General features: G+C 41.3%; 9 protein-coding genes across 11 annotated transcripts in view; 4 read left to right on the plus strand and 5 right to left on the minus strand.

The window, feature by feature from the left end:
* Window positions 1-8,677: 8,677 nt before the first annotated feature.
* specc1la (sperm antigen with calponin homology and coiled-coil domains 1-like a) lies at window positions 8,678-27,827 on the minus strand. The gene is made up of 16 exons (XM_062417676.1): window positions 27,653-27,827; window positions 19,797-19,959; window positions 19,559-19,697; window positions 17,831-19,461; window positions 17,169-17,376; window positions 16,819-16,892; window positions 14,638-14,813; window positions 14,104-14,267; window positions 13,821-13,948; window positions 13,001-13,091; window positions 12,316-12,405; window positions 12,059-12,218; window positions 11,702-11,804; window positions 9,869-9,985; window positions 9,699-9,758; window positions 8,678-8,811 (listed from the first exon to the last, which is right to left on the minus strand). The coding sequence occupies exons 2-16, from the start codon at window positions 19,920-19,922 to the stop codon at window positions 8,722-8,724; spliced, it is 3,357 nt and encodes a 1,118-aa protein (XP_062273660.1). The 5' UTR covers window positions 19,923-19,959; window positions 27,653-27,827; the 3' UTR covers window positions 8,678-8,721.
* Window positions 27,828-31,493: 3,666 nt separating this feature from the next.
* On the minus strand, window positions 31,494-63,139 carry si:dkey-91m11.5 (PH_BCR_vertebrate and RhoGAP_Bcr domain-containing protein). Of its 2 annotated transcripts, XM_062418286.1 has the most exons (23): window positions 60,905-63,139; window positions 47,923-48,104; window positions 46,345-46,449; window positions 44,193-44,378; window positions 43,011-43,118; window positions 42,719-42,779; window positions 42,560-42,612; window positions 42,316-42,456; window positions 39,799-39,920; window positions 39,248-39,413; window positions 38,933-39,052; window positions 38,699-38,774; window positions 38,488-38,592; window positions 38,328-38,402; window positions 37,730-37,827; window positions 37,353-37,484; window positions 34,904-34,963; window positions 34,396-34,505; window positions 33,838-33,977; window positions 33,553-33,687; window positions 33,332-33,437; window positions 33,080-33,242; window positions 31,494-32,982 (listed from the first exon to the last, which is right to left on the minus strand). In XM_062418286.1, exons 1-23 carry the CDS (start codon window positions 62,274-62,276, stop codon window positions 32,893-32,895), a joined length of 3,906 nt encoding a protein of 1,301 aa, XP_062274270.1. In that variant the 5' UTR covers window positions 62,277-63,139; the 3' UTR covers window positions 31,494-32,892. The 2 variants fall into 2 exon arrangements, with proteins under 2 accessions (XP_062274270.1, XP_062274271.1); XM_062418287.1 differs by lacking the exon at window positions 60,905-63,139 and having other exon boundaries at window positions 47,927-48,020.
* A 1,033-nt stretch (window positions 63,140-64,172) lies between these two features.
* ift81 (intraflagellar transport 81 homolog) lies at window positions 64,173-77,942 on the plus strand. Its single transcript, XM_062418288.1, has 18 exons — window positions 64,173-64,565; window positions 64,732-64,835; window positions 64,941-65,121; window positions 65,245-65,334; window positions 65,778-65,843; window positions 66,166-66,276; window positions 66,949-67,033; window positions 67,596-67,759; window positions 67,864-67,959; window positions 69,103-69,246; window positions 73,191-73,340; window positions 74,096-74,224; window positions 75,099-75,188; window positions 76,091-76,177; window positions 76,306-76,377; window positions 76,609-76,694; window positions 76,970-77,015; window positions 77,238-77,942. Exons 1-18 carry the CDS (start codon window positions 64,422-64,424, stop codon window positions 77,418-77,420), a joined length of 2,028 nt encoding a protein of 675 aa, XP_062274272.1. The 5' UTR covers window positions 64,173-64,421; the 3' UTR covers window positions 77,421-77,942.
* Window positions 77,943-79,495: 1,553 nt separating this feature from the next.
* On the plus strand, window positions 79,496-98,739 carry atp2a2a (ATPase sarcoplasmic/endoplasmic reticulum Ca2+ transporting 2a). The gene is made up of 20 exons (XM_062416662.1): window positions 79,496-79,989; window positions 81,086-81,103; window positions 81,199-81,281; window positions 84,357-84,461; window positions 85,455-85,593; window positions 92,045-92,125; window positions 92,709-92,794; window positions 92,966-93,430; window positions 94,850-94,938; window positions 95,062-95,164; window positions 95,426-95,557; window positions 95,656-95,775; window positions 95,893-96,111; window positions 96,279-96,614; window positions 96,704-96,924; window positions 97,053-97,255; window positions 97,346-97,431; window positions 97,522-97,655; window positions 97,762-97,879; window positions 98,339-98,739. The coding sequence occupies exons 1-20, from the start codon at window positions 79,872-79,874 to the stop codon at window positions 98,606-98,608; spliced, it is 3,126 nt and encodes a 1,041-aa protein (XP_062272646.1). The 5' UTR covers window positions 79,496-79,871; the 3' UTR covers window positions 98,609-98,739.
* A 2,466-nt stretch (window positions 98,740-101,205) lies between these two features.
* On the minus strand, window positions 101,206-106,600 carry anapc7 (anaphase promoting complex subunit 7). The gene is made up of 11 exons (XM_062416663.1): window positions 106,394-106,600; window positions 105,453-105,639; window positions 104,876-104,995; window positions 104,660-104,771; window positions 104,308-104,461; window positions 103,869-104,011; window positions 103,486-103,603; window positions 103,127-103,323; window positions 102,822-103,046; window positions 102,572-102,722; window positions 101,206-102,416 (listed from the first exon to the last, which is right to left on the minus strand). Exons 1-11 carry the CDS (start codon window positions 106,492-106,494, stop codon window positions 102,227-102,229), a joined length of 1,698 nt encoding a protein of 565 aa, XP_062272647.1. The 5' UTR covers window positions 106,495-106,600; the 3' UTR covers window positions 101,206-102,226.
* Window positions 106,601-109,244: 2,644 nt separating this feature from the next.
* LOC133979716 (ubiquitin-conjugating enzyme E2 G1-like) lies at window positions 109,245-114,827 on the plus strand. 2 transcript variants are annotated; one of them, XR_009925068.1, is made up of 6 exons: window positions 109,245-109,392; window positions 111,746-111,848; window positions 111,962-112,059; window positions 112,285-112,463; window positions 112,598-112,701; window positions 112,806-114,827. XR_009925068.1 is itself a non-coding variant. In XM_062418289.1 (6 exons), the coding sequence occupies exons 1-5, from the start codon at window positions 109,350-109,352 to the stop codon at window positions 112,678-112,680; spliced, it is 510 nt and encodes a 169-aa protein (XP_062274273.1). In that variant the 5' UTR covers window positions 109,245-109,349; the 3' UTR covers window positions 112,681-112,701; window positions 112,806-114,827. The 2 variants fall into 2 exon arrangements, 1 of the variants encoding a protein (XP_062274273.1); XM_062418289.1 differs by having other exon boundaries at window positions 112,594-112,701.
* A 3,505-nt stretch (window positions 114,828-118,332) lies between these two features.
* Window positions 118,333-128,227, plus strand: rad9b (RAD9 checkpoint clamp component B). The gene is made up of 12 exons (XM_062417082.1): window positions 118,333-118,366; window positions 118,707-118,777; window positions 119,401-119,538; window positions 119,684-119,798; window positions 123,580-123,679; window positions 124,090-124,196; window positions 124,386-124,492; window positions 125,392-125,456; window positions 125,723-125,845; window positions 126,218-126,342; window positions 127,266-127,498; window positions 128,077-128,227. The coding sequence occupies exons 1-12, from the start codon at window positions 118,333-118,335 to the stop codon at window positions 128,212-128,214; spliced, it is 1,356 nt and encodes a 451-aa protein (XP_062273066.1). The 3' UTR covers window positions 128,215-128,227.
* A 654-nt stretch (window positions 128,228-128,881) lies between these two features.
* Window positions 128,882-137,128, minus strand: pptc7a (protein phosphatase targeting COQ7 a). Its single transcript, XM_062417802.1, has 6 exons — window positions 136,613-137,128; window positions 135,230-135,409; window positions 133,372-133,570; window positions 131,501-131,624; window positions 131,270-131,399; window positions 128,882-131,120 (listed from the first exon to the last, which is right to left on the minus strand). Exons 1-6 carry the CDS (start codon window positions 136,812-136,814, stop codon window positions 131,062-131,064), a joined length of 894 nt encoding a protein of 297 aa, XP_062273786.1. The 5' UTR covers window positions 136,815-137,128; the 3' UTR covers window positions 128,882-131,061.
* Window positions 137,129-137,584: 456 nt separating this feature from the next.
* Window positions 137,585-142,164, minus strand: part of ppp1cc (protein phosphatase 1, catalytic subunit, gamma isozyme) — a 4,966-nt gene continuing 386 nt past the window's right edge. Inside the window, exons 2-7 of the mRNA XM_062417421.1 lie at window positions 140,376-140,507; window positions 139,951-140,181; window positions 139,609-139,713; window positions 139,124-139,347; window positions 138,622-138,756; window positions 137,585-138,333 (exon numbers count right to left, since the gene is read on the minus strand). Of these exons, the coding sequence (XP_062273405.1) occupies window positions 138,244-138,333; window positions 138,622-138,756; window positions 139,124-139,347; window positions 139,609-139,713; window positions 139,951-140,181; window positions 140,376-140,507 (917 nt within the window). The 3' untranslated portion in view covers window positions 137,585-138,243. The remainder of the gene's footprint in view (window positions 138,334-138,621; window positions 138,757-139,123; window positions 139,348-139,608; window positions 139,714-139,950; window positions 140,182-140,375; window positions 140,508-142,164) is intronic.

Genomic DNA, 142,164 nt, shown 5'->3' on the forward strand with positions numbered 1-142,164 from the left:
ATATATGCCTTCACTCATATTGCACTTTACAATCTTTCTGCTTGAACCTTCACCCGTTTACAGCTGAAATACTAAAATAATTACACTATAACAAAACAAAACTAAATACTTAAGATTTGTCTTGACTTGTCTGTCAGATTAGTAGATTAATTCAGGTTTGTGCAACTTCCGATTTTCCTGATGACTTCTATAAACAGCCTCTCTTGACCCTGCAGAGGAGCAGTGGGATAGGAGTTTGTGTAGCCTTTGTCAGTGTGAAACGTGCACGTACAGTAGCAGAGATTCCAGTGCTCTGTATTACAGTATCTGCAGGCAACATGGAAGATGCTGCTGGAAGCATCAGGAGTGTCTGTAGCTGCCTCAGAAAAAAAAAAAACTGGGTACCCCTTTGAGTTACTGCAGTCAGGGTCTGTATTCATGCTATGAATTTCACTTTTACTCCTACTCACAGATTTCAAGCTGCACTATCAAAGTCTTTAATTGTGCAAACAGACTAACGTTTGAGTGCTAGGCTACTATGTCTTCATCAGAGTTCAATTTGACAAAGACATGAGGCGAACAACATATAGACTAGGTGTACAACTGTCATTGGATAATTGGTTGAACAGGGTTTTAAATTTAATTGATAATGAATCAAAGTGTGGGACTTTGCCGGAGTCAGTGTCCAAGTGCCGCAGCCCTGAACACCATATCAGAAATATAAGGAACATAGATCTCTCTTAAAAGGTACGATAAATTACATTCTGCCCCATCGGATGTCAACAAACAACCATGGCGCCATGAGCAGACAATGAATTCACACTCCATCTGTATGTGTTGTTATCTGAGCTTCTCTGTTCTCTATCTTGAAAGCGGGTCCAGCCAAATGTGCATGTTCATGCATTTGAGTCCCTCCCTGTTCTCCATGCATTAGTCTTCAACATGGCAGCTGGTCGATGAGTTTCTCATAGTATGGCTAAACAGTTCATCAAAATATGTGTCTGAAAACATTTGAAGTGTGAATTAGTAACAATGCAGTAACAAAATCTGGATCCATCTTTGATCAGCACCTCCTAGTTTAACAGTTTGGTCTGATTTTCAGTCTGAGTATTAGCATCTTTCAGCTCATTGTTTTACAACCCGCAACTTTAATGTTTGGGTTGAGTCTCATGGCTCTCACAGTGTCATTTTCTGATACAGCAGGCAGCTTATTCCAGCAAGAAAAGCTGTAAAAACCCACGTCACGCTATCTGTGTCAAAAACCAGAAGTTAGTGACTAGCTAATTAATATAGTGGAACATTTAGAAGCTGAAGAATCCAATATTTCCCTCAGTAGTTGGTGGAGAGTGAATGAAAATAAAGAAAAACAACCAACTCTAGATGAATGCTAATGCTACTACGTACAGTATCTGCTGGATGTGTAAATGAGTCATATCATCTTTAAAGCTTATCTGTCGCTTTTGTTTTTACAGCTTGATTCTGCTGCCCTCAACTTACTAAAACATAAGAACAGAGCACCAGAGGCATGATTTGAAATAACTGTATAATGAGTTATGAACAGTAGCCTATGTTGGTCGGCATATGGTAGTTTTAGCTTACTGTTTGATCTGTAAACTGTAAAAGCTACTTAACAAAGATGTCTTATTCTTCACCTAATAAAGAAAGTTTTACTCCTGTGTTGGCTCTTCAGAGCAGTCTTGTATAATTCTTAGAAATGTGATGAATATGGCCGCTAGTCTACTCACACTTCTGAATCACGCTGCAGTTAAGATCTCTGATGTGTGTGAAGCGTAAAAGCCTTAACAAATAGAAATTCTGTGTTGGTGATGCTTAATTCTCTCAGAGGGAATATTTCTTGAGGTCACGTTGAGTTTTAGGAGATAACAGCTGCGCTGGAACACAGAGGTCTTTGCTCTCTCAGTCAGGCTTTTCCCTTTGGGTCAGATGAGACCTTTTTTATTAATACCAAAGACTTGTTATTTCAAAGTCGATCATTATCAGGAGGTTGTTTTTTTTTTTGTTCATTCTGTTTGACTTACAAATAACGTTTATGTTGGTCTCTTTCCTCTGAGCCCTGGGTATTTTTTGTCTTGATGTCAGAAACATTTGGTGTTGTATTACAGTGTATTAACAGATTTTATGCAGCAGCGGTGAGTCCCAAACTAAATTCCCCGAGGACGGTAAAGGAAATAATGAATCTTTGAAAACTAAAACGACAGTGATTCTCCCATGCTAGCGATGCAACCTACAAAAACAAGCTGTCATGAGATTGAATGTGAACACATTGGAGAAGCTCTGGGGATTAACAGAAAAGCACGGGGAAGTGAGATTTTAGGGACAATATTGAATTCATATCAGCCACTGTAGGACATACAATTAATTTATTAGATGTTTTGTACAAACCATAAGAAAATGAATTAGCCTACTAAGATAAAATATGTCTATTTTTGTTTCCTATAAGAGCACACTACATATATTAATACTGCATAACATGACAAATCATAAGTTAATAGCTGTGATGTGATCAGTTTGACGTCATAGTCCTTCCTAAACAGTTTAAGCCAGTAAACTTAAGCCTGCCTCAGGCCCCTTATTATATCATTTAATATTGTACTTTAGTAGTGCATATACCTAAATACATGTTTAATAAATCAAATTAACATAATGGTATGGGGTCTCAAGGGCTCCTAAAAGTCTAGTGGATGTCAACCCAACATTTGACTGCCTTTCTAAAATTGTTGTACTAATGAAATTGATGCTGATGATGTTTCTATGAATGAAATGTAATACATTGATTATAGGCCATTCAATGAATTAAACATTGTTCTGGAGAAGCTGTATTATAAAAGTACAATATTGTATCAACAAAACAACATTCATACATAATTACTGTGTCCTGTGTCAAAAAGGTACGAGTACACTGAGTGTTACTCATGAAAAAAACATGTTGGTTATCTCACTTGTGTATGTGTACACTGGACCACATCTGGCTTCCGGCGTAGTTGTAATGTCACAGACGATGCTCGCGGGTACACGTCTTAAAGTGGCATCTAAGGTGACCATGGAAACTTTCGCATGTGAAAACATCCTTCTACTGTAGTGTCAAACTCTGCACGTGTCATTGTGAAAGGAAGTAAAGGAACAGAAACAAAAAACATTGAGTGGAGAGGCACTCCAAGTATTTTAAATCCTGAATTTTTTTTACATTAGTGCTGGGCAATAAATCAATATTGGGATATGAGTCTAGATATTGTATCTTGTAATATAGTGATATGTCATAAGTATGGTCTTTTTCTGGTTTTAAAGGCTAAAATACAGTAAAGTATAATTTTTTTAACTTACCAGACTGTTCCAGCTGTTTATTATTTCCCTTAACTCACTTAGTCATTATATCCACCTTACTGATGATTATTTATCACGAATCCTATTGTGTAACTATTTTGTGAAAGCACCAGTAGTCATCCCTACAATACTGATGCAATATCGCAATAGAGTTAAAAAAAAATATTGTGATATTTGATATTGTCCATATTGCTCAGCCCTAGTTTACATCAGTGTCTAATATTTCTAAAGGACTCATAGACACCTGTAGATCATAGAAAACAGTGTGAAACCATCGGCGGGACTGTGTATTACATCACCGGTGTCTTCATGCTTGTGCAGGAGGAAAAAAAAGAAAGAAAGAAAAACTGCTCCATAGCACTGATGCAGGTCTAAACCCCCCACAGGGCACCTTTAAAGGAGTGTTAAACCAGGGCCACAACTTCAAATTGGCCCCCTTGCAGGTTAATCCGATCATGTCATAAAACACTACCTCCTCTGAACATGATTTAATGAAGTTATTAAATGCTTTAAGTGTGTTGGAAATCACATAGAGCAGGTAGAAGTAGAGCTAAAGTAAATCTGACACCTGCATGAGGAAGCAGGTAAGTCAAATGAAATGATGTGATTCATTCTGTTTGTTTACCTGCAGGAATGTTAATTGAACACTAAGCTTTTCCTTTTCTTCCCCTCAGGTTCATTCCTGCTTTGTTTGGTTCTCACAGGTGAGGAAACCTTACACCTACAGCGGGACACCTTGTACGAAAACATCACCGTCTTCCTCTAACACACACACACACACACACACACACACACACACACACACACAACACACGCTTTCAGGTGCTTCACACGCAACTCACGTCATTCTACTTGCGGTCAAATAAGCTACATGCGCACATGTATAAAACACAGTATGAAGCAGCTGTTAAATATGTAATTACGTTAAGTCGATGTGGAAATTCAGCTCGCAATAATCAATTAAAATGACTCACCTGCTGTTCTTGGCGTTCATCTGGAACAATGTTAAATTTCCGATTGTCTGATCCAAACAAATAGAAGCACGCCGAATATTTCTGATCAATAACACCGCCTGCTAAGTGAATGACTTCAGATAGATGAGACCTGCTCTTTTCCCCTCTCTCTCTCTCTCTCTCTCTCTGTGTGTCTCTCTCTCCCCTCCCTCATAAAACATATTCAGTGTGATTGTGGCTGTTTCCTCTCCAGGGGCGGGCCAGCTAAAAGCCTGCTGTGTGTGTGTGTGTGTGTGTGTGTGTGTGTGTGTGTGTGTGTGTGTGTGTGTGTGTGTGTACACAGATGAATCTATTGATGATGACACACATTAAAACTATGCTGTGAGACGAGATGAGTCAGGTGAGGTACTCCATCTAGAAAAGTCTGACACTAGAGGACACACATCCAGGTATTAGTCAGAGCCCTAAATTAAATGTGCTTCGCATTAATTACTACACAGTAAGTGGGCTAAATGCGTCCTAACAGCTGTTTCTGAACCTCTGATAAAGTTGAAAGCACTTGATAAGATTGATGCAGTGATGACAACAAACATGACTGTTTCAATGGTCTTTTTATGGTCTTTTATAACTACTGCCAGTAAAATAAACCAACATAAAACCAGACAGCATTCTTTTTTTTCCTTTTTTTTTTACAACTTTATTATCATCATAGTGTGCACTTAATACTGTAGCTTAGTCCCTTTACTTACACACGCGCACACACACACACACACACACACATACACATTTATTCATTCAGTTTTAACTTTGCCAAGGGACCATTTCAGCACTGCATGTAGTGTGATCAGGATTTTCTCTTAGGAAAAAAAACATTCCACACCAAAAACAAAATGTGGCATGGAGTGTTTTTAAAAATTAAAAAAAAAAATCCTGTATTTTTTAGGCAACATGGAAATCAAAAGACAAACTAAAGCAGGTTCAGTGGAATTCTCAGAGCATCTTCAAGTAAACAAAGAGAAATAATAAACATAGTGTGATGAAGTGGACCCAATAAAGACATAATGCACTGTTCACATTAGCTTCGCTCGCTGTGGTAAAGCCATACACTTTTTTAAAAAAAAGAAAAAAAGGGCATAATACATAGTAAGCTCATGGTCCCAAACAATGTAACATGTCCCTCATGGCTGCATCATGTGGAGGTGGAATGTGCTTCCCAGCTTTCTGCCAGCTGTCTGGTCTCTCCTCAGCATGCTGGGCTCAGTGTTCATCAATCACTCCACATCAGCGCACACACTCACACTCACACTCACACACACACACACACGCTGGACCTCGTAAAGTCCCCGGGATCACTAAAGCGCGATCAAAACACATTCCACTTCTAACTTTTTTTTTTCTGTAAGCTCTCAGACGCTCCTGTCGGGAGCAATAAAACACACGGGCCAGCGGTGGAATCGAGCGGAACACAATAAAACTGTTGGCTGATAATTGTCAGCATCGTGGCGACGGCATAACCCCCTTCAACAGAGAGCCGATGCTTTCAAATGTCATTAAATACCTCAGTCACACTCTCTCATGTACATGTACACACACACACACACACACACACACACAGACACACAGACACACAGACACACATACATACAAAAAAAGAAACTGTCATTGTTGCAGGCTCTTGTGCGAACTTGAAAAGTCGCTGAATGTCTGATGCAGCTGTACAGATTGTGGCGATGTGGCTCAAACAGTGTGACAGGATGTGCTTCTAATTCCAGACGAACGGGCGGTTTTCTGGCGGCTTCATCTGATCTGAATCGAAACAGATAGTAGTCGCCTTCACCAGACACATGACAGGAATTCAACCTTCTAAATGACCATTATTATTAGTCCTCCTCAAGAGGCGCCAACAAGAAGGAGCTTGTTATAGAAACCGTTTCCACGCTGCGACACATGCTCGGTGAGGAAAGAAAACTGCTATTAGAAAATGTCACAGTTTCAACTCTCAGAAGCTACACTGTTAAGGCAGGAAATTAGTGTGTGGAGTAGGGAGGAGAAGAAGAAAAAAAAGCTGATGTCAGTGCAGCTACGTGTGTGTAATAAATTCATGTACACTTCACACACACGCACATAAAGCAACGATCTCACTACAATGATCGGAAACCATGCGAATAAATACAGTGAAACTGGTATGATGAGGCACAGTTATCACACGGCAGTCAGATAGTGTGCTGACTGGATGACTTATGACTAGTTAAATGTGCTACACAGTATCTCTAAAGTAATGTTTAGTCATAGTAGAAAGTTGAAAAACCACTAATCTTTACACAGCATCAGTTACCACACTATAAAATCAATGGCACGATTCATTCTCCGGTCACATTTGCCAATGTTTGAGGAATAGTTTGACATTTTGGGAGAAACTCTTATTTGCTTTGTTGATAAGAGTTAGACGAGAAGAATAAGAGATTACTCAGTCTGTACGATATATACGAAGCTAGAGCCAGCAGACTATAATTAGCGTAGCTTAGCATAAAGATTAGCAACAAGGGGAACAAGTTAGCTCTGCTCTGTTTTAAAGTCTGCTTACTAGCATCTCTAGAGCTCACTGATTAACAACTTTTCTGTACAAAAATCAAAGCGTGAATAAGACATGTTGGAAGCAGTTGCCAGGCAACAAGCAGAGACTCCAGGAAGTCACTGCTCCTGGCCAAAAAAACAGTCCCGCTCATAACCTCCTGTAAACGTGGCAACTTTTTTTTACATGACAAGATATAACATCGGTGAATAATCAGCGAGCTTCAGAGGTGCCGCTAGGCAATTTTTGTTACCTTCTAACAAAGCTAGGCTCGCTTTTCCCGCCTTTTCTGTCTTTATGCTAAGCTAAAAGCCTGCTAGCTGTAGCTTCATATTTACAGTGCAGACTCTGAATGACATCAATCTTCTCATTTAACTCTGGAAGAAAGTGAACAAAGCATATTTCCCAAAATGTCAAACCATTTTTTTTTTACTGACACTATGTTGACCTACAAAAGTGTGTTGTCACCTTCAGCGTGAGTCTGTCTTTGCTGGTTTCCAAAAACTAGAGCACATGTTCCTAAAATGAAGTCCCTGGGTGAGAGACTTTTCTTCTAATTAGACCAGCAGGCTGATAACGTTTAAGACTGTCTAATCTTAACAGGATTTATCTTGTCAATCAAAAACACTATTAAATCAAAAAAAACTACATTCTACTCACTCATATTTTGCTTATGATGAACTGATGCTGTGCGCTTTATGTGCCTAATCAAAGACGTCTAAGCACAACATGGCAAATGCAAGCCTATAAAATGCAAACACACATTATACAGTTGTAAGTTTAGCATTAAATTCCACACAGAAGTTATTATTAGTCCTCCTTCACGGATCTACAGGTGCAAAAAAAATAAACCATCATAAAGAGTGTGTTAGTGCTGCTTAACAAAACGTGTAGTAGTGTTGTACAACATAGCATATTTCTGTGCTTGAAGAGCAAACAGTCACTGTTCAACAAATCAAAAAAAGGCTCTGCAACATATTTGGCAACTCTTCTAATCTTCACGAAGCTGTAGTGAAAGAGAGAGCTCATCTCCTGGTCTCCTGCATTGAAACTCGCACAGGCACTTGATCCGTTAAAAGAGAGGCATCTGTATCGTACTGTAATGTCTGGAAGACTTGGTGCAAAAAATAAAATAAAAAATAAAAAAGGCTGCGTCTGTCTGAGCTCCATTCAAAAAAAAAAAAAAAAAGAGGGAATTTTCGGGGTTGTTTCAGGGGGAATTCCAACATTACTGCCGTTTGGTTTGTAACTGCACAGAAGCAGATTTTTTTTCCAAAAAAATATTTACAATCAAACGAGAGAGAAAAAACACTGTGGCTATGTATGAAAACGTCTCCTCTTGAGGCTTGCTGAAAGTCAGATTGGATGGAATTCCCCTTAAACTTAGACTACAACATCCCGCGAAGTGTGGAGGAATAAAGTCTTTTGTTTAAAAAAAAAAGAAAAGAAAAGAAAGGCCAGATAGAAGGCACTGAGACTTGGTTTCTTTTCCATGCTGCTGCTCCTTCAGACGTTCTCACTAGTTACTTCTCATAGCTTTACTAGTGTGACAGCAGACAAACAGGCAAGCCCTTGGACGACAACAATACACAAAGCGCTTCTCACACTGCACTGGGATTGGATGGAGTAGCTGTGTGTGGGTCCAGTGAGGTTCTGCTCTCTGCGTTTAGTGTCTAAATATTGAGGAAAGCGGCATCTGTGGCCGAAATGTGTCTGACATGCAGCGTGACCGGGTATCGCTGTGGTTTTCGGTGGGGGTGTGGAGGTGTCAGTGAGGTATAACAGTTGAAAGGTTGCTCGGGGGGTGGGGGGTGGGGGGGGGCTGGTGTGGCTCTGATTGTGCTGCAGGAGCAGGATGGGGGCGAGGCGGTGAAGTCAGGTCTCAAAGTACTTGTAGATGGCTGTGACGTAAGTCATGACGTTCTGCCAGTCCGGCCGCTCTGTGTGCACCATCTCATTAATATCCTGCAACAGAGAAAGACATGTTAACACAGGGAATACTAATAAACTCAAGATTTATGTCTCACCAAGAAAAAAACACATATTTTAGACAAATTTGACCATGATTTCACTTAATTTAACAAGATCATTCTTCATTAATTAGGTGAGCATATGTGGAAACTTTCTCCATAACAACTGAGGTAACTGTCTGTTCATGAAGGCCACAAGATGTAACTGTGAAAGTTCAGAGGGAAATCTAATAAGTGAGAATTTTTTGTCAAACATCTACATCCAACATCTATAAAGACCCTTGAAGCTCACGAGTTAATTCTGTACACTTCTTTATGAAGCAGGCCAGACTGATTTTGAAAAACGCACCATTCCTTCAACTGAAAATATTCTCTTATATTCATTTATTCCAAAATTCTGTCATTTTTGTAAACTTCTGACAGCGGCAGGTCAGTGAGGTTTACAAGGTTGAAAGCAGAACAGTAGACTTGCCGTTTGAATGCAGAACATGATGTAGTTCATGTTTGGTTAAGGATTAGAATGAGCTGTGTCACAGGATGAAATGTTTTTATCTTTAAAAAAAACATGATTAAGTCTATATTTTTGTATGTGATAAGAGGCACTGATTGTGAATGTCAAATATGATACATGCACACAACTGTATCAAGTATTTCAGGCTTGCACACTTGGAGACAAAATTCATTCTAGCATCAAAAAGTGTATGTAGGGTTCAAATATGCAGAGTCAAAAATCATATCTTGGAGGGAAAAGAGGGAAAAATTGATGTTGAAGTTTTGGCATTTCATATGTGACCGACAGTTGCACCTGGGTTTCCACCATATCTCTTCATTGCACTGTTTTTTTTTTTTTTCTTATTTGGAAAAGTCATTTGTAAAGCTTACCAAAGTGCATTTGATCCCTACACTCTCTGCTGCCTGGAACGCTAAAGTGAAGTTTCTCCTCTGAGGAAAAGAAGAGAGTCAAAGTCACACACGGTGAAAAAAGTGCTGCAAGTATAAACACACAAAAAGTCTGCTGGTTTCAAATGTGCGCTCCTCTGATTTCTACTTGCCTTGTCCTGGCTGGAGAGCTCCTGGTAGGGGATGTGGGCAGGCAGGTAGGTGTGGAGCACGGCGCAGAATGCCAGGCCGTCGTTCCAGCTGCTGCTGAAGTTAGTGATGTCAATGTTCTGAAAAACACGGCCACAAATCATTTACACTCACATTTGATTTGACACAACATTTACAGTCCGGGATAAAAATCGATGGAAAACCAATTTCTGGGCCTGATCCGAAACTTCACAGGGTGCCACATTTTATCCGGAGTCATGAATGTCACTGCCAGTCGCTGCACGGTTTTCAACAGCACTTCCAACAACATTATGGTCACAATAAATTCATGAAACTATTTCGAATGATTTAGCCGCGGAGAAGTGATCTGATGACAGTCCTGCAGTTTTATGTGAAGTTTCAACATTACTCACCCATATCCGATTTATCATCTCATCTCCTCCACCATCAACTCTCACCTGACCTTTGAAATCAAACAATCTACTGCACTTTACAGTCAAATCCATCACGTCTAAGGTTAAAATGGTATGTTAACTGCAAACAACTGCTAAGGTTCGATGTAACTCGACGCTTAAGTCTCATCAGAGTCGTAACTTTTGCCTAGATAGCGCATCATGTTTTTGTCAGGCTACTAACTCACAGGATGTGTTAAATGTTGCACACTTCCTGAAGAGGACCTCGGGTGCCATGGCAACCATCACCGACATCAACTCAAAAGGAGCAAACATCAGCTTGATACGGTGAGGGACTCTAGACACGCGTTTATTATCATTTAAGTCGTTTCTGGGGACGTTTATCGGATCACTGCACATGTTTAGACAGCAAATAAGACCTATGAGTGAAAAGCAGCACCGTGACAACATACATGCTCAATAACAACAGCATCACACTCAACTGGAACAGACACACCTCCATTTCATTTCAACAGGTTCAACAGCCTCATGAAAGAACAACTCGTTAACATCTGTTACACCTGACAGTGAAACACCACCTACAGCATCTTCCATCCTTTTGACTGACTTCCATGTAATTCACAGATGTTTTAATACACGTGTCAAACTATCTTTATCACCGTCACAGTACAGTGCTGCTCTAATGACACATCGAGCAGCTGGAGTAAAACTTACTTATTATTTCAGGTCCCCTAAAAAGACTTTAAAGACTTTTTCTTCTCCATGCACCTTGAAAATGGGGGAAGTTGTTCCAGAAACCTCTACTCTGCTTCCACAGGTCCCCTAATACAGCCAAGTCTACTGACACTGTTAACAGCAGGACTTGATGCTCCGTTCTTGATATTGTTATTACAGTGACATTTTGCCTCAATTTTTTGGGGGGGGACGTTGAAACAAGTGATTTATGACAAGTTTGTGCAGTTAAGAGTGTTTTGGCAAATCAGACTCAAGCTCACAAAAAAGTTAGAGAAGTTTGGGATGAGATGTGCATGTTTTTGCCCATCTCATTTAACACCCAAACATGACAAACATGTAGTGCTAAATGAATAATTGTGTGGTCTCTGTCTGTGCTGCTGACTGTTGTAGTGGCTTTTCCAAAGACTGTTTTCTTTAGTTATCGGTGCCTTTAATAAGAAAAAGAAAAAGAAAAAAAAAGGAAGAAAAAACATCAACTCTTTTTGTCAATTTTGATGGGAACTGGCCACAAGCCACAAAATACATATTTATATTACAAGCAAATCCACTGCCTGCCATGAAGGAACAAATGACCTTTCTCTTTTTTTATCATATCCCTCTTCTGTTTGAAATGATGCTAACAGACACTTTAGATCATGTGGGATCAGATGATGCTGGTACTTCCCTATGACTACCACCATAACATACCTGGTAACCCTCACTCTTCTTCTGGCACCACTTCAGCAGAGCGTTTCTCTTGGAGCCTCCGTACTCTCTGGCCAGCGCAGACAGCGGATCCTTCCTCTCTTCTCTTTAACAGACATACAGGAGAGATGTGTGAGCAAACACTCTCCCACAGTTTTAGAAGATTTATTATGTCATGAAGAAAAACACATTATAGGGTAAAGCGTGTTTGCTCGCGCCTCTGGCTGTACTTTTTTTGTCAGCGGACCAATCACAACTCAAGTAAGAAGAGGTGATGTCATAGAGGTAACGGATAGATTAAAATCATCAAAGGGGGGGGATGAGTTAAAAAGCACAGCATGCAGGTGAGTCAGGTGGTACCTTATGCGGCTGCGTGCTGTGGGGGTGATGGAGGCGGTGGGGGAGGAGGAGGACAGGGAGAGCGGAGAGGAAGCGGCGCTCATAGCCATCAGGGAGGATGAGGAGGCCCCGTCTTGAGCAGACATGTCCCTCTTTATCTCCTCGCTGCTCCGGCGGGACACTGCTCAGCAGGTAACAGCAGATTAATAAAGTCTCATTTTTAGGGAAACCAAAACTGGTGATTGGGTTCATTTTTAGAGCTCAAATTCATCTCTAACCTGATATTGTCTTAGTGGAGTCCATATTGGAGACCCTCTGGAGGGCAGAGGGGGGACGGCTGGCCGAGCCTCCCCGGAGAAGGTGCTCAGCTGTAAATATACCACAACATTTACATCACACACACACACACACACACATAGCACGAGTGTTTCTATAAGCGACTTCCTCTGAAATGAGATGTAACAGGGTCAATAAAGAGACGCATTCCAGTCCCTCTGAGTTCAGAGAATAGTGACGAGTGGAGGCCGACTCACTCCGAAAGAAAACAATAAATCAGGAGGAAAATAAACCCAACATCGGAGGCTACGGCCAAGTACGCACGTTCACATGAAACACTTGAACTCATTACTGATGAGAGTGAACTGATGGAAAACTCTGCAGTATGCGGCGTCTCATTATGTGCCTCTTATCATCCTCACGAGTGTTTTGATTAACGTACAGTAAACCTGCTGACTCCCGCCGCCAGGCCTCTGGGAGACTACGGTCCCTTTGTTTCTCATGAGAGAGGAGGCCATCCTTTCCCATTCATCGCTATGATCATTTATTGAAACGTAAGGGAGAGAAACCCTTTATATATTTATACCTCATTTTTTTGAGTGCTGAATGCAAGATACTCTTATTATTTATTATTATTATTATTATTATTATTAAGTATTTAAATAGTCAGTGTGAATGCTGCCTCACCTGGCATGGTGATGTCCGTGTAGCTCGGCCTCTTGTCGCTCAGAGAGGAGAGCGGCTTGGATGCTGACATGGACCCACTTATGGAGTGTCTCTAAAAAAAACAACAGATTTCTGGCATTACAGATCATGTGAGTATAAAGGCTTTAAATTATACTCTCAGAAAAAAAAGGAGAAAAGTTGTTGAATGAAGTTAAGTGAGAACATTTTAGGTAATACTCTAAATACGAGCACAAATACACTCAACATCATGAAAAACAGAGAAAAGAGAGATCTGAGAAACCTATTTTTGGGGTTAAATCTGTCATTATGTGACAGGATCACATGTTGAATCGTCTTTTTTTAGTTGTGCCGTTTTGTTCTGAAGGTTTTATGTTATGACACTTTTTTTTTCGTTTCTCTATATTTCTACAGACATGTCAGCAGAAAAACCTCCTGATGCTGCCTGAGGAGGAAGCTTGAAATGTGTTGCAGTCAGGAGGAGGAGGTGCTGATCCAAGGCTTTTTCCTCCCTTCTTTATTGCCTCTCACCAGTTTACCATCAACAAGCTTTGGAAATTATAATAGAGGCCATCAAATTTAGAGCTCTAACAAGGCAGAATGTGTGACTGATAATGTGTTTTTATGCCTTGTGTAAATATCAAAGATGAATTTTAAAAACATCACCCAGCTGTTGCGCCAATATGGGAAAAGAGGATATTTCAGCAACGTAATTGCCTTTAGCTTCATATATTCTACAAATCCTGACAAGCATGACATGTCCTTAATTTATTCTTGTCAAAATATTTTAACACCCTATATAGTTAAGGCACCTCTCCTGTACCTGTATGGGTGAAACAGCAGCTGCAGGGGGCGTCTTCATAGGACTGGGGCTTAGGGGGGTTCGTGGTAGTGGGGAGGCTGTAGCTGTTGGAGGCGTCACAGAGGCACCGTTGGTAGGTGGACCTGGACCTAATTTAAGAGTAACAAGGGAGCAGTTAGTCACATAGAGCAGTTTAGACCTGTTGCTGATGTAATCAACTACATCAGGAGCTTCAACTATTTAAAAAAAAAAAAAAAAGGTACAAAAGCGAAAGTATATAAATGAGAAAAGCAAAGCGGCGTACCTTGTGAGGCACTGTCGAAGCTCTTGATGAGTGTTTTGACGGTGGGCGAGGGCTCTGAGGAGGTGGAGGACCGCCGGCTGAGACCCATCCCCTGTCTGAGTGCAGCCAGGTCTCTCTCTACTGCGTTCATGTAGTTATACACTCTGCCTCTCTCTTCATCCTGCCTGGGGGAACAACACAGTACTCTTCTCAGTATGTGCAGTATATACTACTCCACTACTCTCCAGTTCACTTTGAAGTATACTTTGTATTACCATACTATGATAATACTCCACAGTACGGTTGAAGGATATCCAGAATTTCATATCATGCAGAATTGACAATTATGGGGAAACAGCATTTGCAGAAGCATTATTCATCATTTTGTCTGTGATGGTAATCTTTCAACCGTGGGATTGGTCAAAGACAAATGAATGCAAACCTTGTTGCTGAAAAATAAAACCCAAATTAGCATTTTTGTTTAGAAACACGAGACAGACGATGTGAGCCTGATTGCTGGAGCTCTTCCAGCGCTCTTCTCTCTGAGGGTCTTACTTGCGGCTCTTGACCTCGTCCAGCTCTTTACTCAGCTTCTCGTTCTTCTCCTGAGCTTCCTGCAGCCGGCGCCGCAGATCTCCAATCTCCTCCTGCGCTTCCGACTTGATATCATTAGCAATGACAACAGCTGTCTGCAGATCAGCCTGGAACTGACGCCACTCCATCGACTCCTCCTGTGCACGCACACACACACACGAACACACAACCCAGTTAGTCGGAATGATACATTAGATCATTAAAGCACTATTAAAGCATTTCTGTGGTCTCTGGGGGGCAGCGGAACAAGCTGTAAACACATATGACATATTGTTGCCACATAAAGTTTACGTGGTAAACGTGACAGAGCAAAATAAGCATTCATTTAGGGTTGTGTTACTATGAGCTCAATATTTACTCCTCTTGTAGTTGTGTTTTTAGTCTCCACCAACTCCTGAGTAAAGTATGTGTCTCTTTAGTTGCTGAATTCTCCACTATGTTCACTAGCTGGTCACAACCTGTATCTGTCTGCTGTTCAGTGCTGGGCAGGTAGTGTACAGTGGCTTCATCACAGAGATTTTTGAAGATATAGATGTTAATTGATTTAGCATATTTTGAAAAATATAGAGTGACAGACTACAGAATTGAGGCAAACTTTTGTTAAGATTCAATGGACGTGCTGAAAAAGCTCTCTAGGCAACCAGGTGATTTTTGTTGTAAGACATGCCGACTGATCAATCATTACCAAATATGATGCATCGACAGTGTCATCACCCTAAGTTGTGCAAACCAAATTTTGTTCGAATATATGCAGCCAATTATGAGATATAAACTATTTGCATTAGTGGTGCCCTCTAGTGGAAGTATATGCCAGGACTGCGCAGCAAAACTTGGACTTAGCATCTAAACACCAGCACAAAGATGATTACAATACCTTAAGCCAATTTTGATTTATGAGCATTTATGTAAAATTGAACTTAAAGACAGTTTTAAAAATGTATCATTTCAAGACAGCATGGAATATCAGGAATCCAGTGTTTTTTTCTGGTTTGGTCCAGATATGGTATGTGACGATTGCTCATACAATGTTAGACTGTCTGAGATTCAGTGTGGATTTATACATTTAATAAAATGGAAACATATCTGTTCTATGAGAAAAGATTTTCTATGTAAATTGCCATGACCTCACTCTCCCACCATTTAGTGGGTGCTGGAAAAGAGAGACTGTCTCATCCTAACACGGACAGCTGCTTCGCCCTGTCCTGTGCCCAAACACGAACGCCCCCTGCTGATTGGTTGGAATAGGGTCGTGTGGCTCTGTCCAAGCCACTTTATTCGTTTCTCATTTACAGTCTGAGCTGTGTATCAACACTGTGTTTTTTCCAGCACACACAGAGCAGACAGCTAGCTGACTGTGAGGAAATATACGCTGAATTTGATAAAAAGTGTATTGAATGTATTTCCAGAATCACTGACTCTACCTTTAAGATGGAACCCTGCTGGTTATTTCCAGGTCACAGTTGGTGAAGGTGATTGAGCATTTGCTATTAAAGCTCCTGCACTATGGAGCTCTCTGCCTACTGAATTTTGACCTACTAATTCACTTTTTTCACTTCTTAAAACTTTTCTCTTTGTATACACTTTAAGAAATGTTTGATATATATATTTATTTATTTGGTCCTATTCATTTTATCTCTGCTTTCTTATCCGACTTGTTTAGTTTTATTTTCTTTGTAACATTTTTAAGAAAAGTGCTACATAGATACATTTCATTTTTTATAACACTTCTTCCTGTAAATCCAGTAGCTTATGAATCTTTGTAAATAATACATATCTATATCTAATCTGTATTTTATACAAATACTATTTGACCCAATCAGTTGGTCCTCAGATAGCACCAAGCATCACTGCAGTGCCTTTAGACCGTGTTGAAACTGATATTCTTAAGGATGCGGGGAGCTCCAGCACAAACGTTCAACCTGGTTCTACTTTTGCCAGATCGCAACACAGCAAGGCCTCCACAGACCTGAGGAAAAAAAACAACTGCTGGCATGTCGTACCAGGGTTGTAAAATGTTTACAATGTTTATCAAGTATTATAAGTGTGTTGGCATCTGATGAAATGCCAACACACATGAATGCAACCACAAGTGTTCTTGTTTTTTCTTACACAGGGCAGATTGTGGTAGGAACACCCACTTACCCTCAGTCTGCGGTGGAGAATCTTAATCTCTCTCTCCATATCATGCTTCTGGTCTTGCAGCTTCTTCACAGAGTCTGAGATAGAAAGTAAGATAAATGTTGCTACTATTAATGTCACCATGCATTCATGCACCACGCTGTCTTACTAATGCAAGTTTGAAAACTGCCAGCTGGAGGAAAGTTTTGCAGGAGATTAAACTTTTAAAAACACAGAACATGAGAAACTCTTGATTAACCAGTGAACTACATGTTGGATTTGGTTTCAATAATCACTGGTTCCTTGAGTACGCATTCTGACACATTAACCTATCACCAAATCAAGCTACAGAGGGTGTATCCGGCCCTGCTTACTCTCGAGGTCGGTGATGATGAGATTGTCGTGCAGTTTGAGGGCTCGGTGTTGCTCCACCTCATCCTCCAGCTCAAAAATGGTTTCCTTCATGTCGACGATCTCCGTCTCCTTTTCCTGCAGCTCCTCTCGCTGTTTCTCCAGGGCGCACTCCTGCTTGGCCATCTGCTGCTGCACCTGTTCCTGGAAGTCTCTGTATTCCCTGTCCAGCTGCACACACACACACACACAGGAAGACGGGCATCCTTCATTTAATTTCTAACAAGCCATAATGTAATTAGCTGACTAATGTGCAACAAAGCTTCAGCAGTGTCATATTGGAATTTATTGAAATGAATTACATATTAGCGTGTGTGTTACTGTACTACACACCTGCAGTTAATCCCTGCTGGTAAGTGTGCAAGTAGACTCTGGAGAACTGAAACTACAATTCTAGTTCAATTTTGGCTTAAAAAAAATATATATATATATATATATGATAATGCTTTTACAGATACAAGCTTCATGAATACCATTCAGCTACTCCGGAATATATACGAGGCTGATTTGTATATGTTTGAAAGAATTTGAGATTAAGGATTGCATTATCATGCTGGACACTTTCATTGAGCATCTTATGGCTTCATGAAATAATACAAGACCCTAATGTCCAGCTGTAACTAACCTTACTGAAAGTGTCCTGCAGCCGGGAGAGTTCGCTGCAGGCTTGTTCCAGCTCCTTCTGCATCTTCGAAGCTTTGGCTTCAGCCTCCTCCTTCCCCAGCCGAGCACTTTCCAGCAGCTGGCAGATGTCATTTTTGTCCCCCGCCGTGTGGAGAGAGTACAGCTCGGCGACCCTCTGCCTTTCCTGGTCCAGCTGGCCTCTGCAGCGGCTCAGCTCCGCTTGGTCGCTGCTCACCGCCGCTTTATACTCCTCTAGCGCGGCAGCCATGGCCCCCCGATCCTGCCTCTCCGATTCCAGGATGCGCTCCATTTGGTGGTTCCTCTCCTTCAATGCTCCGATCATCTCCTGGGCCTCTGCGTTGTCCTGTTCGGCCATCTTCAGCGTGTTGGACAGGTGCTGTTGCACCCCCAGCAGCTGCTCCCTCTCAAAGCGGGCGTTATCTGCCAGGTCTCCGTAGCGCTGCTCCAGCTCCATGTAGCGGCCGCTCTTGATGTCCTCTTCTAGCACGTATGATATGTGATGCTCGTCCAACAGAGAGCGCAGGTATTCGATCTGTCGGCCGTACAGCTCCAGCTTGTCGCTCTGCTGGCACAGAGAGTCCATGAGGATGACTTTCTCCTCGCCGAGCCGCTCGTTCTCCCCGTTCAGCTCCTGTGTGATTTGCTGCAGGTCGGCCAGCTCCTGCAGCGTGGCCTGGAGCTCCTCGGCGGTGCTGTGCTGGTTCTCCTCCATCTGATGGATGCGCTCCGTCAGACAGGCCACCGACACCTCGCTGGCGTTGCCGCTGCTGCCCCTCCGCGAGCGATCTCTGCTGGGAGCGCACTCCGACTCGGACGACGAAGAGGCTCCGGAGGGGGCGTCCAGGGCGTCATCGCTGGAGGTGACGGCTTGGTAGACTTCGCTGGATTCGCTGTCGAGGTTGTCCGCTGAGCCTCCGTGCTGGTGTCCCGTGAGCAGATCCTCCAATGAGCCGGGGGCAGAGCCTTCTACTGAGGAGGTCAGCGTACCCGTGCCTCCGCCGTCGCTCTGCCCGCTGCTCGCTGCCAGGTCTGGGCTCAGGGAGGCGTAGTTGAACAGCTTGTCCGAGGCGTCAAGCCTCTGCTCCAGAGAGAAGCCCAGCGCGTTGAGCCGGTCTTTCAGCATACGGTTCTCGCTCTTCAGCAGGTTGAGCTCCTCTCTGATGGCCTGGTTCTGCTCTTGTAAGAGAAGCAGAGTGGACTCCACATCGGCTGCTGTGATGGCCGAAACCTGCGGCTTCTCCTCCTCTCCGGCTTCCTCTTGCTGCGGCTCGTCCTTCCCTCCCAAGCCCAGCTGGGCCCGCATGTCTCTCAGCTCGCTGCGAAGGTGCAGGATCTCCACATCTTTGCTCTTAGCCAAACCCAACAGGTCTTTAACTTTGGCCTCCAGAGCCACCTTATCGCTGATCTGGCCATCTGATTTCGACTTGCTCATACGCCCATCGGACTCTGCCGGGACCTGGTTGCGAGAACGCTTCCCTGAGGCGACATCTCCTGCTGCGGCCCCCGAAACCGACTGCTTCTTATTGGCTGACGTCCTGGTTGTTCGTAGACGGTCTCGTGATGCATTTGGCTCCTTTGAAGTCGAGGATGTCGTACGCTTGTTTGAAGTACCTTATAAAAGACGAGAGAAAAGCAATCCTTACAGTTCTAGAAAAACAACATCACAAAAGATAAGATCAATAACCAGGCGTAGCATCTTTAGGAATACCTGATGTTGTCTTTGGTTTGCTGTCTAGGGTGCTAGCGTTAGTCCCGATAGAGGAAGTCCTCTTGGTTTTGGTGACAGCATTATTTGATGCAGGATTCCCTCCGGCCATGGCTGCTAAAAGATCATCATTACTTTTCACCTGAAAGCACAAACATTAAAAACATTTACTCACTCAAGCTTCACCAGCATACAAAAAAAAGAGATTTGTATCAGCCTCACATCACATGATGAGTCTTACCTTAGACAGAGGTGCTGTGCTGTTGGTCTTGGCTGTGGGCTTTCCGGTGCCAGAGTTAGCCGTGACCTCTGACTTCACGCGATCCCCGCTCCCCTTACTCACCGCTGGCCGGACCGACTTCTTCATACTGAGCTTTCTGAGGCCGATACATTTACAGCTCAATCTGTGCACAGAAGAAGGGAGGGAGAAAAGGTAACGTATGTCAGCGCGGCAGAGTGATAGCTCCAGTTTTCCATGGAAGAGGAATTCTTTCCACGGAGGCGATTCCCTAAACAGGAGAAAACATTAAAAGAGCTGAGCACATGTAGAAAACTGAAAGCATTTCTTCCCTCTAGTCTGACTCTATGATGTGATGTTTAATCTAGATCGTTGGTGTTTAGTTAGTAGTGGCTTTGAAAGCATCTTTTGCTCCTGATCTCTGCAAGAAAACCTCTGATTTAGGAACACAGAGTAAACTTTGACTTCCAAAACCTCCACTAGATGGCCGGTCAGAGTTTCCTCACAGCTCTTGAGGTTTCACTTGGCTGACAGCTGAGGCACCGTTGACACTGATAGAGATTTAGTTTAATCTGTGTGGGTGGTTTCCCCTGTCAGTATGTATTTATTTTGTGAAAAGAATGTGGTCTAAGCACAGACGAAGATAGGCAAAAAAGGGCTTTTTCCAACGTCGAGTAGAAGCAGAGCCAAAATAGGGAACGAGATTCCTCCTCGGATCAAAGCCAGAGTTCAAACCGGCACAACTGCCCGTCATATTTTTGCGAGGTAAAAAAATGCGAGTCTGTTGGTCTGTTACCGGGCAACCAGTGTGATGCACTGCAATTCATCTTTCACCGCCAGGAAATCATCTCGTGCCATGTTTGTGCAAGATGAACTCCTACCAGCTCACAATCAACACCGCTCTGTTTAAACTACCTCACAAGCCAGAAATGAATCCTAATAACCTTTTTAACGAGGGAAACATTCTCAAACACACTTTGATTGGTATTGTGTGTTGAATTAGTAACAGATGATACACGTGAGGCACCTGTAACTAAGTTGGAGTTCTCCGTGGCAGTTTCTAGAATAATCTGTGTTAATTTGGTAGGGGTGATGATCCCAGCTGTGACGAAATAATAGAACCTAATAGAACACCAGAAGCTTTTCCTAAGTATTGTTCACAGCTTGTGTCGAGGTCTGAGGAGATCCTGAATGGATGCCACGATAGCAAAGGAAAGTGATTGGGGACACAGCTGGAGACAAAGAGTAAGTACTTTAGCAAAGACTTGGATGTCTTCTCGCACAAAGGCTCTTAAAGGAAATAGTGAGCTCAAGTGAGTTATTGTACACAGGAAACTCCTTCACAATCAATCTGTGAGTCAGTGAGCGGTCTGTTGTTTTCCTGAGGAGAAGTTTGTTGGGAATAAAAATAATCAAATATCAGCGGCGAATCGGGCTTTAAATAGAACACTGTGAGAAGAGGCCGAGCAATTTACTATAGAACAAACAGCTTGAATCTCTGGTCTTTTCTTCTTCTTTTTTTGGATCTGCTCACATGTGAGGAGCATATTCTCTCCTTTCTGTCTTCCACATGGTCCAAAACAACCTGCTACTAAACCACAAACTGCGCTTTAGTCAAAAACAAATACTTTTCTAATAGATTTCAGCTGTGTTTCCTACGCACAGGTGTTACGTCAAATCTTGTCATCCTGCACAAAATCTTCCACTTTGAGCTCAGTCTTCAGAGGGATTTCGACCAAAAACATCTTTATCTGGCTTATTATTTCTTTCAGAGGAGTGTGACTGGACATGCAGATTAAAGTTGCACAACATGAAACCTTTACTACAAATAACACCTACAGAAAATGACCGGTTAACTTCTCACAGCCACAAAATACTTGTCACATACCATAAGGCTGTGGACAGCTGTGTGGGGGGTTTACAAGAAGGCTGCATGCAAACAAAAGAAACAATCTCTGTGGTCTCATGTGGAGAAAAAGGCAAATAATGTGCAAGACCGTGCTGCTCTGTGGCTCCTGTGGTGCAAAGGTAGATTTTAGTCACTGAAACAGACCCAAAGTATACTTAAGGACTGCAGGTACACCACAAACTGCACTTGAACACTCTAGAATAATTAGCAGCGTACTGCAGCATGTTACAAACACTCATCTTTGTCCTCACCGTGTTTAAAAGATAATGTCATGTCCGTCCTTTGAGAACATGTTTCTCATGTGTGTTTGGGTATCATTACATCTTGTCCATACTATACTAAGACATACCTTTAAATATTTACACACTGAAGCTAAGAATAATTGTCGTCTTTCAGTCTGTCGTGGCCAGTTATACAATCCTGCTATGAATGTTTGTTTTTTATCAAATACAGATTTTTGGGCACAAAGAATCAATGTAAACTGAAAATATGTAATGTCTTCATGTCACAAAGCTAGTAACTTCCCCAGCTGATGATGCAACGTTGTGTGTGATAGAAAGGAAATTAATCAGCAACTATCATTTAAGTATATTTCGAAACAAAAGTAACAAACAACAGAGTCGCACGGCAGTTTGTGAAACAGTCACGAAATTCTATCTATAGATTTGTGTACATGGACACGAATTTTCCTTTTTTTTTTTCCGTGACGCTAACCACAACTTTCAAATTAAAAAAATTTAAATTGGTAATATCTTTCGTGTCTGGATTTTTTTTTCTTCTGTCAGTCGGGACTTAGAAACCGTTAAAAACAAGTGTTAAAAAAAAGAGGTGTGGTTATGGTTGGGTTAGGTTAAGCCACAAAAACTACAACAAAGTTGGGTTAAAATGATCACTTAAATGATAAAGTTACTAATGTTACTTCCTTAAAGTTAGGCAACTTTCATTGTCACAGAAAAACACCAAGACAAAGAAAATGTCCTGACAACATAACACTCATGGTTAGAAACGAGAGGTGAACAGCAGTCTCCTACGGAAAAGTCCACCTTTTTTGCCATTTATCTATCTTACGATCCATCAGCACACAAATGTCTCTTATACAGACATGAAATACTTCCAACTGAAATACATTAGTTTAAAAGGCATGCTGAGTGTCACGAAAAAAACGTGAAAATTCGTGTTAATGTATCGTAGACGAATCTATAGATTACGTTTCGTGACTATTTAACGAACTGTTGTGAGACTGGGGTTGGATCTTGATCATTAGGACATTTTAATAAGCACTTTTCATTTTATAGACCAAACAACTCATCTATAAATTGAGTAATGAATCAGCAGTTTAACCAGTAATGAAAAGAATAATTAGTTGCAGCCCTACATACACGTGACATTTCAGGGATAAAACAAGCATGCTGGTGCTTTAACTGGCTTATTCTTATAACTAAAGATCATTGTCAATGTAGATCATTATACAGTCAGTTACTTACATTATTAATCCACAAATAGTTCGGTCTATGTTGTCTTTAGGGTTAAGACCATGAACTGCAACATCCCACAAATTCAGCCAAGGACATTTGTTAAAACCGTCTCCCACACTTCCTGCCGTCTTCCGTCATTCATTACAATTTATTACAATGCAACGTGACATCTTTAAATCACTTGGTTTTTTTCCTGGGAGTCTAAAACTCAAAAGACATTGAGTTTATTACTGTAGGAAACCCAAGCAAATCCTCACACAAGCTGAAACAGGACAGTATTAATCCATTGTCAAAATAGTTGAAGATTAAGTTCCTTCTGATCAACTTATAAATAAATGAATCATTCAGTTCTGACGCTTAAAGCGTAACCACCCTTGTTTCTTCTGATTCCTCATCCTCGTCTCACTTCACTGTATAGCCTTGTGTTTGCGTATGCGTGCACGTATCCGTAACACACGTGTTTAAACTGTGCAGGGCGTTTTCCTGAAGTACTGACATGTGCACTCCGCAACTAGCCAGCTTTCTGAATAGCTGAATGTGTGTCAAAGCAGATGTCTGAAAACAGAGAGCTGCTAGCTCGAGCGCAGCAGCTTTTCATTGGGTCTGAATAGACATGGGAGTGCAGGCCGGGGACCAACAGAGCTGCTAAATGGGGCAGAGTCAGCGTCGGCCTTTTTTCTTTCACCCTCCCGCTCGTAGTCTGCACTATCTGCTGCAGGAACAGTCATATATATACTCCATAAATTCATATACATGTACATATATACACACAAGTTTAACTTCTCACACTAGATTACACCACATCTGTGATTAATCAATACCAATACAATGTGGTTTCTGTTTCCCAATATTAAAAAAACAACTTTCCTGATGACTTCACATTATTGGGTTGACTGCTCATGTCATCATAAAGTTTTTTATGTTAAAATATAGAAATAAAACTTTAATAAACAGGACAGAAATGAAGGTCAGAGCCCATCAGTGACATTCAGTGTCAACTTCTATTCTGAGTCTACGAAAGGATCACTGACCACAAGTTAATGTAATAATTTGGCCCATATGTAACAAGTAAGGCTGTGTGCTATTAGAGGTGGAGGGTTGTCAACTAAATTATTTACTTGTGCGAGACATGACAACACCCTGTAAGTCATCCATACAAAAGTGGCACAAACCAGCAACACGTGTCCCGATTCAAATCAAACAGAGCTGCAGTTTGACCGAAGGAACAGGAGCGCGTACTGTTCCTTTACACGCAGCTGAACAAAAAAAGCACGAGAAGACGAAAAGGCAGAGTTAAGCCTGGAGGGAGCGGAGGAGGAGGATTGTTGGAGGGGGTGGTAGTGGTCTAAGAACTCATAAATACCCCCTTCCCTGCTCTCCTTCCTTATTCATGCTTTAACTGCGGGGAGGCACTTCCTTGCCATAACATCAGCTTCCTGTGGTGGCGTCTCCAGTTAAAAAAAAAAAAAGCGAGCCTCACAAGGGTGACTGTGTGTATAAGGATAGGCAGGCACCGGTCTGCCTGAGTAAGAGCAGACTTTGATTTTCATTTTCCAAAATATGCCCCAATGTTAATACACAAGACCGGAACACAATTAATCTAGTTATTTTTTATGATGTACAAATGACAACCATCAGTTTCAGTACTTTATGTAGTATGTCTAACATGTCTTTGGATACTGGACAGGAGGAGTACTTAAAGGACAGGTCATATGTTCATATGAAAAGTGACCGTAATCATTCCTCCTGTTCATACTGACTATTAAAATTTCTCTTTCAAATGTGCTTTCAGAGTAAGGGATGGAGGACAAAATCCACAGTGTGTCCACACAGTCATTTAAAAGTTGATGTGAAGCTTATATGAGTCTTCATCAGTGTGAGTTAGTCATATCAAGTGATATCTGACACATTTACAGTCTTTTTAGCATCAAATTCCCTCTTAGTGTTTCCCTGTTGAGCTGTGGTGGAAGTATAGTAACAAAAAAAAGGGACTTTAACGCTAAAAAGACTAACGTTGAAACATATCTACTTGATTTAACTCATTTGAAACTCCATATTAGCGTCAGATCAACTTTTAAGTCCATTTTTGCACAGAAGGAGGACTGGATTTTGGCCCTGTCATTTACATTCTAAGTGTATTATAAAGGGATCTTCTAACAGTCAGTATGAGCAGCATGCAAACAGCAGCAGACTTTCCATGAGTGGAGACTTTTCCCCCTAAAATATTTTTTATAAAAGCAAAGCGATGATCAGGCACGGCCAAGTGGGAATAGCTCATAAGTCATATCTCCTGGACACCGATTTAAAGAGTGGGCTGTGAAATGTTGCTCTTTCCAAGCTATTCCAGGAAAGTTGAGAAACATCTGTGGTCATTTCTCCTTCAAGAAATGAAGCTTTTAAATGAAGTGGGTGTGAGAGAGTGAGAGAGGGAGGATTTAGTAAGACATACACACAGGCTGCTGTTCTACTGTTGTACTCCTTTTGCACCATGTACACGCTGCAACTAGTGACGTGTCGATCACAAACAAGTCGCCATGACGCAGCTCCTTTAGGTCAACGATGGTAGCCAGCTCATGCCTGTGAGCCGATTTCTTCTTCTTAATTCTATTGTTTATGTGTATGTGCATGTGACCAATCACATGTGATGACAGACAGTTCAGCCTAACTAAAACTGTTGTATGCTGCTGTTTCTCATGCTTGAGTGTGATTTGTTTGAAATGGTTTGTGTTTTGGATAGTTCAATATAAATATAATGTTTAATACACATGTAAAAAAAAGTGCAGTGTTTAAGGTTTTTAAACCAAACATATTTTAAATGCAGGATTAAAGATTAAATTACTTTTGATTAAGTATTTGGTGGTGGTACTGATTGATATCTTGGTATCTCACTAAAGTACCAGCTCTACTTCTTCTAACCTTGCAGGTCACAGTATCTGATGGGTCACCAAATACACTGCAACACCGATTCTCATTGATGAGCTGATCCAAATGATGTGGCTCATTATATGAGCCGGAGCTCCCATCACTGGCTGTAACATCTCTCCTCCCATGCAAACCTACATTGTTCTCGGCTACACCTCCGATAGTAGCATCAAGGCTAACGTCACCACTAACAGTGTGTCATTCAAATACATAAACTGATACTTCACTGACAAAAACGATAAGGTAATGACAAGTAACCCACTCTGTGGAGCATTTAAACATCATTACCATCACGTTAGAGACCAAATAGCAACTTAAAACCAGGGAGGTAACCGAGCTAGCTCGTTAGCTGTGAGATCACGCAAGCAGCAATTTCACTTCCTGTTTAGCTGAACGCTTTCAAAACAAAAGAGCACACCCTTCAATCCATTCAATAACTTTTTGCCAACAATATGAAAACTCCAGAGGGCGAGAGTTTGACACAAAGGGTGAAACAGTGGCAAAGTAGGTCACACACATAAACTATAAAATATGGTATATACAGCAGAAATGTACAGCCCGGTTAAAAACATAGTTTAAGCTTACAAACAAGACTATCCAGTGTAAGTAACTCCAAGATCAAATTATTTAATTATTTATTTAATTTATATTAATTATTTTAAGATGTTAATATTCAGTTAGTCATATGAATACTGGAGCCAAACCAACAACAATACATATTTAGTTTCAATACCCCTACCAAGAATAACAAGACATATTTTAGTATGTAGTCACAATCAGAGCTGGGAGACATGGATTATGTTGAATATAGTGATACTTTTGACCTACTACCTTATTATCAATACTACAATAATACTGTAAGGATGACTACTGGTGCTTTCCCAAAAATATTTACACAACCAGATTAGTGATGAATAATCATTACTCATGTTGATGTAATGACTAAACTGGGTAAAAACAAATAGTGAGAACGGTCTGGTGAGATCAGGAAAATTATGTCACTTTACTGTAATACAGCCTTTAAAAACAATCTTTAGCCTTATCACGATATTACAATACCAAAAATCTGAGACGATACTTTGTCTTATATCACGATAACAATATAATAAATATATCCCACCTCTAGTTACAAAGACATTTTATGCAGAATTTAAATATAAAATGCTGTCAATTGAAGCAGCACTGTTTAGAAAAAAACTGCAGTGTCACAGTTTTACTAACAAACATTAACATATAGCTGACGCCTTAACATGAGGTCTTATTTTGATAAGGTTCACACTACAGATGCCCGGTGAATGTTTCTAACTCGACATCTGCACTAAAACCTGTTTACGTGATTAAAACCATAGTTGTGGGGTTATTAAAATAAACAAGATGCATAACGTGACTCTGCATAGTTAACTTAACCCTGGGGTGTCTTCGTGTGCTTATTTTCAGCCATTAAACGGAGCTCAGCTGTCAGTCAGCTGTGGCAAAGCTAAGGCTGCTATCATTAAGCTAACGCTGTTAGCATAGCCGGCAAAAAAGGTAGTAAGCTGGGAAAGTATCCATACCTGCGGTTCTCTTAATTTTTCAGTCTGACGGCTTGTTAAATGTCCGCTGAATGTTCATTAGGGGTCGCAAACGGATCGTTAATCCCACAACCGGAGACAGCAGCAGGCAGCATCGGTCTCGGATGTCAGCTCCTCTCTGCTGCCCCCTCCTCTGGTTGCATCACCTCAGCATCACCCTCAGCACAGGAGGGACAGTTTATCTTCTTCTTCTTCTTTGATGTTTAACGGCAGCTGGCATCCATACTGTTGCATTACTGCCATCTTCTGGAGTCAATTAACTCCTACAGTGTCCTCATTGTTCAACTTTTCCCAGAAATACTACATTGGATCGACTGGAAACTAGAAATCTCGCGAGGATGGTATACAGTTAGTGTAAGAATATCGCGATATTATTGTAAATTGTCCCTGGTCAAATGGTCACAACCTATTCTTAATCTTGTTATCTTCTTTTCTGATTCTTCCCGCTTACTCACACTGACTAATCTATTTTGAATAAGATGTAGATGTCTTCCTCTTATCTCCCGATCTCAGTGCAGTTGCCATTCCTTATTGATACTGTTTCCATCTGATTTTGATAGTTTGATATGGATGTCTATGATTGGATCTACTTTTTCATTTCCCGTAAAACCTATGTGAGCAGGAACCCATACATATGTGATCTCAGTGCTTTAATGTATTACTCTTGAGTGTATCCAACCATACCAGACATCTAATCACGTTTCAACTTTTTTCTTTTTTTTTCACGTGTCCACAATATTTTTTACTGTCCTTTCCATGATTATCTGGTGTCAACTCCTCAAGAATTGACATGTCTCCACTGATTTTAAATTATTTCCACGCAGCATCAAATGAAAATCCTCCTTCTCGTAAAGAACATTACTTTTGTTTTTCCAACTGACAATTGAAATCCCCATTTCTTCCCCCACATTTCAACCTGATTTATTCCGTCTTGCAGTTTTTTTTAACTACGTGATCCAGATTTCTCAATTTTTTCCACGAAGCACCGTCATAATGATCTTCCCATATCTAGTGACACACTTTCCAAAGATGTAATTTATCGTAAACAGAGAACAGTAGGGGACTTTTCACACTGCCTTGGAGTGTCCCACTTTCTACCTCATATTTTCTGCACATGTCAGATCCAACTTTTACCTTAGCAGTTGTTCAAAAGATCCATTCCTCTAATCCCCATTAAATGCATCTTAATCAAAAATCCCTCCTCGTGCCTTCCTGACCTCATCCTCTAGACATGACACTGAAGTTCCCCTTCCTTTCCTAAATCCACTTTGACACCTTGCTGTCTAAATTATACATAAATCTTTCACTTACCATTCATTCCATGAGTTTACATATGTGCAATGTTAAGGTAATTGTTCTATAATTTAATGGCTTACTTGTATCTTTCCCCGGCTTCCTTATAGGAACAATAAACCTCCTCCAACTTGCTGGTATTCTCTCTTTCTCCCACACTTTATTATATCATATTAATGATACAATCCTTCTGAACTTAAATATTTTAACATAATATAAAATGTTTCAGCCTTTCCTGGACAAGTCGTCCCAGCTTTAACAAGTGCTCTTTATAACTCTCCTATAGTCCCTTTCCTTCGTCCTTAAAGCCTTCATGTTTTCAGATTTTGTTTTCTCTTCTTCCCCCCTCAGACAACATATTATAAATGTGTACTTTAACAAAATTATTAACCAATAACTCAGCTTTCTCTGTATTAGTTAGTGCTATTTCATTTCCATTTGTTAACACAGATTAACTCCACTCTCTTCTGTCACCTCACATCTTTCTAATCATCCCCTACACTTCTCCCACTGGAGTCATGTTCCCATGCGTGTCACAGAACTTGTCCTTTTTACCTTGCCTTGCTGTCTTCCTTATTAGTGCATGAGCTTTTTTTAAAACTAAATATGTTGAAAAATGTGAGTCCTTTTCATTTAAATGCCATACTTTCTGCCTTCAGCCTCTTTATAGTTATTGTCCCACTATGGTGCTACTTTCCTTTTTGCTTTTCCTTTACTTTCAGGGATAGATCTCAGAGCAGCTGTTCAAGTAGCTTGTTATTTTATTATCAAATGTTTCCATAAAAATATTACCATTAATCTGGTTCAGACAACCAGCTCTCAATTCATTAAACCTCTCCCAGTCAGCTTTCCCAACGCCCCCTGTCTACTTCAGTCACTGATGAATGAATGTTTATTTTAGTGAGGATTGGATATAGGTCACCACTAATGCTTCCTTCTCGGTATGCTTTCCAGAGGACAGTTTACTGCCTCCAGGATGTTTAAATATCCACTGCTTCAGATATTTATTATCTGAAGCAGCATTATTGTCTGCAAATGACTCTTGGCATCTGCAGAACATCTCTGCTACCAAAGTATACACCACTGACTTCACAAATTAACCTTCTGTCAGAGAGGAGGATATCAGCAAATGTACTGTAGTAAATTACTGGATAACCATTAATATTAGTGTTTGTGGATTAGAGCCCAATCCCTAATAGGTTTACATAAATTCTCTACACAATTTATAATGTATCACACTTTAATTATGATCAGACTATTGAGTTATGTGGACATGTGGTCTTAGCAGAAGAAAACAATCAGCATTAATCAACATTATTGTAGTTGTGTGTGCAGTTACTTACAGTGTAATGATAATGATGCCTAATTAACCCTCCTGTTGTCCTCGAGTCAAGGAAGGAAGGAAGGAAGGAAAGGAGGAAGGAAGGAAGGGAGGAAAGGAAAGAAGGAAAGAAGGAAGGAAAGATGGAAGGAAAGGAGGAAGATGGAAGGAAGGGAGGAAGGAGGGAGGAAGGTAGGAAGGAAGGAAGGAAGGAAGGAAGGAAGGAAGGAAGGAAGGAAGGAAGGAAGGAAGGGAGGGAGGAAGGAAGGGAGGAAAGGAAAGAAGGAAGGAAGGTAGGAGGGAGGGACGAAAGAAGGAAGGAGGGGGGAGGAAAGAAAGAGAGAAGGAGGAAGGAAAGGAAGGAGGGAAGGGATGAAAGAGAGAGGAAGGAAAAAAAGAAAGGGAGAAGGAGAGAAGGAGGAAAGGAAGGAAGGAAAGAGGGAAGGAAAGAAGCAGGGAGGGAGGAAGGAAGGACAAATGGAAGGAAGGAAGGGAGGAAAGGAGTAAGGAGGGAGTGAGGAAGGAAGGAAGGAAGGAAGGAAGGAAGGAAGGAAGGAAGGAAGGAAGGAACAGTCAAAACAGACAGGGTCAATTTGACCCGGGAGGACGACACAAAGGTTAAAGGTCATATTTAATTTACCGTAGTATGTTACACAAGCATTTACTTTGCTCATACAGTGGAAATGTCTGGATTAACAGGTCATAAATGGTACATTGATTCTGGTATTTGTAATTAGGGAAGGGGAATAGATGCCATTTTAAGAATTTTAAATTATTTTGAATTGTTTATTATAGTTTTTGTGGAAAAACCAAATCAGTCACACATCATTGTTCCGATTGATATATATATATATATATATATATAAATAAATGTATTTGATATTTGTATGTGTTGTCTTAAACAACTGTAGAGGTTATCCTTAATATAAATGCTTCACCAGTCCTATACTGATGAATTTGCAAACTCCTCTGATGGAATACATATTTAACAAGATGCACAGATGCTGGCTAACAGGACAGACTCAGCACTCTGAGTGTATTTATAGTCCAGTATGAGCTAAATACACATGATTTATAAAAGAGGACTGAAACATGGCTGAGTCTGGTGATCTGATGTGATAAAACAGAACTGCGTCAGAGATTACACTTTGAAGTCTCTGATGTTTCCCCCCCTCATTTCTCATCTAAGAAAGAACACATTGCAAAAAATAATATTATTAAGTTTTATTTACATAAATCATACATACATGACACACTGGTCATCGCTCAACATATGAATCACTAAGAATTATTGCTTATCTTACATGAATCACAAGTATATAGGGTTATAGTGTGTGCTAACAAGTTGTTTGAATACTTGCAGTGATTTGGGGAAAGAAGATCTGAATACAAGCACACTGTGTATTTTCACAGGGGCTTTGAGAGTAATACTATGTATGGGAATGATAAACCTGTTGATACCCCAGGAGAGTTAGAGATATGAGTGAACGAAGGGTCCTGTTAGGGAACATTTGGTATTCCAGATAAGCATAATCTCCATGTGCTCTCATTTCTACAGCAGTGTGTGTGTGTTTGTCCTATAAAGGTACTGTAGGATACCATAAAGAAGGAATGCAGTAAGAAACACAGATGACTTTAGATATATAAATCAAACCAGGCGGAGGCTACAAAACCAATGTGGACACACAACATATGAAATATGGACTAAAGACAACTGTGAAATTAACTTAATACACACAACAGTATACATTCCACAGGTGGAAGAAACAGTCTTTGTCTTTTCCTGGAAAGATTTGTCTTTCACTTCCTCCCTTCCACCTTGAAAAAAACCAAACACTCATATCTACATGAAAGTTTCTGAGTGGCTTGAACACCACAAGAAGAACCTGTGCACTCAACAAGGTCACTATACAAATTGTATAGCACAGAACAAAAAACACTTAGATTTCCATTTAGGTCAACATGCCTGCATGTTGTGTTTTAACTACAGCTTTCAGTATCATACTTTTTTAAAAATCTCTACTAAATTAAGAGAGCGTGTAAACATTAGGTTAACTGAAATGTTCTATTGGTCATCAGCAGGGAAACATTGGCACAGGTGAGTTTTCAACCAAGTCAAACATTTCTAGTGGGGGGGGGGGGGGGGGGGGATTTGTGCAGACATGAAAAATATGTCCTATCAAATTACCTTTCATCCACAGCAATAAGTCTTACAAAACAACAGAATTCCCCCCCTCTGTGAATATGGAGCTAATGTGCACAGTGACAGAATGGGTACAGCAAATTATGCTTCTTGAAAATTTAAATAATAATAAAAAAAAGGAATATATTTAGTCCATACATCATACAGGGATGTCATTCACTGACACAGCAGGCAAGCTTGTACGTAAACAGAACACACACATGCTCATCACATCTCATGAAGAGAGACAGCTTTGGTCATGGTGGCTGTTTCCAGTTTACAATGTGTAGATGGCTCCCCCTGGTGGCTGAATTGTGCATCTGCTCAGTAAACCGGCCAGTCGTAACTGCTCAGCAGCATCCACCTTATTAAGCAGCTGACATTCTTCCTTTGAACAGGACGTTTTTTGTTTTTTTTATGCTCCTGTTATACTTCAGTAGAGAAGAGAAGGCTTTGACGTTTGCTGTCAGGTGTTGGGATGCTCTCCAACTGGAGGAAGTAGAGGAGGACTTGCACCTAAAGAGACACAGGTAAAAAGGTAAAAAAAAAGGTGATCAGACTTACAAAAAAAGGTTGAAAGTGATTGTCGGAGTCGTCCTGACAGGAGTTTTACCTGAGCCATGACCTCGAGAGACCAGCTGTCGTTCATGGAGATCGGCTGTGAGCTGTTGACGGTGATCTTGCTGTCTTTTTCAGACGGTCGAAGCAAAGTGGGGCCAAAGACTGTGGCTAGATTGTGCAAAGACATCTTGTTGACGCCCTCGTTTTCTGTCACCCTGTAAGAGCAAAAATAACATTCAACCTACAGATATGCCTACTTATAAAAAAAAATTAAAAAAATCCAAACAGTACAGCTAAGTTTGACCTTTTTAGGTGGTCTAGGAGGAAGATGAAGGTGACCAGATTGGGTTCCGGTAGAGACAGCAGCAGGTTGAGCATGCAGCTCTCCTTTGCTACACTGTCAGAGAGAGCTGCAAGGAAAGAGCACGAAATATCTAAATCAAACCAAAGCTCATGTTTATGTATATATGTTGTAGATATACTCCAGATAAGGCCAAATGGTTCAATATAAAGACTGTGACTGACCGATGCCTCCAGCAAAGTTGGGATACAGCTCATCAGTGAAAAGAGGCTCCGGCAGCTCACGGAAATACAGCTTCAGTGTTCCAGCGATGGCGTTCACGTCCATCTCCCTCATCATCAAAGACACGTCCTTGTTGTCTGCAGGGAAGATGAGACACCAGTCAATATAAATATCGAAGAACACTGAGCACAAGCTGAAAAAAAGCACTTAAGAGCCTCTATCTTTAGTTTAGCATGAGTGCTTATTTTCCAACCGTACGAAAAAAACGAAATTCAAGCCGAACTCACTCGAATCAAAGGCAGCCTTTAGTGCCTGGATATCAGTCGCGACACCGGACACTCTGTAGATCCCCACCTCCTCCATCCCCCGTCGCTCGATCTCCTCCACGCACTGTCTCACAATGAGAGGAACCTTGGAGCGTTCTCGCCTGGTGAAGCCGCAGACACACAGAAACAAGGCTTACAGGTGCTACTTACAAATCAACTCATGTATTACTCTAAATACATGTAATGATTGAAAAGTCCTTTAGATTAAAGACAACATTTCCCATAAACACTAAGGATGGTGTTACAGTTCATGTTCCACCTAACCAACTGATACATTAGTTTAAAATGCTGTTTAGAGGCTAATGGATGCTTTTAATATTTCCTGTGATGGTCTCCTCGAGGTAAAGTCTAAAACTTCATGGTATGGATGATGTTAAAATACTACACAATGCTCTGGTAGAATAAGCAGCACTGTCACTGGCTCTCCTTCATTTCTCAACTCTGAGACTGAAGAAAACTTCTCAGTAAATTCCCTGGAAAGCAGCACTTCACCGAAGTTGACTCATATCCACAACTCACTTAGTAACTACGTGGATTTTCACTCCGAAGACGCCAGACTGTTTCCGTGAAGGCATTCGCTTCAGGCTGAACTCTCTGCTGGTGAACTTCATGGAAAGCTTCACCTCAATCTGAAACAAAATAAACCCATTACTTTAGACAACTGTGGGCTAATGTCAGTTTACAAACCTTGAAGCTAGACTATGTAAAGTTTGGCTACAAATGACATTAATGCTAAAATATAACATAAGGGTAGAAGAGTCAAATTCTAGATGTAGCAGCAAAGTGTCTAAATGTATTTCAGTAAGCGAGGCTGCTTATGAGTTCAACTTTTCATTCGTAAGAGCAAGAATGTGTCATTTTGTATTATTTCTTGTTTCCAAAGTTACACAGTCTCACTTTAATGCATGCATCAGTGTTTTGTAGCATTTTCAAAAAGCACTATTTCAACCACTCCAAAACTGTTGTGTTACATGAATGACTTGTGTGTCACTCTTGTCACTTTGCCCTGGTTTGGTGAAACACTTACCCCATTCATAGCGATGACTGTCCTTTGCCAGTCTTTATTTTGCAATGTCTGTGAATCCAACTGGGGGGGGAAAATAACAGAAGAGTAATTGTTAAGTTCTTCTAAACCAGACTCATTTCAAAAGGTTGTTTCATTTTTAATCCACTTGTTCCAGGAAGCAGTTTTTCTTCATATTAACTTACATAAACATAAACTCAACATGGCCAGGTAGTGTTACCTCATGTCAGGGATCTACTTCAGTCATCTGACTGATACCAGACTGCCAGCCTTTATCTGCACTGATCAGGCAACGAGTAACGTGATAACATATTCCCACTGCTACAGTAAGCACTGTGCCTGTCCAACATGGCAGATGTTCTTTCACCCAAGAAACCACCAAATCTCATTCAGATAATCCTTTGTTCAGTGAAAACCAATTTTCTTACGTAATACTTTCTTTTCGCCCCCAATCGAGAAGATAAAAAAGAATCACGTGCAGTTAAATGCTGGAGTCTGAAATCTCAAACGGGACAAATCCAAACAGAAATACAACAGGGTAGAGCTCAAAAAGGGTTTTAAACGTCTCAGAGGGACGAAAGAGAGGAAAAAGTTTGTCCTCGCGTGACATCCTTAACAGAAATACCCCGAACAGATCTATCCACAACCAACTTTCTACGTCTTTACCTTTGGTTTGAGCAGGCTGCCGCGGACTCTGTCCCACAGGCGGGCTCCTGTACTCAGGGCTTTCCTGGGAGTAGCGTCTCCTTCTTCCTCCAGACCGCTGTTGGCCTGATCCACACTTTCCTCATTGGGATTACTCTCACTCATCCTTTCTCACATGAGCCTCTCTCAGCTACAAGATGTCACTTTTACCGACTGACAGCAACGAGACAAAGAAAGTGCAAAGCGTTGCTGCTCAGGAGATACCACTACTTCCTAAACCAGTCTACTAACAACAGCAGCAAGTCCATATCCTCTGAACACACAACCATTGATGACAATCTTGAGGATCTCACGGCTGAACCTTCACGAAACCTTCTGAGTCATCCCCTCGTTTCAGCATAATCGGACTCCCAATCTGCTCATACCGGTGGGATTCAGAACGAGAGAACAAAGCCAAGCAGCCTGCCAATCACGCTGCCTGGCTGTTGTTCTACTTCCCAGATGGATTTGGGGGATTAACTCCTGAGAATCCCCTCCTACCCTCATTATCAACATGCTCACGCCTGACGCTGCTTGCCACGGGGATTGCTGGCTGGCAACTTAGCATCTCAGGTAGCCTAAACAGGATCCCTCGAGGGAGAATTACTGATTAGCACTAGTGACCAGGATCAACAGAAGTAGCTTTCTCTTCTCTATATCTGAAACATTATTTAGTATTCCTAATGAAAGCCTTCTTTACCCTCTAATTCTCAGGTATTTAAAATGCTAATACAGGGTTGTTTTGTATCCTGAGGTTTTTTTACCCCAATAATTATGAATCTTATAGCTCAAGTCACCTCAAATAATACTCTTTATATTATTTTCCCATAAACCCCAAGCTCTTTCAGTCAGTTTGAAGTAAAAACACTCTCTGTAGACACCAACAACGCAGCCTAACCTGACATCACAGGTCATGAAAATGCCTTAAGGGCCTGATCCTATCCCTGAGCTGTTTTCTGAACAACACTACACTATCACACTGAGGATGCCGACACCCACATGCTCCTTTCCCTCTTAGACTCTGCAGTGTTTTGACCCACCTGTCCAGCAGGGAAATCCCTTCACTGGCTGATCAAAGGGCGCTTTGTGTCTCTCTCCCGCTGCCACACTCTGGAGTGGTGCCCACTGCTACATTTGGTCAACCCAAAGTCTAATCCTCCCTCTGTCACAACACTATCAGGGGGTCAAGCTGGAGTGACCCACCGGTAACCTCATGGCTCATTTATTGTTCAGCAGTGAAAAGTGGTCCCACGGGGCAGGATTAACCAAAAAAGAAAATAAAGGGGTCCTGTGGTCAGCGGTGCAGATAAGTCACCACTGTAGAGCCACTGGAATCAATAGAGGGAGTTCACTTCACATAGGCCACAATGTTTTTTTCTTAGAAATACCAGCTGAACCATAAAAGGGGTCATGTTAAGTCCGTAAATATTGATTTTTATTATCTTTTTGTGATGGTGCCTCATGGGACACAGTATGATTTACAACAGGTCCAGTGTTCTCCAGGAAATTGGGCACATATTTAGAGCCAGAATGTTGAAAAAGTCCGTTTATTTGACTTTTTTGAGCGTGACATTAAAAGGAACACTGGATGGCATTTAGGGAAATATGCTTATTCACTAGAGTTTGATGAAAAGATTGATACCACTATATCCCAAAATGTCTAACTATGCCTTTACAGCCCAGTCAATTTTCGTCTGATTTTACTAATCACATGATTTGCTGAATGAAGGCTTTTGACTCAAACTTGTGTGCTTCATTTTGTCAGTACCTTTATCTGTCCTTTGGCCATGATCTTGTCAGTCATCTCTCCATCTTCTTTGCTCTGCTTGGGTTTGATGCAACACTTCTCATAGCAGAGCAACCTCAGAGTTTGAGAGCCCTCCAGTTCAATCTCAAACTCCTAGCATGGAAACAGAGCAGAGGCATGTTACTGTATGTTTAAGCTCAGAGCACAACATTTGCACTCCTGGGAACAGTTTCCCTAACATCTTTGGCCTTTTTACAAGACTGCTCGGATTCAATTTCCAGGGGGGGGGGGAATAGTCCTTTATTGAACTTCTTAAAGACACACACACACTGTGGATACTGTGAGCCGTGGACAGCATGTTAATTACTCAGTCTCTCCACTCAGAGCTGCACCCTCACCTCGTTCCAGTTGGGCTCTGTAGAGTCTCTGTACACACGTGTTTTGGCTTTGTTGACAAAGTAGCCGTAAGAATCCACCTCCAGAGAGCAGTAAAGGTCTGATGGGCACAAACATAAGTGGTTGAGTAACAGGTGAATCACACATCAGCACATCAATCTTCTGGTTGAGACATTTTGAGATATGTACTGTAATAAAGCGACTGTCTGCCACCACTTTTCTCTTTGGTGTCATTGCTGCTATGCTGTGACCGTCTCATTAAATTAACAAATAACAGGAGTAGCTGAAAGCTGCCAGGGATTATTGTTTGTTATAAAGATTAAAAAGTGGAGTGTACTCAGGCAGTGATTTGAGAAGCCAAAGACATATTTGAGGCGGCTTGTACACGGTGTTCCTGACTAATCCCACTTGTTCCCCTGCAGCTGCCCTCCCAGCTGACAGCCGCAGGGAGAGAGAGAGAGAGAGAGAGAGAGAGGGAGAGAGAGAGAGAGGGAGAGAGAGTGGGGCAGGCACAGTAGAGCATGATGTGCCACCACATGCGACCTCTCGAGTTATCTGAAGTATGATTTCTAGTCAAAAAGAAGAGTAGGAGCCGCTCACTCATGCTTTGTTTGAGTCCCGACGCAGAGTGGACGATGACGTTCAGGAAGCCGTACAAACCAGAAGATTCATCGTCTGTGGAGTTCAGATTATAAAAAGTTGATGAAAAAAACTGCATTTTTATTAAATTCTTAAATATACAATAAAGCATGAACCTTACCTTCTTTATTCATGGTCATTGGGATAGTGTGAACAGTCTGGAGCTTCACACATGAGTTAGTGAGCATCTGCAGCTCCAGAGAGGTCAGAGAGAAGCTTTTAAAACCTGCAGGAAACAATCGAGGTAAATGCAAGTCACACACACAAAATGACATTACAGCTTTTATAATAATCCTACCATCGTATCTTATAACAGCACAAAGGAAACTCACACTTCTTCTGCTGCTCTCGAATGATCTCTCTCCACTCAGCACGCTCATAGTCAGAGGAGATTAGAAATGTGAAACCCTGAAACACATTAAGAGACATTTGATTCGATTTTGGGCACGTGCTGTAATTCCACACTTTTGACAGCAGAGGGCAGCAGAAACCTAAATGAGTAGTGCTTCTCATGACAAACTCTCAAACGGTACAATCTGTCACCCATATAAACACTTTTGACTCACCTTGCCGTTTCTGTTGGCCACTCTGAACGCCATGCTGGGCGACATGAGAAGCAGCAGAGACTCCTGCTCTGATAACTTCTTCCTCAGTCGCTCAATCACCTTGGATCCTTTGGTAGTTCTCTAAAAGACAAGCAGTTACAGGGTTAATGCTGTCTGCGCTATCCTGTGATCACGTGCGCTCATTTTTAGGGTTCCTCATTTATATTTTAGTTTGTGTTCAGGCTCTAGCAGAATAACACATCACCTTGGATCTAATATATAATCTAATATATGTTAAATATTGTTATGTTTTCCTCGTATCTTGTGTCTCTTCACCTTCTCTCTTTGGATCTCGTTCTTGATCTGGGAGATTTTGATCTTCATGGCGTCGATCTCCTCGTCCTGCACCAGAGGGATGGGGGTGGACTCGCAGTCCTCGAGGGTTTGGAAGGTCAGGTCAGCTAGCGGGATGTACCACTTACAGTCATATTGTTGGCCTTTCCTATTGGAGGACGAGACGCCACACAACAAAAGAGAATGTTTGTTTTGTTTTCTAATTTCCTTTACCAGATATTTGTCATGATGTCCTGCTGTTTAGCCATAATGGTTTCAGTGGAACAACAGTGGCTAGATTAACCACAAGCCTGGAAACACTTCTAAAAAAAATCAATAGAGATATAAAAGAACTCTAGTTGTTCACATTGGAAAAAAACACAAATCTACATGAAGCAAAGCAGAGTTTATGTTAACTAAATGTCTGCTTGGGTGGAGTGACTTTACATTCCCCTAACAGCACAGAACAGCGCAGCACAGTGAGGTGAACCATTTTCCAGGTCACACGCCTGCATCTCTAACGTCCGTCCTGCTGGAGGCCGACCCTCACTCACCCCGCGGCCTGCTTCTTCAGTTTGGTACAGAGCAGCAGGTCTGTGAAGAGGAAGACGTGACGTAGTTTCCTGGAACCTTCCACCAGCTCCACCATGAAGCGATCCCTCAGAAGCTGACGGTTCTGCCGACGGGAAACGAGAAAGTAACGTCACGGCGAGATCAAATAATGTCGCTGTAGACTAAGAAGTGCTAAAAATGATGTAGTAACATTTATACGGATGCTTAAAATAACTGTTTCAAATGAATCATGATTTTTGTAATTACAGATTGTGGTTTCAGGATAAATGCTTTCCACTCTCGTAGAGGAAGTGAAGAAAATAAACCAGTTAATCATTTATCATGTGACTGAAACAGATCAATGGCCGTATACATTATGTTCCTTTAACTACCGGCCGAGTACATTTTCAGCCTCTGGTGATATGAGTTTTGTCTGTAATGGATCTTCATCAACAGATGCGATAACAGACGCATCTCCCTCTGCTTCGTTGACCTCTGTGTGGAATCTGTTTACAATGACGCTGCCCATGTGAGACTTTGCCACGCCGTGCTGACCACGGGAGGACAAAAACAAGGAAATCCCTGCAGCGTGGTTTCCCTCTGCTGCTTTCTACGCACACCGCTTTGGCGTTGATTGGTGACGAGCGTGTTTGCGGGGACACTCTAAACATGCCCAGTTTCAAAAAAAGCAACATGACCACAAACTGCTCAATAATCCAATGGGGAAAAAAAAAACCCAGAGAGCTGTCAACTGCACCCACTGACACTGGAAACTGCTCCTGGTTTTTTTTTTTTTTTTTAAATGCGCTGTAATGAGACGTTAAGCAGCGAGGCATGCACGAGAGGTGCAGCTAAACAAACTGGTAGCTTTAAATGCTTGTAGTAATTACAGGCTTTAGTGGTGCAAAACATCAACAATGGGTGCAAATTTAGTCGAGAGCCGATCACGTACAATAAAACAACAATCTCGTATTTTCAAGTGATTGTCGTGCGTTGGTTATCTGTCAATCTGGCTGTGGGATTTCAGACTTCCTAGATAATATACAGAAGAATGTTCTCAAGAACTTTCTTTGATTTAATAACCCACCCTGGTGGGCAGGACCAGTTCCCAGAAAAAACAGAGGAAGTTCTCAGTCAGGTCAACTGAATCAGAGCCCTGAGATGCGTGCTATTGCGGGGGGGGGGAGAGGATAGAGGGGGTCAGGAAGCACGGGTAAGTCAGTACACACCCAGTGCAAAAGGCTGGTTAGACAGCCAGCTGATAAGGCGAGCTGCAGGTCATTTCTGGGAAGCAGAGTTGACACCGCGGCAGGGAAGGATGGGAGTGAGCGCAGAAGTAATCGACTAGTTTTCCTGGTTTGCGACACGGAGCGCCTTTCCTCCAGTGTTTGGAACGCTTTGTCACAAGCTTCCTCTACGCTTCACTTCCTTTCCCGACTACTGCAGACAGGCTGAGATGACTCAGCAGCAACCTGACTCATACTCCTGTTTTATTGCAGATTCCAGACACCTAGTGCTCTGAGCTTTTTACTGTCAACAGTCAAAACATGACGGAAACTACCAGAGAAGATATAATCCTGAATCTCACTGCTGTCTGAGAGAGAAGGTGCTCAAAAATACCTTCAGTCTGCGTTCATTTTTGTGACAAAATGTAAACCTTAAGTATATATAATGACAGGTCCTGTCAATCAAGAACTTAAGTTACACATTACCTCACAACAACTCCCTGTTTAATTTTTAGCCATATTAGTCATGTAGCTCTATGTATGGCAATGTCGGTCTGTCAGTTGGTCCACCACTTTAGTCCTGAGTAAAATTGTCATAAAAGTGAAACCTACTGATTTTTGGTGATTGGTGACTTTTACTCTACTCTACTACTGGACTGGTGGACAATTTTGAAAAAGACATTCATGTTGTCTAGACAATGAATCCTAATCCTTGACTTTTCCTCTCATTCTGCCATGAAGCCAGAAAACAAGTGCAATTCTCCTAAAAGCTGGCCATGTAACAAAACCACATTGTGCCCGAGAGTTACTACAGCCAAGCGCCAAAACCTCTGGAAGAAAGTGAAGCCAAATATATAAAAAAGCATATAAAAGCAGGAACGGCAGTCACTGTGGTGGTGTTAGGCCTCTCTGTTTGTGCCACCAAACCATTCAAACCACTGAATTTCTTTTTGGCAAAGGGAACAAGTTCACCACAAAGAGAACAAGTTGTACTTCTCTTCTGAAGCCATTGGTGCACCCAAAATAATGAGTACAGCAACATGGGCTTTATTCAATGTAACTCAACTGTCACAACATCAATCTAGTGTTTCATATCAACTTTTATGTCTTACTGTGAGGACTTATAAAGAAAAAAAAATGCACTAGCTGGCAGTGTGGGAAGTTTATTTACTGATGCTCTATATCCCTGAGCACATTTTGAATATCATCTGAAAGAATTGGAGTAATCAAGCCGGGGTCACAAAGTTATCCGTGACCCGGAGGCGATGCAGTGACTCAGCCTGCCACACTGACCTCTCCTTTCTTAACTGTCATGGACTGCCTGCGTGGAGTGATCTCTTCATTAATACTGGACAGGAAGTTCTGGGAGATGCGCAGGGCGTCCTGTAACAGTGGATAGTCTGGGTGGCAGGAGGGCGTGTGCTTCAGTAGGTCCTTAAATAGAAAAAATGATGACAAATTGAATCCCCGATGAAAACTCCATCTCCATGCAGACAAGACGAGAGGCTCCACGTTATTATCAGGCGGATCGACTTACATGCAGAACGAGTGTGCTGCGCGTCACTCTGTCCACGGGTTTGTAGAGAAGAGCTGTGGAGGAGGAAAGAGTCAGATCAGCAGGCCTAGTCACAGCTCAACTACTTATAGAAATATTGATTAATGCGGAGGCTGGCCATTCATTTCACTCAGTACTCACTTTCCAGTGAATTTTTTGCCGCCTGGTCTTTGCAGTCCTTTGTGCTTTTGACTTTGAGATTCTGGCAGGAAGATAACACAAGAGGGAACGGTGAGAGAAAAAAATACCCTAATTAAATCTAAGCTACTGCCCCACAGTGCAATTAAAACAATCAGCGCTGCTGTAATGAGCTGCGCGGCTCTGTGTGCTGTGAAGACTGATGAAACTGCACTGTCATCACTTGTCCCGGGCAGCTGTGCAACATCAAACACTCGCCTGCTGCCGTCCCGCTGTGCGTAGCGTGATTACATACCTCAGATATCTCTGCAAACTGTGCGTTTGCCTGGCAGCACTTGTCTGCCGTCTCCACAGCAACCTTATAGTTATCCACGAAGGCCCGGTACACTCCGAGCTGGCTGGCCTACAGGGCGGGAGCAGAATACGGATTAGATATCTTCTATAACAGAAACTAGATTTTAGTACAAGATTGCCACTGGGTACGTTGTTGTGTAGCTCAGACATGACTTGCAATAATAATGATACAGAAAAACGAATTCATGCAACTGAATGTGATTCAGTATTTGCTCACGTGTTTACACATGAACCTGTGTATGTACTCTTTGTGTTTTTCATCTTTTAACAACAGCAAACACTTAGGTAGCTCTTATTCAGCGACCTCCTATGGAGCGTTTTGTTCTCCTTTACAGCCTGTCATGTGGTGAAGTGAGGCTTTTATCTGGCCGGGACATGACTCCAGGCCGTCTACTCACATGTGCGCCGCAAGATTCACTGAGCATTATTAACAGCCAAACACTCCCACCTTTTTCCTCTGAAAGTCTCCCCTCTTTAAAAAATCATTAATGATCAAGGGATGACATTTCAGGAGTGCTATAATTAGTTTCTGAAAGTTACTGACTTGATGAATAGTGGTCCATTTGATCAAAAACCCAACCTACAATTTAATGCAGCGAAGTTCGATTTGATCTTCTTATTCAAAGGAGTATTTAATTCAACTGAAGGAATAGACATTGCTTAGCTATGACTAAAAGCTGCTTTACAGATATGCTGAAAAGGGATGAACGGTGTAATTTAACACTCATACTGCAGTTAAACATGTGTTTTGACTCACCGTCAAACAACTGTTGCAACATTTCACTAGTATCAGCCCATCAGATACTTTGTTTCTGTTATTGCTCTCATACCTCCTTGTTTACTTTGTCAGCTGACCTACTAAGCTCAGGTTAGACTATAAGAAGTGGAAAAACAGGTTCTTGCTAATTATGTTAGAAACACGACTTGACATGCTTTCCTCCAGCATGACTTCTCGAATTAATTCATCCATTTAAAAAAAAAACACTTAAAGTGATCAGAAAGTAATTTTCTGAGGCACGATTGATTATATTTGTATTAATGTCATTATCAATAAAAAGCTTTCCCACCACTTTCCCACATATGCATCTAATGCTGTACAAAACCTAAATTAATATCAGCGTACCAGTTTCTGGAAGAGGTCGCCAACGCACTGCTGGTGGCTCCATTCCTGGACTCTGGGCAGCAGAGCATCATAGAAGTCCTTGTGGATCTCGTGGAGCTCTGGCACCTTGAAGAAGATTGTTTCTATCTGTTGGATGGTCAGCATCGGTTGGGAGGTTGTGGCTGCGGCCCTCAAAGGCTTCATGGGCTTCACAAACAATGACAGTAGCAAATATTTACTGCCTGAAAACTCATCTTCAGAATTAAAATCAATTGTAACAAAACTACAGAAAGTCATTATCTTTGCAGAAAAGATTTATTCACAAACTACATAACAAGGGTAAAATTACAGTTATTTAGAATGTTTGAGATCTGCTGAAACAAGCTAAACTGCACTGGAATTTTTTTTTTTTTTCAGTATTTGTTTGTACATGTAACAAGCCTAACTCTCACTGAGCAGTGGCGACTGGGACCACAAGTAGCAATTACAGGATAAAGCTAAATGCTAAATGGTAGTAAGAGTGGCTCTGGCAGAGAGGAGCCACGAAGTAATTGAAGTGACTCAGTAACGTCAGTAACTTACATAGCAATATCTCTCAAAAGTTAGCTAACGTTAGCTAACATTTGCTAATATAAGCTACTGAGCGGAGTGTTTTAAAATTGAGCATTGATATATTTTCTCACATATGAACTCAACTTTTTATTTATAAGAGGAATAATTGTTATGTCTTGTTTCAAAAAGTATGTATTACTAATGAATTCAATTTCTCATTTGTAAGACAATATCTGTCGAGTTAGACAACGTTAGCTAACATTCGCTTACATTAGCTTACATTAGCTAACATAAACTGTTAAGTGACTGTGGCTGTAAAACCCTAGGTGTTTTAAAGTGAGTATGGATATATTTTCTTACATATTAAACCCAACTTTTCATTTGTAAGAGGAGCAATTATTATTTCTTGTTTGAAAAAGTCACATACAGCAGTCTCACTTGGTACAGAGTCTAGTTGTAGCAGTTGCTAAAATGACGCTTGATTTAGGTATTGTCGCGATGTATTGCTAATGAATTCAATTTCTCATTTGTAAGACAATATCTGTCGAGTTTGATAACGTTAGCTAACATTCGCTTACATTAGCTAACATAAACTGTTAAGTGACTGTGGCTGTAAAACCCTAGGTGTTTTAAAGTGAGTATGGATATATTTTCTTACATATTAAACCCAACTTTTCATTTGTAAGAGGAGCAATTATTATTTCTTGTTTGAAAAAGTCATATACAGCAATCTCACTTGGTACAGAGTCTAGTTGTAGCAGTTGCTAAAATGACGCTTGATTTAGGTATTGTCGTGATGTATTACTAATGAATTCAATTTCTCATTTGTAAGACAATATCTGTCGAGTTTGATAACATTGGCTAACATTCGCTTACATTAGCTTACATTAGCTAACATAAACTATTAAGTGACTGTGGCTGCAAAACCCTAGGTGTTTTAAAGTGAGTATGGATATATTTTCTTACATATTAAACCCAACTTTTCATTTGTAATAGGAGCAATTATTATTTCTTGTTTGAAAAAGTCATATACAGCAATCTCACTTGGTACAGAGTCTAGTTGTAGCAGTTGCTAAAATGACGCTTGATTTAGGTATTGTCGCGATGTATTGCTAATGAATTCAATTTCTCATTTGTAAGACAATATCTGTCGAGTTTGATAACGTTAGCTAACATTCGCTTACATTAGCTTACATTAGCTAACATAAACTATTAAGTGACTGTGGCTGTAAAACCCTAGGTGTTTTAAAGCGAGTATGGATATATTTTCTTACATATTAAACCCAACTTTTCATTTGTAAGAGGAGCAATTATTATTTCTTGTTTGAAAAAGTCCTATACAGCAGTTTCACTTGATAAAGAGTCTAGTTGTAGGAGTAGCAGTTGCTGAATTACACGTGTCATGTATTGCTAATTAATTTCTCATTAGTAACAGGAAGAATGTGTTGAGTTATATATAGTATGGCTTTAAAAGGGAACATACAGAAACAGCAGTTCAAAGAAAATCAAACTGAAAAGGTTAGCTGTATCAGCTGTCAGTGTTGTGAGCTAATTTCAAAACCTCAGCGTCTTTTTTTGGTGTATGCTGAGGTTTGTGTTGAGTTATAAATTGTACACATACGATCAAAAGTGCCTCCAGGTGGCTGAGGTAGGTCTCCTCGCTGGCCAGGATTCCTGACAGAACCCATTTTCTCATCTCCAGCCCCTTTTCCTGATCCAGCTCCACCTGGTACAAAGACGACGGAGAGAGAAAAACAGTTGGCAAACATAAAGAGAAGACGTCCACGGAGAAACCCGGGCTCATGTTGATAGGCATGTGAGCTAGTAAATGAGTTTGATGTTTAATAAATCGCCCCCACACACCTCTGCAAACCCCCGGCTACAGATATTGTTGTTGTGGGATAAAGGACAGACCAGATTTGATTAAACTCGGTAGGAGTTGAAGATTCCAAGGGGCCTAGTCCATAGACTCCTAGCATCTTAAGGAAGACAAATGTGTTTCTAGGCCAAGGGGTTGTTATTCCATGCAGGTCAAAGACATCAGTCATCCTGATGCGGGCTATCATGTCAGTAAGAAGACTACGCCAAGCTCTGCCATTATATTAGCTAGATCAAAAAAAACAACATGTATGCTGAGTGAGCCCCTCCACCCTCTACTATAGTTTAGACTTTGAAGATCACCAAGTGTACACATCAGAGAGTAAGAATACCACAGATAGGACATAACAGAGCAAAGATGGGGGAGGGGAGCTGGGTCTCTTTTTAACATCTGCTTGGCCACAGTGTGTTTGCTGAGTATATATATATATGGTCTATTTCAGCAACGCCCTGCTTCATACTGAAAAGCACTCCCATCTGGGTGCTGTACGGTGCACTCTGTGTATTTCATTGTTGGCCATTGGATGCTTCAGCTGTTTCAAAGCCTGAAGGGCATTTTTTTCTTATTTGCTCTCTGCCTACTCACATTTGATTTCCCAGGAGAGTTAAGACCATCAAGAGTCTAGTCAAATATCAGCCTCTTTAAAAGTTCTGGCATTTGACGTGGCATGATTTAGTGACACAGGGAACTGGTATTACAATATTAATCCTGAAAATATTGTGTAATAACTAAACAATCAGGACCATTGCTGAGGAGACTGGCCACACAATAGCACCAATCATGAAGGGAAAGCTGTTTTTCTAGTATTAACAACAACATAAATACAGATTTTAGAATATTAAAGTGTCTCCAGCGTTGTTTATAACTTTTATGCAGATTAAGAGGAGTAAAATTAGGAGCATGCTCTTTGCAACAGGAAGCAAAGTGCTTCTAGGAAATGTTAGTCATTTTATCAAACACTGACAAAGACTGTCACGGGACAAAAGAAGTCTTGTGAATTTTAGTGCAATTTATTTTAAAATAATTAGATTGAGGGATAAAATGTAGCTTGGCCTTTATTTATTAATATGACCTGGAATTATCTTCTAAGCTTTAACAAGCAATCTGCCTTAGATTTATAAAATAAGGAAGAAAGACGGGATTGACGTGTTACTTTAACACAAACATAAAGTATTTAAAGCAATGTCAGAGAGGACAGCAGAGGACAGTGAACTAGCCAGAGCATAGCACAGCCAGTAAAAGATGAAGGTTAGAGCACTACGAGCCGAGCGACACAGTTAACGTGTCAGATGGTGTTGGGAGTTGACCGAGTAACATTACCGACAGCGTGGACTCCAGGGAGCCGGACGACTGGGTGTCTCGGCTGCACCGGCTCTTGGAGCGGAGCCGAGGCGAGGAGGAAGGGGATCCAGTGAAGGATAGAGGGTCTTGACGGGGCTGGTGCTCCTCTGAATGCTCCAGGTCATAACCGTATGACGAAGGGGTCTCATTGTACGGAGCCTCTGTGAGAAACAGTCAAACAAAGGACAAGGGATCACATGGTGTCATTAAGATATTAAATCCTGCAGTAAACACAAAGATTCATCATGGGGAATGTTGCAATCTTTCACATTATTTTCAGTTGGTAATCTAATACACGATCAAGATCCAATAGTGGGTCACATGATTAACCTCTTAACCTACAGTTTCCCTTTTTCTCACTTAAGTGGTAAGGAAAATCATATTTCACGCTGTCTGACAGTATAATATATACATATTCTGTATTCTGATCTATTTTAAGATGCCATAGTGTTTTCATGAATTACTTTGAGATAATGCATCAAGATATCATAACATCAGGGGCATGTAATATGCGAAAGGCATTGCTCATAATGAAAAATACATTGTCAACAGACTGCAGTCCCTCTCTGCTTCACTGAGTGTTTTATCGTCTTTCAACTCATCGTTTTGGTTTTACAACTTTTTAATATTCTGGTTCACTGCTCTGATCGCTGTTGTTTCCAATAACAGTCGACAGCTGTTTTCAGAGTATATATTGATACCAACAGCTCCATACAAAGATAGCAACTGGTATCAACCCAAAAATTGCTGCAACAACCCATGACACACAATCGAGCATGAGAATGGCCATCGTATACCTCCATCACCTTCTATACTTTAAACTTTGAAAATCTGAATAGGGGGGAGTGGAAGAGATCATTACCTAATATTGTGGCTCTGACTTGTACTTTTAAGACTTTTACTATCTCAGTTGATATTGTGCTGGTACATATTCATATATGAATTAATGTTTCATTCAATTACCACAAACTTACTGATATACCACAAACCTGGGGGAGTATTCTAGGACTCAGGTACTGGTTGGTTTCTGGGGCTGCAGTTAAAATATAACGAAGCTGCTATTTGTGGCCTGCCTTGAGCACCGTACACATGAGCAAGTAAAGGCATCTAGGAACTTAAATAAAGTACAGACTGCAGGAGGAACAAGGGCCCGAGCTCATTTTTGTCCCAGATTGTACTAGTGCAGTAATCCAGACGTGATTTTGTCCATTCTGTATAAGCCTGACATTTCAGAAAATAAGTCATGACAACACAGCCCGAAAGAGAACATGCAGGTCTAACAGCAGCTAATACAACCAGTATTTTCAGTTAACAAAAAACTATGAGCAGCAGTAAGGATTTTACTGTCATTTGTCTTTATATCAAATCCTCTTTTAACCTTCATAAACCTGTGACCTGCACAAATCTCCCACGCAGCCTGTGCCAGCCACAGAAGGATCGTGCCAGGCGAGCGGATAAGCCTGGGAAATAGCAGGGGCAAACACACACCCTCTGCTCATGCCAGCCTTGTTGCGCGCTACTTCGGCTGAGTGTTTTCAGGATCACAGAGAATGTGAAAAGCTCTACTGGAACTTGGTATGATGTTCACTTGGTGTGTTTGCTACATACAGAGGTCCTAAAGCTCAAATGATAGTAGAGTTCCTCCTTTGTCAGAGATGTCAGAGACCTACTTTCATGTTTTACACGTTGCTGGAAGTATGACATCATGTTTACATGTGAACATGTGCCAGAAAAACATGTGTAACAAGTGAGAAATATACGTTGCGCCCTGTGATTTCAAACATTTTAGACACTCTGAAGATGGGGATCAACTTGCCTTGCATCCTGTAATTACTGTCAGCCACCCCTGACTCATCACCTATCATCGTTATTATCGTCATTATTGTCGTCAAGGATGTGGCCGGCGAAAGATACGGAGCGGCGATCTTGAAGAGGCGGCGATAAAAAAATAAATAAAGCAGACAATAGAACAGTCTAGCAATCTGGAGTCAGGTACGCTAAGAAGAGGCTAGAAAAGCGGTTCACCTCAGCTCGAAAACAGGAAAGAGAGGATTCCGGAAACCGGGGGCGGTTAAAGCCGAGTCACCCTGGAGAGGCCTGGAAGACAGGCGCACTGACAGGATGACATCCACCGAGGCCGTGACAAAAGACTCGCACAAACACACTGGGCCCAGCAGAGAGGGAGAGAACTGTATTGACTGCTAGGGGAAGAGACTACTGCAAGCCAAACAGCTTCAGAGCGCAGGGGAATGTGAAAGGCCACCCTGTGTTCCAGTGAGATTATACATCAGCCCAAGCACTGGATGAATAACACATCCTCTCTCGGGGCAGCGGCCTCAGAGCCACAAACTATCTCCTTCAAGGGGAAAAAGAAACAACCACAGCTTAAAAAACACAAGGAGTAAGGAGGAGGATTTAAAACGTGTTCTCGAGTCTTAAATACCGAGCTATTTGTGCTTTTTATAGGGGACATTTTTAAAAGCACAGGACTATCTTGGCTGCGGCAGTGTGAGAAAGTGGACATCACAATAGATTCTCGGTAAAAAAAAAAGGCGTTGTTCTTGCGATCACAAGGGTCGCCGCTGAGGAAGTGTCCAGGCAGCTCTGTCCGGAAAATTCAGCAATTCATCTGCTTCAGAGCGGAAACAGGCTTTCAGCACAAGGTCATCTTTTCACAAACAGCCCCCCCTCTCCCACTTCTAACACACATGTTCATGTACGCACACGGCCGTCGTATTTATACGCATTCGTGCAATTGAACTACATTTACACAGAAATGGTAACTCAAACTCAAGTCTATTGAACTATTTTTTACATTTTTTTCTTAAGGCCCCGTCCTTATTGATTGATTCTTCTCTGCAGCACTTGTTTTTCTTGTCTTTTGTTTGTCCCTATTGTGAACCTGTTTGTAACCTTTCTTAAAAAGAGCTGAACAAATAAACTCAAATGGAGACTGCTCTTTAACAACCTCAAACTACCTGCAGGACCCATGTATGAGTAAACCTGGACCAATACTGGACATTTGAAGATAATAACAGGGATTTCAAATGATATATTGCAGCTTTTTTTTTAACATAAACACATAATTCATAATAACCCTTTAATGTGGTTATTAAACAGATGTGACCAAGATGCATACCGATTTAACCTGACGGGCCAGATGGTTTGTTACACGGGACCGTCTGAGAGGTCGTAAATGGAAACAGGCACTTTCAGAAGATACTTTGCAGGTGATTGGATGAACCATCTGTCCAACACTATCTATCTCGTGAGGCGGCTGGATTCACAACGCTGATTGGTCCAAACCACCGGTGGATCGGGCACAAGCACATAACTTCAATCTCGACAAGGCCGCTGTTATGATCTCACAAATCCAACCTATACAACCAAACTATATTAATACTAGCTTATAATAAATATTACATGTGGTTCTACACTTTCTCAAAGTTATCCTTTTAAGAACATCTCTGGCCTTCGTTAGCTTTCACTTCTTGTGACTTGCCAATATTAATACTAACAGTCAGTTTTCCATTTGCTTACTTACTCAATTTAAGAGAACCTATAATAGTCCATAACAGGTGGCAGGTTTTGATACTATAAGCCGAACATCAGAGAAGAAACAATATTATTTCCTTGTTTCCTCTCTGCAGTAACTAAATAACTGATCATTTGGTTTATAATACAAAATATCACACAGCTCGAGGGTGCAAAGCTGTCCTGGCACTTGTGTCCTCACTGTGCCATACCCAGCTAGCAGCAGCTTAAAATGGTTTCGACTGTGCAATAGAGCTGTAATAAATACATTCTAATGACATTACATAAGATTTGCTGAGTCCAACAGCTGTGGTTGTGAGCCGTACAGAGCTGTGGCTCAGAGGGAAGCAGATTTTGCTTTGGACTATCTCTGAACTCTGTAATTCTGTGTTTTTCAAGAATTTCATTTGACTGTATTTCCACGAGCCTGCAATATTACAGATCTCAGATTAATGCAAATTTTAAAAAAACAAAAGATTTTTGTTGGAATTACCTTTTAATGCTAAATTCATTAATACACAGTGTGTTTGACTTTCCCACACTGCAACCCTGAGCGCACCACCTAAAAATAGATATATAAGGACAAGGCCAAACAACTGGCTCGTAGTTCTCCCATCTCCTGGAGAATAATTAGTCATCCTGAAACACTTTTCCTTCCTGCAGCATGTAAACAAAAGCCATGTTCAGAGGACCATGACAACAGTTTAATGCAGGGCTCATGCTGGATGCCCTATTGATGACAAAGCAAAGACCCCTAATCCTAATCCATAGAGATGAACTATCCCACGATAAACAGCCGGAGGGAGGCCGACAGATGTGCAGCTGAGAGTGTTAGAGAATCAGAGACTCACTATCACAGGAATAATCATGTGGTGTTATTTGACTGTGCAGGAGACCAACATACAGTATCAAACGTTGCCTCAGGGTTCCTCTGAGTTTGGGTGAGCCAAATGTTGTTCTGGAAACAACCACAAAGAAGACTTTGAAATCAGATACACAGACTTTGACCTATCTGGACTGGTCAAATGCACCAGAGATAAAATATCAATTCTGTTTGACTGATGGAGGGAATTACCAGAAATAAATTTTAAAAAGAGCAAAGCGATCTATTGATCCAGCCCAGAAAAAGCTGGAACTAGAATAGAGGCATCGATAATTCACCATGTCACCAGTGGGAAAAGGGGGCAAGCTTTTTCTGGTAATGCTCTGACAAAGCGAAACGATCAGAGCCCACTTATCTCTCCCCACTTTGCGATATTGATCCCACATAAAGACCAGTCAATGGAGAGAACTGAGGTCCTGTTCTCACCTTGGTCTGGACCACATTTGGCCACATTCTTTTAGCAGTGTGTACATGACTGTGTCCTGGGCCACACTGAGGGACCGCCTACCCAAACTGATGTCCTCTGTGTCATATTAAAATGTGAAACAACAAGAAGAGGCCACAACAGGCTAAATGGATTCTCGTGGATGGAGTACACACGAAACATGCTGTCTGATTTACATTTGGGCCAAAGAGTTTTAATTTTGCCCTTGCTCCAAGGCCATTGCACACTTCTTTTTCCTCTTTTAATTTTCAGCAGACTAGGTACAGTAACTGCATCGCTGCCTCCCACCAGTTAAAAACAGCAATGCATTTGATCTTTACAAACAGAAATGATGTACATGTTTTTATTTTCCACACTCGTGGATACACATTGTAATGCCAGGTGTGAAGTGACACACTTAGAGCTGTCCACTTGTGATCAGATCACCCCAGACACATGTTAATGTCAGGTGTAAATAAGGCCTTGGATCGCAAGCTCCCAAAAATAAACACCACATAGCAAATGTGTTGATTGATCCAGCTCAGAAAGTGCTAGAACTGAAATTTAAGCATCTATAATTTAACATAGAGGGGGAAAAAAAGGTACGATGAAGGACAGCCTTTCTGTCGCCTCTCTAATGGTTGTATAGATCTGTACAGAAAAGTTGCACCTTTTGAAATAGCAGCAGAAAATGCCAATGTGAGATGTTGTTAAAAGCTCAGCACCACTTTATAGCTCCAGCAAATGGATGCTCCTCCTGACTGTGTGGTCACTGGGGAAACAGCAGTGGCAGAGAGACAAAACTGAGGGGAACTGGTTGAAGGGCAATGGTTTTTCAAACACTGGACATGAGTGACCCTGCCCTGTGGCCCTTGTAGTTTTCCTCACTTTATGCCAAGTAGAAAAATCTAAATAGATTTATCTGTAATGCACTTCATATTGGCTCGATGATGACATTTAGACTACTAAGAGTCTACTTGAATCCCAACCACTTCTGAGGAGGGACTCACAGCAGACCATGTATGGATGATTAGTGAAGTGGTACTCACTTCATGTCATCACCACATGGGTTGTTTTTCTTCTTCCTAACAAACTAACAGTTTACAGCCACACTAGCTGCTCTGTGACGGTGTACGGGAAGACAGAGCGCTGCTTTGAGCTAAATGCTAATATATCCGCCTGCTAACTTACTCACCATAACAATATGCTAAAAGTATATGTATGCCAAAGCACAGATGAGGCTGAAGGGAATGACAATTAGTTTTGCAGGTATGTCGACATAAACCAACATTTTGGACACAGTTTTAAACCTGCTGAAGAAAAGTCAGGGATCACCAAAGTTATTGGACCCTGAGGGAAACGCAAATGTGTGCACCACATTTCATGGTAATAAATCTGATAGTTGTCAAGATATTTCACTCAAATCCATAAATGAGAACCTCATGGTGGCTCTACAGGTTTTCTCCTCTGGACACATGGACTTTTAATTTCGTAGCAATCCATCACATAGTTGATGTGATATCTCAGTCTGGACTGAAATTGTGGATCGACAACTGACATACCAAGTCATGCCACTAGCATGACAAAAATTTGCAGCCGCCAAACCCATCCTGAGATTACTTACATGAAGTCACAAAGCATTTCCGGAGCCACAGAACACATTACACACAACTGTTTTCACAAGCTGTGTAGTACTCACTGAGAGTAGGGAATTGACTTTGACATGTAAAATGGTCGGTTTGCTCCTTTAACCTCTTTGCTATAACTAGAGCATATGTTATGGCGAATGCAGACACCGGCTGTGCGTTTTGGCAAACTGTAAAATTGTTAGCCAACACATCATCATCATCATCACATCATGGGCCATCTGATGTGTCTGCTGGAGCGGGAGGCCCTTTAACCACATAGCCAGCGGAGGTAGTGAGGCCCACCAGCACGTGCCTCTGATCTGTTGTAGGGCAGCCTAAAATTAGTGCCAGTCAATGAACAGTGTCGGTCAGAAGTGGGCCGCCCAGCCCAGCACACCTACTAATCAGTGTGTGTCGAAATAGCTCCGGGTGGTCAGGCTACTGGTTGTAATGTGCTGCATAACAGCAAGAATCAAAGTCCAATAATTGTTCCAGTCTGTGGAAATAAACACAGACAATGGAGCACATGAACACATTGGCTACACACAGATGTATTGACGCATCAGCATGTCTAATATGGAACAGTAACTGTTTAGTTTTATTTGGCCAAAACTAATTAATTATTCTCATCTCAATACTTTGGAAAGCATATTATTTATACTGGAGTCTAGCCTGTTCAGCCTTACACTCTCAGTAGTTTTATAGTGAACATAATAATATCTGCTGACAGGGATTATGACCGTGAAACATCACAGTGACCTCCAGGTATTATCAAATATTCATTAACATGTCTGAATGGAATTAAATATTAGTGAACAGACCTCACCTGATGTGCTTTAATGTGATTGGCTCGGTCGTAATCTGCCCAGAAACACACAGCACACGTTCACATTTGACGAGACGGTTTTACGCTAACAGTGTGTGTAGGCCCCCGCAATGAACATATCAAATAATCACAGATTTAGAAATGTATTTGATTTCTATTGATGTCATCTGAGGCTCTGGGGAGGCTTTGTGAAACCTAAAAAAAAAAATAATGCCTGATGATGTCAACAAGTTTATCTCAGCTTTGATACGATCATATTTAACGAAAATCGCGTGTTACAAATTGGGAACTGGAGTTGTCTGAGAAAGTAACCCCTGGTGATGTCATGGTGATGTTATCGGGGGTTACGTGGCCTTAGGCTTGGAGACCACTAATTTACAACAGGAAGGTTCACTTAAAAAATGGAGCAGTCGAGTTTGAAAGAAATGGGTATTTACCAGGAAAACAGGGTCTAATAAAAAAGGACGCAATCAATATGCATTGTGGGGAATGTAGTATCCAGTGTTTTTTGGAGATTGACCAGAACTAAGGATATTTTTGGATAATTCGGCCTCTCCTTGTTCAATTTGGACCATTTTTTATAAATCTGTGTCTTGGAAGTTCCCCAGTGTTATCAGTGAATCGCTAAACTTCCAGAGTACCTTTTTTAGCTTATCACAAAATCATTTAAAGAATTTAGTCTTCGTTATCAGGACATTTACTTTCCTCATTCCTTCACGTTGACAGGAGAGAACGTTTGTCTGAAAAAGACTCTGCTGACCGCTGCCACAACAAGCTCCACAGGTCAGGCTTGTTGTGAGAGAGGTGAACTCATACAACACTTAACATTTCATTAGCCGTTTCCCTCCACACCCCGCAAGCAGCTGAGACATTCCATAAACACTTGGCCTGCCAGCCAGCAGCACAGAGGGCCCTTTGAGCGGGACCAGGGAGGGGAGCTGTGACTGCAGGACCGGAGGGGCTGAGGCCGAGCACGAGGGAGGATCACTGAGCCGGGGGAGGCCCGCAGGCTCATAAACATGCCAAAGATGTTTTTTTTCTATTAAGGTTTATCTACGGGACATGAGTGTATGTTAGTATGTGAATAGTGGATATAATTGGGGGATCTAGCTTGAACAGTCCCGCATAGTTTTTAAACAAGTGTTTTTGTTCTGTTTTCTGATAGGGAGGAACAAAAAGGCTATTCATGGCTTTTACTGTGAGAGCAGCTGGCCTGGTGTAGTGATGGCCTGCCAGCTTTTGACCACTTTGCCCAGTACACTGCACAGAAGAACAGGTGTCTTACTTACACACATATACACACACATACACTTGGCTGCCCTCGAGGGCTGCCAGCACTTCCTCCTGTAGGCTTACATTTACTCTAGGAAAGGGAGAGGCTGAATTCTTTAGCTTCCTTGACCACTAAACCTCAGATGTTGATATCCAGGTACAATGATAGGCCTTTTTCTGGGCTTCCTTATGGGAACTCAAATATTCATGAGTCTGCAATTAGCAAGGAGTGCGAACCAGTTCTGTCTCCTGCTGAGGCAGCAAGCGGTGCCAACCTCTGGACTGAGGCCAAGACATTCAGACAGACTTCATCACCTTTCAGACAGACACTTTCTATTAATGTCACAGCCATCCCAGACAGACCTGTCTACCTACAGAAACTGTGCCATATCCTGGCTGAGGCAGGCTCTGCTAAATGCATCCTAAAAGATAATCTGCTGATTTTTGCAGAAAGATTATAATCAAGGTAATGGGACATTTATTATTCCCCTTTTGGCTGACCATGTCCTCTATGCCCTTTCACCGTCATACATTAACCAAGAGACAGACTACACACCGGACCGTTCTCTAGCCACAACACAAAGCCGTGGCCACAGGCATGTCACAATGATGATGATAATTAATTATGGCAAAATAGACCCATCAGAAGGTTGGCCTCCTTAAAGGCCCACTGCTAATCAGCAGCTCTATTCACAGCCAGGCTTGACAATTGGCCTAGATAACCAGAAACAAGGAGACAACACTCATTCTTCTATTCATAGAAAAAGTCCCTTGAGATGTGTCAATTTTAGACGGACCATTTCACTAAAATTACACGTAGCGATGTAGCAGAGTAGCAGAGCAGGACAAGTGCAGGTTTGTTTTTGGCGGTTAGTAGGTGTTTCTAACGGTAAGTCAGTCATTTTTCCCAGGCACCGACACACTGCCACCATGCCAGACATTAAAAACACTGACACGCGAAAGCAGCAGGGACCACGTCAATCCTCCGTCTGCTGAAGCATTCACATATTCCATGACAGGTCGCAGAACACAAATACACCAAATACACCGAAGAGATCAGAAAGTCTAATTTAGGTGTAACCACTGACATACACTGTTTATTGTACCGTACAGCTTTTAAAGCCTTGTATAATAGTTGCTCAACTAACTGGAGCACAAAGTGTCCAAGCAAACAAAACCGAGATTCAGTTAGCTTTATTAAGAGCATTTTAATAGATTGTAGTGAATGACGCAGTGCTTTATGATGAATGCAAAAAAAACCGACCTTTCCCTAAAAGTCACTAACCACAACAAAGAGCGGTTTATTGCAAAAAAAAAAACTTGCCTGAAACCAACTCCCTGCCTGAGGCCTAATCCGGCAACGTGCACAGTAATGTTATTACAACATCAGAAAATAAATCCAGACTGCTGGTAATCCACAAAGCAAAGGTCCACATGAAACAGCTGTGCCTTTATGTCAGCAACAAGTCTCCCTGGGACAAAAGCTACAGCTTCAGGCTCTGCAACATTTTTTCTAGTATGTGCCGAACTGGACAATGTACAGTTAAGATATAAAGAAGAGGTAAATGCTTTAGACAGTGGTGTAACAGGAAGTAAAGCTGTGTTTATAGAAGTTACACCTTAGCTTTTGCAACATTTTATAACACTATGTGTCAAACAGGACAATGTACAGTAAAGATAGAAATAAGTTATACATGCTTTAAACATGGTGTAACACTAAGTACAGCAGTTTCAAAGCAATATATATCTAAAGTTTGCTAACATTAACTAATACTAAACTGGTCATACCATACCAAGTAGGCTATGGCTGGCACAATTTAAGTTCTGAGTGTGCTGAATTGAGCAAGGGTGTGTTTTATTGCTTATGAGTTCAACTTTTGACTTGAAAGGGCAAGCATGTGCTAGTCTGTGTTATCCATCCTCTATAAAATCTTAATAATATCCTCTGTTAGAGATTGTTGTGTACCATTCGGACAGTCAGCGTTCTCTGTGAAAGTCACAATTCAGTGAAATCCTACCTGTTGAAATGAAGGCCAGCAGCTCTATCAGTACTTTAAAAGCAAATTTTAAAAAGTCTGTTAAAAGCTAACCGCTGACTCTACATTTTATCTCATGTATGCAAATAATCTTGTCAAGCTTACATTTATCATGTGTAGTTGTGGGTTTGTGTAACTTTATATTATGTGTCCTGTCTGTCTTTACTTTGTACTGTTCTCTTACTGCATGTGTTTTATTTGTGATCTGCTGAAGAAAATGAGACATACACATACATGTATGTTTAACACTGTAAATGGCCCTTTACAAATAAAACAGATACGTAAATAAATAGAGGGGAACATTGATTTTTACGCAAGGTCTGTTTACTAGTCGCTGGAACTACTACTCAGCCTGTGAAAACAGCTGTGTAATGAGTGTGAAAGTTCATTCTTCACGTTTGGAAATAGTCATTTGACCAATACAAAACCTTCACAGTCGTCATCTCCATGTCAACTGAGCAAACTACTGAGATGTGGCTGGAAGCTCTAGAAAAAGCTAGTAAGTGGACCTTGCATTAGCATGTCTTACTGAGAGTAATCCCCCTTGCATGATGTCATAGTGATGTTTTAGGCTTAGAGTCTACAAATTTATAAAGGATTTATTAACAGAAACCTGCATTACAGACTGGGGGCATGACTTTGAAATACAGGGCCATCACACAAGTGAAAGTGGGGATTTCCTTTCTTTTTTTTTTTCCTGTAGCACGTTGCAAAAGTCATTCGTATGCATCGTTTCTGATGCACTATGACTAAAAGCAATCAATTTGAGCGTTAAAAAAAAAAACCTTGACCAGAAACATTCTGACAGTGTGTCTGCTGTACTGAGTGACAAATGGCACAGTGGAATGACACGGACCCAGATCGAATGGATTTTGGACATTTCAGTCATCCGAGCAACGTGCTAGCTTACACTTCACGCTGATTATATCACAGAATATCTGCTTGTTTGTCACATGCTTTGTGTCAAGGAGCTTTCGACTGGATCACCTTATATAACAACACACTATTCTGCACATCTGCTTAATCTGACCCATACAGTGGATAACACTTTTTCTTTTTTTGGGGGGGGGGAGTAGAAGCAGACAATTTCCCCACTCCAATCCTAATACAGCCTCTGTATCCCAATCCCTCTTTGCTGAACATTTGGCTTCAACTCTTCCGCGTTACGAAATGGAAACAATACATGTCCTCGTGTGTCGTCCGCTTTGACGAACGTTCTTGCATAGAAACTCGCTCCCGCTTCTCCCTTCTGTCCTTGGCATTACAAAGTTGCCTCGACCACTCTCCTTATCCCACTTAACATTGTTTTATTGTTAACATGTCAATACTCTTTCACAGTGAGTGATTCCCCTATTGTGTTCACACATAACAACAGGAAACACTGACGGCTGGCGTTTTCATTGGAAGCTGCGTGACACACTTTAAGCCCCTCGATCTTCTTTTTTGAGGTAGTTAACGGGGCTTTTTTCCGTAACAAAGAGCCTCCCTAAATTTATCACGCTAGACAAACCCCTTTAAGTTAATTACTCAGCACCAAGGACAACAACACTGATGCGTCCTGACACGAAAACACTCAGGGTGGACAGGGCCGAGTGACTGGGAAGCCTGGGGGCAGCCACTGTCTCAGTCGGAGCATCTCTGTGAGAGTGCAAAGAGCAGAAGGGGGTGAAAAAGAGTAGGGCAGGCCTGCTCACAAAGGGTAAAGAAAAACACTGCTGAAAAGGAGCTGTAAAAAACCACTGGGTTACTGTTAAGAATCAGTGTTTGAAAAGTGCATCACGTCAGTTTAACCCTCTTGAAGGAAGCTTTTTTTTTTTTTTACAGGCCCCAACCTGGCAAAAACCTGTTTGGAACGTGTATTTTATGATTCACGCTGTGCCAGGATAATCATACTTAACAGGATAGAGTTAAAGTTCCTTAACAGGCTGCGAGGAGAGGAAATCATTCTCATTAATGTGACCAGAAGATACATTTGATCAAACCAGGCCTCTTTTTTTTATAACAACGTCACTTAAACTAGTTAAAACCCAATAAAATGACAATAAAACATGTCTTAAAGAGTAAAGTGCTTAATAATCCTGCTCCAGAAAACACTTTAGGATGGATTTAGTTTATCGGGTCAACATTTAGAGCTTCATTAAAGAGATTGAAGGTGCATTTTACACATCAGTGCCTTATTTTGGATCAAAGCCAGCCAGGGCAAGCTCAGACATCTTTTAGACAGTGATTAGAGAGGGTCTTTAATGTGCTTTTTACTGCTTTATCTTCATATCTCTGCCCATCAAAACTCTTTTTAATCTTTCACATGAAAAAGAGTTGATGAACATCTGTGTTATGTGGCATGCCATGCAGACCTACCCAGATCTCCTTGAACACTGCTGTGGTGAGAGGTCCTGCTGGACGTGGTGGAGTCCCCGTCACTGGGCCAGATCTGGCCTGTTTTACGGACTCCAATGATGGAGGCCTCGGATACCATCACCTGCTGCTTCAGACGCTTCTGAGACAGAGGTGTGGGAGGACTGCTGCTCTCAAAAGACTGCTGAGAGTGCTGTGAAGGTGAGCGGCTCTTCTCCCTGTACATCTGATAGGTGGTGGGACTAGGAGACACATGGCTGGACTGTCCAGAGGAGAAGTCTTCCTCGCTTGATGTTAAGTTCTCGTTGGAGCTGCAGTCCGGCGTGTAGCCTCCTCCAACGTCATCAAAGCTGCCGGGAGAGTAGGAACGCCTCGGCCAAGTGAGGTGAGCATCCTCCTCAATGCTGTGGTCCCTAATGTGGATGACTCGAGTGTCCCCCTCAGCCATAATCCCCCCAACATACACACTGGTGTAAGGCTGGCACTCCACTGAATGTCTCTCAGGCTTCCCCCCAGCGGAACGGATCATGCTGTCTTTCAGGAAGTGTGGGCTGACCTCCGCTTCGTCATATGAACCATTGTAGTTGTAGTTTCCCTCAGTGGACCTCCCTCTCTGAACAGCCTTGTTTATGTCCCCCGTGGCGGCTGACAGGTTCCCCGGCAAGGAGTGTAAGGACCTCTTACGCTCCATCTGCATGGCCTGAGAGCCAAGGGTGCTGATCTTGTCTGAGACCTCCCTGTCGTTGACTCTGACCAGCCCTCGCTCGAAATGGTACTCCATGTTTACATAGAAGGGTTTCTCCTGACCGCCCGTCACTGACAACCCTTTGCCATCACCAGCTGTGTGAGAGTTGGCTCTCCTGATGCGCTCAAAGTTGGACCTCAGCGCTGCCACTGAACCTGTGCCCAGTGGGATGTCAGGAATCTCTGAATCCGGACGGACTGGTGACACCCCGCCCATCTGTTTGGCTGGGGACGCACCATCCACTTCCGTCTCTGAATGTGGTTTACACCTCTCAGGCTTGCTGGGCACCCTCTGCTGCTCCTCCGCCGACACCTCATCCGTGTGGGACCTGTGGCTGTCCGGTCCACCAGGCAGGTCTCCATCACTCATCTGGGGCATCCTTTTAAATCCCCATCGCTGCCCGTCGTAAGACTTCCTCTCCTTTGCAAGCAGAGTCTGCAGGTAGATCATCCGAAAGCGCTCCTTGTTTACTTCCTTCTCCAAGTGTCTGATTGAAGACTTGCATTTGTCCAGTTCTTGTTCAATGTCCCCCATAGAGTTCAGCTCCATGCAAGGGGGATCAGACTCAGGGAACTGTGCTCTCCACGCCTCTACAAACCCAACGGGTTCAACCATTGTTATCACTGACATACACTATTCAATCAACTAACAACACAATACATTTCTAAAGCATGAACTGAACTTAACTGTCTATAACTTAAAGCTTCCATAGTGTTATAGAAAGTAAAGGAAAAGTGGTCTGCAGATTAAGGAAGGATCCACTTTATAAGAAAGAAAACCTGTTTAGTTCACAGTCTTTACTCACAAACACAGGCATAAAATCCTGCAGATGCAATCTCCACTTTCTCTTTTTACTCCTTTTGGAAGAGTCCGAGAAATATGAGGTTATCCTAGCTGTTGCACTTGATCCCTGCTCTCGCTCTCTCCTATTCTCTGGAGATCCTCTGGCTTCCTCTGTGTTTGGTGTCAGACTGACTCGCAGCTCCTTTGGCTCGTCGTCAACAGCAGTGAAGAGGAGGAGGAGGAGGAGGGGCTACATGGATGTGATTTAGGATCACATTTAAAAATCCTTCAAAAAATGATGAGGATTTCATCAAAAATAACGTTTCCAATCAGAGCAGATTTCCAGATAGAGTATGTAACACAATAAGAGAAAAAATCTAATACGCATAAATGATCACGAGGTAATGATACATGGAGATATAGAAGTAAACATATGGTTTGATAGAGAAGATAAACTGACACTTCTAAGGCAGAAAACGTCCAACGGCGTGGTGAACACGAAGGTTTCTTGGAGGAAAGTGTTGTATTGAGGCTTTTGTGGTTCAGGTGGATGAAGAAAAGCGAGATCCCGACTTTCAAAACAATCCTGTTGGTTAGTTTTTTTTTTTATATCCCTATGAGTAAACAGCTAATCTGTTTACTGTCCCACCTTACAGTTTAACAAGTATCTGTCTGACGCAGCATACTTGCCTTTCAGTATTGCTCTGTAAAGTCTGTTAAATCCTACCGAAGTCCATTGTGTTGTGTTGCAACTTGCAGCTGTGCAGTATGAGAAGATCGCCATCTGACGGTTCAATAGTTCACACTGACACAGCGGTGCGTTCATGTACAGCGGGCTGCATCTGCTGGACAAAATGTAACAGTGACTTTACAAGGCTTTGTACGCAGCTAAATGCAGTGTTTCAAAATTAAGGTACTGGTTATATATAGGCTATAATTATTATATTATATAATAATAAGACATTCGTTTCATTGTTAAGGGGTTAATCTGTGGAACAACTGTAGGCCTACTGGAGAAATGAAAACATGTAGAACACTGAGTAAGTTTAAACAGATCTTTAAAAATAACACTTTCGGCAGATAAAGAAAGGCTCAACAAAAATGCAATAATATGATTTGGAACAGATATTTTGAGTTGTGTTGTTTGATTGTTCTTGTTTGATGGCTTGATTTAATTATTAGAGCTTTAAAAAGTGGAAAGAAAAAAAAATGGGGTTGGACTAGAAAAATTCATTTCTTTATCCTACACCCTTTCGTACATTGAATGGCTATTATTTTGTGTCTGCCTATATATTTTTTATTTTGTTATTTTAAATAAACTAAACTAAAATTGTTTGCCTTGCATTTACGGATAGCTTATAAATGTCACTTCATTTGGGTTATTTACAGTTAGGCTACATGTTTGGCCTTTAGCCATAATAACCTTAATATATATATATTTGTTTTGTTTTTCTTAATTGTTTTTATTATATTGAATATTATATTGAATGTTATATCGAATCTGTGCTATTGAATCAGTAAAAGCAGCTCAATGGCATTTATTTTATTCCGCTTTTTAAAAATGTATTTAAACATTGGTGCACGCTGCTTCATCGGTGTTGGTCGATGTAATGCGAAAATGCAACTTGCGCAGATTTAGCGCAACAAACCTCTCTTGAACAGTCTTGTCAAAGCTACTTCCGGTTAGCAACCAACCCGCGACGCCGTCACAGTTTCTATGGTTTCCACGGGGCAGTTGTTGACAGTACCAGCTAGCTGCAGAGATAACAAGGCGAACTAACCAATATATTGGAAACGTGTCTTTATCGTTTGTAAATAGTTGTTTTACACAGTGAGCAACAAGGCCAGTGGTGGAGTCTTTAGAGGGCGCCTTTACATGCTAGTTAAGTTGGCTATTTACTCGATAACGGGGAGCTAATAATTAAAAAGTTAGCTGGCTAAGCTAGCAAAGAAGAGGACCCGTTACAATAAGCAAGCTTCAGATTGTACAAGATGAGTGAGCAGCTGAAGTTCATCGTTGAGCAATTTAACAAAGACCCATTCAGGAAAAACTTCAACCTCATCACGTTTGACTCTCTGGAGCCGATGCAGCTGCTGCAGACTTTAAATGATGTTCTGGCTGAAATAGACCCAAAGGTGGGCGACTAGCTTCAACTACTGTAACTACAGACTTAGTACGGTTTTGAACTGTGTTGTATTTATTATGTGGAGTTATTGTCTGTGTGTGACATTCATGAATGCATTGCTGTGTTAAGTGTCTATGCTGCAGCACTTTACATCCCACTGCTCTGCTTGTTTTCAGCAAGCTTTAGATATCCGTGAGGAGATGCCTGAACAGACCGTGAAGAGGATGTGTGCTCTGCTGGGGATGCTGAAATACAAACCCCCTGGCAACCAATCTGATGTGTAAGTTTCTGTGGTCAATGAGATTCATATAGTGAAGCACTGTATTTCTATTCTGAGGGCTATTTTTTTTAATCATTATGTGCTGTCTCCTCTTACCTCATACAGGAGCAGCTTCAGACAGGGCCTGGTGATTGGCAGCAAGCCGGTGATCCACCCTATCCTCCACTGGCTGCTACAGAGGGTCTCTGAGTTGAAGAAGAGGGCTTATTTGGCTCGCTTTCTAGTTAAACTTGAGGTGCCTGCAGAGTTCCTGCAGGATGATGTCATCAACGACACCTATCACCAGGTTTGTATATTATACTGTATACTGTATATCACACATACCATCACTATGTCATTTACTCATTATTGAAAGTGCTAATAAACTAAAAGCCAAAAGGGAGGTTGAATTAATGTTGTTCATCCGCAGTATGAAGAGCTGGTGGAAGGATTTAAGACGTATCACAAGGAGTGTGAGCAGCTGAGGACTTCAGGCTTCTCCACAGCAGAAATCAGGAGGGTAAACACAACAGTCAATAACCTTTTACAATCACTATTTAGTAAGAGTTATCTAGACTAAGCTTTCTCATTATAACACTGTCAGCATTGACATCAGAGGTGAAATGATTACTCAAATAATAATTAGTTGATTGTCAGAAAAATAATTCATTGTTGGATAATTGATTCATTCATTAAGTCGTTTTAAAGCAAACATACCAGAAATGCTAGTTTCAGCTTCTCAAATTTGCATTATTTGCTATCTGTGTTTTCTATGATAATATAGTGCACATTGTGATATTAGTATATTTCTGACAGATTCATCAATAATGAAAATAGTTGCAGCCCTAATTGACAGCAGTTATAATCTTAATTTTTCCATGATTTGTAAATAATAAAATAACCCACCTTTTCTTATTTTAGTTGGCTCAGTACTTAAAAAATCGTTCTTTTCTTTGATAACAGGACATTAGTGCAATGGAGGAGGAGAAGAACCAACTAATCAAACGTGTGGAGAGGTTGAAGAAGAGGGTAAGTCAGGCTGCCCCAAGAGGCCCCTTTCGCTCTTGTAATGCTTGGAAGGCTTTAGGATCCACCGAGGAATGAAAATATGACCTCAGACATGTATTAAAAGCTTCCCTAACAGGCCTGACAGGGATCTGACAGGCTGTAGGGTTGTCTTAATAAGCCTGTGAAGTAATGAGGTGTCAGTTTAATGGGTTTTACATATAGGCCCTGCCAAAAGGTGAAACCTAACCCCGTCAGAGATGTGTGCGGTTATTTCTGCTGAGCATGTGACAGCCTGCCATCAGACGTCATCATCATCCTCATCATGAACTTGTCCATCCACTAGGTGGAGACAGTGTCCAACCATCCACGGATGCTGGAACAGGCCAGGCAGCTGCGAGTGGAGAAGGAGAGAGAGGAGGCACTGGCTCACCAGAAGCAAGAGCAGAAGAATCAAGTAAAGTATTGTTTAAGTGTTGGCAGCTTCTTCACTTACAGAGACATCATAAACCAGTAAAACAACATACTGTCTGCTGGGCTTTGGAGGACTGAAAAGACAAAAGTATCATGTTGTATCTCAGCTGGGGTTTTTTTCATTTATGAATTTATAGTCTTATCATCATGCTCAAAACCTTTTAAACATCTTTCCACTTTGTTTGATATAACCATAAACAACAGAGAAGTTTGTTATCACTATTGAAATATTTTGCAACAGCCTGAAAAATTGCAGCTTTTGTGTTATGTAATGTTCCAGACATTAAAATAATGGTGGTGAGTAAACAGCTTTGAAATACTTCTACTGAGACATGTTGAATTGAGTTCAAATACTATTCCAACAATTACTCATTTTTAAAGCCCAAATATTACAAAATCACTATTTCCAGCTTCTAACTTGTGAGAATTTGCTGGTTTTCTTGCCTTTGGGACAAAAAAAAGCAATTTGAAGATGCCACTTTGAGCTCTGGGACAACATGCTGGACATCTCTCACCATTTTATGATGTTTTATAGCCCAAATGAATGTATTAATTGGAAAAAACAATGGAAAGATCAATTGATAATGTATGACAAGCTAAATATGAATGCATTTTCCCAGCTTACCTGTATTAATAACCATTTGCACTTGTTCAGCTGTTCCAGGCAGAGCAGAGACTACAGAGATCTCAGCAGCAGTTGAATGATATGCGACAGGCAGCAGCAGATGCTAATCCAGAAAGTGAGTACCCACATCCTGTCCTGGCGTTGCCTCCCCAGGACACAGCTGGATGGAAGTTCAAGGACACAGCAGAGCGTTAGAGGGTCCCTCCGTTAATAGGCATTCATCAGTTGAGACTCTCTAATTATGCTGATCTTTGAAGTGCTATAATGGAGCTTATCTGATGTTTAAATTGTCTCCTTTTGTTCTCATCTTTAGCCAAAGAGATTTACACATTTGTGGTTTCTAAAACGATCAATGTAGCAATGCAGACTGAGGTGGATCCGCGCAATTACACTCACTTATCACAAATACCTTTTTAAAAAAAAGGGCTTTGAGTACTAATCCAACAATAATGACAAGTACTCTGTTCAGAAGAAGTAATTACCTTTCAACAATGGAATTAATTAAAGACTATTTTAATATCAGTATTTTTTACCACAAGATAATTGCGTTGTGTTTTTTTTTTCATATTTTCAGTAGCTTTGCATATATTAGTAATATTCAGCTTGACTCAAGTAATCAGAACCTGATGGGCTTTCAACAACGTTAAGCTTAATTAAAAGTGCTCTGTCTTTTTCAGGCTTAATGAAGAGACTGGAAGAGGAGATCAAGATCAACTCTTATATGGTCTCTGAGAAACTTCCCAAAGAGCTGGAGGGCATGAGGCAAACGGTGCAGTACCTACAGAAGGTGGCATCAGAGCCTGCAATGGGCCAGGCTGATCTCCAGGAACTGGAGGACAAGGTCAGGACCAGGATGCGGTTGTGAAGTCTGCATGTATTTAACTAACACTGCAAAAATTCTGATGTGTCAGTTTCTGAGAGTTTCTGTAATTTCCTCTTTTACAGATCAAAGAAGTCGATTCTCAGATAAACCAGCTGATTGAGAAGAAGATGATGAGAAACGATCCCATGGATGACAAGCTGACTCTTTACAGGCAACAGGTGTCAACTCCATTGACTTTCTTTGATGCCTTTCATCTATTTAGTCTCTTTTGTCTCGTGTGCACCGGGCTGTATGGATGCTGACTGATGTGATGATAAGGATGAGGCGTCTTGCAAAGGTTCCCCTGTAGGGTAATTTATGTTAGAGAAGCTCAGCGCCTTGATGTATTGGATTAGTTATTCATTTGTTTTGTTGCTTTAACAAAAGATAACAGAGGCTTATCTTTGTGAAACTGAAAGTTTTAATGTTTAGGAAGTATACCCTATGAACAGTTTTAGTATATACATAAATCATAACATGGTAATAATCTTTTTGAACTATATCTCAGTTTTTATTTACACCAAAGACTGTTTTCTGTTTTTTAGCCATGCTACCCAGCTGGCATGTGTCCTAGAGATAATGTCTGTTGATCAGTTCACCTAGTTGGTCCAGACTGAAATATCTCAACAACTATCTGACTGATTGCAATTAACTTATATTAAAAACATTCATGGTCCCCTGAGGCTGAATCCTACTGACTTTGGTGAACCCCTGAATCTCCACTAGTGCCGCCACACAGATATTCATGGTCCCCAGAGGATACATTCTAATTGAACTTTGATGGTCTATGACTTTTTCTCTTGCGCCACCAGCAGGTCAAAGTCACCATGTATGCTGTGACATCTCAATGTCTACTTGATGAATTTGCACAAAAGTTGGCACACATTCATGGTTCCCAGACGATGTATTCTAGTGACGTTGGTGATCCTCTTATCTTTACTCTAGCACCACCATGAGGTTGACTTTCGACTATTGAAAATGGAACTATTTATGGAAATATCCCAATGACTATCGGACGGATGGGTGTGACATTTGGTGCACACATTCATAGCCCTCAGAGGATGAATTGTAATAACTTTGACCTCCTGACTTCATCTTGTGCTATCATTGGTACAATACTTTGGTTTATGACCGCATTACCTGCAAAACTAATGACTTATGATCGACCTTAGCTGTACTTGAGTGTTTAGTGCTAATGAGTGAATGTTTACCTGCCTGCTAACACACCAAACCAACACAGGGAACATTACACCTGCACTCATGTCACTCAGCAGCAATTCTTATATCATATTCATATTTCCAATGTAATGTGATTCTTGCAGGCTTCCATCATCATTCATAAGAAGGAGGGAAAGGCACAGCAGCTTCAGGAAGCAAGGGAGGGGCTGTCAGTAGCAGAGCGGGAGCTGAAGCACAGGATCGACCAGAGAGGAGCAGATGGAGAAGGGGTCAACCATGAAGATGCGGTACACTGTTGGGATGGGCTTCTAACAATCACTAAATATCATGTACTGTACATTGGCTGGTTTTGGATTTTATCGCCAGCAGTCAAGATAAGAAACATTTGTCTGTGTAATTCTCCTCTTTGTGTCTGAGGAGGACTGCTAACATCACCTACTGAAACTTTATATGCACACTAGTAGATTTTCAAAACCGCAGAAAAATACAAAAGGCTATTTCTGTTCTTATCCAAACACAGGCGGGCTCACTGTCTAACTTTTATCCCTTTTCCCTGCTCTCCCCCACATTCCCATGCAGAGCCATAAATAGAAGCCAGCAGAGAATATCCAGAACAAGGAACTGTACTGAACAAAGTGCCTGAAACGTGGCCTTTCCCTAATCTTTAGTATAATCAATCTCCTAATTCAAGTCAGCTGAACATACTAAACAGACTCGGGGCATAAAATCTTTTGTCTTTATTTTTATCCCGTGACGAGGACGTGCTGTCCCCCCCCCCCCTTTCATACACATGGAACGGTCCACTCTGAGTTATCATGTAGATGAATAGGACTGAACTATTGACAGGGAGGCTGAAACTCAACAATATTGCTGCTGTTAATTCAGAGAGCCTTGAGCAATCACCTCCTTTTTTGCCTGTGCATACATCAAGCTCACAGATAGAGCCGACTATAAGCAGTTCAGTATCAGCAGAGGGACGTTGGCAGATGGGGGTTGCACCGTGACCATAATGCACTGTGTTGGACGGGAATTTTTATAGCCTGGTGTTTGACGCACTTGAGGTTAGAGCTGGGCTTGCTCTCAAGGCAAAAGAATCACGGCATGTCTGAAATTGCAACAGCTTTCTCCCCGCTCTCTCCTGTGCAGTGCAGGGCTGCTGTCAGTCCCTGTGCATGGTGCACGTGTGATGTGCTGACTCTGACTCCTCTGACCTGCCTGTGTGGGAGATAAGGAAATATGCAAATCTCTATCACAAACGTTTAAGATGCTAAATGCAGCATTTAAGCATCAAACACTACTGCCACATAACTTTGAGACATTAATATAACCCTATTTAAAATATAATAAGTAATGTAACTATGTCAATTACTTAATCAAAGTAATGTAACTTATTACATTTGATGACTTTTCTATTTTTTGTTAGGGTAAGTGTTCCCATTAAGCACCAAAATATAAGTTCAGCTGTTTTTCATGGATACTGACATGATTTATAAGAGAGATCATTTCTTATAAAGCAACATTTATCTCTCATTTGAAAATGTATTCATTAGTTCATGTAGATTTTGGAATATAAAATAAAAATATTTAATGAAAAAAGTCAAAAGTCTGACATGAGCTTAATTGGTACTGTGACACCATTTAAGCCCATGTCATGATTTATTTATAAAATATAAAACAATATTGATTTCAAAGAATTCAAAACAGCAATATATGTATTCAGTAACATGTTAAATGTTAAATATTAAATAATGAGGAAAAAACCCTCCTGAGTAAAATCTTACAGGTCTGACTTCAGATGTAACCTCCTTTGTAGTCATCAACATTTTCGTCATTTGTTTCTCAGTAACTGTAACAGATTACACTTACATTTATTTTGTAATTAAATTAATGCAGTTACATGTAACTAGTTACTCCCAAACACTGGTTACTACATGGAAGAAAACTGAAAGAGGGAAATATGTATTTGCAGCAGAAACAAACTAATACCTTCACTGATTCTGGCAAATGACAGAAGAAGTGAAATATTAGTGGAAAAATGACCTTCAGTGTGTTTATTCTCCCCAGGAAGCGAAAAAGAAAGCAATCTTCAGAGTAATGCAGCGGAGAAGTCAAAATCTTTTCTGTGACAGGAATATATATTAGGGGACGTTAAAAAAAGTGTGGTTGTAATTTTAAAAACACATGTAAAAATATCCTACAATAGTTCCACCACTGTGTTACAGTAAATGGAGATCAACATGCCCTTAAGTCTGAAAGGATGAGAGGGAGCTGTTTGTAGGAACAAAGAGGGCCCTTCAGTCTATACATGAATGAAGTTAATGGAAAATGTTTTGTCGAACGCAGCTTATCAGACTCCTCCGTAGTTTCGGGCCATCAGCCACGGTGGAGATGATCACTTTATCAGAGGTATTTTCCATTCTGCTGGTTATGTGTCATCACATGCCTCCCACCAACTGCAGGGTCTCTCTGAGAGGGATGACTGCATCTGCTCGTCATTGGCTGGCCGGTAACATGAGACCACTTTCGCCACCCAGTGCCATCATACTGGTTAAATTTAGTCTTACTTTAGTCAAGACCCCATCACTGATTTTTTTCAGATTTTATAGCACACACTCTGCTACTGTACATCTTGTGTGTAGTTATTCTGAGTATCTCCTGCGCTGTTTCTGTTTCTATTGATTTGCATGCAGATGTGTGTTGGTAGGAATGTGTGTGTTAAGCGTGTTATGACTGAGCTGCCGGCCAGTTTAACAGCAGTTGTTTTAGGGACACATGGTGCATTCTTATTATTATTATTCCGCTGTGCTAATTCCTCTCCCAGCCACGTCTGTCCTTGATGCCTCAGAATTCACAAAGAATAAGTGTACACACACACACACACACACACACACACTCATATCCATCCACCCACCCATCACACACACACACACACATCAAGCTTCACGGATCCCCAAAGGATGTGAAGCACACTGATTTCTAGGGCTGTTCTCCTGTGTCCATGTTCATTTATAGCTGCTCTTCATTGTGGAGGAGTTTCATTGTGTCCCAATAGACAGACAGTCAATCACAGTGGTTAGAGACTGAACATCCACTTAAAGCAGTTATTCTGCCACATGAAGCAGTTCGCTGTACATAGATGGTTGCGAACGGTCACTCGATGTGGATGATCGAGTGACCGTTTCAGATCATGGCGTGGCCCTCCCTCAGGCCTTTTTGCTGTTCGCTAATCCCTTCTCTCTCCTGGCTCAAGCCATTGTCTCCTCTGTGGCCTTTCCTAGTATCTCAGCTGTGGTCAACACCATGTCATCAATTTAAAATGTTCTTGCTTGTGGCAGGCACGCAAACCTAGGTTTTACTGTACTACGATGAAAGAATAGGTTCACTTTTTCTTATATTCGCAGCCCATATGTGTTATTGTTCCTCCTATTCAGACTGGCTCCATCCTACCTCAGCAGTCTCTGTTGGTCAAATCAAGCAGGAGATCTTCTTCCAAAGTTACACTGTTTATTAAAAAAATGTAATGTCTTTACACCGCAGCTCAATAAGGAAACACTGTACATGGAAACATAAAGAGGGAATTTCACACTGAGGAGACTGCAGCTTTGGAAATTACTTGATTTGACTCTTACAGACTGCTGAAGTCTCAGCTGAACGTTAGATTTTAAACAGAAAAAAGATTGTCCTCCCATTTATTTACTTTTGTGATCAAATATTTACTTTATTGAAAATAATATCGATTGCAATACAGATATATACACAGAAAATATACATATATTTGCAATAATACAAATTTCACTCAAAGGGAAAATGAATAAATAACAAATCAAAATTTAAATAAATATAATAAAAATACAGATAAAGTTACCCAATACATACCCCACTTACCCCGACCCCCCAGATCCAAAACTAAGTCTTGTCCTCCCATTTCTTATATTAGAATTGTATTATGGAGGAATCCTTTCACAGCGACATGAAAGGTTTGGATATAGCGGCCAATAAACTATTTCAACAGTGATTTCAGGAGGTCCTGGAGTACATCTTTACATTATTCCAGCATCACAAAATGTTCATGGTCTGTTCAGTTTCTCTTTAAAGATCTCTACATTTCAATGCCCTGTAACATGTTGATGTTACGGTATGCATGTTAACCTTTAGGCACCGGGACATCTGAATGTTTAGTATTTTAACATTTTAAAAGTAATGTTGAATTCTGTCTCTCGCTTCCTCTCAGATGAAACGTCTGGTGGCTAAAGTGCGAAGCAAGGCAACCGTGTACAAGAAGAAACGCCAGGAAATGGCTGAGCTGAAAGCTGAGTACGGAGTTCTTCAACGGACCGAGGACATTCTCAAGAAGAGGCATGAGACTGTCCAAGAGAGACTGGTACCTCTTCCCAATTTTTCAACTTGAATGTTATACAAGCTGATGAAAAACATTAGAGAAACAGCCTTGAAAGATAAATGCAAGGCAAGGAAGGAACATTCATGTGGTCACATCTGAATGCTACTATCATCCTTTAGTTTTCCATATTCCTACCTGGACCTTAAATACCCCCCCTCCCTAACATAGTTCCCATTATCCCCTCCACCTCCCTACTCTCACACCGCCTCCCAAATTGTGCTGTTTTCACTTGATCTCCCCATTCAAGCGGTAGAAGCTTCCCGGAAGGGGCTTTACACCTCTGTTTAGCACCTGACTCGCTGACAGGCTGTGTGACGCAGGACAGGCTGAGCTGCTATTTCTGATATCTGACATCTGCCGCTCCTCCTCTGTCCGCATCCTTCAGTGTGATTTATTAAAGCAATGAAAGTTTTCCTTCTGATCTCTCTGATGTGATGAGTGGGTAGCTTCTCACACTGCCACTGAAAGCTGCTGCCATCCCCATAGTGTTACCTGCATTGTAAAGACATTCAATCCTTTTACAGAGTTTTCATGTCACAGCTTTCACGTGTAACCATAGCTACATATCTAAGATAATGATTCTCGCAGTATCTCTTGAATGCACTCATATTGTAAAGTGGTTGATGGCCCACTGAGGACCGAGAACATTATTAGATGAGGAAACGTATATAACTATCAGATTTCAGGGGTGAATTAGTTCTTGTGTGGATGAATTATGTCCCATCATGTCTTTAAAGCAAACTGTGGAAGCTGAGAAGGGCATCTCTGGCTACAGCAACACTCAGGAGGAACTGGAGAGGGTGTCCGCCATCAAAAGCGAGCTGGATGAGAAGAAGGGCCGCACACTGGATGACATGTCTGAAATGGTGACTACGCCGTATTTATATATCACTGTACTTTTGCTATGTCAATTAGCTGCATTTTTATAATGCTGCTCCATTGACAGATTAAAGAAGTAGACTTTATTCCATGTACACAGGTGTGTTCACTTTATTTAGCCAATAAGACCTCCTTTTAGATGAGGTTTTACATGAGGTTATTTAATGACCTCATGTAATATCCTGCATAGCTCCACCCAACTTCAACCTGGAGGAGGTCTAAACTTAGTGTCATTGAAAACAACTTTATGGACCTTCAGCATAAACCTATATTGTTATGTGTAATAGGTAAATACGAGGTAAATGCTTATCGTTATCCCAGCATTGCTCACAGCTTCGACCTTAATGTATTAATCAACCTGTCGTGACTCCCAAAGGGGAAACAGATGCAAAAGATGATTAGGCCACGCTCCAAGCTGTAGTTAGTCTGTTGATTGGTTTGGCAGCATGTGCGTTTGATGAAGTGCATACCCGCTCCCGGTGATGCGGTCAAACATCCAGGCTCCAACCTAAAACTAGACCGTCACACTGGAACTTAGAAATAATTTGCAGAGCCTGAAAGCTGAAATCTGTGAATGCTGTCATATAATCTGTATGGTAGGTTGTGTTATAACACTAAAATATCACATTTACCTCATACTACCCTACTAACTTTATCATCTCAGTAAATCATTAGTCACAGTTGGTCTTTTTCTGCAGACTTTAAATGTGAAAATAAAAATGACAAATGAATGTGCCATTTCCACAATTCTTTAGAAGACACAGAGATGGAAATGTAATACTTTGATTAAAGATTTACTTTGTAGCTTTATTGTTGTTTTTTTCAGTTTGAATGTATTGTGTGTTGTTGCTTTTCTCACAGGTGATGAAATTAAACTCCATGATTGCAGAGAAGAAGACCGCTCTGGCTCCAATCATCAAAGAACTGAGGTCACTGAGGCAGCAGTGTCAGGTGAGCCTCGGGCCGCATTACATCGCCTCTTTTTCAAAGGATCTCTAACCGTGTCAATTAGTGCGTCTGAAGAGAATTTTCCACCTGACCACATATAAATGAAAGACCTTCAAAATATATGACAGAGGATCACTGTGTCCCTTTCGCACAGCCAATCCAAGAATAGATTCCAGACAAGAGACTAATATTGAATTTTCACACCGACTGGAGCACAATGTGATCTCTCAACTCTGAGCTTTCATAACCTTTCTGACTTGGGTTGATAGTTTGCGTCACTAAACTGATGTAAAAGAAATAAATTCATACTCCAAAATGCAGTAATGCATATAGTATATAGGATGATATAAGCTGCAAAATACAGCTCTCAACCCACTCAAAGATTCTCCCCAGAGACTTTGCTTTGTGGTTTTTCTTGCGGGAAATAATCATGAATCTGTCCTACATTTAAGGGCAAAGGGGTGGTCGGCCCATTACTGTGTGCCTCTGGGCCAGTTGCATTGTGTGTTATCATGACAGGGTCCATTAAGAATAATTTACAAAGTCCCTAAATAAAACACATGATGGGAAAGCCCCCCCACATCGCTTTGCTAAAGCGGAGGATTACATTTTCCTACACATGTTCCCAGAATCACTCTCCCATCTTATTGGGTAATGTCTGCTAATGAAGAGCCGCAACAGGAAGACATAAATAGACTACACCAGAGGCTATTGTAAGTTAAACTGCTCCAATACCAGCTGTGACGCTACAGTGTGTGTTTGATGTGAAACAGTGTCGAGAGAATGACAAAACAGTTGAACTTTGTGTGTTGTAGGTTTTTGTTCATTCTCGTGCAGCATATACTGTTTAATTCATGGTTTCTTTGTGTTTCTGTGAATGACATTTTTCTTTCCTGTCATAACAGGAGCTAAGCCCGGAATATGATGAAAAGAAGGGACAATATGAAAGCTGTGCCGCCGGTCTGGAGAGCAACAGATCGAAGTTGGAGCAGGTATAGTCGTTATTATACTGCAGTAGATAGAATATAGTCATGATCAGCAATTTAAATGCTTTTGGACATGTTTATTTAGCGTATTCTTGCGTCAAAGTGGTGTATGATCTGCTCATTTTCTTTCACAGGAGGTGAAAGCTTTGAGAGAGGAGACGGCACAGGAGGAAAACCGATACCATCACATCAACTGCATGTCAGAGGCAAGAAGATAGTAAAGAAAGTCAATTTAAGCAAGAAAAAAAAACATTTTAGCCATAAGCTATTTTCATAATGACTATTTTACGAGCCAGAATTGAGCAGGCTCTCGCTGCCTTCCGGGGTGCCTTAGGGGGGTATAAAACAGCAGCAGCAGCAGCAGCTGCCTTTTTTGCAAGTGACCTGCCCCTTAACACCCACTATGACAATAAACCCTCCATCTCTGTCCTCCGCAGATCATTGAGATGCAAATACAGCGGGCGGCAGAAGAGATGAAGGCCTATGTGTCCTCTGATCCGCAAGAGAGGAAAAAGGCCATCAGGTGAGCACACTGAGCCAGGCCAACCAGCTGCTCGCATGATGAATAACCTTTTTTCACCCCCACCCCAGGAAGCTCCTATTACAACACAGTCAGTTAATCTGCTGCCACTCGCAGTTATCAGAAACGTGGTGCCACGCCTTGTGAAATTGAGATATGCTGAATATGCTGATACACCACTCCTTTATTTAAAAATACTGGGTGAGCTCATCATGTGAAATTGCTATGGCCTGAGTCTAAATTATACCTGTTCTGGTTTTTTTTGTGTGTGTGTGTAGGGAGGTGTACATGAAGAATATCTCAGAGCAGGAGTTGCTTGGCAAGGTGAGCAAACCACTGACCCCAGCAGATGTCACAGGTCAATACTTGTTAAGAACACAGTCTGAGCACATACAGGGTGGGATAAGGAGGCTCACTGGGAAGGAAGGTTAAGGACAATGTTGCCTTTTACGTGCTACTTTAATATATTTAAACAAGGTGTTAAACAAGGTGCGGTAATAATTTAGACGCTCTGCTCTGTTCACTCTGTTTCTATGCACGCTGCAGAAGTTGCGTGAGAAGCAGAAGACTGTGAGGGAGAGCCACGGCGCCAACATGGAGCAGATGAAGATGTGGCGAGACCTGGAGCAGCTGATGGAGTGCAAGAAGCAGTGCTTTGTTAGAGCTCAGAGCCAGGCATCTATTGGTCAGGTCATCCAGGAGGGGGGAGAGGATAGGCTGGTGCTGTGACAGGAGAAGACAGGGTCAACCACAGGTCAACTTACACAGGATTCAACTTAATGTTCTATACCTTCCTGTAGCAGTTGTTGTATTTAAACTGTTACTGAACACCAAACTACATTCAAATTCTTTACTTGACAATTTATCTTGTGTGAGGAGCACACCAGTAACATCTGGTGACGACACGCTTGAGACGCTCATCTTAAGAAACACATGTGCCAGGAGGGGTTTGCAGAACAAAGGTTTTCAGTCTCTCTGGTCCACTGTAGACTCCTTTTTGACACATCTTCAACACTTTCAATCAAAGTGTCCAAAGATAACAGCGTTCAGAGTGGCGCACTTGGGATGTGGCCGCGGTCAACTATTTTTGGCAACGACGACCACGACCTTGGACTGTGTTTCTTGCCAATTTTGGAATTCACTGGGACCTCCGTTGTCGTGGACAGTGCTCATGAAATAGTTATATTAATCTACTTTCTTCTAGTTTATATAACAACTTTGACTATTTTCTACAACAGATCCTTATTTCAATAAAACTTAATAAATTTAAGAGACATAGTTGCATATATTAATTGTCTATTTCTATTAAATGTATGTTCTATTCATTTTGACTCATGTTTTATTAACATCTGAATGAGACTTACAATACAAACCATCATTTTGTGTCTTTATAAAGTTCAACTTACATATTTGATTGACAATTTCATGATAAGTAACATATTTGCTTTACAGTATTACATTAGCTTTAAGTCATTAAATTACAAGAAAAGAAACCACTTAATTGTGAAAATGTCCAACTTAAATAAATATAACTAAATAAACGTGAAACTACTTGTGGGGCAAAGCAAATATCAATCCCTTAAGTACTACGCTAAATTTGCTGACATTTTTAGCAGCTTAGCAAACTTGTTGCACACCTCTGCGCACATTGAGTATGCTTTAAGTGCCACATGCTGTTCCCAACAAATGTCTTCATGTGTGCTTCAGGATCTCTCCCTCCCACAGTAACTTTAATCTACTGTTGACAGCCAATGTTAGTGCCTCTAGTGCCAAACGGATCATGTGTGCATTCTAAAAGGCTGCTTGATGTCCAACAGTAGTGCAACATGTTATTACTGTTACAGCACCTTGAGCTTCTTGCGGTCTTATTAAGATGTGTTAACAGATGATAAAGGCCAGTTCTGTAAAATTACTGAGAAATAAAACCCTCTGAGGAGGACAAAGGGGGGGCGGAGAGTTGACCTTGTGACCTCACACCTCTACAGCAGTATGGCTGCCTTTACAGTTATGTAGATGTAGGTGATTAATCGGGCATAGTCTAACTTTGCCATTTACTGACTGTAAATCTTCAGTGTATCTGTTCTGTTACTGAGCATGAGCACATTCCTGCGATTTACATACAGGGGCCCCCAGTCAAGTGTAAATGAGGTAGTAATACAATAAGAACAAGGGGGCTCTGTATGTGGATGACTGTAGTCTCTGCTCGAAATCCAAAAGTCGAAAAGTAATATGTTAATCTACACAAGCAGGTTTAAACTTTACTGCACTGTTTGAAGCACATACATGACAAAAAATAAAATGTAAAAATGTGACGTTGTCTTATTTTTGGGCTATCTGTGGAACTACGGGTGCCGACAGAAGCTAAATAAAATAATCAAAACCAATAATTATTCATTAGAAATAGAAAGAAAGGGGTAGGTACATTATCATATGTGCATTTTAGAGTTAAAAAATGTTTCCTTAACTAATATAATGTACAGTCTTATATTTGCAGTATCACAAGCCCACCATGCTGAAACAGACACTGAAAACACTACCATGAATACTAATTGACTTGATTACTGTGGTTTAGACTACTTAAAGAACAGTGTTTAGCCGGGATGTCCGATCCTGTCATCCATGGCGTTACTTCCTCGTTACTTCCTGTGTTTTTTTTTTGGCGACTCCTAGTTTTGAACGTAGCTCTCTCCGTTCATCCAATGGCGTGAGTCCACATGAAGTGCGGGGAAGAGGGGCAGCAGTGAGGCGCTTTGATAAAACCAGACTGTCAACGCGGTGTGAAGCCACAGAGAGCTGCGCCACGGTGAGGCACGGCACGGTACGGTACGGTACGGTAGCACAGACTGGACTAGACTGGGTGAATGCAGTCTTCAACACGGGACACTGCCGCAGACACTTTTCCACCATTTTTTTCGGAGATACGCGGACGCTCTCAGACTGAAGAAAAATTAATTTCTCGCCTGAAGAAAAAAATCTCCCCCAAGCAGCAAGAGGACACGTTAGTCCGCCGTTTGTAGCTGTCGATAGCCACCGGAGTGTGAATGCACAGCTCTCAGTTGGCAAAGTATTTATTCCTCTTAAAGTATTGACTGTTTTTTTTTTAGTCACACGGTAGCTTACGGCAGGGTTTTTTTTTTTTGGAGGGGTTAAAGCTGTGTGGGAAAGAGCCGTCTGTCCGCCATGGAGAACGCTCACACGAAGAGTGTGGAAGAAGTTTACAGTTGTTTCTGCGTCAATGAGAGCACCGGACTTTCTCTGGACCAGGTGAAACGACAGAAGGAGAAATGGGGCCTAAACGGTACGACACTACTGTGAATGAGACACCGTTCAAAAAAAAAAATGTCATGTCATTGTAACATAGACAGCTCTGTTATCAACATCATCATCAGCCAGCCGGCTCCATAAAGTCCTTTAGCTGACGTCATCACCGGAGACCTCCAGGGTTTCCACCTCTTACACACTAACAAATGAATCATAACTCATTTATTGTAGCATTGTTAAACAGTGAGGCGGTCTGGCATGTACTCCAGCTGGGTATTGTTTAATGGTAACACTGCTGGCTGTGATAACAGTGTTAAACATGTCTCTCCCCCCCCCCCCCCCCCCCCTTGCTAGCATTGTTTCACAGAGGTTGTGAAATATGGTGACACTGTGTCACTATAAAACACTGTAACCTTGCAGCATGTTCTTCAAAGTGAAACTGCAACTCATCAGGCCACATGTTGTCTAGAGAGGTGGCAGGTGTTTGACACTGAACAGTGGCCACGGGATCACTGGAGAGTCTGTCAGAGTTAATCTCTCCTGTCCTGGGCTTAAACAGCTGTTTTATATTAATATCACCTGGGAGGTCATGAAGGGTGTACTCCCTTCCCCCTTTAAACCCTCTGACTGACCTTTGCGTTGATTGTAGAATCCCTATTTATTATTATTATTATTATTGTTGTTATGTTATGAAGCTTCAAGAAGTGTAGGCTTTAGGATAAAAAAGCATTCAATTAGTCCTCGTCTTACTTGTCTTGAGTTTCAGTGGTGAAACAACTGTATTCACTTTTATTCCATCACTAAATGTACAGTACAGACCCTCACCACTTGTACATTGTGTGTGACTACATCACCATCACTTTGCGAAACCTGAAGTGAAACTCAGGATATTCTGGTGGTTTCAACACCAGCTTGTGTTAGTCTCAGATCTCTGCTCTCAGTACATACCGAGCCCCTCTTGTTTTCTAAGAGTCAGTTCCTGTATCAAGAATCAGGAAGCATGTCTAAGTCTGGCTTAAAATCTTAGATTTATTTAAACATCACTAACCTTCCTTTTTTCCCCCTCCTCTTTTTTTTCTGTTTCCTGGATCATCTCTGGAATGACTCTCCGCTCTACAAACACACACACACAGAGTTACCGGCAGAAGAAGGTAATCACGGCCGTCACTCACTGTTACTGTCATTTAAAGATAACATTTCTCCGTGATGAATTGTCTGTTTTTAACTAACTCTTTCCTCTTTGCAGGGAAATCTTTATGGGAGCTTGTCATTGAACAGTTTGAAGATTTACTCGTGCGAATTCTTCTGCTGGCCGCATGTATTTCTTTTGTAAGTATATCGCTACATTTTATGTTGCATGCATCCTCGTGGTATTCCTGTTATCTCATTCTGAGCTGAATTGACCATTTTTGGGGGGCAACTCCTGTGCTTTTCACATTATAAATTCAACCCAGCCCTTGACCTGCCAATGTGTTTTACTGTCACCCTTCTTTCGCTTTTTCTATCCAATAAATAAAACAGACGATGTACAAATAATCCCAAACATTAAGGGAACTGCATCCTATAAACAGCTTCCTCTTTCCACCTCTTGACTGAAACAATGTTTATGTGTGTAGCCATGACTGTAGATAGGATTATTATTAAGCCCCGTGTGATGAATGGCAGGGGGGGGGCAGTTTATGTAGTGCTGAAGTGTGAACGTCTTCAGTTTGGGTAACCCGGCTGGGGTTACACTCGCGTATTAGCGAGCTAAACAGCTGAGAAGGCTTGTGACCCATCTGAAGAATGGTGACAACAGCAGAGGCAGCAGCATTGAGTTGCTGTCACCATGTGCCAAGTAAGTCATTTGAGTGGACAGGCATGGCTGCAGTGTAATGACTTACCCCGGTCCTGCTCGGGCCCCCTGACTTTTACTGCTGGACAGATATATGTTTGATAGTGGGGCTGCTGTTGTGTAACAGCAGCATCAGTATGTGTGCGAGTCCATTCAAGAGATAAGTGAAGAGCTCTACATTGCATTACTGATATTGAAGATGGTGCTGCATAGCGTGTAAAAGCACTTTTATATTTGTTTCACCAAATTTGAAGCAAAAAGCACAGTTTCATGAAAATGTGACTGCTGAATAAGCAAGTTTAAGTTTTTTTCTGTGATAAAACAAACTTGGAATTGAGTTAATCAAAGACTTTAGATGATGCACAGTCAATTTGTAGGCAAGGCAGCTTTATTTATATGGCACATTTCATACACAGGGGCAACTCAATGTGCTTTACATAAAATCAACATATCAGATGATATGAAAACCCCCAATTCTAATAAAAAGGGAAAAAACAGTAAAAAATTAAAGTAACAGTAACATTAAAACATAAAAATAAAAAAGAAACCAAGTATAATAAAAAAAATAAGACAAAGTACAGAAAAATTAAAAGAGAGAAAGAAAATAAAAGGCTAGACTAAAATAGAGCATAAAATAATGATTTGCATCAAAATGAAAGATTAAGATTTAAAGTGCTTTAAAAGAGCTCAATCATAAGCACATGAAAAGAGAAACGTTTTCTACCTGGATTTAAACATATTCACATTCATCTTTTTCCCCCACTCTTTGAAACTACTGCACACTACAGAAGATTACTAAAGAACATTCTTCCGGACCTGTGTGTGTGTGTGTGTGTGTGTGTGTGTGTGTGTGTGTGTGTGTGTGTGTGTGTGTGTGTGTGTGTGTGTGTGTGTGTGTGTGTGTGTGTGTGTGTGTGTGTGTGTGTGTGTGTGTGTGTGTGTGTGTGTGTGTGTGTGTGTGTGTGTGTGAGCTGGTATGTAGTGTGCAGTGCTCAGTCAGGTGATACAGAGGTGTCAGCGGCTGCTGTCTGACAGGGGAACAGAGCACCACTCAAGACCAAATTTGGGCCCTCACCCTTTAGTGGGAGGGCTCACATCAGACACACACCCACCTCAATATGAATGTAATCACTCTCTTACTTTAATATGAACTCTGTTTGGAAGCAAATCAAAGTCAGAGAATTAAATATATTAGCGTACCAGCAAAGTAGTTTTAAGTTTTCATTAGTTGTTTTTGCATGATTCTGTTTGCAGAGTCTGCACCTGCTTTAAAATGCATTAAAGTGCTATTGACATATATATTCAGGTTGAAACGAATCCAAATCGATTAGTTGTTAATCAAAAGCAGTTGCTGACTGTTTGATTGATTTATGATATAGGTCCTCATCAAGCAGAAATGTCCATCTTGCTTCTGTAATGTGAGGACTTGCTGCTTTTCTGTGTCTCTTTAGCTTTTGGACTGCTAGTCAGACAAAATAAGGCATTAAATACATCACACTGGACTCTGGGACTATTTTCTGCAAGGTTAATCAGTAATGAAAATGATCTTTAGTTTAGCTTGATGTGTGTGAGTACATCATTTTATGTGACTTGCATTATGACACACATTAGGGCACCATTAAGCACCGTGCCCCTGTTAAAAAAAAAAAAGCTATTAAGTTACGCCTTGCCGTTTTAAAATGTGTTTGGCATCTAACACAGCAGGGCACTTAGGTCTTATTGAGGTTGATGACTTTATTGCATTATGGGACAGTAACTAATTGCTTGTGACATTCAGGGTAATTTTAGGCCAATTTTCGCAGGAACAACAAACCAAATGAGACTGCAGGTCAGGGTAATGTCATTTTTTTCCTGGCAGTGGAGACGCTTCTATTATAATCTGTGCGGCAGCGTGGAGGCCAGCGGTTCGGTGTTGTGATGATGGGCGTCAGTGTTTCTAAAAGGTTTAAGTAGTTCCACTTCATAGAGAGGTCTGACTGTGTTCATCTGACTTCCTGGCGACATGTTTTGTATGACTGCACCGAAAATTCTTTATCAGGGAGCTTCTTGTTCTTGTTCCTGCACCGTTCAAACATGCTGTGCTGCGTTGGAAGTTAGAAAATCAATAAATACAAATATCCACAGGAGAAGAGTAACAGTCGGACACAGTGGAGAGAATAAATGGTCAATTGTTATCTAAATCTTAACTTAAAGACAGGAAGCTGTGCATTCAAGTATGATATAAAGTGTTTAGGTTGATCCTATTCATATGTTCCACCGTGCATGAAGTTTAATGTAAGAACTGTGTGGGATGATCTTCTGCTGTTCACAATAACTGCCTTTGATGTTAAGCTTCTGGTGGCTGACAAACATCTGAACCCTCAAAATGATTATTAATGAAACACTGCTGTCACAAAAAAAGCTCTTCCTTTTTAAAAGATTAAAAAAAACAGCCCAGTTATTATAAACGCATCATCTATTTCTTTCAGTATTTATATGTCATGAGAAACTTTTTCTATTTGATTTCCCCTCTTCAGATTTTATTAAGCTGATGCTGACTCATGTTTCTGTTTCCTGTGCTGTGTTTTCAGGTCCTGGCCTGGTTCGAGGAAGGAGAAGAAACTATCACAGCCTTCGTGGAGCCTTTTGTAATTTTACTCATTCTTATAGCCAACGCCATCGTCGGTGTGTGGCAGGTGAGAAACGTTCACTTCCCGATAAGTCTAAAGTATTTAAACCTCTCCTTATTTCCTCTGTATTTAGGGAATAGCACTGGAAAGCATTGGGTTATTTATGGAAGCTTTTCTTCTACAGATTAAATGCTTTTTTTTTGTCAAAGTAAATCACATATTTGTGAAGTAGCAGAATGATCTATTTTCTTTCTAATGTTATGAGCTTTTCAATACAGATTTAAACCAATTGGCTGATTTCACCAGTATAAATAGATGCAGCATTTAAACAAGTGAAATGTATGTTTAAATGCTATGAAAATCAAATAGGTGTGTATCAAAAAAGGACAGAGATACTGATATTAGGACATCGAGCTAAATCCAACACCATGTAGCATTAGCACGAACTACAGCATCCAAAATGTTCGAATAAAACCTCTCTTAAAAAGCTTAAACAGCAGCTAAAGCCAGCTCAGTGTGCTTATCAACCAATCTTATTTTATTGAGGTAATAAATTTAATTTGCACTGTGGACCAACTTTATTTTGTACTCTTATGTTCAAAGTTATTTTTTGCATCTCATCCCTTTTTTTGGCATCTTATTTTTTTGAAGAGGCGCAGTCTGTCAGTTGTCATCGGCAGCCTTCGTCACTTTCACATGAGTCTCATCTTCAAGTGTTTTTTTTTTTCCTCCCCCTGTGATATTATTTTTGATGTGTTTTTGAAAATGTGTGGGCAGTGTGCTCTGACTGATGTGGTTTTTTCTCTCGCTGATGAAGGATGAAGATTCTGCTGAAGGATTAAATTGGGGAGTCTTGAGGAGAGAGAGAGAGAGAGAGAGAATGATGTGATTTATATTATCATATTTTCACCTAAATGTCCCCAGTAGAAGCCTCATAGGATAAACATCCCGCTCAGAATAGCCCAGCAGAGTTAGGAGGATACATGGTTTACTGTTTGTGATTATTATGAGGTCATCCCAGTGCAAATCTGAAATGTAAACTCATTTTCTCCTCAATAGGAACGTAATGCTGAGGATGCCATCGAGGCGCTTAAAGAGTACGAGCCCGAGATGGGGAAAGTGTACCGGCAGGACAGGAAGACGGTGCAGAGGATCAAGGCCAGAGACATTGTGCCTGGAGACATTGTGGAAGTTGCCGGTATGTCCTCGACCTTGCGCGTCATTTTAAAATGTGCAGGGCTGCTCATTTGTATTGCTTGAACTTTATTCTGAGGCTGAGGGTGCTCTGTTGCTTAGCTTAGAGCCAAAAAGTCCAAATGTGAAAGTTTTAGATGTTGCTTACAGATTTGGCTTGGGCACAAGGGAGCATCTGAATATCAAACAACCATTAAATAGGAGCCAACCTTGAAAACCGGCAGAAATGAGCAATTTAACGCCGCCGCGGCTGCTATCAGAAAATGTATTGTTTGTCTGTGAAAGAGCATATTTTTCCATATGTGCTTTTTTTTTTAGCCATCAGAGAAGTGGTGAGTGTTTTTAAAAAAAAAAACATTTTTATGTCGTTGGATGTGTGAGTGCAGCTCTGCCTCAGGTGAATCCTACTTTGGACAGAACATTGGAGTCTACATCCCTAAGTGCCACTGCAGAGGTGACTCACCCTGTAAGAATGATGTATTTTGAGATGTTCTTATTAACCCCTTGTCTCAAAGGGCTGGGTGCAAATAGTATTAAGGCCCTTTTTTTTTTTTTTCTCAGAATATGTGTGTGAGGCCAAACACACACACACACACACACACACACACAAGTTCAGGCTCGCTCAAATAACATACAGCCACTCGCTGTGTACTCACAAGTCAACAGCTTTCCTCCTGTGCAGCATGTGAACCGAGCGCTGCAATGATTCATGCTGCTGAGGTCCAGTCAGCATATTTCAGCAGCTGAAACCCGAGGATGTAAAGCTTTGATTTTTCTGTTTTGCTGTCCCCCCCCCCCCCCCCCCCACACACACACACACCCTCGTACAGTTTCGCAGAGAGCACACTGATATGTTGAGGTATGCCGGAGATCTCGAAACACTACTGTTATCTTGATATGTCGTTTAACCCCAAGCCATTGAAGTGATGCATAGTTTTTTTTCCCCCTTCTCTGTGCATAGTGGTAGGTTTTATTTTTAGTCTTAGTAGTCTGCTTAGATTAAGGAATGCTGTATTTATAGCAGGCAGTGACAGTCGTGAAGATGACAGGTGTCTGGTCCCACTCCACGCGTGCCCCTCCCATCCCAGCTCTGGGGGGGGGGGGGGGGGGGGGGGGGGCATGTTACAGTGGGTGACGTGGGACAGCGTTCAGCAGGACGCCTGAATGACCTTGACAAGGGCGAACGGAGCAGGAATGTATTGGGGGGGGTGGGGGATTCATAATATCCCCTTTTATAGCATCATACAGTACGATTTGTTTTTAGATGCTTAATCATGACATTTTTGATTATATGTTACAGGAGAAGACGGGAGGAGAACGTAGAATTATTTGGCTCAGGTTAAAAGAGAAACTAGCAGACACTTTCTCATCTTGCATATTATACTGCTCCTCTGGTTTATTTTCAAAACTCTTGATCAAAAAGACTGGAGGCTTTGCTGTCAGCAGCTCGAGGCTTACTTCCAAAAAAAAAGGGGGAAAAAACGAGCCCCCCCAGCAGGCAGTTAAAAAGCGGATGTTTCATCCTGCAGTCAGGGAGAAAAAAAAAACTCATCAGCTTCAACCGACTTCCCAAAATCCTCTGAATATCCTCCACAATGCTCCCTGTCAGACCCCCCCCCCCCCCCCCCCCCCCCACCACCACCACCACCACCCCCCAAACCTCTCCTCTCCTTTTTTTTTTCTTTCAATGAATAATATTTTCCTCAAGCACCAAAGTGACCCCTGCCACACGGAGGAGGATGAGTGCGATGACGCAGATGCTGCGGCCGTCTCTCCGAGCTGTAGTCGAGGTAGAGGACGCGGAGAGACGAGTCCTCTGTGGCCGCCTCAGCCGTGAGAAGAATAGCCCTCAGCCAATCTGAGCCGCTGTGGGTTTTGAGCTGGTTTTGAGCGCTGCCGCCTCCTACTCGCTCCCTCACCTCCTCATCGGCTTTACATTTATTTTTAAACTCCAAAATTAAAGTGTGGATTAATTGTTTTTTGCCCTCATCTATCTACATTTCTCTGAGGCTTGGTTCTTTTTATTTTGGTAGTTTTTCAAGTCTTTCCCAGTCCAGTCTGCAGCTCTCTTGTTGATTACACCAAAACCAACTCCTGACATGTCCAAAAACCTCACCGGCATACAGATCAGCAAATTTGCCTCGCTTCCAAAAAGATCCAATACGTACATTCAGCGACATTTAAGCAGGTTTTTGTGGATTTTCCGCTTTTAATTGGGGTGTGCGAGTGCCAACAGCCAATTAATGCTGATTAAAGGATTAACTTAGTCCTCTTAATAAACCACCATAATAATACAGACACTAACTGATAACCTGTGGAGTTCAGTAGCTGCTGTAGCTGTAAGCCAGTGGATTTGAAAACACAGCACAGCACACACTGTACTGTATGTGTACTGTATGTTGCCAGTTTGCAGCTCGGTGTGGACTGTGGAGGGCCTGCAGCAGATTTGGATGTCGGCCTTTTTCTCAGAGCAGCGAGAGCTCACAGGGTTTGTTCTCTGCTGCCTGTGAAGTTGTGGAGTCTGGTAGTGACTCGAGGGGAGGTGGGGGGGTCCTGTATGAGGGGAGGTTGGGGTTAGTATAGGGGGAGGAGGATCTCTGCTCCTTTTGTGTTGCACAGAGTTGACCTTATAGGGAAGCAGGATAACCGTCCTGCCCCACCATGCTCAATGCACAGCGGCCCTGCCCAACAGCGCCCGCACCCTCCACTAAGATTCCAGACACCACGGATAGTACGTGGCATTTAATGCGGTCTGGCAAGCATCCGTTGTCACTGAGGGACTATCTTTTGGCATTTGGTTCCGGCTTGTCAGCAAGACCGAGAGAAACGGTCTCATCTTGCCGACCCGGGAGGAAACTTTATACTGTGTAGTGATGTGCTGCACACAAGCACAGAGGTTTACATCCTACCACACAGTGCAGGTTGAAGCTACTGATCAGTGAAGTTGCAAACATGACTGCAAACCAACAGACAATATCTGCTGTTAAATGACTCTCAAGTACCATCTATGACAGCAGTAATCCTCCATTACTGAACAAGGCTTCCAGTTTCATACAGACTATTCAGCCCGCCACACTCGCATTGTTGTGCCTAAGTCATACAGCAATGACTGCTGGGAATCCATGCTATGCTGTCAGCATATAGATGTGATAGTGAGAAGTCAGACTTTAATGAGGCTCTGACATGAAGACATGAGGAGACATACGGGTTAATGTTACTTGCGTTAACAAGTTAGATGTTAGGTGTTGTGCCATATTTAACGTTACATTACATTCAGTTTGCTAATGTTTTCCTCTATAATGCTTTTCTACTTTCACAAGATGTTTTTCTCTGTAACTTCAACACCAGAAAGTCCAAAGTTCACCTCCTCGCAGCCTTAATTCGTCTGCAGCATGAACCTTTATGTGTGGGCTGTGAAGTACAAACTAGTGTAAACTGTTACTGTTGTTTTTGGGAGTCACATTTAATTACATCTGGCTTAATCTACATGTCATTTTTTTTTTTACCACGCTCTGCTGAGTTCCCAGTTTATTTTGATAAGAGCGTTCGTGCTCCCAAGTCCCGGGACAAGTTTTGCTGCTATGGGAACAGAAACTGTGTGATGCTGCTGCTTCGCATTCATAACAGACGAAGGGCAAACCACAGATCTCTGGGAGGCTGTTGTAAAGATACAACAAGCACTTACATAACGGAGGTCGTAGGTGAGGATCAACTTAAAAAGTCAGCGGCCACGAGTTTCCATCTGTGACATAACACAACAGAGAGAAGAGAGGGAAGTTGACAAACCAGTCAGCAGTCTGTAAATAGTATGTATGTAAATATGTAAATCAGAAGGGGAAATGAGCACCAGTCAAATGCTGTTAAAATATAACAGTGGCTGGTAGATTGTGCACATTTTAAAAAGTTAATGTCCCACCTTGATGTAAATATCCTCCAGCAGCCAACTGCTTCACTAAACAGCACTTTTTTCTGCCTGTGTTTGCTGTCAAAATAGTGATATTTATGAACATGTCTCACTGAATGTCTTACTTAGTAATACAGTTAAGAAAGGATGAGGAAGCACTTGTGAAAAAGCCACATTTGAATTGCAGAACCAAGATTAGCAGTTTTTATTTCCATATCGTTTTTGCTGAGTCAGGGTAACACATTTTCACTATTGCACGTGACTCCTAATAGTTAGGAGGAATAAAGCTAAATTAAGCAGAGGATTAGAAGGAGAAGTCAGTGTTTTTCATGTTCCACGCTGCTGTTGAGTGTATTTCCATCTTGACATGACAAAGTATTTGCATGAATGTAGCTGTCGAGAGAATCAGTAGGAGCCGAGTTAGAAATCTGCAGGATCCTTCACCTCGTCGACGCTTCTAAAACGACCCTCTCAACGTGACAGCAGCCTGATATGTAAGCCTTTTGTTCTGCTGCCATCAGCACATGGAGCCTCCTGGCCAGCCCCCTCCCCACCCTCCACCCTCCTGAGGTAGCCTGGCTCGTCGAACCGGGCTCTACCCCCCTCCCCTCCCCAACATACGGCAGGGGCGTTTGCCAGTCAAAAGCTGGCAGCCTCGGCTCAGTCGCCTCGCCCAGCGCGCCGTTGAAAGGCACCTCTGGGGGGTCATGTTGGGTGCAATATCTCACCGGGGTCTGAGCTTCTGTCACTGTAAAAAATGTGCGGACTCTATGAGCTGTTGGCAAGAGCAGGAGTGAAAAAAAAGTGGCTGTGCCCGAGGATACGCTTGGACCGCGACCAAGTAGGATGTTGACACAAAGGGACAGATGATATACACACACTTCATCAGAGCGGGCCTGCGGTGTATAACACAGCCTCGGGGACATTTCCAGTGTTTCACTAAGTCACAGAGTCATAACACTCAACAGCTGCTTTCTTTGTCCAAGCACATCAGCAGGCACCATTGTTAGAGCACCATGTTTCTTGGCTCTTAGAAGTTGTCAGCAGTTCTTTAATAGTAATAACAGGAAGTGCTACACAGTCATCGAGGATGTCATTATAAAGCTTTTGGCCTCTAAAGCAACCACTTCACATTAAGTTCCTGTAGTGTAGCTAAAAGTAATCCTTTTAAAAACATCCCTACATGTGTAGTAAGATCATACATTTATCCAATCAGCAAGTGAACTACGGTCTCAGTTTGTGTTTTAAATTGATAGTGACTCGACCCATTTGTGATTCAGGTTGTGTGACCTTCCCAGAAGCGACTCTTCCATTGCGCCTGTTTTTCCAGGTTCGGATGGTTTAAAGATGTGACTGAGCTTTGACGCTAGTCGCTTCTCAGAAAAGCTGTCACTGCCTGTCTTGATTGGCCAACGACTGCTGACAGATCAGAATCCCTGGCACCGCTGTCAGGACATCTAATACGCTGACAATCATCCAGCTTCTCACAGGACCGTGACTCGGTAGCGAGAGGTCGCGAACCCCAAGAGTGTTTAAACGTCACATTCATACTAACAAGTTAGAAAAGTGTACAAATGTAGACGCCTGCTTGTTAATGACTTACCAAGATGAGGCGGAGTCATGATGACTTGCCGCCACTCAGTTTTGTCTTTGTCTATTCCTGTATCTGTGAAGGTGGCAATGATGTGTTAACAGCTGCCACATTTAAACCTGTTCAGAGCAATGGAGAAACATATTGAGCTACATGCATCATTGGCCCCCCTCCCTTCTCTCAAGGGCACAGGGGGTTTTGTTCCCCTCAAATGGGAATCTGGTACAATGGGTCACTGGTACATTTGACCAAATCTTTGCTTGTTTTGAGTATTTTCGCTTTGACTTCATCTCCATATCTACACGTTACAACCTGCTAGATTCTTAGATATTTAACAACGTTCTCTGGTTCTCCGAGTCGTACCTACACTATATTCTTGGTCGCAGTCTTGAATCAACGTGACACAATTTGCATGTCTAACTAAGTAGGCCTATATGCAGACTACGCCCAACAGAACTGTGCCATAGCCTGAACCATTTCTCTAGTTTCTATCGCCTTTATGTACCATTAGGAAAGCTGAATTGGGTCACCGCAAATCTGATGTACCCAAATTGGCCTTTTTCCTCAGAGACGGGCCTTTTATGGCTCGCGAGTCCTTCATTTCATCCTCTTTCTTTGGCTCTCCTTCTCTTTCCCTACAGCGATGGCAGCAGAGCTCTGTAATGAGCTGTGCTTCATGGCTTTAGTTTACACTAACACTGAGTTACTGCCTGACGAAAACAGACAAGATCTCATCGCTTAAATCTTCATTTAGCTTGGACACTCACATACAGCAGCACTGTACTGTAGCAGGAGTGTATGGGTGGACTAGTAGTGTGTAGTGGAGAACTCTTTATGTAGTGTGAAAAACTACAATGCTTGTGTCTTACAAACTCTTTAAGTCTTTGTTGTCCTATTTCCATTAGTGTGTTCATATATTTAATATGTTTCCTCTCTCATCTTGGCTCTGTTTCCTTACAGTCGGAGACAAGGTGCCTGCTGACATCCGCATCTGTTCAATCAAATCAACAACCCTGAGAGTGGACCAGTCCATTCTGACCGGTAAGACTTATCTGCTGATGGCTGATAAAAATGTTAGGGGAAAGAATTAGATGGCCTGGAATAAACCCAAGTAGAGTTTCAATTTGTTCTGATAACATGGGCGATTTTTACTCATTATTCAGCAACAAATTAAAAGTGACAAAGGTTTAAATCTTCTATAAAAGGACTCAGATGTCAACATCTTTAATTTCAGGTGATGAGGATTGGTGATTTTTTTCAGTCAATCTCCTTTTATTCAAGGCTCAGTAGTGTTTCTTTTTATGGTTAATATGTTCATTGCCAAGCTTTACACGAATTTCAGAGTCTCCATTGATGTCTTTATGTAAAAATAAGAGCCTACTGTTATCCAAGATGAGCAGATCAATCCTGCACCTGTGTGAAGAAAAAGGTTAACTGGATGACAGTGAATAAGATCATTTGAGGTTGCTGAGATAAGAGTCTCATGACAACTGAAACATTCATGAACCCTTTAAATATCAGTGAGGCAGCATGAATGATCAGCAGCATCGCAGATGATCCCAGAGACCATCTGCTGAGACAAACTCAAACTGATTTAATCTGATGCCATGTATTGTCTTTGTAGGCGAGTCGGTCTCCGTCATCAAACATACCGACCCCGTGCCCGACCCCCGCGCTGTCAATCAGGACAAGAAGAACATGCTCTTCTCTGTAAGCACAGCTCTCTCACTGAGTACTCAAACATCCTGTTCATGTCCCTTGACATCGCTGTTTGTTTAGTTTCTGTCGACTTCCTGGAAAAAGTCGGTCCTGCTATTTGAAGATGTGTGAGATGTTATCAGACAAACTTGAGCTGACATGTGCATCACTTGTTGCTTTCAGGGCACCAACATCGCAGCGGGGAAGGCCGTGGGCGTGGCGGTGGCCACCGGCGTCAACACAGAGATCGGCAAGATCCGCGACGAGATGGCGGCCACCGAGCAGGAGAGGACGCCCCTGCAGCAGAAGCTGGATGAGTTCGGCGAGCAGCTCTCCAAGGTCATCTCCCTCATCTGCATCGCCGTGTGGATCATCAACATCGGGCACTTCAACGACCCCGTCCACGGAGGCTCCTGGATCCGTGGGGCCGTCTACTACTTCAAGATCGCCGTGGCGCTGGCCGTTGCCGCCATTCCTGAGGGTCTTCCCGCCGTCATCACCACCTGCCTGGCCCTGGGCACCCGCCGCATGGCCAAGAAGAACGCCATCGTCCGCAGCCTGCCCTCTGTGGAGACCCTGGGCTGCACCTCTGTCATCTGCTCTGACAAGACGGGTACCCTAACCACCAATCAGATGTCTGTCTGCAGAGTGAGTCTCAAACACACACACACATACAGACACACACACTTTCTCTCTCTCTTGGTGCATTGCTGAGCAGTTTGGTCGTCAGTGCTTTGTCATCTTTGTTGCTGGCTGTGTTTGTAGAAGGTGATGTCAGTGACTGCGTAAATCACTTCCAATACACTTGTCAGCTAAAACGTTAACAATGTTTGTGCAAAGCGAGCGTGTTCCTGTTGATTGGGTTTCCAGGTTATTTAACAAGAAGGCAACATGCTGCCGCTTCTCTAATCTACATCGAGCTGTTGGATGACTTGCAGTGCTGCTGTTGCATAACTGACCTTGCGTCACCAAGCTGCAAAGCAGCCAGCCTGTAGTTCCTTTCACACACACTCTCTCTCTCTCTCTCTTTCTCTCTTTCTCTCTCTTTGTCTCTGTGAGTGGCACCCCAGCCCCACTTGGCACCACATTAGGAAGACATCTCAGCATTTATTAAAGTTCAATCCGCTTTTGTTGCCTGTTCAGTGCTGTCTTAGAACTTTGGCATAGACTGAATTAGACTCAAAGCATTCATTTACAATTTCTTTTTTTTTCTTTCTTTAAAAAAAATCAAAACTGTTGTTTCACTGTCTATATTGTACGAGCCTCATGTTGCTCTGGCCATGATAAGGTAGCTGTGTGAATGTGCAGTTACTGCAGTTACAGTGATTTATTGGGATTCACAGTGAGCTGTGTGTTAAAGTACTGAAAACAGAATAAATTAGCCTTCAGGAAACACAGACAAAAGCCTTTGAAGATGTGAGCTAATTGAATTTACACTCCTGTCTTAAAATAAAGTCAAGTCACCTTCTTACTAGTTTTCGAGTATGTTATATCTAAAATAAGTCTAACTGTTGGTGTAGTCATCAGGGAAAAAATCAGCTCCAAAATTCAGTGTTTGGCTTCTGATTCTGATTGTCATCAACCATGTATTGATATAATCAATCCCTGACTAGCTGTGTGTGTATATGTATTGTATTTGTGTGTGTGAGGATAAAAGCTTCCTGCGGGAGCCCGTCTGGCACTGCAGCTTCTTTCCTTTTGGGCAGAGCTTCTCATTTTACTCAGGCATCCTGGCAGTCTCTTGTGTTTACGTATGGGTAGAAACAAAACAGCCTTTTCTGACATTAGGCAGCGAGCCACCCAGCCCGGCCCTCACAATGACACACACACACAGGCGCACACACACACACACACACACACACACACACACACAGAAAACTTTACCACTGCAGACCAATTTAGAGTTTAAACACAGCTCTCACTCCTCAGGTTCACTTGGGATTTGTGTGGTGTCTGCTGCCACCTGCTGTGTCAGTGAAGTCATTGGCAACTAATTAACATGACATGATCAAAATGCTGTTTTGCTGTTTGTTTTCATGTCGTCCACTCTTTTTTTTAAATCCCCAGATGTTCATTATGAACAAAGCCGAGGGTGACAGCTGCTCTCTGTCAGAGTTCACGATCACAGGTTCTACCTACGCACCTGAAGGAGAAGTGTGAGTATCATTCAAACTATGATGTGTCACTGATTGACTGTTATTTTAGGGGGATAGAGTTCTAAGTGAGTTATTAAAGTTTGAGGCGTTGGTAGAAGGTTGATGGTTTGTACTTTTCCTCAGGTACCATGATGCAAAACAAGTGAAATCCTCCCAGTATGATGGACTGGTTGAACTGGCCACCATCTGCGCCCTGTGTAACGACTCCTCCCTGGACTTCAATGAGGTCTGAACCCTGCCTGCATCTCACTTTATACACCAGACTCACAAAGAGTGTAATATTGGCCAGTATTTCATTGCGTTTCATAAGGACTTTACACTGCAATAATGTAAAGAGTTCTAGTGTTCCAAAAAGGCAAAAATTACGTAAATAATAAATGTTGGAGGTACATAAAAATCAATAAATTCTATAATTGTGAGTTGAAGTGAAATAAGATCTATGTGCAAACCTTCAGTTTTTCTGAAGACGAAAACATTATTGTTTTAGGTGAAGGGTGTGTACGAGAAGGTTGGCGAGGCCACAGAGACCGCACTGACTTGTCTGGTGGAGAAGATGAACGTATTTGACACCGACGTCCACAACCTGTCCAAGATTGACAGAGCAAACGCCTGCAACTCTGTGAGTGACAGCGACTCTCTCCCTCCTGCTCACACTGCACATTTTTCCACCGCTCCCGCTCAGCAGCTTTTCTCACACTGTCTTTTTTGTCGGATCAGGTGATCAAACAGCTGATGAAGAAGGAGTTCACTCTGGAGTTCTCTAGAGATCGGAAGTCCATGTCTGTCTATTGCACCCCCAACAAGTCTCGTTCTTCCATTGGCAAAATGTTCGTCAAGGTATACTGAACTTGGAATTGTCTCATCTTCTGACTTTACCTTAGCTTTGTTTTTGATGCCATGTCAGTCCTCTGCTCTGCTGTCAATATTTGACATATTTGCTCTAACCCCTTACAGGGGGCCCCAGAGGGAGTTATTGAGAGATGCACCCATGTCAGAGTGGGAAACAGCAAAGTTCCCCTCAGCAAAGGCATCAAAGAGAAGATCATGTCTGTGATCCGTGATTACGGGACAGGTTCTGACACCCTGAGGTGCTTGGCTCTGGCTACACGAGACAGCCCACCGAAGATGGAGGACATGGTATTGTCCGACATTGCCAAATTCTCCGAGTATGAGGTGAGCTTTCATTTCATTTCTGGGACAGTTGTTTGGATGTTTTAACAAATTTTAAAGATGAAAGATGCTCTCAGAAGAGTAATTATGTTTTCTAGGTAGGATCAACTAGACTTACTCTACAAATAGACATCAAACACTCAGTCACATCTTTTTCTTTCCGTATCCAGTCCGACCTGACTTTCGTCGGCTGTGTCGGCATGCTGGACCCTCCTAGACAGGAAGTGGCCGCCTCCATCAAGCTGTGCCGTCAGGCCGGCATCCGCGTCATCATGATCACCGGGGACAACAAAGGCACAGCTGTGGCTATCTGCCGCCGTATTGGCATCCTGAGCGAGGAGGATGACATCACCCGCATGGCCTTCACCGGACGAGAGTTTGACGAACTGTCGCCCTACGACCAGGGCGAGGCCGTAACCCACGGACGCTGCTTCGCCCGCGTCGAGCCTTCACACAAGTCCAAGATTGTTGAGTTCCTGCAAGGATTTGACGAGATCACTGCTATGGTAAGAAGTCTAGAAAACCAATACCTATAATCTAATCTTCATCATGGTTTCTTTGAACAACTCTCCTTTAACACAATGTTTGTCCACAGACTGGGGACGGAGTGAACGATGCCCCTGCCTTGAAGAAGGCAGAGATTGGCATCGCCATGGGCTCTGGCACTGCCGTGGCCAAGTCAGCCTCTGAGATGGTCCTCGCCGATGACAACTTCTCTTCCATCGTGGCCGCCGTTGAAGAAGGCAGAGCTATTTACAACAACATGAAGCAGTTCATCAGATACCTCATCTCCTCCAATGTAGGGGAGGTTGTCTGGTGAGTCCCTACAAGATCAGATAGGAACACTTCATTACCCAGATACCATCAGGCTTTTTAGAGTTGGATGTTCAGACTTTGTCCAGTGTGTGTGTACAGTTGATAACCGGAGTTATTTCTCTTGATAGCATCTTCCTCACTGCAGCTCTCGGCTTCCCCGAGGCCCTGATCCCAGTCCAGCTGCTCTGGGTCAACCTGGTGACTGACGGCCTTCCTGCCACCGCCCTCGGATTCAACCCCCCAGACCTCGACATCATGGAGAAGCCTCCCCGCAATGCTAAGGAGCCCCTCATCTCTAGCTGGCTCTTCTTCAGATACCTGGCCATTGGATGTTAGTTGTAGTAGTACTTGTATCAGAAGAGTCTCTAATCTGACTTCCAGCAGTTTGATCATGATGTTATTTTTGTGTGTTTGCTCACAGGCTACGTGGGAGCCGCCACAGTGGGAGCTGCTGCCTGGTGGTTTATCGTCTGTGAAGATGGACCCCAGATCACTGTGTACCAGCTGGTAAGTCTGCCTGTCTGAAAGATCGGCCCCCCCAGCTCTGCTCAGCTCTTTGTCCTCTCCCCTTACTCCCCTGCCTCCCTCTCCCTGCAGAGCCACTTCCTCCAGTGCACCCCAGACAACCCAGAGTTCGACGGACTGGACTGCCACGTGTTTGAGTCGCCTTACCCCATGACCATGGCCCTGTCTGTGCTCGTCACCATCGAGATGTGCAATGCTCTGAACAGGTAAGTAGCCTTTCAGAGATGAAGGGTAGCAGGATCATTGACAGTCGAGGATAAAGGGCAAACTGTGTAAATGACCTGTCATCTGTGTTCCCTCCTCTGTCCGAAGTCTGTCGGAGAACCAGTCCCTGCTGAGGATGCCTCCTTGGGAGAACATCTGGCTACTGGGGGCCATCTGCCTCTCCATGTCCCTCCACTTCCTCATCCTCTATGTGGAACCTCTGCCTGTGAGTTAAACACCATCAGTTCATTCACAGATCACTGGAGGGCACTATGTCACTCAAAAGCTAAATTCAGGGTTGCCTGGAGCTTCCTGCAGATCACAGGTTGAATTTCAGGAGTTATATAGCTCATGTGGCCTATTTGCCCCCTAGTGGTTGAATGGCTTTATTACAAACATGTAATAGAAATTGAACAGCCCCTGCAGCGTCACATTAAGCATACAAGCATGAGAGTGGTGTTGATCTTCTCATCTAACACCCAACAAAATGAATACATTTATAAATCGAACTATTCCCTTAATTACTAGGCCGCTAGATGCTGGTCCTGTATACTGTAGCTCAATGGATAAAATGTGACAAAGTGGTAGTTCTCTCACAGGATCCACCCACACTGACATATAGTATACACTGGTCCTGTAATAAAAAGTAGATGTAATATTTAATTACTATCACACTTTTCTTCAGGTCATCTTCCAGATTACCCCTCTGGACGCGACCCAGTGGATGATGGTGCTGAAAATCTCCCTGCCAGTCATCCTGCTGGACGAGCTGCTAAAGTTTTTGGCCAGGAACTACTTGGACTTTGGTAAAGAGCTGGAGAAGCCGGCCAGCAAAGGCTGCTCTCTGTCTGCATGTACCGAGGGCATCTCCTGGCCCTTCGTGGCCATCTCCCTGCCCCTGGTGCTGTGGCTCTACAGCACCGACACTAACGTGTCTGCCATGTTGTGGCCCTGACTGACTCCAGTACACTACCCTCCCTGTGCACCAGTGTGAAGTGGACATTAACACACAAACATCTAACACCGTTACATTACTCGGAAAACAACTTAGAGTCAACACCTTGCACCTGCTCTGGCAGGCTGTCTACTGTCAGATTTCGGGAGGGAGGGTGGGATAGGAAGGGGGGAGGGGGCTGGGGGATTTAGTCATATTTTAATGACTTTGCTCCACATCATGTGTTGTAGTTCACCATCGAGCTTTTCTCTCTTTTGATCCCCCTTTTTTGAACAGTTAGAGACGCCCGCAGTGTCGGAGCCGTGTGTTGAGCTGTACAGAGAATTTACACTATTTTATAATAATTAATATTTTGTAATTTTTTCGGGAGGGGTTGTTGGGATACGAATGCTGGGTGTGGAGAGGACGTATAGTAAACCATTAATAATCTGGGGGGGGCAGAGACGTAAACATATTTGCCCTGGCGTGAGTCTCTATTGTCATTTTTGAGCTCCGTGCATCGTGTTCATTCATTATTTTCTGCACTAGGCAGAGCACAGCTACCTCAACGCTGTTAATATGACCATTACTACACACATATGTCGTAACAACCATTTCATAGATTTTCATTTGAAGTGTTGAGGTAAGCACCGGTTTCTTTTGCAGTTGAGACAAAGCCCTCACACACATTTTTAATCTTTTTATTTACAATTTATTTCTTTGTGTTAAGAGAGAATAGAGTACAAACATGTTACCAGTTTGATCTGAGATTTTTTTTTTATAAAGCCTGTTGTTAAATTTGTTTACTTGAAGAAAATACTTACGTTTAATTTTTTTTTTTTCTGTCTCAATTTTCAGTCTTAATTTTACATCAACATTAATTACAGTCATCTTTATAATGTATAAATGTGCACATACTGTACTTGAATATGTAAAAAAAAGATAGTCTTATCAACTGAGCACAATATGGACAGTTTAAAGTGGAGCGGCGTGAGGCTGAGATGTCATTGAATAGAGTGTGAATATCTGTACATAGCACACAAACTCAAATCTCTGTATAGATTTTTGTTTCCTGTTGTTGTTGATGTCAAAAATGCTCCATAACTTTACACTAGTTTACTTAAAGTGTGTTCTTAGCCTTTTTGCATGCCTGCTCCAATAATCCCAAGCCTGTGAGTGCTTTGACTTTTTTTTTTTTTACTTTTCAATCTAACTGTTGTTTCTTCCAATGCCTCCCACCTGTTTACCTGCAGAGTGAGTACACTTTGACCTGCATGCCAACCAGAGCTCCCATCTCTCACGTGGTCGCAGCTTCTCAGCCTGTTGTATGAAAAGACGCACAGCGATAACAATTCCTATTTTGAATATGATTTTTTTAATATATACTTTTAGTGGTACAAGAATAAGAGAAAATAATTTAAAGTATTTGGAGTGTTTGTTTCAAAATGCCTTCATTGTCACTAAGTGCCAGGTACATGCTGAGTAGAAATAGGAGCCTTGTGCATTTGAGACTGGTATGGTGTCACTATTGCTGGTTATCTGTGATATTAGGCTAGTGGCACGTTTTGGCAACTAGTAGAGACACTGACATTAAACACAAGACTTGGTAGTTACTGTTTTTTCATTTTTAATTTATACGTTTTCTTTTTAAATGATCATAATTCTCTGCTTGCCTGCTGCACGGCTTTTATATATTCGCCTTGTCTATGAAAACGAATATTGATAAATTGAAATGCTGCTCAGATGCTTTTAACTTTGGCCTGTGATTCTGGTGTCCATTGATTTGATTCTTCTCTTGTCCTTCTTTCTTTTGTTCTTTCTTTGCAGCAAAGGCCAAGTAAGCCCACCTCTACTCTAAATTCCTCGCAGAAACTTTGGTTTTGTTTTGTGTTGTGCATGTGTGTTGTGGGCAGCACATCTTACAAGAGCTGCATGTCAGTTAAGTAATCTGAAGACGGGGCTCATTAAAAGTTCATACATGTTTTTTTTTTTTATAGAATGGCCACAAATAAATGTCTGATGAAAACTAGCCAATCCCCACCTCATCGGTCCTTTCATCCTCCTGCATGAAGAGCCTTAGATAATGATACAATCCTCATGCCATCTTTTTAGACTAAGATCTTAGTACTGTGTACAGTAACTTGTACAATATTCCACGGTGCATGTCTGCTGACTCAGCCATCTGTTTTACCAGACTTGTGTAATAGACGATGTATAGTATTGGTATATAGCATAGACATTCGTCAGATAGTACAGATGTTAAATAAGCTCAAAAACACAGTTCATCTTTCCTAAGGAAATACTTTTATGGGATATTTAAAAACCAGACTTTTTTTTTTTTTTGCTTTGCACTGAGATGTGCAACATGTTCGGAGCAAATTTTGCCGTATTTGAGAAGGCAGCGGTGCGGCGATGAGAGCGGCAGGCAGTCCCTTCACTGGCATTTTTTGCCTAACTGCTGTACTGTATTTTCAGAGATGATTGTACAATGTATCACATGAACTTTGGTTTCAGGTAAATAAAACTGTCATACATGAAGAGTTTACTCAATGTTCTTTGTAATGTGTCGTCTATTCACTCAACTTTTTTTTATGCTTTTAAAGAAACTGGACAAAATGGAGTGTTTAATGATTTTATTATACATTTTTAAAAATATGTACAAAATACTATAAACATTTGTTTTGAAAATGGTAAAGTAACACTTCCCAACCTAAGAATGAGTCAGTGATGGTTTTTGTTTTTTTTCATACAGAGAAAGGCAGACGACACGCACAAAAATAAGGACAATTATACAATACATGACAAATTCTGATGAGACAGAATTAAAAATGAAACTTTTAGTGAGCAGCAGAAATATTATACATTGTCACTTTTTTTTTTCTTTTTCTTTTTTTTTAAACAGACATCAAGTATCTGTTAGAGAAATGTGATTGTGATACTTTGACATCTGGACTTTGTTGCCTCTTGCGGCAAACAAGTGAGTGTCAGCCTCAAACACAACACTAATTAAAAATCTTTGCCCCGCTGTAACACATGTTGAGTAGAACACCAGCCATTTTGGGCCTGAACCTGGTTTTGCTATCATACTGGTTGTTTCTGACCTTCAGTGTACACCTTTGGCTGGTTCTAGTTACACTGCTGAAAAAGCTGTCAGGTTGTATTTTATAACACCTGGAACAGTAACATATTTCATTCAAATGAATGGTGTAACTTTAATTTTTTTAAAGATGTCTCACCACAGATCTAATAACCAAGCTGTTGGAAAACATGTCAGTTTTAAGACTTTGGTGCACAGCTGTGTAGACGAGCAAATCAGCATCGAAAAGTGCTCCAGTAGTGTGGTTGATAACACCGTCAGGATGATGGCTCTAAAATGGCTGGAGTTGTGCATCAAGCTTCACTTCAAAAAAACAACAAAACAAAAAAAGCACTGAAGTCCTCCTGTAGCTGCACTGCAAACCTGGGCGTCACTTCATCCGGGGGTCTCTGAAGCAGGCAATGTCTCCGTGTTCACCTCTGTGGTTGAGGTGTGAGGAGCGGTGTGAACTTCAGAGGCCGCCTCGTTTTGTTTGACCGCCCTGATGGCTGAAGGCCTTCCCCCTCGTAGGCTGCAGGGTGTTAGGAGGCGTTGGCCCTGGGTCACTGCATACCGAACCACTGTTCCTGATCTGCCCACTGAGCCGCCTCGCTGTCGCTGCCCTCCAGGTCTCCGTCCTCCCCGCTGCCCTCCATGTCGTCGCCGTCCAGCTCCACCGTGGCGTCCGTGGGACTCTCCTCCTTTTCCATTTTCTGCATGCCTTCTAGAGACTTCTGATCGTTGGGATCCAGACTTAGAAAAGAGAGAAAGAGAAACAGGCTGAACCCATCGACAGAAGAGGAGAGGAATCCTGACGCTGACTGATATTCACATCCATAAGTGGAAGAAACTATGGTTGTATGAACATCGTTAGGCATTAGATTAAAAAAAAAGTCATCTCTGGTTACCTTAATGCTATACTATACTGATCCATGGCTTCTTGGTAATCATTGACAGCCACCAGGAAATCTCCCAGCATCCTGTGCAGGACGCAATCACTCTGATTGGCCAGAGCGTTCCGGAGCAGAGCGATCCCTTCCTCATATTTCTGTTCCCGACCTTTAAGAAAAAACACAACGCTTGTTACAACAAAAGCTGACACTTAAATATTGACACATCAACGGCCGACTCCGGCGACTACATCACAGTCATACGTACTGAGCAGTTCGGCCTTTTTGACCACAGCCTTGGTGTAGTCGGGTCTCTGAGCCAGAGCTTTGTCCAGCAGGGTTTTGGCTTTCTCCTGAGTCACAGGGTCTTCTAGGCACACCGTGGCAAGGATGGTCAAAGTCTGCGCGTTGGCCCCCAGAGTCTTATAGATGTTATTGGCCATCCCCATAGCCTCTCTTATCCCATTGGACGCCAGGTAACAGTCAATCAGACCTGTGGAGGAACAGCTGTTATAGTGATGTAGAGACCGATGGAAGCAGACATCTGAAAACGTATTTAAAAATCAGACGTGCCTTCGTAGCAGTCGAGCCTGCATGGCGCCAGACGCATGGCCTCTCTGAAGTGGATGATGGCTTCCTGAACGCGGCCCATGTTTCTCAGCGCCGCCCCTTTCAGCAGCAGGGCCTGTACGCTGTTGCTGTTCAGCTGGATGGCCTTTGCTCCCAGGTAGAGAGCTCTGGAGTATCGCTTGCTGTAAAAGCTGTGACAACTGAACAGAGACACAGAAAACTATTAAAACAGGAGAACACAGTGTTATATTTGCAGTACACTGTATTGTGGAAAATCAGGAAATCTGAATCAGCCCTAAAAAGACACTAATCTCAGTGAGAGCTTTTTAAGCTTCCGCGTGGCTCTGCCCTCAGAGACTTACCCAGAAATGACCCAGGGCTCAGCGTGCTGGTCTGAGATATTAAACAGTCGGCCTCCCAGGACCTCAACGTCCTCCAGGTGGCCCTCACGAGCCATCAGGTAGCCGTACACATCCATTCCTGCCAAAAACAACAACATAAAACGGAGTCAAACATAAAGTCCACATCTCATTTTATTACACAGTATACGCTTCCTAAACTCCTTTCAGACATTCATTTCACTCCGTAACTATTTTGATGTCATCTTTGAAAACAGGCGTCAAGTTGTTCTTGAATACATAAGGTCTGCTAACATTTCCTACACAGCTCCCATTAATGTGACTACATTCACATTCACAGTTCATGATAGTTGGTAAATGAATCAATAATTAGTCCTGCAGTGTACCTTTGATGAGATAGGGGTCCAGCATCTGGGCTTGTTCAAATTTGAGGATGGCGTTCTTGGTGTCACCAGCCCTGAAGTAGACATCTGCCAGGCTGACCAGCAGGTCCACGTTGTCCCGCAAAAGGGACTTCTTCTCCAGAGAGCTGAGATAGCACGAGAGAGACAACGCCACACATCAATTAAACAATTACATTAAACAGGCATGGTAATATTGAGTTACTTACAAAGAATGAGTATGTTTACACATACACGTTAGTACATCCCAGGTTTGATCTCATTCAGTGTTTATATGGTTCTAATCATATCCCAGATTGTAATCATCAGCCACTCAATTGTGTATAAACAGAATGAACAGAAACCTGGATAAAGTGTTAATAGTTAACACCATCCTAGTTTCTTTAACCAGGATCTGACTTTTACATGAGTAAACCCTCCTCACCAGATGGTGTTGATGGCTCTTTGATTGTCTCCAGCATGTATGAAGGCGTATGCTTTTATCCAAACAGACAGCCAGTCCAGGTTGGGGATACTCTGGATCACATCCATGGTCATGGATGCCACTTCAGCTCCTTTGACTGATAAAGAGAGCAGGCCTGGGTGGAGATAAAGCAAAAACACTTCAGTCATACAAGTTTAAAAAGGTATATTGGAGCGAGAGATCCATTTAAAGTCCCATCGGAACTTTGGAGAACGTGTTCGCACATACAGGAGAGCTGATAGACTTTAGCAGGTACAAGTGTCTCTGCAGGTTAAATGTTTATTGGATGAGGCATCACTGTTGTCATACATACCGATGATTGCATCCAGGGCGAGGGGGCACTGTCTGAGGACTTCTTTGTAGCTCGTGACAGCAGAGCGCTCCTGACCAGCTTTCCTGTACAGGTTAGCCAGCATCATGTTGATCTGAGGAGAGAAGGAACAATAACATCCATTTCTTCTAAAAAATGATTTCACAATTGCAAAATGATTGACACAATGGTAGTTTTTCTTGAACTGTCACAGCCTACCTTTGGAGTTCTCTGTCTTGAGGGAATCCCATCAAGCACCGCGATGGCGTCTTTATCCAATTTCAAGATGGTGTAGCATTCAGCAATCTTGTATTTTACCTCAATCTCTGAGGGCAAACTCTGAAAGACATCATGAAATTATATCACCAGTTTAATTGTGTGATTTTTCCTACAACCATTCAACTGTCAGTATGGATCTAGGAAAGATTAACCTTCATCATAACGGACTTTCAGGCGTTCTGGTTGTGGCTGTTTTTTTGGAAACATCATGAAAATTGACAGAAATTGTTTAAAGTAGTATCTTTTAAACAGTAGGTTGTATCCTTTTACATCCTTAAATAACTTCTTGTCACTTTCTGAATACATTTTTGACATCTTTGGTCATAAAATACTACTGTACACCCCACATTGGGAGTTTCCTGTGATCGTCAAGGTGCAAAACATTGCATGATACCATCATAAAAAACAGTAATGTGAAACATACATTCCTGCACTAGTTATGCTCTGTAATGACACACACTGAGTAGCATCACAGTTTTCAATATATAATTGAAAAATAAAGTCTCATCAAACATACCTGTGCCTGTAAGTTAGCTGCAGCTCCACCAGTAGAAGTTCGGACTTTGGATGTCTTGCTGAGCACCTTCTTCTGTTGCAGTGCCATACTGTACTTGCATGCAGCATTACGATACTCTTTATCATGGAAGATGGCATCCGCATGGTAAACCAAGAGCTGGTATTTCTGGGCTGGTGAGAACAGCTCTCTGGATTCAAAGAAATATAAAAAAATAAAATGATTAGACACAGACTACAGCTAACATAGTAGTTGTCTTATGCACACAGGATAATGTAAAATGTTAGTGGAACTGCACAGGAAAATGTATGGTTTCCTTGAACATACAGAGACAAGCAGGATAAATGGTAGTTTAAAATGATACACTACAGATCAGCTTAAAAATGACTAGACTAGAATATAAAAAAACACAACGAATAGACACTAAAAGCCACTGCTTAATATAGCCTTTCTACACAGAAATCCTGCTTCAGTGCCTCCTGCTTATAATAAACGATGTCCTATAATAACAATAACAGTGTTCAGTTGTGTGACAGCACAGGTGTAACATGACCATCAGCTGTAATTTAAATCGCTCCCACTATACTGTATAAAGCTGTGAAACGAAAAGAAGCAGGTATTACACAAAATATGATGTCATCCCAAACAATAACATACCTACTTTAAATTCATAACATTTGAAGCTAACTGCTAATAGCAAGAAGCATGAACTGTATAGGACTATTTCTTGGAGAGAGAAAAAATCTCTACGTTCACGATTCACTTTATAATATATGTTAACACTCTAATTGACGTCATAATAAGGGGTGAGTGTCTATTTGGATTCATTAAGAAGCCCGAGCTGTGTAATGGTTATACTACTTCACATCATCTGTAAATTATCATTGTGTTGTAGGAGAGAGCCCTTTCAGGAAATACACGGAGCCCGCTTTGACATTACTTACGGGTTGTTATTGCTCATCGTCAGCAGTAAACTGCTCAATATCCGGACGTTGGAGTGAAGGCCGGCAGCAGCCATGTCCCGTACGTGTTCTATGACATTCATTTTTAGCTTTAGTGAAAGGCTTGCTTTGAGTTAACGTGTCACGTTAAAAGTTTCAGCTTGTAAACAGCTAAGGCTAGCTAGGTTAGCTTCTGGTGTATTAAATATGGCGCCGCTAACTTCCCTTCCGCATAGTGTTGCCTTTAGGTGCTCTTCAAAAGCTCCCATTTTTCAAACACTCCGATTGTAAATACGACGTCCCCACAAATCTGCGACTTTTAGAAATACATTTGATTTGTTTTGTTTTGATTTGTTTTTTTTAAACTCTAGTTTTAGTGTAGATACAGATTGTGAAAATGTGCCACGTAACATGGGAAATAGGCAATCCAATATGTTTAAATCGTTCCTTCAATAGATTAACTAATGCCGTTTATGCACAATAATAATAAGTGTATCCGATAGTCGTGAACGCATTCTTGTTTTGCTGCAGTGATATGGTTTATTAAAAAAATAATGTTGTGCAGCTTCATTTTACTTTGTTTTGGGGAAACAATAATGATTAGTAGCAGTAATAATATAAACGAACTACCTAAAAAAAATTGTTAAAAGATATCTGCACTGTACCCACTTGCTACTGTATATAATTTGCAATCATTAGTAATGTCATTGTTTACATTGAGGCCTTATATGTGTATACATCCTTGTCTAATAAAAATGATTCTGATTCTAAAACCAGCCCTGCCCCATGTCTTACAACAACAATACCTTTAAAAAAACATGTATCCTTTTTTTTCCTTTACAGACTGCCTCTCTGTGAAGTCTTAGAGTCTGAAATTACACAAATGTGACTAAAACTGAAGTAAGTTGGGCAGATGTTGTTTGTGCCCCAATTCATAAGTGCCCATGTCTGTTCATGGCCTGCCACAACATTAGAGATGCATTTTCTCCCTCTGACCCCAGAAAAATGGCTTTGTATGTAAGCAAATGTATTCCTGGACATCCATAAAAACATGTCAAACATCTGGTGATAATAACCCCAACCCTTTCATCTAATAAATGCCATGCCTACAAATAATATGTGCACAGCTATGATACATTCTGTTAAATGTATAATAACTGGTTGACTCTGCTTGTATGAGAGTAGAAGACAGGTATAAGCCCAACTAACTAATAAGACAAGCCACCAGTTTCTCTTGGAAAATGTAACCAAGTATATATTTCAGTAATCTAATCCTGGACTGTAAAATTATGATATTTTCATGAGGATCAAAAAAAATCCTGCAAGAAGAACATGTCTATTCTGTAATAGAATAATATTTTAATTTGAGCACTCCTGTGAGTCAGGATGACTTATCACATCTGGAAAGTCATCTGTGTAAGATTTGTGGATATTGATAACAAATGTGATTTTCGTAAAAAAAAAAAATAAAAAAAATAAAAAATGAAGAAGACACAACTCAACATCTATTTTATGAATGTCAGTATACATCAGGGTTCCGAAAAGAAAGATTATTTTGACACTCAGACCAATCATTCAATTAAGCGGGAAGCCAAGGATTGTAATACTGTTTAGAAAGCGTCTTTAGAAAGTATCTTGATTCTAACCAATTTATGAACAATAAGAAGTGTGCACATACTGTTTGTATTCAAAGTTTTATTTTTTAAAGAAATCAAATTTGAATTCCTATCTTTTCTGTTAATAATAATACTTATTATTATTATTATTATTATTATTATTATTATTATTATTATTATTATTATTATTATTATTATTATTATTATTATTATTATTATTATTATTACCATTTGTCCTGTTACCATGTTGACTGTATCAACAATTTGAAAGTGAAGTCATGTCCTTTATGTTTTCTTTATTTCATTATGAAACAATGGTCATGCCTGCACACTTACTCCAAGCCACAAAAGATTAATGATGATAACATTTCAATCCTACTTGGATATTTGAATCCTGGAAACCACACCCATATTTATACATCATGCACACCAACAGACTGACAAGCTCTCTGATGAAAGCTGTGGTTAACCAACCAAACCACAGAGGTGATAAATATCCTAAAACAATTACACAGACAAAAGCCATAATACAAAAGCCATACTTTGAAAAACAATACACCAAAAACAGCAGAAAATACCAGATACATCTTATATAGAAATATTATATTAGAATCTGCATGACTTAAGTTTAAAAATATATTGCAGAAAGAGTGGAAAAAGAGACGTAACCTTAAAGTCTTGTACATAAATTGGGTCTTAACACTTTTCTATACAAAGTTAACTAGATCAAACAAAACTAAGGAAAATGAGACAACTGTAAAATTTACAAAATGTAACATTTTTTCAAATATATGTGTCATGGTCTAGAAATATTACAATTATATATATATTTTTTTTTGTAGAAAATGATCTCTTGATTCAAACCTCCAGGAGTTACAGTCTGTATTACTGTCACACATGTTGGTGATCCGTTCTATAAATACAGTGATGGGGGGAAAAGAACAATAATAAAATTGTATCTCAAATAACACAATAAATACTAACCTTATGAAGTGAAGGTTGAAAAGACTGTTTCCATCTTCAGTGACTGTTTCTGGATCCATGTCTTCTTGTTTTAACCCTTAAACATAACATGAAGACTATGATACATTTCCTAGGACACTTTCATATGATGAACAAATAAATACAAGTAAATCAATAAAATGAATAATAAGATTTTTTCAGAAATAAGAGTTGAGCCTTGTCAAACATACACGCATGCGCAGAAGTGAAGCAGCAGCTGAAGCTTGTGTCAAAACACAGCGGGCAGCGGCAGACATCCACTCCACTTCACTTCAGCTCCAGCTCTGCTTTTGGGGACTATTTGTCGACTCAAATTGTTTTTTCATTTACGTCCACGTACCATGACCGAACAATCAGCATTACTTCTTCGAAAACAATTGGCAGGTAATACGAATACTATATTTATACGCAAATACAATCGATATAAAGGATACGTAGCCAGCAGCTAACGTTAGCTTTTTTTTAGCTACGCAAAGCTGTGTTTACGCCATCGGAGTAAGCCCAGAAAGCTAATTTAAGCAACATAATGGACTCCATTATCACTGTAATCCAGTATGTTGCTAAACTGCCCCGATTAGCTGATTCCTGGTGAAAATGAAGATACATATTGTCACTAATAACATTATTTCTGAGCCAATACTGAATCACAGCGCCAACCTTGCTAACGGGCTAGCAAGTTCGACATTAGTTAGCTGGCGGAACAAAGGAATAATCAATCTAGGGACTCATCTGCTCTGATGACTTTAGCTTAGCTAATGAAAACTGTATAACCCTCAGCCTTTCACTGACAAACATGCTGCTCAGCCAGTAGCAACTTGAGTAAAAACGACAAACTCACTGCCTGGCAATATAAGATAATACTGAGCGTTACCCAGGCTCAATCTGGCTGGAGACTAACACTGGTAGGTTAGCGGCTTTGAGTGGGGAGACGCATCTGTGTGCTGAAGCCCACAGTGATCAAACTTATTGTTCTGCTGTTGGCTTATTGTGAGAGTCATCATCAATGTGTTTACTGGTGATGGTCATGGTGCCTCTTTATTTATTAATGGCAGACACATGGACCTCAGCACAGTTTGGTCAGCTGCTGAGTGACAGTCGTGTCCAGCTCAGCACCTGGATGTCTGTCTCCTGTCTGCTAAAAACGGAAAGAGTTAAAAACATGATCATACTTACTGTAGAGTTTTTTTAAACATGGTTTATCACTAATCTGAGGGCTTGTTAAAGCACGACTTTAGCCGACACTAACTGTTGTTTAATTAAAATGTCAAGATGTTTTTGATTCAGCACTTATATTATTACCATCTGATTACTGAGAACATGTCACCTGTGATTCAAATATAGTAGTTTAGCAGTTAAATTCATTCAGTGTTCATTGATACTCTACAACAGTCAAATAAAGGCAGAATACAGCGTGTCTGTAACTGTAATGCTGTTTAATATATATCTCAAATACAGTATAATAGGGTCAGCATCACTTAATCTATAGCTTTCTATCTTAGATTGATACCATGTGCTTCTCCTGTCTGGACTCTGGAGCCAGTGACCTACTTTGATAAAGTTAAACTCACTGTGATGTTAGTTACCACAACCGCTGACTGCGGTCAGGATTCAGGGTTTTGCAGTGGTGCTGAAATGACAGCAGAAAAGCCATCCAGCCTCCCAATTTGAGAGTTAGAGGCTAGTATCCCAAATACTGTGGCTGATTCAGCATAATGAACTAATTGTACCCCATGAACATTTTAGTTTTCCAGTGTGTAGGGTTTTTAAAATTGATTTAATTCATCTCTTCTCTCAAGTTGTCAGTTCTGTTCAGCAGTGATTGTTATTGAGTATCGTTTCTAGTCAAAACTATATATACTGTGAATCAACTTAATGTGAAAACATAATGTTATCTCCTACAACAGGATCATGTCTGAAACATTCTAAACAGAGACAAAACTCGTAGTGATATATTGACCGATTACTTCCTACATGGAATAAACAAACATTATATAAGAGGGATGTTCTAAGCATATTTGTCCATGTCAATGGTGGAAATTGTCTTGAGGCGCACTCTCTTAACAGGCTAAATGTTGGTATTACTAGTCAGAATCTCATATTTTGGACAAAAAAATGAACCAGAGGGCTCAAATGTTAAATTTAGAACAATTTATATTACAATAACATTAATATAAGCAATAATTATAACATTAATTACATATGCACATATACATGGTCATTCCATACTAGCCGTTACACTTTTAAGCTTTGCTCTTTTAAGATAAATATTGTTAATTAGAGGCCCTACTGCAAATGTTGCTGTAAATGTAGATTCAAATATGCCTGCAGCTGTTTAACAACAGAATTTGTTTTAACATCAGTTCAGAAAGTTAAACACACATATACCTCCCTATATGCATTTACCCATACATGTTCCAACAGTGTTAATGGTGATTATATAACCTGCTGAAACAGTCTGCTGTGTATTCATTGCAGCTGTGTGTGTGTGTGTGTGTGTGTGTGTGTGTGTGTGTGTGTGTGTGTGTGTGTGTGTGTGTGTGTGTGTGTGTGTGTGCGCGCTGGGTTAGGGTGCTTGTCACACCGAGCAACTTCTCCACAGTATCCCCAGTATGCCTGACCCACCTATTGGTTGTCCACACACCTGTCACCTTCCTGGGAGGTTCATTTATGAAAGTGTTATACTTCATTTCCAGCTTTATCATATTTTAAAAAAAATACCATATGTCTCTTTTTCCAGAGCTTAACAAGAACCCCGTGGAGGGCTTTTCAGCTGGTCTGATAGATGATGATGACATATACAAATGGGAAGTCGTTATCATCGGTCCACAAGACACCCTTTTGTAAGTGAAGTCTTAGTTGGTTGAGATATATAAGATATATATGCAGATTCAGATTTTATATTAACATTTTTCATAATGTCTCACTTTGTCTTTGTTTTTTGTTTCCTTTGCAGTGAAGGAGGGTTTTTCAAAGCATACCTTACCTTTCCCTATGATTATCCACTACGGCCTCCAAAGATGAAGTTCATAACTGAAATCTGGCACCCAAATGGTAAACACACATGGAGCAAAGTCTTAGATGTTTACTGACTTCTAATCTTAATCTCTGGTCTGGGCTTATAAATAAATGTAAACATAAATGCTACTGCACTGGATCATTTTGGTGTTTTTTGTGGCCGAGCTGCAATATAATCCAGGCTTTGAATTTGATAGTAGTCAAGACTTTTCTGTAATTCATATAAACTGCTGTTTAAACATCTGTTCCCATTCTTCACAGTTGCAAAGAACGGGGACGTTTGCATCTCAATTCTGCACGAGCCCGGGGAGGATAAGTTCGGTTATGAAAAGCCAGAGGAGCGCTGGCTTCCGATCCACACAGTAGAGACAATCATGATTAGCGTTATCTCCATGCTGGCAGACCCCAACAGCGATTCACCAGCTAATGTGGATGCTGCGGTGAGTTACGCCACTTATCCCGTTCCCCTGACACTGGAAATCCCTTTGTTTTTTCTCCCCCTCTTGTTATCTTGGCAGTTTAAGTAAATTGAGGATGTGCATTTGAAGGAATGTCATATTGCTCCCACAGAAAGAGTGGAGGGAGGACCCCAACGGTGAATTCAAAAGGAAGGTGGCCCGCTGTGTAAGAAAAAGTCAAGAGATGGCGTTTGATTAGGAGTCAATTGTAAATTCCAGGGTAAGTACTGAACATGGAGTTTTTGGAGCTATGCAATGCAATGCATGTGTGAAATCTTGCTTCTGGACACAAAGTAATTACACTCTTCCTTTTTTCTTTCCCAGTTAAAGGAAATGCCTTCAGAGGGAAAATTTCAGCGAAAGGCTTTTGCACCCCTTGTTTTGCCAGTCAAAGGAATTGGTTGGCTTCAACCACGTTTCTGTGAACGGTTGTCGTTTTCCGCAAGATGAGCCAATTTGAGAACCCTACCAGCGAAATTCACCTGTTTCCTACCTGGAATTGTATATTTAATTTTATTTATTTTGAAAAATTAATGATGTAAGATATGTCACTACTGTAAATTAACTTGCTTTTTTATCTGCTGCTGAACAGTTTCTACTTTATACCAGGTTTCTTATGCAATTTAGTGGTCAAGATTGTGTAAAAACAAACAAAAAGCCCGTTACCATTAGGTCATCACTCGTCCTCCCTACTGCATACTTACCACCAGATTAATGTCGGCCCAGCACATTTCTGTCGATAGATGTGATCATTTTGAACACTGTCATTGAATCACCGTTGCCTTTTGTTTGGCTTCACTTCCTCACAGTCTGCTTGTTCAGAGAGACAGGTTTAGAACTTTTTAAAGCACTTACAAACAAGTTTTCATAGACTTTATTTTTTTCTCTGAGAAACGGCCTTCTGTTAGAATCTCCCTCCAATACTAGCGTATCTCTGTTAGATATTAAAACCATGACTCTCAAACCTGCATGACCCCCCCCCCCCCCCCCCCCCTCAAACAGCTCTTAATTATGTATTGTTGCTAGCTGTGGATGTAAATTGAATGGCTTACTCAGCGTTTTGAGAGTTATAGTTTTATAATATATCGGCTCGCACAAGGCATGGCTAACATTAACAGGAGGTTTGTGCCAACTTCTCAGGATTAAACTTTTAGTAGGATCTCAATTAGCAATCAGTAAAATATAGACCTCTAAATATTCCCGAACCTTCCCCGAAAACACGTGGCCTTTCGCGGTCAATAAAGATGTGTATTAATCACCACTGAGTTGAACGTGTTTTCACGATGTTAATTATATATCATGGACAACCAAAAAATAGTCTATGAAAATAGCCTAAGCTGTGATTATTCCGTTTTGTGTACTGGTTAACTGGCATCCGAGCTTACCTCAATTTAAAAAAAAAAAAAGGCTAACAAATTTGATGAGGGTTCCTGTTGTTTGACTTCTTCATCTATTAACACGGGGAATTTAAGGGGCTACATTGTAGAGTTAGGGCTAGTCGTTCTTACTTTTGTTCATTGTGGCACATTTGGCTTTGGATCAGTGTGTGGGTAAACGATGTGTAAGTCACGGTCACTAGTGGGTTTAGGCTCCGAGGACTTTTGGGTAGATTGTAAAGTAACGCTCTTAAATTCTATCAACATCTTAAGTTCTGACTTGGTGCATATTTAGTCCACATTGCTCACATCTTCTTAATCACTCAATTTTGGGTTGTAATTCTTGACAGACACTTGAAGTTAAGTCACCGCGTAGTAATGAACGTTCTCATCGGAAAAAGAACACAATCCCGCATCTGGGTTTTATTTTAAAGACTATACACAGTCGTGTTCGGGTGGAGTCTGGAAACCATTGGCTTTTGTTCCCTTTCTTTGATAGTGTTGCTGACTATAAAGCCATGATGACATCTATTTTGAATTATGATATTGTTATACACGATTGATCTGTGACTGACATTGAAAAATAACTAACCGACCTTTTTGGCGCATGCAATCAGGTTTGAAGGAGTGGGGGTATGTTTTAAATAGGATACCATTGTTAGTTCATTCTGGGTGAATGTGATGTGTACAGTTAGTAGATTTCTGTAGACTTGACGATCACATAACTGCTGTCAACATTACCTTTTTAAGTCAGAATTTTCTAACCTACCATGACCTCCTCTGACCGGTGTTCACTGTATTTGCACAGATTCGGTGCGTTTTGAAATGTCATTAAGCAATACGCTCTGAAAATGGTGTGTCCAGGTAATCCACCCTAACGCCATTATTTGTTTTGGGGTTTTTATTTTTCCCATTTTTGTGTCAATGCAATGTATATTGGACATGATGCTCAATAAAGTGTGTAAACAGAGTGGTTTGTAATTTTGTTTACCTTTTTTACATTTTAGATGAGAACAAATTATGGGTTCAAGTACATTAGACCTCTGCTCTGTAACTGGAACCCTGGGAATAGTGTCACATTTCAGGGCTGGCTTCATTTCACACTAATAGGCTCTGTTGACTCCAACACATACTGAGCAGATTACGATTGCTAGCAACCTCTCTGAAATACTGGTATTGTAACTAACAATGAGGAAACGGGTTACATTTGTCGAGCACCTAAAAAGAGAGAACATGTTGAAAAATGGAAGTGGTCACATCTTAATGAGGTAAGACCACAGTGTGGGAGTTCACTTCTATATTGGATGAATCAAGATGATGGATGTAGTTCTTTTCAAATTGTAGTTTTTGATTTTAGGGCTGCAGAAGTTAAGAGGTGCAAGGATGGTGAGTCAAATGTTCCTTTACATGCAGACTAGACTTAAACTAATCTTCATTGAAGTACAAACCAGATAATTGAATGCAAACTGCATCTAAAAACATAATGTAACATTTATTTTCTCTTTGACTTAAAGTCTCGGCATGAGTTATCTGCTTATTACATTTTCGTTGGTGGAAGAGCTATTCAGATCTTTAACTTGGGTAAAAGTGTTAATACTAGTTAGAGTATAAAATAATCTATTGGGAGTAAAAATCTTGTATTCATAATTTAAATTAAATGAAATTACAAAAGTACTACAAGAAAAAATACAGCAAGTACTTGTTATGCAGAATAGACACTTCTGACTTGTATTATTGTGTAACTGGTTGAGGTGGAACTCATTTCAACAACTTAAATATAGTGTGTAGTTTATAGCAAATCCTATTTTACATGCTGGTTAATTTCCCTGAGGAAAATATTCTGAAAAGTAACTTGTAACTATCAAATATCTAAGTAAACAATCAAATACATGTAGAGGGAAAAAAGGACAATTTCCCTGAAATGCAGTGGAGTAGAAATAGAGAGTAGGAGCACAAAATGAAAAGGAAAAGTACCTCATTACTGTAATTGTGAGTCATTAAGTTGTTTTCCACCGCAGGAACGTGAAACTCAAGTAAATGCACAAACCTGAAATCTACTTTTGAAAATCTTTCATTCTTGCTAATATACTAAACTGATGAAATCCAGGTTTGGTGTAATGGATTCAATAATGTGCTTGCGATTGCATTAACATAGTTGTACTGCATAAAATACACTCAGCTGACCTAAATGAAGTATTGTTTTGTTGCATTTGTCAGGCTTTGAATATTTACCTAGTCAGCCAGAGAGAGAGATGTACAGAGGAACACACTTTAACCCTCCTGTTGTCCTCGAGTCAAGGAAAGAAGGGAGGAAGAAGGAAGGAAACGAGAGCGGAAGGAAGGAAGGGAGGAAGAAGGAAGGAAAGGAAGGAAGGAGGATGGAAGGAAGGAAGATGGAAGGAAGGAAGGAAGGAAGGAAGGAAAAGAGGAAGGAAGGAAATAAGGAAGGAAAGGAGGGAGGGAGGAAGGAAGGAAATAAGGGAGGAAGGAAGAAGGAAAGGAAGGAAGGAAGGAAGGAAGGAAGGACAGGAGGAAGGAAGGAAGGAAGGAAGGAAGGAAGGAAGGAAGGAAGGAAGGAAGGAAGGAAGGAAGGAAGGAAGGAAGGAAGGAAAGGAGTAAGGAGGGAGGGAGGGAGGAAAAGAGGAAGGAAGTAAGGAGAGAAGGAGGGGAGGAAGGAAGGAAGGCAGGAAGTGAGGAAGGGAGGAAGGAAGGACAGGAGGAAGGGAGGAAAGAAGGAAGGAAAGGAGTAAGGAGGGAGGAAAAGAGGAAGGAAGTAAGGAGAGGAGGAAGGAAGGAAGGAAGTGAGGAAAGAAGTACGGAAGGAGGAGGGAGCAAAGATAGAGGGAAAGAGGGGAAGAACGAAGGAAAAATTAAAGAAAGAGGGAGGAAGGAAGGAAGGAAGGAAGGAAAGAAGGAACAGTCAAAAGAGACGGGGTCAATTTGACCCGGGAGGACGACAGGAGGGTTAATGTGTCTGCTGGCGGCCAGCACATGAGGACAATTCATGTTCCCAAATCTATGATGTCTGCACCCTTCTTACAGGTAACCATATAAATGTTGGAACAAAGGTTGCTGTCATCTTCCATGTATAATCATATCTGTTCTTATTCCTGCTTCAGCATCAAGCATCAAGCCCTTACAGCTGGGCAGAGGCACTATCTTTGCAGTATTGCAAATGTTTACAGCACAGAGCACATGATGCAGCAGATGAAGCAGCACTATCTCAATGTGCTGCACACATTCACACGTTCACTCAGGTGTGTTTCTACAGTTAATGTCGACAGCTTGAGGTTTTGACAGCTGATATCCATCTCACAGCGTGTTTTGTGTCTGGCAGGTCAGAACGGCACTTGCAGGCGGAGGTATGGGGATCATCAGGATAGAGAAAAGAGTGTGTGCGGAAGAGGTGCGGAAAAAGATATGGAGGCAAGGACAACGCTGCATGTGTAGAGGAAAAGCAGCCGCAGCAACATAGCTAATTCTGATGTCATACTTCCAAAAATAGTCAAGGGGAGACGGATATGACAAGTAATGCGTTACCTTTTTAAAAGCCTTAATGAACTCTCAGTGAGTGCATCATGGGTATTTTCATATCAGTACCTGCTAATTGTTAAATACTACAAATGTCTCTAATGAATAAATGTGTGACATGTCTATATGTGTTACACATACTGTATATACAGTTATAGAAGACAGTATGTTAGTTGTTTAGTGTCATTCAGTATTATTTAGTGTTCTTCTATTCTTGAGTCAGAATATCATTTTTAATTATATATCTGTATTTTGACTTTATTGAAGCAGACTGACCTGGGGCAAGTTGAATTTTCAGTAAGGTAGCCTGATTTATACATTACACATCACAGTCATCCTCATCAGTCCGTCACATTAGTATATGATACAATATATACTATGTGTAATATACAGTCTAGGGTCAGTCATTACTTCTAATGTTTTGCTCCAATACATATCCTCTATCAAACTTAACTTGAAATTTATGTATTTTGCATTTGAAATAGCATTATAGTTTTTTCTGGGAACTATATAATCAAAACAATTTACTTCATACTTCATTCATCATCCTGAAGTACTACAATACACATGAAGACAGTACTGTTAAGAGTTAAGATGAAAAAGCCTTTCTGAATAGAAAAGGTGAAATGAGGTATGAAGGACTGAAGTGTAGCATTAAGTTGTCCTGTATGATTTATTTACAATGAATACTCTTTTTTAATGTTGCTTTACATGCTTGTAAACTACTTTAATAACTGCTTCTGTCCAGGAACCACAAATGGAAAACATTTTTTTTCTCATTTTGGCGCATTTGTAAGCAAATGTCCTATTAAATGAATAACCAATGAAAAAAGTAAACACATTTGTACCATGATGTAACTTTAATAACGTATGTGCGTATATCTGCGCGCGCTGTTTGCCTCGCGGTGAGCTCGTGAGTCTAGCTACATTTGACATCAGCAGATATGAACTGTGTCGTCGAAGGAAACTGCGTCAAAGGTAAAAAATAAATAAATAATAATAATGATATTAATAATAACAACTTGACCAGCTTAACATGACTATTAATTTGCTGATAAGAAATAGTATTTTAAAATGTGTCACGTCTATATTTAGCAATTTTAGCGGCTCACAAGAAGCATAAACATGAATTTATGATAAAGGATAATGCTAGCTTGGCTAATTTAAGTTAGCTGAACGCCCAATTTAGCTAGAATACTATTCAGCATTAATATCACTACAAATAAGACAGTCTGCCTAATTTATATAACAGTAACTGTCTATTTAAGTTATAGTAACACATGTAATGTTGCTAACTCTTCCCTGCCGCTTGTTCCAGCCTTTGGAAAGGCCATTCATGCCCTGTCACGGATTGGTGATGAGCTATGGTTGGATCCCTCGGTCAAAGGGGTGAGCAAAAAAAAACTTAAAACTATGAGAAGAGAGACTGTTTATACTTATCTCATATTCCTGACTTTAACTTTCTGTACCTTATCACATTATCAACATAAACACCAGATACGATTTTAAGAAAACTATTAAACTGTATTTAATAGAATAACTGTAAGTATTGACAGTGGAGGAATAACCTCGCTTGATAATCTGATCATATGTTGTTTCTACTGGATTTATATAATGATGGATTTTTATTTTTAATATTTCTGATTTAATGATGAATCTGCACAAGTAAGACAAAGTATGTATGTATATAATTGTGGATGGTAAAATTGTATTATTTTCTGTTTTGGACCCCAGAATGATTAGCTGACATCATTGCCTCATCTAATGTGGATCCTAATGAACTAATAAACTAATAAACCAGGGGCATAGGAAGACGTTTTGTTCCTCCTAGAGGGATAATATTATTTGGCCCCTCCTGCACTTCTTGTTAAAATAAAATAAATGTCATTGTATATGAGGCCTCTAATACATGAGTCTTCTCCACGTTTTGTTTCTCTGTTCCTACTTTACTTCCAGTCAGCAGCAAAGAGCAGTGTTTTGACTGAATCTCTCTGTCTCTTTGTGTCTTAAAGTTGGCGCTGAGATCGATGAATTCTGCTCATTCTGCATACGCCTGCTTCTTCTTCTCACCACTGTTCTTCCAGCACTACAGCCCAGGATCAGTATCAGAGCAGGGCACTGAAACAATGACATGCAAACTGGTCATGAAGGTATATTAGGTCTTGTTGGAGACAGTAATGGAGGTTTAACCAAACCAGAACTGACCTGAGGCATAAAAAGTGACATAATTATGTTCTCTATGGTCAAAAATTAGTGATGATAAGTTTAATTTAAACACGTCTTTTTCTTTTGAAGTCTGTGCTGTCACTTTTCCGTTGTTTGGCATCCATTGAGCGCACTGTGGAACGATGCCAGATATCAGTCGGCACTCCCAAGGACAGAGTGATGATCCAGTTTTTCTGCAGGCACGGTAAGGAACATTGGATTTTATATCATAAGCAGCCTGCAGTTAAAGAAAAAAATTCAGGAACTATCATCTCATTTAGTAGTATAGGGGTTACTTTTGTCAGCTCTGTTGGTCCATTTGTGTATCATTCAATCATTTAATTAATATATTCTATTCAATATTCGTTATATTCCAAGAAAATCATGCCCTATTATTTTATCCAGGAGGACTGTTAAATTAAATTCTCACTGTCAAGCTAAAGCACAGACAGGCAATGTTGTGAATGGGCTGTTTGAGCACCAGGCCTGTACACTTGTCTGTTTAAAGTGTAAATTCACCTCCATGCCTGAGCCTAACTCCACCCACTGCATCATTTTGAAATATGTTAAAAAAACAAAGCAGGAGGGCAGGAGTAGCTCAGTGACACCCCTATAGAGAACATTCATTAATAATTACAATAATAATAAGACAAACAGTGTGACAACTTTTAAACAAGCCAGAATTCATTTTTAAATAAACTTGTCTGTGGTTTATTTAACGTGGTTTATTTTCATGTGAAGACAGTTTTAGCCTCAGGAGCTAATAGCATCACTGACCTGCTAGAGGGAATCTCCCTGTCCGCTGTTAGCTGCTGAAGTTAAAATTGTAACGATCAGCATGTATTTGAAATGAGCGTGGGCGGGCTGCACTGTTTCACAGACTCTCAACTTCAATGGTGGCCGTGTGTTAGCCATTTACTATTTATATAGATTTCATGATGTAGAGAACTACCAAACGGCCGTCTGTATGTCAATATTAACACAAGCATTAGTGTGTTTCTTCACAGAACTTTAATTTAATTTAGTTTATAGCTCAAAAGTCCACAGTACCTCTTTAATGTATGTATTGTTTATGTCTTAAGGGCCTAACTGGTAGAACAGGGTCAATGCGCCCTCTAGTGGGTCACCACTATAACTGTTGGGTTGCTGTGTATTCTGTGTCCAACTTGTTTCTGTGACCCGAGGCCTGTATCATTAAAGAAGTTCATCGCAATCTGGCTCTCATTGGGTGAGCTGGATTCACTTAGTCTAACATTGGCTATCCTGGATAACAGATATCACGCAGCTGCCTAAGTAGACTAAGGCTTAAAATGAGTGTGTTATATATATATGCCTTTTGTATGATGTGAGTATTTTTGGCTTTTTAGTTGGATGTCATGCATGTAAAAAAAAAAATAAAAAAAGGAAAAAGTAATGCCATTGTTTCTGCTACCAAAGCAAAGAGAGGAAGAGAAGTTAATGACTGTTGAGATCTATCCAACCATAATGTTGTATGTATAGTCATGGGAGCCAATTAATAATATGAGCTGTTTTTACTTTGGGTTGGATTAAAATTATGGTTACCATGGACACCATCAGTGCATCTGTCAAACCTGCAACTCAGCTCCATGAAGACGCCCATCAGCTGCTGGAAAATATTAAACCTTGTCAGCACATAAATGGTAAGAACAAACTAGCTTTATTCAGCTGTTTTATACTTTTAGTTGGTGATCTGCAGGCAAGAAAAACAAATGACAAAGGAAGTGTGTTTGTGGCTGGAGACTGACTGAAATACTTAAATGTTTCTCTGTAAAAACCTTACTTTGTGGTCATTAGATTAGATCAGATCAAATCAGCTCATTTGTAGCAAGGGTTTATTTTGTAGTGTTAAATTGTCGATGTTCCTTTTGTCAGTGTTTATAATACTATGTAGGATTTTGGCTGAATAGAAAAGCCACACTAATTTGTTTTAGTATTACCATTTTCAGTCAAACAGCTGTGATCCATGCAGCAGTTATTTAAAAATGTGCATCATTTAGTGCACGGAGGTATGATGCACGTGTGTTACTTTTCAGATTTGCATGTATCTTACTGGATTTTCTCACATATGTCTCATTACCATTGATCATAATATCATTTTGTTGATTCATGTGTCTGAGTAACTCCCATGTAAGCAGTATATTGTTATAATTAACATTGCTGTTTTGTGAGTTTTCCTCATCTTGCTGTCTTTATTCTATGACGACAGGTGTTGGGAAATCTGGTAGAGGAGAAAACAGACACCAACAGCTCATCTGCAGGGGTAAGAAACATTGAGAGAGAGAAATATTGGTGTGAAAGGATACATCTTCCATTTATCAGTGACATAGAACAGCGATATTGGTATGTTTTAAATCTGTGTTCAAGACTAAATTCTCTAATCATTGTAAAGGTTCTGATGCCTCAGGCTTTATTACTTACCTAACCTTGAACTTACAAACACATGTTAACACATACAGAATGATTTAAACAGTGTCTCCTTGTTCCTTTGGTAAGTGGCCTTGGTATGAGAACCATACCGCACTTATAGGTGTATATATGTGTATTTAAAAACAACAACTATTGACTTGGCATATGAAAGGCCTTCTTCAATCCTACCTCTTCCATTTTATCATGTATCAGGACATCTGTTGTTGCATCATTAGCAAGCTGAATATATTCTAACATTCTCATTTCAGTCTCTTTCTCTCTTTTTCCGTAATAGAAACAGATCAAATTGGTCCAGCCTCACAATAAGGGTGAAGAAACTTTCTCAGGACAAATGAATCTGCATCAGGGTGCTTACATCATGGAGAAGCTAAACTGCTGTGACTGGTGTCAGAAGAACCTCTTTTATTATCATCAGCAAAATCACATTGTAATCAATTTGTAAATTACTATGTGTGTTATTATTTGGCACAATTATAAACTGAAATTGTCTGCTCCATGAGCCTGCAGCACAATGCCAACACAGAGTAGCAGAGTGGGACGTCTGTCCTCCCTCTTGCTCTTTGCTGTTAACACATGTAGCTGTTAGTGAGCAGCTGCTCTCATCACTCTTTGGGTCTCACTGCATGTTTTCAGCAGAAACTGTCCCACTCGCTGCCTGTTCTTGGATGGCAAGCAGATTGCTCTGGTAGCTGCAGTGTGACTGCACTGTTACTGCAGGACATCTATGCTAACAGATGCACACACCATCTCTCTTTCTCGCTCTCTCTCCCTCCCTCAACACCACACTCACTACGCACTGAGCTATTTCTTAAAGGAGCGACACTACTTGTGTAAAATCCTGATGTTTAGGCATGGCGGGGGGTCAACTAAGGTACAGCAGGCTGCCAGGTTTGCAATACACTTGCAGAAATCCTGTTTTTGTATTGCATATTTCTGATTAATTTATGTGACATTAACTGTGAAGTAGCACAATCTGTTCAATAAAGAATTAATGTTCTTCTTGTTTTTGTGGAATGTTGCTTTATGCTAAATAAATGGTTTGTTTGTTTTTAGGTCATTGTGAAATTAGTTTTCTTGTTGGGAGACCAGTGTTGTCAGTCTTCTGGTTTACGAGTTGATTCTGGTGGAGAAGTTTTGTTGTTTTAGTGCATTTTGGATGTGAAATGACCTGTTTTACTGAGCTGTACTGTGTGAACAGTTTTGAAAAAATTAAACTCAGGAAAGAACTGTAAATGAACGGATGGTACACAGACCATTATATTCATCAATTTAGATGCACCAGTAAAACAGTAAACTAGTCTGAGCGTTTACCATGGGTTTAGTATGAGTATGTATGAGAGTTTTTTTTTTTTTAAATTGCAACAATGCTGACACACGTTATGTCTAATACTAGGTTTCTAAAAATCTCAACCTTTTCCTGTTAGATTTATTTTACCTTGAATGACCTCTACTGACATTATGCTGCAGACATGGTATTGCATATTGTCAGCACTTGGTGGCAGTGTCTTCCAAACATCCTGTCTCTGCTTTTGTAACAGGCATCACAAAAACCCACAACCTGTATTTCCAGGAAAGTGAAGCTCTACAGGCAGTATTTGCCTCACACCTCTGTCCCAATGTGCTGAAGGCTCCAGCCAGGTGAGAGGCTCAGCAGTCTGTTAGTGTAAGAAATGCAGCACTTAAAACTAGGAGCATATTTCTATGATTGAGTTTTGGCTTAGAAGTCCATTGTAGCTCTTTTTTCCTTTATGGCAGTAGTGGATTTATTGTGGAATGTATAAGATGTATGATAGCTACCTGCTGAGCATTTTGTTCTCTCAGCTGACTCCAGGAGACAGATCAAACCCCGAAAGATACACAAGTTCATTTCATTTCAGTATAATCAACCAGAATGACGAGGACATAATAATAATGGTTCAAATCAAAAGGTTCTCAAATGAAGAATGCTGTCATCCAGCAGTACTACAGCATGAAAATAAAGCTCCCTTTCTCATGGCTTTGGTTGATTCTGTGTTCGTTTGTGTTTGTTTTGCTTTCAACTCCTGCAGGCTTTTTGGTGATATGGTGATGCATTTCCCAGTGTCTCAGGAGGAAATCACTCTGTCCATGAGTCCCCTGAATGTCAGTCTGAAAAATTACTATGAGGGGGGAGACGGTGAGCTAATGTTACAATGTGATTAGGCTCAGACTCTGATCAATGCAGTGACAGATATAAACAGATTAAAAGTCACTCTGACAACTAACTGACTGTAAAAATCACCCATGTAATTCTTCAACCACATTTGAACAAACATTATAAAATGCAGCGCAGATATTATTTGACTTGGATGTGCTTCTTTCACAGATCACATGAAGATGATATGCACCGAGATGTCCTTACACCCAGACGAGTTTGACTACTTTCAGTTCGGAGGGGACTCGGACATAACATTCTGTCTGAAGGAGCTGAGGGTAACGGTTATTTTTGGAGGTTCTTTTTATCGTGTCACATGAGAATATTATGTGTGTGTATTCTTGTGCGTATGTGTGTGGTATGTGTGTGTGTGTGTGAGTGGCTCTCCGGGGTCATTTCATATCTAAGAGGTCATATTTCTGAGCCTGTGATCTGGATACTGAACTCTCTGTATCATTTTCATATGAACTTTCCCCTCAGTGCTGTAGCCCATTTTATAGCAAAGATAGTGTGACATTTTATACCACTACATAGAAAAAAGTAATTAAAGTGATGAGCTGCAGAAAGTACAGGCTACAACATTTCATGGTTGCTAAAGAAATGTGTACCTTTCAGTCTAAAGACCGGTTTCACTCCAGTCAGCCTTCAACTATTTAACTATTCTTTATTTTGAGTAACTGCAAATCACTGGATCTTAGAAAACTATAATGTTATTTCCAGAATGGCATGAGCAGTAATCCAATGTGGTTAGTCACAGTGTCTAAATGAGCACAACCCCAACTTAAGTTTCTTTGAAAACAAGCAGCGAACAGACTTGGTTGGCCATTTGGAAATTTGGATGAACTGCGTTAGTCCCGTTAATGAGCATTAACGCCCACAACTCTTGTCCCTCATGTCTTGGAATGTCTCTTCGACATCCCGCTGTGAGGCTCCTCATTAGCCAGCCTAGTCTTCTTGTTCCTGTTGGTTCCCTCAGAAGTGGAAATCGGGTTTGGATGGATTAGAAACCCGGCTTTAACTTTTAGTCGACCTCAATTTACTTGAGCATTGATATTTTCTTTAGCCTGATTGTTGTAAACATGCTATAACTTCATGCTTAAAATAAAAGGGTTCAAACAAGGGGTTGGGTGCACACAAGCAGTTCTCAGCTATGGCCTCTGCTGTTTTATTTTTCCAGGGTTTACTGTCCTTTGCAGAGTCACATTCCCTGCCGGTGTTGGTCCACTTCGGTACTCCAGGAAAGTAAGTCTCCTTGACATAACGATTAGTTCAAGTGGCTTCCATGTCTTAAATTACAGAGACCAACGCCAGACTCCACACTGAGAGCGTAATTAACACCAGCCAACCTCAAAACACAGTAAAATATTTTGTCTGTTTCTATTACCAATAATTTTCTCCCAAGTGCTCATGTAAGATTTTCTATTGGCTGTGAATATGGTGAAAGATACTGGTGAAATGAAAAAGCAGTCATATTCAAGTCATTAGAATTCAGTCACTGTTATTTGTAGGCCTGTGTGCTTCTCTGTGGAGGACATGGTGCTGGAGGCCACGGTGGTGCTGGCTACTCTCATTGGCTCTGAAAGCAGGGGCCCCTCTCAGCCTACAGAGACCCCGGCCCAGACCCCACTCAGGTAAAAAAAAGAAAACACCACACTGGTTACAATCCTCTGTTTTTAATCTAACTCTGCCTACAGTGCAAATTTTGAGCTTGCAGCATTCTTGTCACAACTGAAGTGTGTGCAGGCCTAGTTTCTCAGATCTGCAGTGACTGTGTATTACCGAGTATAATTGAATTTTCCCACACTGCTCTACCTGAGCTTTTCTCCTGGCACTCAGTCAATGCAGTTTCCCCTCATTGGCTGTTTTTAGCTTCCTAAGAGTGCATAGTGTTACAGCAGCCAGCCTTGTAAAAGAGATAAATAGGGCAAGCCCGGGACATGTGGGGTTAGGTTAGAAGCTTGTCAGTGTGACAGTCTGTAATCCCCTCATCTCCACTCTGCTAGCCTACTTGGCTGTCCTGCCAGTGTCACTCGTCCTCCTCTGCTAACTGTCTCCCTGTGTTGTATTGTGCTTTGGGCTCTGGGCGGATCCGGTCACACCAGTCCCAGCTGGACTGCTGAACATCTGGGTCATTTGTAGCTTGGTTTGCTTGTGCGCACTGCAGGGAGTCTTCAGTGACATCAGTGACCTGATGGTTTTTCAGTGCTCCTGTCCCGACAACTCTTTCATTCTCTGTTTTGAAATCAATCATTTAGGCCTTTTCTTCTCACATGCAGTGTATTTTTGTTATTCGTGGCATGTTTGTTAAAAAAACTACTTGTTTGTCTGCTGCCTCAGGGCCTTTTGGAGTACAAGCACAGAGCCTGAGGTCATCTGAAGACAGTTTGGAAGCAGCTCTTTACCCCTTCCTGTGGGTTTCCTCTTTTTACTTCTGGTCTGTTTGCTTCTCTGAGGGTTATGACATGAAGTGTTGTTACATGCATAGGGTTGTTATTTGCTAATGCCACGCTTAAAGCCACTTTCAGTATCAGCTTATATAGAGATACACACCCTGTGCATGAATGTCTTTGTAGAGGTGAATAAACATGATGTTCCTGATATTCCTCTGGAAGCTGAATGTACCAGAACAAACCCCTTAAAACAACTGATCACACTCTACCTCAAACTTGAAACTACAAGTGATTTTTAATATTAACATCACTTTTTTTTTTATTATTAAAGGGAGAAAACAGGGTCAAAATGTACAGTTTTTTAAAAGGCGCTCTGTATTTCAACCTCACAGTTATTACTGGTGTGTGAAACTTCCTCTCTGGCCTTTGTGCACCTCTCGTATTTTCTCTGCCCCTAGTTTTTCCATTTCATAGCAATAACATCATCTCTTTCTTTGTCAGACATGTAGGTATAACAAACTCTGCACACAGGGCACAGTACTAATCCACAACCTCAGGTGTCAGATTTCACTGAGACATACTGTGATTTCCCTATGTTGTCCACATAGGAACAATAATCTCTTACTGCCATAGAACATGACAATGCTGCTTGTGCATACAGGTGTTGTTTGTTTTCTCAGGTGTGCTGTGATACCTGTGGGTTCACGCAAGGCAGACTCGGATAAGTCCCTGGATATTCCTGCTATGACCGAGATGGTCGCATCGAGCCAGGGCAGCCCTATATTCAACCCAGACGTTATGATGCAGCTTCTGCCTCACATTGACGACTCGCACATACTTGATGTACCTGCGGAGGCCTGCGCTAGCGCCACCACAACCCCTGCTTCCTCCATGGTAACAATAACAACTCCCCCCTGTTGTTTTGTAATTTTCACTGAGAAGTCCATATGGCCTCTGTTTGCTCCCCCAAGGCTTCCATGATTTACAGTCTTGACAGGTTGGATGGCATTGTGAAGTGCCAATGTGCTTGAAGAGTTTTACTTTGACCTCTATTGAAAGTATGCCCAGACTGCCATAATGCCTCACTCTAAGAGGTGTGACTAAAGACAACAAGCAAGGTGACACTGGATGTGAGAGATGAGAAGTCCATTTTCCAGGTTAACATAATGAATCCAAACATCTTACTGGCATCAGTCATATTTATTTCTATAACTTGACTTATTCCCTGTCTTATTTTTAACTTGTGCTGTACTGCTTTTCCATACTGAATGTTTTGGTTTTAGTATCCTGTTGTCAGTCAAGTTTCTAGTGACCCGCTGGGTTTAGTTAGTTAAAATCATCCACTTAACACTATCTCAGCACTTAAAATGTTCTTTAATTGCACTGAGTATTGACTGGATTGAGCAACCTGAAAAAAGGCAACTTATCATAAAGGTGTACACTAACACGTGTTATCTCTTTTTGTCCTGTAGATCTGCTCCCTCCTGTTCAGGGCCGTGTCCTCAGAGCAGGATGACGATGGTTGTGCTGCCAGACTGCCTGTCCTGGCATGTTACAGTGACACAGAAGAGGAGATGGAGGAAGACTGTACAAGAAGCCCTTCACTCTGAGGTCAGAGCTGTTAAAAACAATGCTCAACTCTCATCTCCCCTCTTTGGAATGCATCTGATAGTCGGCCACAACGTTATAAACTGTAGTCTGGATGATTCATTTATATTTAATGTATTTTGCGATTCAAGTAGTTTTTAAGCATATTTTTATAGCTAAAATTTTGCTTTTCTTGTTTAAACTGTTTACAAAGTGTCAAGTTTCTCCAATGATCATTTGGAAATACAAGAGATTGTTTATAATTATCAAAGTATGCATCAATGAATTTGTTTTGGTGTGTCAGTGGGGAGAGAGCATTAATCATAGTATGTGAGGAGAAAATGACTATTTGGTCTTGTCTACAATAACACGACGTTGGCCACACCTGTCTGTTGACAGTAACAGTAGTCTGCCTGATGTCTGAGGAATGTGGGAGTAACACACACAAATCGTACATCTTGTTCTTGAGCCTATCTTTTCGCTTGCCTGCACAACATCCTGAGTTTAGTAAGGTAAACTCACTAGATGCAGAGCTGAAGGTGATGATAACTTCATGGCAAAATTCTGCCCTGGAGGCATCCAGCTCGTACCTGTGGGGAACACGCCTATGAAGCATATTGTTCAATATTCAAACATGCCAGATAACATTCTAATCAAACACTCACATCACAGCCATCAAATACAACAGGATAATAAATACTAAACTCTTTATTTAAATATTGTTCAGATTTGAAAATGCTTTTTCACAGAGCTTCAATCTCTAGTTTGTTTATGTGTAATATATATATATATACATATATATATAAATATATATATATATACACACACACACATAGACACACATGCTCTGGTTGTAACAAAGTTTGTTTTTGTAAGAGGAAGATGAAGTAGATGGGAAATGACAGGGAAGAGAGTGAGGGCAGGTGTGAGTCAGGAAGCAGGAAACCACAGAGCCCACAGTGGCAGTACCATCTGACTGGGAGAATTGCTTTGTAATATAGTTAAGGCTGCTTAGATTGTCCTCAGTGCTATAATGCTTTAAGCTCACATTTTGACCATTGACTGCATCTAAGCCCATTAGCCCCATTTCAAATGGATACCTGACACTGCAGTCTTCCAGTGTGAACATGTCAGATAAAGCAGGGAAACAGTCCATTCATTAGATAGTGCAGATTTTAAACAGTGATCTGAGTATCCACAGGGAGGATTTTCTAAGCGTGAGATGGCTTTATCACTAATTCTCAGCTCCTGACATGGTGCGCAAAAGCAGATTTCAGGAGAAAAACGGTTGAACATACTGTAGGCAAAGAGGTCTCGTGTTAAGACAGCAGGGCATGATGGGAAAGCTGTTTTTAACTCTCATGGCTATTTAACAGTTTCAGGCTTTGTGCTCAGTACCTGCCACATATTCGGAGGGGTTTAAGGAATTATGTTTGCCAGTATCAACAACACCTGATACAAGGCACATCATTGCAACATTATACAAAATACAGACTTTACTAAGAAATATTTTTTATCTGTGGGTGAAAGTTTTGGTAAATGCAGAGTGCAAATCTGTAGTGATGGAAAAGCAACATGGCAACCATTTTTCACATGAAACCTGCAGTGGCCTGACTTTTGAATGTGCCATTTGGAGCTTTATAGCAGGGGAGGAAAGGAGGAAAGGAAACTCTGATTGTGAACAACAGTTTCTAAAGCTACTCTGATGTGGTGAACAGTCCAATCCCAATGAACAAAGACATTACAAAAATACATTTGGTCACATGACCAACTTCCACTGTGTTGCGCTTTTTTTCAGATATGCTTCTTAAGCTTTGTGCGTTTAAGGCTATGAGACCAATTCAGCCCAGTGAATATGGAGAAGTCTGTCACCTTCACATTCACTTCATTGATACTACTCACAATAGATGCACTGACATGAGTGCATTCATCACGCATACACACATTCATTCTCACATCACATGTAATCACAATCAAGACTTCAGCAGCAGCTGTGAGATTAAAGGGGAGGGGGGCATTAGTTTGACACAATATATATTTTGAGAGGCTTTTGAACTATAAGCCTCTTTCTAACAGCCACAAAGTAACAAAATGTGTGCAATACTCGCACTGGTATGGAAAAGGCAGCTGCCGCTCTTCATAAAATCTTATTGGATCAATTTACCCCAAGAAACTAAACAAAATGTATAAACGTCACATACACTACTTCTTTCGCAAACACTCAACAAAACATCCCAGAACAGCACACAAGTCACATCATATTATCAAACACTTACAAGGTTCCAGGCCCTTTTTTCTAACTATCACTGTATCATCAGGAACATCCGCTTGCACAAAGCAGGCCATTTATTCAGCCCTAATGCTGCTGTTTCCTGTACAGTTCCTTTCTTGACACTACTGATGGACTGAATCTTTCCATTCTGGCAGCCCAGCATGGGGCTGCTTAAACAGTCGAACACCTCGCGCCTGCTAGCTACATCTGCCCCATCTTTGAATCTCGACCTCCTCCGTGCCCAAATCAACAACGTGCCCAATGACTGCTTATCCCGGACAATAGGATTATCCAGTGAGACTGGAACAGTGGCAAGATGCCAACACTGCAGCCTGGCCAAGAGTCCTCCATTCCTTTTTATTCTGCCACTCTCTGATACACATGATAACAGAGAAGTGGGCATGTAGGAGGTTTTTTTTGGAGTAGGGTTAGGGGCGGGGCTGAAGGGAGTGATTGTCAGCTGGGGTTTGAGGCAGAATAAAGCCAGGGGATGCGGGGGAAGCATCCAACATCAGTCCTTCATCCTGGCCAGCAGGAATCAAAGCAGTCCATCACCTGCAGAGGCAGATGCCCCCTAAGTCACAGTCCCACACAGACTCTAGTCGGTGTATTCTGCCACTATGGAGAGCAGTACCGTGATGTCATCTGGCTTTCCTCCTGGACAGAAAGCAAAGAAGCACAGAGAATTAGGATGGTGCTGGTCAAAGTATTAATGTTGTGTACTGTTCTACTTCAGTCTAATAAAACCTCACATCAGGACATAAGCTTCAGTTTATTCGTGCTGTATGTAAAACTGAGACACTTACCTCTGACATTCAGTCCGTTGTCACAGGCAAACTGTGCAAAAGGCGACATGTAGTTGGGGTCATACGCCAGAACGTGCGCCTGCTCTGCAATGCTCCGGGCAGTCTGCTGGATGCTCTCATAGTTTGTGTTCTGAGGAGTGAAACAAAGCTGGCTTGAACTTTATATTCCAAACAAAGTATTTCAGATTTCACGAATGTCTGCAAATCTGTTTGAGATTCAGCATGACTTACTTTGAGCTTCTTCAGCTCTTGCAGGATCATGTAGTCAGGCATGTTATCGAAGAGCCCATCGGAGGCTGTGAGGATGATGTCACCCAGCTGGACGTCGAAGGAAGAGCTGTCTGCGGCATCAGGGCTGCAGACACACACATACAAAACACACAGTAAACTCACTGCATGCAATGATTTTAGGAGTTTAAGTGATTCAGATTTTTAACTTATCTTGTCTCACAGTGAACACTAAAAATAGAAATTAAGAAGACTAGCATCAACAAGGTTGTGACCGTATTAATTTGTCACATTTAAGCCTTTTGTCTGTCTCCTACGCCCCCGTACAGGAAATCTGCACCTGACAGAATAATCTGGGCCTTCTAACCCAGCTTTCCTCTACTCGAGGAATCCACGCTGATTACTGCAGATTACTCTAATGGGTGGGAAAATGTACTGACAAAAATTATGAGGCTGGAATCCAAATTGCTACTCATATTTCACCTTGGCTACTCATGACAGAACCTTCATCACATGTCCAGGATGGGATAAATCATCACACAAGAGTTTTTGAAAGGACACTCTGGACCAATTAATTCCCCATGGAGGTGCAGCCATTATGACCATGGGTGCTACAAATACACGAGGGAAAGAACCAAGTTAGTCTGCCAGTGTCAAGTTCACTTCTTGGACGGCGCCAAATTACAAACTGTCTGTACTGCATCATATCACACTGAGCCAAAGCAAGCCCTCCAGGGACAGTCTGTCCAGTTCATCTGATGCCCTGGATCTCACAGAACCCTTTTTTAAAGCCACTATTTGAAGAGCCACAAATATGCCAATATGGGCAAACTCTCTTTAATCTCCAGTAAAATGCATGTGCTTATAGCCATGCAAAAGCCATGTTATGTGACATGTTTTTCTCATGTCTGATGACCATGCTGGAGGATGAGCTCATTCATGGGCCAGCAATGTTGCACTTGTTGCAAACAGTAATTAAGTGGATACTAAGAGTTAAAAATAATTGATTTTTTAAAAAGAACCTTAGAGTACTTCAGCTTTGACCCGTGCACTTTTTTCTATTGGTTGCTATGTTAGTGATCTAGGATTGGAAGCTTAATCTGCTGTTGCACTCAGTATAAATCACTCTGGGTAAATCCTTCAACTAAATGCCTAAAACGCACAAATGAAGTGTCATTTCAAGAACCGCATTAAAGCCCCAATATCTACTAGAATTTATAGTGGGTTGGATTAGACTGAATTCAGGTAATTTGCAAGATATAAAAATAAAACGCTTTGATACTGTGCCCTTGATGACATGCAGTTCAGGTTCATCTGTGGTTCATTTTCCGCCACTTTTTCAAAAAAAAAAACTTTAAAAAGAGGCTCAAAAATAATCTGCCTGGTTTAAGACTGAGCGAGTGAAAAGGTGGCTGAGCCTGCTGGTGCAGGATTGGCTGTGGACTCAGTTTGCCTATTAGCCCACACAGACTTTGACCCGGGTAAGAGGGAAAGCTTGGCAAACATCCAACGCCCGCCCTGAAGTCTACTGACATCTACTGTGCTGCTGCTTGGCACACTGCAGAAATGAGACACTGCAGCATGTGGACTCTGACACCCTGTTGTACTACAGCTGAGCACAGGACAGTCAGTACATTCACAAAACACTGCTGCGAATGACAAAATGTTCTGCAGCACGCTGTGTCTCTGTGGAAGCACAGTGAGGCTTAACGTCTTTATTATGTCTGCGTGTCAGCTGAATTCAGCTGTACAAAACACAGATGATCTCAAAGCTAGTTTACATATTCATCTGACACTCTAGTGAAGTACAAACCTCCATATGCAGCAGACCAGTTTCAGGTGTGTGAGAGGCAGTGTGCACATGAATGTCTCACCTGTCGCTGAGGACGGCCCCCTCGGCCCCAGGGGGAACGATGGACAGCTGGAAGGGTGTGTTGAAGTAGTGCTGCTGTTCATCAGAGCGGTGAACCACCTCCCCTCCCCGAACCACCAGGAAGCCTGAGTCTCCCAGATTGGCTGTGTGCAGCCGATGACTCTGGCGGTCCAATACCACAATGCAGGCTGTGCTGCTGCCTGTAGACACACACAGAGCATGTTACCTTTAATTTCAATGCAAATTTTAAGCAATGTTTTTCAGTACCTGACACATAAAATGCAAATAGGCTGGATTACAATGTCAGTCAAGTTGATTCAGGACAAACAAATGTGTCTGGCAGTATTTTCATGCAGTTACTGCTGGCTACATCCATGACAAGCTGCAGAACACGATATTTCATGAGCAGGCCGTAGTGGGTAATTTATGTTTAGCAGCAAATACTGTGGCAAAAATATTTTGTCACAAGCCGCTGTGATTTGTTTCCTGTAATAGGCTTTTTTCACAGCAGACATATCAACATGTCACAGTAGGAAAAGCCCAGGTGTAACTAATATCATTAGCAGCGCCTCTGTTCTGGTCAGATGTTGCCATGACAGTGTGACAGCACGCACAATAGCAGGACTCTAAAACTGAGGCAGCTAAATGGAATTTAGCCATCATTAATTTTATAATGTGGACCTGTGTTTTTCCCACTATGACATGCTAAAAAATGTATTCTGTGAAAAGGTCGATAATGAAAAAATACTGTGACATTTGCGGTTCAGATTTTCTATTTTAGTACATCATTTATATAAAAGTCCCTGGATAAACACAAAGCTGTGAGCACACTAAAAACTTTCCTTTTCATCTCGACTTTCCACTGCTGCACTGTTTGGAAATTACCTGATGTTTATGGAATTGCCTATCTAATGTGCGTTTGGGAGGCTGATTAATGGGGTTCGCTTGAATATACAAACTTGACGTGCCACAATCAGTGCAGCGGTTGTAAGAATTTTTGGAGTTCCACCATCTGGGAGATGCAGAGGAAACATGAGCTGGTGGAGCAGTCGGACAGCGTGCGGCCACACCCTGCTGCTGATTCATCTGGCACACCAAAATATGCTCTCTGGGATCAACCTTCAAAACCCCCTCATGCAACGGTGACTCACTCCCTTTCTCTTGTATTTTCTCTCCAGCAGCACATTCATACACACACACGCACACTGTCGTCCTCAAGAACGTTCCCTCTGCCTTGAAGGAGGAGCACAATACCGTGTTGTTCCCCCTGCCACACATGTGATAACGGGGTGGAAAAGTACTGACGCTCAAAAGAGACAAAGATCTGTTTCTAAAACATTTGTTGTCTGATGTGATTGTGCTGGATCTTTTTTTTTGGAAAGTGGAACGGAGGAGGAAAGGGGTTGTGGAAGGATACTGCATGGGGCAGGCTGGGACTTGGGACATTCCCAGAACTTCTTAATGGGATCTGGCTGTTCTCTGACTCACGATGCAAAAATCTACCATCCACCCGACCACTAAACTGAACCGACCTAAACAAACAACCTAGCTCTAAATGCTGTACTCAAATCCAAACCACATGAAAATGGTACCATTTCATTGACACAAACAGCCTTTCTATTGTAAAGGTTGAACTGTGCTGTCCAGCAGAGTGCATGGCATGGTCTGGGATTAGTTAAGTGAGCTAGGTGGTGCTTCTTCTAAACACTGGACAGGAGCAGAAGTGTTGATTGACAGAAACAGTATTTCATAATGCAATGATAGAGTCCAGATTACTTTAATGCGCCTTTAGAAGCAGCTGAAGTGGGCACGACCGACTCGCCACAGACACTGACTGCATTTCCAGTGGGTGCACTCACCCAGTAGTGGCACTTTGTTCTGCAGCAGCTCATAGTAGCTGCTCGTGAGGACTCCCACAGGGTTGCTGGGAACGAAACGTCCTTCTTTGACCAGTCTCTCGCACGTCTTCATCAGTGTACCCGAAAACTGCGACGGGTCCACGCCATAGTCCCGCCAACCACCTACTCCATCTGCCACACCTACAAACACATGTGTTGTTGAGATATAAGATAAGATAGAAATATTCTTGTTTTGTTTTGTACATGCTTTGAAACCACACCAGGACACACATTTTTCCTGTTGAGACATATAGGTTAAGAGGATTTTCGACATTTCTCAGACTTGCTGCACAATTGAGGATCTTGCTAGACACAAGAACAATGCCATGCAGTTGCACAATGAGGAGTAACAATGGAGACTTTCACCAAGATGCAATAAAGGACGTCCAGTATAGAAACAAGACGCTGTTCAAGAAATCAAGGAAATGTCACAGAATATTTGAATACATTTATCAGGAACTCGCCTTTGACCTATCATTTCAGTTAATTGTGATAATGTTAAACAGACTATCTAATTAAATACAGAAATTCCTTATTTTAACAGTGCATTTTAAGCCCACTGATATTGTGGCTTTAAGTCTGCCATCCTCAAAATGCATTAAAATCTTCCACTGAAGCCTGTGACAGTCTTTCAATAGCAACAGCTCCGTTTTGTATGTTAGTAAGTGCTTGTTCTCATAGGAGTACTTGGCCAGGTCCAAGATTTTTCCTAGAAAGGAAGGGACACAGACATCTGCTCCGCTGACCATACATGGATGGTCCCTAACAGTCTCCTCAGCCTGTGCCAGAACAGAGGCACACTAGCCTCTTTTGCAATTAATCAAACCCCTAAATATAACCTGACTTGGTAAAAGGATGCCCTGATTTCTATATTTTCTTGTGCTTATCGATTTGCTGTGTGTGCATGAGCGGACACATCGAGTGGAGCTGCACAGTCCTGCAGAGGTGTTAAGTAACAGGTTCACTCCATAGAAACCAAGGCCTCTGAGCTGAGTGCTGTTAATCAACCTTCAATACAACAGACTGCTTTATTTTTATAATCTAAAATATTTATTATATGGAGATTTGAACTGCACACACATACAAGAAAAAAAACAACAAAAGCAAAATAACTTATGTGCAATGAAGTTAGTAGTGTGCAAGTCCAAGTGAAGGCACTCCTCATCACTCAGAGGTCACCCTGAATTGTATAATAGTGTTACACACCAATGAAACAATAATGTTAGTATTCAAAATACACAGGATGACCTTTGACCTGTCATTCCCCACCACTATCATTGTTACACAGAAGCATGTCACACTGTTTGGTTAAATGTTTCTACAGCAAACGAACCAGCTGCTTACCCAAAACATCCGCGGATCTGTGCCGGGCTATGAAGCACGCGTCGTCCCCATAGCACATCCCTTTCTTCAGGATGCCTTTACGAAAATCCTTGCCGAAACCGCAGCTCGCCGTCACCAGGCTGTAGTCGCGACTGTCTGTCTGAGAGAGTCCGCCGATGACAGCTCTGGCAACCAATCTGCCGTACGACAGCACGGACAACATCACCAGGTCCCACCACGCAGACCGACCGAGCCAGCAGCCGCGCTAGCTTAGCGTCGACGTGAGCACACGATGCCGACAACAACAGTCGCCACGCACAGACAATGCCTCCCGCTGATATACTATAAACACAGTAGCCTCGGGAGAGCTTTTATTCCTGCGCCGTGAAAACTGAAGAATAAAAGAAAAATATCACAGTCAACAGTCGCCTCTTCCACTCCAAAGTACCGGTAAACGCTGTTTCTCTGCGGCCATGGTGCACAGTTGTGTCTTGGAGACGCTACATAACAAAATGTGGCCCAGCTGCCCTCTACGCTGTGGCCTCACGCACTCCTCTCTCAGCGAGTGAGGTCTTGTGACTGCTCTGACGTCACGTATTATTACGCAATCTACGTTTCCTAATAAGGACATATCGCTTTCAGACAGCCTCTTCCTGAGAAATGATAAACAATGTGCGGAATGAATACTATTATGTATAATAGTGACATAATACACAGTTTTAACGACAATTCAAGTCCAAATAGCAAAGGTGACAAATGGAAATAAACACAGTAATATTAATGCTGGATAAATAATTAGAGGAAATAGCCAATTCCTAAAAAAATTGTGGCAATGTTAATATACAACATTTTACACCTCTTAACAATCTGCCCATTACTCTAGCAGACCTTCACTCTGTACTAGTCTGTCTCCCCCTTGTGGGAGTTACCGGATGGGAGCCCCTTTGTTCATGAGGTTTTCTTTGGGAACAAAAGGCACTGCAATTTACAATGTTGCATTTCACTTTGTATTGTGATTTTTAAAAAGCAAAACAGTTTACGAACAAATGACATTCAGATACAAATTTCCCCCTAAAATACAGTCAAAGTTTATTAGAAAGATTTAGACATTACAAGAGTGCTTCTTTATTGGTTTAATTTAGCACGAGTATTGTTTAAAAATGTGAGGATGCAGAGTGTGGAGTCAATGTTCTATGACACTGACTGTAAATTCGTTGTAAATAAAGTTTTACATAAGTAAACAGGTGTTTGTGACTTTTCCCCCATTGGTTTTATAGCCATTAATACCCATTATTGTCAGTGAGAAAAAAGATGACAGATGAATAACACATGAAAGAAACTGGAAAAACTGTGCACAGCTTCAAACAAGGCATTCCTGTGCATAAGTAGCCGTATTGTTACATTTTTCCTGATTGAACAGTCATATGTGGCAAAGACTAGCTGCAAAATGGAGTGCAAAACACCTGAGGTTTTCATGGTGACATATCAATTTACCCCTGTGGACAAAACAACAAAATATTTTGCTTTCATCTGGTAGGAGTGGATATCTTTTCAGTATTGGCAGCATGAAGAATAACCAATCCTTCAAATGCAGAAGACGAAAGCAGAACAGTGGAGTGAGACTCCCAACATTTGTAACCCCCCCCACCCCTTCATTTCTTGGCTTGTTTGGTGACCATATTGCGAGGGGGAGTCACCGGACGGCTGCCGTTGGGCTTCTTCTTCTCAGCTGGTTTCAAAATCTATAGAATATAAGAATAATCGTAAGAGAAAAATGAGATAACTGCACATTGCTGTAAAAACACACCTAAAGAAGTCTTCATTTTGCACTTTTGGACATTTATGATGCCAATGTTTGAATTGATCAAAATGAATTACTGTACCAAAAAACCAAAACCAAAAACAAAGCAAGTTTATCACCGTCCAGTCATTGTTCAATTGATCAACATTTTCCTCTTACTGTGCAAGTTATGTAACACCATATGAATTGCAAATTATATTATTCTAAAATCAAAATGAAAGCAACTCACCTGAAAAGAACACATGAGGGTCTCATCCACGCTCATCATGGCACCAGCGTTGTCAAACTCCCCACAATAGTTAGGTGCTGAGAACAAAGTCACAAGCTGCCTCTTTGCGAAAAATTCATATCCATCCTCCACAACCTGCAAGTCAGATAGCAGAAAATCTCACCATATAAATTGTACATAAAGATTTTACACAACGAGCTAATCTGAAATAAACACAACACCTCCAAGTATAAATATACTACTGAGTGCATCCAGATGACAGTTAGACAAAAACTCTGTAAAGCATGTTAATTATACAGTATGTTGTAAAAAGCATGTGAGGAGTGACAGGTTTAGTCTTGTGTACAGAGTATGTGTGCCAGTTCTTTACATAGTATATGTTATGTCCTGCTGTCCTTGTATCACTGTATCTGCATGTTCAATGTGTTCAGTGAACTATCAACATCCAGCCAGATCACACAGTCCTGTTCCTGTTCCTAATGACGGAGGTGATTGTGATTACCTGGTGGGCGCGACAGATCAGATCCAAGTCGTGCTTGTGCAGGAACTTGGCCACAACCTCTGAGCCAAAGGTAAATGACACACCCCTGTCATTCTCCCCCCAGCCCATTACATCTTTGTCTGGATCAGACCAGAGCAAATCGCACAGCAGACCCTGGTCTGGAACATCAGTGGGTCGCATGATGCGTCTGATCTGCTCCATGGACTGAAGGTCAGGTGACAGTCCTGCGCACAAAGGCAGTAAAATACAAATAAACACTGATATCAGGGGCCACTACCTATCACGCGTGGGTAAGGCCGACGTCAGTCGGCAAACTGCAAAGACAGCACGGCTCAAGGACAATGAGGAGCTGACGTCAAAGGTGGACTACTTTGGACATTTGGTATAAAGCCCAACCAGAGTTAAACATGGTAAAAAAAAAAATCCATTTGTACATAAACAGCTTTAACAAATTTTGTTTTTTAGATATAAAAAAGAGAACTCACCCCCATGGCAGCAGAAGATCTTCTCATCAACAATGGCAGAAATAGGGAGGCAGTTAAAACAATCTGTGAAAGTCTTCCAGAGTTTGATGTTGTACCTCCTTTTACCTAAAACATTAAAACAAGAAATTCATGGTTACCTCAGAACACTTCCTCCTCTGCTATTGCACATATTTAAAACTCCTCTAAACAGCTCACTCATCCATAGAGACCCAGCGTAAAGACTAAACAGTCATTGTGTGTTCTGCTAGGTGCACTTAAACCATAAAACGGACATCAGACAAAACTGTAGCCAGCAATGTTGCAATTCATGTTTAGTCATTAGATTCCATATGCATTACTCACACTCATCATAGAAACCATATATTCTGTTGATTGAAGCACACTCATGGTTTCCCCTCAGCAGAAAGAAGTTCTCTGGGTATTTGATTTTGTAGGCCAGCAGAAGACAAATGGTCTCCAGAGACTGCTTCCCCCTGTCCACATAGTCTCCCAGAAACAGGTAGTTGCTCTCTGGAGGGAAGCCCCCATACTCAAACAGCCTCAGCAAGTCATAGTATTGCCCATGGATGTCACCTGCAGGAAGAGAGGAAATACATGAAGAAAATTATATACTAGCGAGTTTGGAGTCATGCCTTTTCCATTATCTCCTTTTGGTGAAATTTAAAAATGAAACCAGTCATGCTTCTCATAAGATGATGCACAATTGTGGTCCATCGTTGCTTCGTTATTTCCTGAGAGTTACACATATAAATACAAATCTCACTTACCACAAATCTTGAGAGGGGCTTCAAGCTCCAAAAGAATGGGCTGACTGAGAAATATCTCCCTGGATTTGAGGCATAATCCACGGATTTCATTCTCCTGCAGCTGCACATTCTTGCCAGGCTTTGCTCCTCTGACTGTAACCAGACAAAATAAACAAGTAGTCAGCGACAAAAACCAGTACATACGGTTACGCACAGCTGGAAATGGCTGGTAACATAACAGTATCTTTATGGTGGACAGTAAAAGAGCTGGGTGCGCAATGTTAGTAGGGTGACCAGGTGTCCGGATTTAGGCCGGACAGTCCGGATTTTTAATGCCCTGTCCGGCGTCCGGCGCAGCATCAAGCCGGACACGTATTTGTCCTCCTTTTTGAGGCACTAGGCTTGAAGAGCGGAGTTTTTTCATCTTTGCTGGGCTGCAGCGCAATAGCCAATCATAGACCGTAAAAAAATGCCCCCAACGCAGTAACATATCAAATGATTGGCTAAGAGCGGTGTGACGGTGTCAGATACAAATCTGCTTATCATTGGTTAAAAAGGTAAACAAGGGTCCATGTGCTGCTGCGGCATGACATTGACAGAAAGTTAGCATCATGCCAAAACGCAAGACCTCGTTTAATTCTGAATGGATAAAAGAGCATGAATTTATAACGAAAAGCAGTCGAGACTCATTCCATGGCTTCTGCACACTTTGTCGATGTGATGTCGACGTAAGTAGTCAGGGGAAAGCTGCAATTGAACGGCATGCGGGTACGGATAAACATAAAAGTAATAAACGTGCGGCAGGTACTTCTTCCTGGATGACAAGATAACCGCTGCGGGCCTGTGCAAGGTGTACCATGCTGTAAAGCATCACCAGTCCTACAGAAGTTTAGACTGCGGCATGAAAGTGGACCGGGAGATTTTCAGTGACTCGCCCACAGCTAAAGGGATGGCCTGTGGTCGAACAAAAGCCAAGGCATTGTGCAAGAACGTCATCGCTCCCTATTCGGTACAGGAACAACAGCTGTTGATCCTGAGCTGCTACAGAGGGTGAATGTGGAGTTTGCTTAAAGACAGGTCTGCTGCACACACACAGACACTGAAGACAAGTCCCCAAAAGACTGAAGCACTTTACAAATGCTATGCTTTTTGAGCAGTTGAATGTTTTTTTGTTTGTTTGTTTGTTTTTTACAATCTCCTTTGTTGTTTATATAAAAGGTTATTCAGGCTTTTTTTAAAAGCATTTTTTTAAATTATATATGTTACCTGTTAATTGTTGTTTACATTTAAGTCCACACATGTTATGCTTTGTGGCACTCTGCACTTGAAAAGATTCATCTCAGTGGTCACTTTTTGAACACCACAATGTATTGAATAAATACAAATATTGTTAACAAACACTTGACTTTAATATTTTTTCCTATTCAGCCACACAAACATCATCTTTAAACCACTCAAAATTGTACTATAAATAAGAGTATACCAGAGTCCTATGTACACCATAGTAATTTATTGATATGCTGCATAATGTCCTCCTTTTTGGTGTCATGGAAATGGTCACCCTAAATGTTAGTGTTTGTGTGTGAAATGTTGTGTGTATTTCACTACGTGCACGTACTGTCGTGCCCTTGTCGTTTAAAATGTCAACCCAATACAAAATAGGCGAAAATGACGTTTAACTTCGAGGAATAACTAATTAGCCTCAAGCTAGCTACTGCGGCTTGTTGTTTTACAGAACGGTGATAAACATAAAGCCACTTATATACTATACGCGTTTGTCACATTAGCATGCAGATCATTTAAGTGGTTT

The sequence above is a fragment of the Scomber scombrus genome, chromosome 4 (genome assembly GCF_963691925.1).
Source record: "Scomber scombrus chromosome 4, fScoSco1.1, whole genome shotgun sequence".
Taxonomy (NCBI): domain Eukaryota; kingdom Metazoa; phylum Chordata; class Actinopteri; order Scombriformes; family Scombridae; genus Scomber; species Scomber scombrus.

Bases quoted from the DNA above. Each gene is read 5' to 3' on its own strand.
- specc1la (XM_062417676.1), bottom strand. From the start codon at position 19,922: ATGAAGAAGTCGGTCCGGCCAGCGGTGAGTAAGGGGAGCGGGGATCGC. The intron at 19,698-19,796 runs GTAAGACTCATC...TTGTGCTTTCAG, and splicing joins GCACAGCACCTCTGTCTAAG to GTGAAAAGTAATGATGATCT. The intron at 16,893-17,168 runs GTAAGCAGGGCC...TTTCTATCTCAG, and splicing joins CATCATCACCGACCTCGAGA to ACTCTGTGAAGAAGCTGCAA.
- si:dkey-91m11.5 (XM_062418286.1), bottom strand. From the start codon at position 62,276: ATGTCAGTGATAACAATGGTTGAACCCGTTGGGTTTGTAGAGGCGTGG. The intron at 38,593-38,698 runs GTGAGTTTCCTT...TGTTTCCTGCAG, and splicing joins TCGAGAGCAGCAGAAGAAGT to GTTTTAAAAGCTTCTCTCTG. The intron at 33,688-33,837 runs GTGAGTTCGGCT...TCTTCCCTGCAG, and splicing joins AAAGGCTGCCTTTGATTCGA to ACAACAAGGACGTGTCTTTG.
- ift81 (XM_062418288.1), top strand. From the start codon at position 64,422: ATGAGTGAGCAGCTGAAGTTCATCGTTGAGCAATTTAACAAAGACCCA. The intron at 67,034-67,595 runs GTGAGTACCCAC...TGTCTTTTTCAG, and splicing joins AGCAGATGCTAATCCAGAAA to GCTTAATGAAGAGACTGGAA. The intron at 73,341-74,095 runs GTACCTCTTCCC...ATGTCTTTAAAG, and splicing joins AGACTGTCCAAGAGAGACTG to CAAACTGTGGAAGCTGAGAA.
- atp2a2a (XM_062416662.1), top strand. From the start codon at position 79,872: ATGGAGAACGCTCACACGAAGAGTGTGGAAGAAGTTTACAGTTGTTTC. The intron at 84,462-85,454 runs GTGAGAAACGTT...TCTCCTCAATAG, and splicing joins CCATCGTCGGTGTGTGGCAG to GAACGTAATGCTGAGGATGC. The intron at 96,925-97,052 runs GTGAGTCCCTAC...TTCTCTTGATAG, and splicing joins AATGTAGGGGAGGTTGTCTG to CATCTTCCTCACTGCAGCTC.
- anapc7 (XM_062416663.1), bottom strand. From the start codon at position 106,494: ATGAATGTCATAGAACACGTACGGGACATGGCTGCTGCCGGCCTTCAC. The intron at 105,640-106,393 runs GTAAGTAATGTC...CTTTGAATCCAG, and splicing joins ACGATGAGCAATAACAACCC to AGAGCTGTTCTCACCAGCCC. The intron at 104,996-105,452 runs GTATGTTTGATG...GATGTCTTTCAG, and splicing joins CAGCTAACTTACAGGCACAG to AGTTTGCCCTCAGAGATTGA.
- LOC133979716 (XM_062418289.1), top strand. From the start codon at position 109,350: ATGACCGAACAATCAGCATTACTTCTTCGAAAACAATTGGCAG. The intron at 111,849-111,961 runs GTAAGTGAAGTC...TTTCCTTTGCAG, and splicing joins GGTCCACAAGACACCCTTTT to TGAAGGAGGGTTTTTCAAAG. The intron at 112,464-112,593 runs GTGAGTTACGCC...TTGCTCCCACAG, and splicing joins CAGCTAATGTGGATGCTGCG to AAAGAGTGGAGGGAGGACCC.
- rad9b (XM_062417082.1), top strand. From the start codon at position 118,333: ATGAACTGTGTCGTCGAAGGAAACTGCGTCAAAG. The intron at 126,343-127,265 runs GTCATTTGTAGC...TTGTGCATACAG, and splicing joins CTGGACTGCTGAACATCTGG to GTGTTGTTTGTTTTCTCAGG. The intron at 127,499-128,076 runs GTAACAATAACA...TTTGTCCTGTAG, and splicing joins CAACCCCTGCTTCCTCCATG to ATCTGCTCCCTCCTGTTCAG.
- pptc7a (XM_062417802.1), bottom strand. From the start codon at position 136,814: ATGTTGTCCGTGCTGTCGTACGGCAGATTGGTTGCCAGAGCTGTCATC. The intron at 135,410-136,612 runs GTAAGCAGCTGG...ATGTGTTTGTAG, and splicing joins CAGATCCGCGGATGTTTTGG to GTGTGGCAGATGGAGTAGGT. The intron at 133,571-135,229 runs GTGAGTGCACCC...GTGTGTCTACAG, and splicing joins GAACAAAGTGCCACTACTGG to GCAGCAGCACAGCCTGCATT.